This window comes from Simochromis diagramma, unplaced genomic scaffold, assembly GCF_900408965.1.
Source record: "Simochromis diagramma unplaced genomic scaffold, fSimDia1.1 OVJJ01000296.1, whole genome shotgun sequence".
Classification (NCBI taxonomy): Eukaryota; Metazoa; Chordata; class Actinopteri; order Cichliformes; family Cichlidae; genus Simochromis; species Simochromis diagramma.
This window is the reverse complement of record NW_024387004.1, coordinates 1,340,397-1,456,739: the sequence shown is the minus strand read 5'-3', so window position 1 is coordinate 1,456,739 and position 116,343 is coordinate 1,340,397. Positions and strand designations below refer to the sequence as shown.

At 44.8% G+C, this 116,343-nt stretch overlaps 8 protein-coding genes and 1 long non-coding RNA gene across 18 annotated transcripts in view; 3 read left to right on the top strand and 6 right to left on the bottom strand.

Moving 5' to 3' along the window:
* Positions 1-10: 10 nt before the first annotated feature.
* On the top strand, positions 11-1,418 carry LOC120739263. The gene is made up of 3 exons (XR_005697155.1): positions 11-111; positions 778-1,017; positions 1,124-1,418. It is a non-coding gene; the product is annotated as an uncharacterized LOC120739263 (long non-coding RNA).
* Positions 1,419-27,938: 26,520 nt separating this feature from the next.
* Positions 27,939-34,277, bottom strand: zgc:77375 (uncharacterized protein LOC402927 homolog). The gene is made up of 9 exons (XM_040040976.1): positions 34,028-34,277; positions 33,625-33,816; positions 33,278-33,469; positions 31,939-32,051; positions 30,053-30,146; positions 29,793-29,826; positions 29,542-29,716; positions 29,286-29,462; positions 27,939-28,175 (listed from the first exon to the last, which is right to left on the bottom strand). The coding sequence occupies exons 2-9, from the start codon at positions 33,676-33,678 to the stop codon at positions 27,962-27,964; spliced, it is 1,053 nt and encodes a 350-aa protein (XP_039896910.1). The 5' UTR covers positions 33,679-33,816; positions 34,028-34,277; the 3' UTR covers positions 27,939-27,961.
* Positions 34,278-35,876: 1,599 nt separating this feature from the next.
* Positions 35,877-46,270, bottom strand: isy1 (ISY1 splicing factor homolog). Its single transcript, XM_040040975.1, has 11 exons — positions 45,271-46,270; positions 41,219-41,241; positions 40,777-40,828; positions 40,246-40,311; positions 40,118-40,160; positions 39,638-39,750; positions 39,238-39,355; positions 39,039-39,161; positions 38,648-38,760; positions 37,674-37,763; positions 35,877-36,056 (listed from the first exon to the last, which is right to left on the bottom strand). The coding sequence occupies exons 1-11, from the start codon at positions 45,271-45,273 to the stop codon at positions 35,949-35,951; spliced, it is 852 nt and encodes a 283-aa protein (XP_039896909.1). The 5' UTR covers positions 45,274-46,270; the 3' UTR covers positions 35,877-35,948.
* Positions 46,271-46,705: 435 nt separating this feature from the next.
* Positions 46,706-54,369, bottom strand: cnbpb (CCHC-type zinc finger, nucleic acid binding protein b). 5 transcript variants are annotated; one of them, XM_040040968.1, is made up of 5 exons: positions 54,287-54,369; positions 48,003-48,119; positions 47,751-47,816; positions 47,483-47,681; positions 46,706-47,409 (listed from the first exon to the last, which is right to left on the bottom strand). In XM_040040968.1, the coding sequence occupies exons 2-5, from the start codon at positions 48,103-48,105 to the stop codon at positions 47,292-47,294; spliced, it is 486 nt and encodes a 161-aa protein (XP_039896902.1). In that variant the 5' UTR covers positions 48,106-48,119; positions 54,287-54,369; the 3' UTR covers positions 46,706-47,291. The 5 variants fall into 5 exon arrangements, with proteins under 5 accessions (XP_039896902.1, XP_039896900.1, XP_039896901.1 ...); XM_040040966.1 differs by lacking the exon at positions 54,287-54,369 and adding an exon at positions 53,267-53,410; XM_040040967.1 differs by lacking the exon at positions 54,287-54,369 and adding an exon at positions 52,629-53,238.
* Positions 54,341-59,402, top strand: LOC120739250 (pyruvate dehydrogenase [acetyl-transferring]-phosphatase 1, mitochondrial-like). Of its 2 annotated transcripts, XM_040040964.1 has the most exons (7): positions 54,341-54,458; positions 54,588-54,660; positions 55,522-55,726; positions 55,796-56,209; positions 56,418-56,518; positions 56,601-57,166; positions 58,655-59,402. In XM_040040964.1, the coding sequence occupies exons 3-7, from the start codon at positions 55,538-55,540 to the stop codon at positions 58,921-58,923; spliced, it is 1,539 nt and encodes a 512-aa protein (XP_039896898.1). In that variant the 5' UTR covers positions 54,341-54,458; positions 54,588-54,660; positions 55,522-55,537; the 3' UTR covers positions 58,924-59,402. The 2 variants fall into 2 exon arrangements, with proteins under 2 accessions (XP_039896898.1, XP_039896897.1); XM_040040963.1 differs by lacking the exon at positions 54,341-54,458 and having other exon boundaries at positions 54,565-54,660.
* A 3,274-nt stretch (positions 59,403-62,676) lies between these two features.
* Positions 62,677-77,092, bottom strand: LOC120739241 (RNA-binding protein 39-like). 3 transcript variants are annotated; one of them, XM_040040950.1, is made up of 15 exons: positions 75,974-77,092; positions 75,378-75,444; positions 72,126-72,175; positions 71,308-71,490; positions 68,976-69,029; positions 68,777-68,894; positions 67,795-67,947; positions 66,678-66,827; positions 66,524-66,589; positions 66,184-66,388; positions 66,015-66,101; positions 63,686-63,797; positions 63,495-63,600; positions 63,204-63,282; positions 62,677-63,119 (listed from the first exon to the last, which is right to left on the bottom strand). In XM_040040950.1, the coding sequence occupies exons 2-15, from the start codon at positions 75,426-75,428 to the stop codon at positions 63,016-63,018; spliced, it is 1,518 nt and encodes a 505-aa protein (XP_039896884.1). In that variant the 5' UTR covers positions 75,429-75,444; positions 75,974-77,092; the 3' UTR covers positions 62,677-63,015. The 3 variants fall into 3 exon arrangements, with proteins under 3 accessions (XP_039896884.1, XP_039896885.1, XP_039896886.1); XM_040040951.1 differs by lacking the exon at positions 75,974-77,092 and adding an exon at positions 75,543-75,951; XM_040040952.1 differs by lacking the exon at positions 68,976-69,029.
* A 24-nt stretch (positions 77,093-77,116) lies between these two features.
* On the bottom strand, positions 77,117-86,757 carry tsen2 (TSEN2 tRNA splicing endonuclease subunit). Of its 2 annotated transcripts, none has more exons than XM_040040953.1 (11): positions 86,318-86,748; positions 84,449-84,515; positions 84,319-84,358; positions 83,968-84,228; positions 83,542-83,650; positions 83,374-83,448; positions 82,577-82,627; positions 82,343-82,487; positions 79,029-79,065; positions 78,577-78,861; positions 77,117-77,151 (listed from the first exon to the last, which is right to left on the bottom strand). In XM_040040953.1, the coding sequence occupies exons 1-10, from the start codon at positions 86,480-86,482 to the stop codon at positions 78,660-78,662; spliced, it is 1,152 nt and encodes a 383-aa protein (XP_039896887.1). In that variant the 5' UTR covers positions 86,483-86,748; the 3' UTR covers positions 77,117-77,151; positions 78,577-78,659. The 2 variants fall into 2 exon arrangements, with proteins under 2 accessions (XP_039896887.1, XP_039896888.1); XM_040040954.1 differs by lacking the exon at positions 77,117-77,151 and adding an exon at positions 82,876-82,925 and having other exon boundaries at positions 78,784-78,861; positions 86,318-86,757.
* Positions 86,758-100,902: 14,145 nt separating this feature from the next.
* Positions 100,903-104,876, bottom strand: LOC120739248 (MKRN2 opposite strand protein-like). 2 transcript variants are annotated; one of them, XM_040040961.1, is made up of 4 exons: positions 103,627-104,866; positions 103,359-103,408; positions 102,058-102,226; positions 100,903-101,836 (listed from the first exon to the last, which is right to left on the bottom strand). In XM_040040961.1, the coding sequence occupies exons 1-4, from the start codon at positions 103,827-103,829 to the stop codon at positions 101,605-101,607; spliced, it is 654 nt and encodes a 217-aa protein (XP_039896895.1). In that variant the 5' UTR covers positions 103,830-104,866; the 3' UTR covers positions 100,903-101,604. The 2 variants fall into 2 exon arrangements, with proteins under 2 accessions (XP_039896895.1, XP_039896894.1); XM_040040960.1 differs by having other exon boundaries at positions 101,667-102,226; positions 103,627-104,876.
* A 9,466-nt stretch (positions 104,877-114,342) lies between these two features.
* The window catches only part of LOC120739246 (phosphatidylinositol 4-phosphate 3-kinase C2 domain-containing subunit beta-like), an 18,564-nt gene continuing 16,563 nt past the window's right edge, over positions 114,343-116,343 (top strand). The window contains exon 1 of the mRNA XM_040040958.1: positions 114,343-116,282. The gene's annotated coding sequence lies outside the window, so the exon portion shown is untranslated. The remainder of the gene's footprint in view (positions 116,283-116,343) is intronic.

The window sequence follows — 116,343 nt, the reverse complement described above, 5'->3', positions numbered from 1 at the left end:
CTTCAGCGACAGCTTTGAAAGATACAAGCAGGTCGCGAGAGAGAAGGAGGAGAGAGAGAGACAGCTGAAAGCACAGGCTGAACAGGCCAGGAGGGAGCAAGAGAAGCTACGGTGAGTGGGAGGTTAGCAGGTAATGTGTGACCAGGGAAACGCGTCAGAAGCTGTAATCCTATTAGAATTTAGCTTGACTTAAACAGTCATAAATATCGTGCTCATCACCACTTTATTGCTTTTGCTCATTTAATGGTTTAGTATCACACAGCTTAGTATCCTGCCAGCTGATGTAAATGTCAGACATTTCCGCCAAACTTATAAGTCAACTGTGAGTAAGTGTGAACTGTCACACTTTGATGTGAAACCTTGAAAGTGGGTTGCTCCGGTTGTGAATCAGCTGCTACATTTTGGTTTGGTTTTCCCAGAATACTGAAACGACTACAAAGCATGAGCTGCACGAAAGGTACAAGGAGAAAAATAAAAATCAATAAAAAAATATTTTTTATTAACATGGGACAGTGTACATTGCACTGCTTCATCTTGTCTTAAGACATTGCAGGGATTGAACGTGTAGTTAAACTGACAGAAAGTCGAGTTTCACTCACTTAAGATCAAAGTGGGTTGTATGTGACCCTCGATGCAAAACGAGGTTCAAGTTAACTGGACTAAAGAATCTGCTGTTGGTTAGGTTGTATTTGAGTGTGACCTTGATGGGAATCATTTATGGGCATCATGCAGTGCTGACTGCCAGCTGTCTCACTTTTTGTTTGCTTGTTGTCGCAGCCGTGACGACAAGGACACGGCGGAGCCGTTTCGCCGAGTGCCAGATGACGACCGCCGTCGCCCAAATCAGCAGTCGCCGCACGCTCCAGTTCCTCCAGCTTCGACTCCTCCCACTCACTCTCCGCAGGCCCCACCTACACAATCACAAGCCCCCCACCCACCTCCGCTTCACAGAACACGCTCAACCAGGACAGGGCGACGGCACGGCGTGAGGCACAGGAGAGGCGCAGGAGAGAGGCGGTATGGGAGAGAAAAGGGGGGGGGAAAGGGGGAGGGAATTATTTTATGAATTTCTTTTTAGAATCTATCTTTCATGCTGCTTCTCGTCCTCTGGTTTCCTCCGCAGATGGCAGACACCATTGACATCAATTTCCAGAGTGACCTGATGGCAATTTTTGAAGAGAATCTGTTCTGAGAGGAAGGCACGAGAGCAGGACCCCGTAGACTCACAAGAAGCAGATTTGCAGATCGCTTCCAAACACCCGTGCTATGACGCACACGGTCGCTGCTTACACAAATGCACACATCTGCATACACAGACTCAGTACTAACTGTCCCTTTCTCTCAGCAGTTGAAACAGCTGGTTTGTGTCGTGAATGAGAGATGAGGGGAAGTGAAATTAAAATAACAAGCCCCCCTTTTGTTTGTTTGTTTTTGTTTTTTTTTGTTTGTCCCCCCCTTCCCTGGCTTGGTGTCTCTGGTTGTAGGTTCTTGATCACCATGGCCAACAGGTCCAAATGGTTTGCCCCCCACCCATATGAGGATATGATGAAAGGAGGGGACTGAGCGTCTATATTTAAAGAGAAAAAAAAAAAAAACAGTAAAAAAGCATGTATGAAAAGATGGGGTTTAAAACACACAGATGAATGAATAATAATGCTTTTAGTTTTCTCTCTGGATCTTGTCTCTTATTTTATTTTTAAGTTGGATTTTTTTTTTTTTTTTTTTAACTGGAGGGTCGGGCCGGGGTGCTCACGTTTGCCAGGTTGAGCGGTCATCTGTTTGTTTCTTCTTAAGGCACCGTGGGGATGGGGGAAACCCCCGCCATGGCTCCATTCAAACACTTTTTCTAAGACCTTTACATCCTTCAGCTTCTCTCTTTCTCCAGTTACCAACAGAAGAGGTTGAAGAGAGCAGCAAGGAAAGAGCCAGTCACCACATTTAAACAAAAAAATTTCAACGTGTCCTTCGCCTTAGTGCTCCGGCCTGTAAACTAATGATTGCACCCCACAAATTATACATATTATATATATAAATAGAAACAAATACGTATAAATATAGATATATAAATATATATATTCTATACGATGAAAAGTCAACAGGAAAAAAGGAAGATGAGAAGGATATGGATTGCGGGGAGCAAAGCTCGTCTCGGTGTTCATCTCTGAGCTCTGGTTTTGATTTTGTAGAAAATTACTGTAAAGAAGAAGAAAAACTTTTTTATGATTCTATTGAAAAGATGTGTTCTCTCACACACACCTTTTTTCTCTCTCCTCTGGTTTTGTTTTTCTTAACTCTATGCCAAAACCAATCTATCGAGTGCTGAAACGTCATTTCACTTTCTTTCTTCTTTTTTTTTTACGTGTACTTCTTTTCACTTTATATGAAAGGTTTTGTTTTTTACTGCTATTTAATTTTCCTGTTCCTCCCTCCCCCCCCCCCCTTTTTTTTTTTTTTTTTTTTTTTAAACATGCAGTAGTTTGCTCTGTACTAGTTTGAAGCGGTTCCACCAATCATCTTATGCGACTACTTTAGTAGCCCCCTCCCATCATGCTCCAGTTGTCCGATGAATCCGCTCTTGACTCATTGATTACTTGTGTTCTTTTATGGATTTGTTATTTTATTCATCATGTCATGTTTTTAGTCTCTTGCCGTCTCATCTTCCACTATCTCGTTCCCAGCTTCTGCAGTCTGTATAATAGGTTCTGATTCTGTTGTTTTTAGCTCTTATTTCTGAGATGTTTTTTATCATCCACGGTAACAGTTTTGGGATGTTGTATGCATGTGTTTGGAAACTGAGCTGCTTTTTTTTTTTTTTTTTTTTTTTTTCTTTCCCCTCCCCCCCCGACTGTCTGTATGGTTGGCCCACTGATCCGTGAGTGTTTCGGACTCTATAATCACGTCTTCTTTTTCTCCTTTTTTAATGTTCTACTTCCTTTCCGTTTTCATATTTAACTGTTTTAAGTTTCTTTTCCCTTTGCTATGTTTTTTTTTTTTTTTTTTTTTTTTTTTTTTTCTTTCTTTTACCCAGAACAATGTGTTGGTATGTTGGTGAGTGAGGCATTGAGGTCAAATAGATTCATCTTGTTTCAGATTATGGAGTACACACATCTTTTTTTTTTTTTGTTTGTTTGTTTTTTTTAAAGAAAAGTATTAAAATAATATTTAAAAAAAATATTTGGGTGTTCATGGTTTTTTGTTTTATTGGGTTGCGTCTACAAACAAGTGAACTTTAGTTATCCACTGTCTGCCAAGGGGGGGGGCTGTTCCATCATTTTGCTCACTGAAGAGTCATTGTTACAGTACAGCTCCACTCTGTGCACATCCTGGATGGTACATGTGCTTTATGTCCTATGCAGACTTCACACTTTGGCCCAGTTATCTCATTCCAAATGTCTGTTTGACCTCTTATCGGGCTGGGGTGGGGGAAAGGTTCCCCTCTGGGCAGGTCGCAAAGCCAACGCAGATAGACTGTTGTGTTCACATCAACCTGTAGCAGTTCTAGCAATTCTTTAAAAAAAAAAAAAAAAATCTTTTTTTTTTTTTTTTTTTGTTTTTAAATATAGCCTGACTAAAAAGGTCCCAATCAGGTATTGTCTGATGATGATAAACATAACACCTGTTACAAGACTCAGCTCCGCCCTGACACAAGCATCACAGCTGCCAGTCATCACAGCTATGTTCTTTACTATTGCAAAAAGGCAAGGTTTGTCTGGAGCTCGCTCAACCTGAATATTCGGTTAGAGACTAAGCAGTGCAGACACAACCCATGCTAGCATCTGCTAAGAGAACAACTTGCATTACCATTCAGGAGAGAGGAGGAATGTGAATGATGCTGCATTTCTTTTTTTGCTATTATAATCCATTTATAATACCAAAATATAAATGCATTTTGTATTTCATAATGAAAGACTCCACTTGAGGCTCAAATCAGTGTAGTGATCAACCTGCAGGTGCTTAGTGCAGCGTTTAACCGAGTGTTCCCAACAGGTGAGACACTGAAAAGAGGGTTTTGAAAGAGAACTGTCTGAAAACTGAATGTTTATATTAGCCTAATGCTGGCGGTTGTTGAAAATTGCATAGTGACATTTAAATAATAAACAGACCAGAACCTTTAAGTGGGCACAGTCACACTTATGTACAAACGAAGAGAATGACTGTGGCTAATTTTGCCATCTACGGTCACCTCTTCCTCAGCACTCATGGTTCAGACCACAACCATTGTGTAGAAGTTGGCCTTCAATTTTATTTCAACATTACACGTGACTCAACAAAACTGGTGAAGTCTTTCCACATACATGTTTAAAACCTGTCAAGTACTCAAAAATGCATTTGTGGAGGTTGCTGTGACGCAAGGTGACAACACATTTTGCTATGATCACTTGCACAAATACACAGAAACACAAGGTGAAAACCTTAGCAGCCATCCTGTCTCAACTGTTTTAAAAATCAAGCAATAATACATTTTTGCAGTTTTAGTTCTGTGAATGTGAAAGCCAGAGAAACTTTATTGCCAAGAAAAAGTATTTACTCACCAATCCAAATCACTGAATTCACATCTTCTAATCGCTTTGACGACCACAGGTGTAAAAAAAAAAATCAAGTAAATGTAAAAATCACCTAGGCATGCAGACTAGTTCTGCAAACATCTGGGAAAGAATGGTCGCTCTCAGGAGCTCAGTGAATTCCAGCATGGTACCGTGATAGGATCGCAGCAAGTCCAGTCATGAAATTTCTAAATATTCCACAGTCAACTGTCAGTGGTATTTTAACAATGTGGAAGTGATAGGTTACATAAAGTCAGAGACACATAGTACACAGAGGTTGCCAACATCACTAAAGACTTTCAGTGCGTAGAGAGCTTCATGGAATGGGTTTCTATGGCCGAGCGGAGTTTGGCTCTGCCCCTTAGCACCAGTGAAAGGAACATGCTCCCAACTCATTTCAGCCATGTGCAGTGGTACAGTACGCAGTGAAGCAAGACAACGCTCCTCCAAGATCATGGTGCTACATATAAGGGACAATCAACACAGGCCTCCATAAAGTGCAAGTGTGCAAAAAACAAAAACACCAGACAGAACAGAACGATGCAGACACAACAGTGCAATAGAAAAGTGCAACAATGACAGTGGGTTATGCAAAAAGACTGAGCATTGTGCAAAAAGTAACTTCGTGTATGAAGATGTGCATGTGTGTGTATGAGATTGTGCAGATAAGTGCTTGAGGTAGTGACATGTATGAGGGTATGCATGTGTGTCTGTCCAGTCACTGAGTGTTCAGGAGTCTGATGGCTTGGGGGAAGAAACTGTTTTGCAGTCTGGCAGTGAGGGCACGGATGCTCCGGTACCTCTTGCCAGAAGGCAGCAGGGTGAAGAGTGTGTGTGAGAAGTGCACAACGCTGGTGGCTTTGTGGATGCAGCGGGTGCGATAGGTGTCTGTGATGGAGGGAAGACATGCTCCAATGAACTTCTCAGCTGTTCACACTATCCGTTGTAGGGTATTGTGATCCAATACGATGCAGTTACCATGCACAGTGATGCAGCTGCTCAGGATGCTCTCGATAGTCCCTCTGCAGATGGTGGTGAGAATGTTGGGAGATGGGCTTTTCTCAGGTCCCGTGTGAGGTAGAGACGCTTTCTTACTTATGGAGCTGGTGTTGAGGGTCCAGGTGAGGTTCTCTCCCAGAACACCAAGGAATTTGGTGCTCTTGATGACCTCCACAGAGGATCCATGTTGCAACACGACTGCACACCAGTGCACAAAGACATGGATGAGCGAGGTTGGTGTGGAAGAACTGGCTAGCACAGAGTCCTGACCTTAACCCGTAGAATACCTTTGGGATGAATTACAGCAGAGACTGCAAGCCAGGCCTTCTCATCCAGCATCACTGTCTGACCTCACAAATGCACATGGCTGTTCGTAGTGTAGACCGCAGATACAAACTGTGCTACTTTTAGTTGTTCTCTTGGAACAAGGGTCACTGCAGCAGGTAGCTGCTCTTCCTGATACAACATCCTTTAGTTCGACCCTTAACCACTACTCTATGGCAGTACGACACAACTGTAAACTGAAGGTGTTAAATGAGTCTGAATTAGTTTTTATAACACAACAACTTGTGATTCACACCTCTTAAAGGTAACAGCTATGTCAGCGACAGAGCCAGCATTCAAACACTTCTGCTCTACAGTTTGAATCAAGCCCCGGCCCTCCAGTACTACACATCTGAAGCCTTTGTGTGGATAAAATAACGTGGACAGTTTTATTTAAACTGTATCCTAAATCTAGTCTCCCATGGCCTTGAGCAGCTGATAAACCTGCTGCTGCAAGGATCTGCTTTGTTTCTTTATCATACTGAGCAGGGAGAAGGCTTTTCCTGTCCTCTGCATATTTGACTTTCAAATCGTTGTGTTGCATAGCTTTTAAATGGTTTGAATTAAATTCAGGGCGGGACAGAAACCAACGCATTTCCAAAATACTCCACTTGGAAGAGAGGGCAGTGTGTGTAAATGCAGGAAAACTGACAAGTTTTCCTGCATTTACACAAGTCATACCTGTGACAAGTCATACCTGTGAGAGGATGACAAGAAGTTAGCATAAAAATAAGGGATGCCCAGGACAAACTGCGTGCACCTCCAGATAAGCAGGAGTGAAAGTGGGGATCTTGAAAGGACAGTCTTGGAGTGTTTTTGTGTAAATAAATAAATTAAAGTGGAATGGCAAGAGCTCTTTTCTACTACATGTGGCAACACATTCTAAGAACCTGAGTCAGTCAGGCAAGCTGCATGTTGTCGCAGACAAGTCATGTGATCCACTTATGAACCAGAGGAGCACAGCCCTTTGCATTTTTGTCTCTTCTGCTCATGTGCACATTTTTATGTCTTCTGCAAAAGATGAAACACGTTTACTCAGCATGTTGAGGCACAAGTTTACTTTTACATTTGATTTAGTGCTGTTTTGTGAAACCTTTGCAAGATATTCTTAAGGCATCTTGAAAGAAGTGTTTCCCCAAACTTTCCCTTGGCCCAGTAATACAGGGCCCTTTGTACTGCCAAGCACTTGTAACTGATTATATGTACACTCACCGACTGTGACTCGGGTGGTAGAGCGGGTCATCTACCAATTGGAAGGTCGGTGGTTCTGCCTTCGGAACAATTCATTTTTCATGGCACCGATTCAACAATGTGCTGGAAAGATTCCACAGAGGTTTGGTCCATATTGAGACAATACTCATACACATCTGCTGCAGGCTTCTTAGCTGTACATTCACGATGCTAATCTTTCGTTCCACCACATTCCAAAGGTGCTCTATCAGAAGTTTAGATGATCTGAGCTTTGTGACACCGTGCATTATCCCGCTGTGAGCAGCCATTAAGAAGATGCCTAGTTTTGTGGTCATTAAGCAAGGGAAATGGTCAGCATTTAAACGATGCTCAGTTGATACTATTGGGCCCAAAGCGTGCCAAGAAAATATCCCCTACACCATCCATGTTTCATATTTCAGAAACTGAGACTCATCAGACCAGGAAACCTTTTTACAGTCTTCCATGTCCAGTTTTGGTGAACTTATATGAATTGTAGCCTTGGGTCAGCATACCTGGATAGAAACCATGCAAACACGGGGAGAACATGCAAACTCTTTACAGAAAGACCTTGGCCTGATGGTGAAATTGACCTTCTTGCTGTGAGGCAACCATGCTAACCACTGCTCCACCGTGCTGCTCTTACCAAAATTTTCTGTCTGAAATCAGCAAGGCATTTTCACCCAGAGAGCCGTCACTCACTGAAAACAGCAAACAGTAGAGAGTTGAACTCAACATCAAAGGTTTGAAGGATATGACTAAAGCTGATGATCACAGAATTGTTTCCATTACAAGGAAAAAGCACTTCACAACATTTAGCAAAGTCAGGAACAAAGCCTACAAACAAAAGACTTAATTTAAACACACAGGGTTGTCCTAAAGTTGAGAGCAAAGTTGAAACTTGAGAACACCAGGTTCAGATCAGACGTCATATTTAGAACGATGAAGAGTGTTAAGATGTAAAAGAGGAGATGACTATCTAAAGCACACCACATCCTTTCCAAACACGGTTGAAGATGCGTAATAGCTTGATGGCTGACGGTAGAACTGAGTCCGCAGTGGTTACTAACGATGTGGTTGCAGATAGAAGCAGCAGCATGAATTCAGAAGGGTGTACAGCTTCGATTCAGTCCAGTGCTGCAAAACAGACAGATTCATTTCATTGACCTGACCTCAGTCCAGCTAACAGTGCTTTCACATGAAGAAGAAAATGTAAAAGCAGAGACCCACAAACAAATGTCTACTGAAGGCAGCCACAGTAAAGGCCTTGCAAGACATCTCGAGGGAGACTTCTGGTGAAGTTTGGGGTTTCCAAACTTGCAGATTTCCCCATTTTTAGTGACTTCAGTTTATCCAATTAGTTTGGGGCCTGTAATTCCAAAACAATTAATGTAATACTTGTGTCAAAGCTGTTGATTGTTCAAAGCTGTTCAAAGTCTGTACGTTAATCGCAAAGTTTTCACAAAACACCTGTCGTGTTTTTAGAGGAAATATGCTCCATTTGCATGTAAGGGGCATGTGTGTCCTAGCGCGGGAGTGGGGATTTACAAATATTCAGCACACAACTTCTACCCTACATGTATGGTTTCCTCCCCCACACCCAGATTGAGTAAGAACTGCCTCGGTCTTCCCGTTAATGATATTAAAAGAGCTCAGGCTTGGAAATCAATTACAAGGGAAGTCATTGGGACATCAAGGTTCTACCAAAATTGATGCCAGATGACAATAAACAAGTCCATATGAGATTTACGGACACGCAAACACTCAGCCACGATCCAGAGCTGAACACATTGCACAAGACCCCACATGGTTCTGTCAAAAACACACAGACACACTCGCTAATGCATTCTCCTGCTTACACGCAACTAGTTCTCATGCTCTGCTTTGTGTTGCACATGGTTTGCTTGTGGGAGGTGATCTGCTGTTTTAGCACACACACACACACACACACACACACACACACACACACACACACACACACACACACACACACACACACTGGCTGAAAAGGTCTACACCCTCCTCGATAAATCTCTCTCAAGCATGTCTGCTGTCTTTGCCAGGTTGTTGTCTTGGGATCGACACAACCTTTCCTTTTTCCGCCTCTTCCTCCATCCTGTTCTAAATAGAGCTCCTCTTTTCTTTCTTTTTTTTCCTGCTTGGATATTTTTAGCAACACAGGGCTCGTTTTCAAGTAACCTTTTGGCCTTGCTTTTGCATTACCTGATGATACCTAAACGGCACTGGCATGTAGCCCAGAAAAGCCAAACCAAAGTTCATATTTCATATTTCTCTAGCCTTGTCTTTGAAAAAGTAATTACAGCTTGGCGTTTTCCGTACAAAAAAGGACACAACAGTGAGGCAACACCAAACATCTGCACAAAATATTTAGGATCATTCATTTTATAAGTATCACCAATCAAAACCACACGATGATACCCTGAACACCAGTGCCAGGGCTAGAAAACCAACAAAAAATGTTTAAAGGAGGAGAAACAAAGCAGTAAGAGCAAAAAACAGTAGTTGGAACTTTTTGGATGTATGTAAATTCCAATGGAAATGTACACACTCTCAAATATAGCAAAGTTTTTGATAGAAATGTTTGAATTTCTTCCTTCATTATACAGAAACAGAAAGCCTATTTTTCAGGAGGAGACTCTAAATGTTGGAGGCAATGTGGGGATCAGGAGGCTAACCGCTGGAATATGGAATATTTTGGGGATGTCTGGTGATGAGGTCCGTACTAAAGAAACAGGCAGAGCAAGTAATACTGCTCTGCCCTCAGTTTCCACTTTATTCTTAGGAAATGTAGATTTTCAGACAAGATGACCACATTAATATATATTTAGTATTCTGATGTATCTGTTGTGCAGGGCCGCGGGTCGGATTTGAACCCGGGCCGGCCGCTCTCAGCCATGTGGGCCCCCACTCAACATGCTGACCTAAACCAGTGCCCCGATGTGTTCATGTTATCACTCCCAAATTGTATAAAGTTCCCATAATCTAGTAAAAATCTATCGGTGGTGGAAGGTAAAACCTTGTACTAGTTCTGCTACTTGCCTTGTAAACATAAACAAGGGTTGGTCTCATGTCTCAAACAACTTCATTCACATGCAGCCCACTGAGATTAAAAATTTCCCCTATCTGTAAAGTGCACATGACCAGCTTGTGACAAGAACATGAGTGACGGTGATTTCAATGCACTAAATCAAAGTTAAACAGCTGACAACCACTCATGATTTCACATGAAGTCCTCTTTCGTGCTGTCCTCTTGAAAGTTTTAGGAATATTTGGTGAATTAATTCAGTGCCACGTTACCACCAGACACATGGTTATGCATATCATTTTAATGGATACCAGGATATCTATATTGATATGGTAATGTGTTAGGCACAAAAGAATGTTGGGTTGTTTGATAGAAATGAAAATCATCAAGTTACAGAAGGCTGAACCACATCAGCGCATGTTCCTAATTAGACAACGGATGGTGTCCTGGGGGAGCTCCGCCCAGATCTGGATAAGAGCGCCAATAAGCTCCAGGACAGTCTGAGGTGCCTCGGATAAAACAAAGCATAATGTCCCAGAGATGCTCTGGGACCAAGGGTCCAAGGGTTTCATCCCAATACGTAATGGCAGGAGTGCTGTTACTTAGTCTACGTGTCCCTCAATGGATATGTTTCCCCAGACAATCAATTACAAACTGGTCAAACTGGTCGTCCTGAACGATGTTAGGCAATAAAATGTTCTCCATGGTGTCTCCAGACTCTTTCACACCTGTCACAGGGTTGAAAAGCACAGGATGCCAATGGTGAACCTCCAGATAAAGACTTCCACCATGAGCATTCATCCTACATTAAAGCGATTTCTAAACAATTAAAGTACAGAAGTTCTATTTTTCACTATACTCTACAGAAAGTTCTCTTTTCCCCCCAATGTGTCCACAGTATGAAATTTCCACAGGAAACTTTCTGTGAATTCACAAAAACGTCCTGTTTAAACTCCAAAAAGTCACAGTGACAGATTTCTTTCATTAACTCCAGCAGCGTTTTTACTGTTGTCATGTATAAAACATACTGTTGAAACCTCTTTTTCTTATGTTAAGATATTGCAGGGGTTAAATGCATGGTTACATTTCTTTACACTGTGTGAAAGAGGAGTTTCACTGTTACGGCCCCAAAATACAAAATTAGTTAAACAGCCCCAGTTTTAGACTATAATAAACACAATACTGTGGCTGAAATCCACACTTTATCTGCAAAACAGTTTATACCTCATCAAAAACTGTATGAAAAGCACAAAACATCCAATCAGCTCGCCCTCCCTCTGGATTCCCCAGCTCTCCATATCCTAAAAGATTACCACTCTGAGATTGGTTGCTTTTTATTGGTTACCGGCACAGAATTGCTATTATCACTGCAGAGCTGAAGAGCCAAGAGATCTTACAGGATATGTGCGATAATCACATTTTCCCAAAATTTCAATCAGCTGTGAATGAATCTTATTGCTGAATTTGTGAGACAAGCCCTGTTTTCTTGCCACTGTTTAATGTCCACTTACCAGGAAATCTGCTGTAAAACATAACTCATAGTGCAATAACACAAAATTTCAACCATTAAATTTAATATCATACTGCTCTGGCCTGCTGGTAACCTTGGCCTGCTCTGTGTTACACCCTAATATTAGAGATTTGTTAGAGTTTGCACACTGTCAAACAGGTGCGGAAGAAACAGACGGCAATCGGCATCCTTTTCTCTATGACTACGGCATACCCAGCCTCCGGCCAGCTGCCTCTGACACTGGGAGGAAATAAGGAAATGGAGGAGCCCAATACAGCTAACTGGAAACTGTGAGTGCTGGAACAACCACACACTGGACACACATTGTGAAATGCAACCCGCCTAATAAGGAAAGCAGATTGAACATGCTGAAGAAACATGTCTGAACCATTTCTCACATCCTAACCAACCACAAAGTGGGTCACTGGTGTAAACAGGAAGGGGTATTCAATTTGCCATGTGTCTTCTGTCTCTGTGCAGTCTTTCTTTTAGTTCCTCCTTATCGTTTCCCTTCTTTATTCTCATCTTATTTTCATTATAAGATTGTTTGTACTTTTGATAGTCCCTCTGGAGCACCAAAAAAATTAATGCAGTGATCCTAAGTGCAAACAATTGATCTTCAGCTATACGTTCGCCTAGTCTACTCCTAAACAGCAGAAGACATTCTGACACTCTTTAGTCAGTTTCGGGCATTAAGCCAGAAACATACACTTAACCTGTTAGCCCACTAGTGTACGTGGAGGTTTCTGTGCTCATTATAACTGTACAAAACAGAGGCTTGAGGTAATCCAAGGTACCATTTTTTTACTTGAATACTTTTTTATTAGATGAACTGAGAGGTCAAAGGAAGTATGATCTGCGCCCAATGTGCTCATGCAAAGTTTAAGGCGGGATGCTAATCCACAGACTGTATAAAAAAGCGCTACTAAAGGCCTCATTTTGAGGCCTCAAGGTTTTGCAGATATGAAACATGAACGTAGACCCTGTGACATCATCCAGTGGTTTTGTACTCCATATTTTGAAGGGTTTCAAAAACCAGAAATTTCAAAACTTCTACTTTCAAAGAGTTTGAGTGCTAAGTTTTTAGCTAACCCTAGCATGTAACACTAGCAATATATGGATGTAGCGGTCGACATCCATATATTGTATGGGTGCGACACACACACTGCAACACACACTGCTAATTAGTGTTAACTAACAGCAATTCCTGGAATTTCACTCACCAAAACTAAAGCACCAACTTCCTGGACCAATATCACAAACACAAGCGAGAGTTCCAGCTCAATTATAAAGGTGAGGCCTAGCAGACACTGCAAGTCAAAGTAGTCAATCAAAGTGGCCAGCACGCAAATGTTAAGCCTTGGTAAGCATTAAAAAGGTGAGCTTTTAAAAAAAATCCCATCCTGTATGGTTTTTACGAAGTAAAAATTAGCACCAAATACTTTGGGGGCCTTTTTGGGGTGTTCTTTTGGAGCCAGCCTCAAGTGGTCATCAGAGGAACTGCAGTTTTTTTTTGCCACTTCCACTTTGGCCTAATTTGCAGTTATAGATTTGAGACTCAGTAAATATACAACATGCATATGACTTCCCATACGGTAACAAAATATATTTTGAAATATATTTTGAAATATATTTCAAAATATATTTCAAAATACAATTGAAAATTAATTAAAAATCTTTCAAAAGTATATTTTACCCTTCATATATTTCAGTCAAAGAAAACACATTCACATATAACAACTGAGAATCTTTATTTGATATCTAAAACAAACATAGCATATAAATCAAGCTAGGAACATACATTATACAACTTTATTCTTATAACATGCTTAAACATTCTAAAATTATATACATATAATATCATTAGTTAATCATTAAGCGTGTAATCATTAGTTATTATTAATCTCTGGCTCTCTTTCACAGTGTGCATTTTGTCCTGTTGGAACAAATGAAAAAAAAACTGAATTGAAACTGATCAACAAAGCAATTGAGAAAGATCAAAAATAATAAACTAATTCACAAAGGAAGAAAAAAAATCAGAGGAACTCGGCTGTCTTGGTTGCAAAGATTGATTGAGGTTTACACAGCTTTAATTACTTTGAGCCTTTACTACTACAATACATCAGATGTGACAGACACATCCAGCCTTAAAGCTCACTACAAACCACGTGATCATTTACAGTTCACCTGCTACTTTAGTTTATATCAGGGGTGTCAAACATAAGGCCCAGGTGCCAAAATCAGCTCAGCAGAGACTACAATGTAGCCCACTGAAAAGCTTTGCTTTTATTATTATTATTATTATTATTAATGTGAAAGAGGGCATAGAATTTAAACTTTTAACTGTTTCTGTCGTACGTTTCACAGGTTTTTCTATTGATAAATTATGCCAGAAACGTTTCTGCAAATGTTTCCACTATAGAAAAAACATTATGAACAAGCTACCTGAACTTGTGTAATTTTACACATTGCAGTTGTTTTTCTTACATGAAGATATCTCGGGTATTATGATGTAAAATTAGCTCCACATCCTGGTTTTTATCTCCCGCCTGAGTAGCGTCCTTGCCCACTCTGTCAATCACTCTGACGCTCCGCTCTCATTGGCTGACATGCCCCACCGCCAGCCAAACAGGGTGGATACCAAAAACGCGCAGGTTGGCAGAAGGAACGACCAAAAAGCTCCAAGCTGCTCGTTTAGTAGAACGAGTTGGAACAAACGAGGGAGCGGCTGCCGCGCCCTGTGTACGCCTCCTGGGACAGAGTTACTGCGTACAGGTAACAAGTGCTAAGCACACCGGAAGCGAAACAAAAGTTCGAGTAAAGGTGACGCAGAAGACCGAGCGTATTTAACTTTGTGGGACTCAAAAGTAAAAGGTGGACTTGAGCCTCGATAGAAACAGGAAAAAAAAACATATCATATTAGTTTTTTCGGCCCTCTGTTTTTGTGGGGTTTTTCCTTTTTTTTCACTTTTGCTTTGTGAGCTGGGGAGGAGTTCTCAGGTGCGAAGACAAGCAAAGATCTAACCTGGATAACTATACCTGCTGGAGGCGTTCACAGACGACTAAAGGTGAGTTCAAACTCGTCTCCCGCTCCACATTCACACTTCTTCTGTATTAAAAAAGAAAAAAAATCAGCGGAGGGCGACGAGTTTGAAATGCGCGCCCGGGGAGAAGAGAAATGTTTGTACGGTGCTTCATTGTTTCCTCCGTGCGGAGGTCGCGACTCCCGTGAGCGTGCGAAGGTATCTGCGCGGAAGGAGTCTGGAGCTCATTACCTTACGGAGAAGCAGCCGTTCCCTTTTTTCTTTTTAATGCAGCTAAGCAGTTTTGCCACGCTTACTACGAGGGCAGTGTTAACTTTCTTCCAAAGTAAAACAACCGTTTTTCTTCCCTCTGCCTTTATTTTCCCGGATGTCTACACAGCACACTGCATATGCAAATAGAAAAGGAAAGAAAACGCCAAACGCACATTTACAGCACAGGTGTCGCCTACAGGAAAACAGCCCTGCAATAAAGTTAAACTGTTCCGTCTGTGGACGCAGTGTTACGGCGTGTTCACTTCACAGAGTTAGTGTTGAGTTTACAGTAAGTCCCAAAAAGCGAAAGCAGCAAATCTGCATATGAAAAGCTTGAACATGCAGATTTTTATACGGGGGAAAAATAATAAGACTAATGCCACTTGTGACAAATGTTATTGTTGCTTCCACGCATTTTCTTTAGCTCAGTGTAGTTCACTTTAGGACCAGAGTATTGAGACAAAGTAAAACTGTATCTGTGCCTCTTCATAAACCACCATAAAGTTAACATCTCTGGTCTGCTTATTTTCTGATCCATCGCTCATTTGTACACTCTAACAAGATGTCAAAAAGTATTAAACCTTTCTTTTTTTTTTCCCTGTTTAGTTTGACTAAGTTATTTTGGAGGGAGGGCTGTTCACATTATTCAATTCAGAGGTATAGAAAAAGCACTGATTTGCTTTTGTACTGAGTTTGAACGGCTGTGTCAGTGTTCATATGAAAGATGTGACAGGACAAACCTTATTTTGTGAATGTTAAATGGACTGGTTCTTGTATAGTGCTTTTCTACTCTACTCAAGCACTCTAAGCGCTTTATTACACCTGGCCTGTCAGCTGAGGTTTGAATTGACATGAAATGCTAATGATCACTGCATCGAAAGCATGTTTTTTCACAAGTTAAAAAAAAAAACACCAAAAGAAACAAACCTATTGAATCCGAGTCTTAAACATGCAGTAAACACACACCACCTCAAACTTATATATACATGTTAAATGACATTCCTGATCCAGTCTCCAGGGTTACTGATTTCACTATTTATGCATATCAGCAGTGCATGTCCTCTGTCTTTATTACAAGATATTCACTTGGGCTTTAAAAACAAACAAAAATAAGATTACAGGAAATGCTAATTATGGGAATGAAGATTTAAAGAAAAACAAGGGTTAAGGAGGGGGGGGGGGTTAAAAAAACAGCTTAAGTTTTAAAAGTGAAACAAAGACTGGATCAGTCATATCAGGAGAAACAAGCAGCTGTCTGTGCGTGTGTCTGGGTGATTAAAGTGCTAAAGGTAATCTCCATATAGGTGACACATGGTGAGTGGTGTCAATACTTCACAGTAGAAGAGAGGGGGTCCTGTGGAGAGAAGTACAATCTCAGTTTTACCTGGAATCAGAGGTCACAAACACAATCAATTGTGTCGCCTACACCGTCGTATTGGTTTCAGCTATTGTGGGGGTGCATGCATTTCCTAGTACTGTTTCCTATCTAAAGAAAGGCTGGCTGAAGTCAAATAAGCTAAGACTCTTTCTTTAGGGAGAAAGAGAGCAACACTGAGGGGGAGGAGGGAGAAAAAGGCCTTGGGTGTTGGCTCCCCTGGTAATGACCAGTTTCCATTCAAACCGGTGGTTTACTGATCCCGTCGAGTCCTTTCACGCACAAAACACAGACACACGATGCATGAAAACTCACAGGCTGCATACATGCATGCCGTCTGGTAGAGAGAGCGCGCGCACACACAACACACACAGTGGTCAAGTTTAGAGGAATGCGCAAAAGTCTTAATTAGGCGTGCAGGAAATGCTGTAATTGAATGTTAGCCGGTGGTGACAGATGGTTGGTCTTTGTTCTGATGCAAAGCTGGTTGTTGTCGTGAACTTGTGTGTTCAGGTCACAAGTATCAGTTGTAAACCCACTAAGACAACAGAAAATGTGGGAAGGGGAAACTGCTAAATGTATGTATGAATGGAGGGGGAGGGTATGAGACTGTAACCCACAACTTCCTAACATCAGCTTCTTTCTCCTTTTCACATGTCAAGTATGTGTTTAGCATACGTACTCGTATGCCTAACGATTTTCGGTGTGGTGTTCAGAACTGTAGCTGCTATTACAGCTTAAGCTCGACTTAAGCTGACCAAGTTTTACTTTTGGTCTTTAGATTGAGCCTGTAATAATACTTTATTTTTGTAGTGTTTATCAGATAATTGTATTATCTTTATGTAATAATAATAATAATAATAATAATAATAATAATAATAAAAATTTCAACATAAAGTGCATTTTTATTTTCTTAAAAAAGGCAGAAACAAAAGGTTATTTGACCAGCTTCACCTTTAAACTCCGAGTAACCTTAGCCAGCATTCTTTTGTAAATTAAGCTAAAACAGTGATCATCAAACACTTTAGTGCAAAAAACAAACTCATTGGACTCACAATACCTCCATGCCTATTTATTGTCTGTCTCTTTCAGCCAGTTATTTAGACAAACTAGCCTGTTCACATTTCAGAGCTCAAGGCAGATCTCTCTTTTTTGTTACTATGTATTTTGCAAGTGAGAACAGTCCTCTCACATGGGACAGAAGTGGCAGGACTAACCAAATACTTGCAGACCAGGACAGACATCTGTGGGTAGGTCCCTGCTCGACTGGAACACAGGGCTCATCTGAATCAGTAGCACACTTTCTAACACCTGTCTTCTACCACTGATACTAGTCTACAGTCAAGAGAATTTGTAAGTTTGTCTGATGTTGACTTAGTAATTTTGGTCCTGAAGCCAGTCATTTCATCAAGTTTGGCCTGCGTCACTGTAATCGGGTATACCAGGAAATCATGCATTAACAAAAGTTCCCCTTTGCTTGAAATGCAAGTGCGATTAAATATGTTAATTTTTTCACACAATGTTTTTTCAAATGGAATCACAATTAACGCATTAAATTCCCACCCTAATTTTTACATTCTTGAACATTCGTCCAGAAGTTTGACATAAAAGGACAAAAGTAGTCATGTGTGAATGAGTACCATTACTGAGTATATATTTTAAAATGTTTTTTTTTTTTTTTTTTAAAGTCTTAATGACCACATGGGAAAAATATGTATTCCCTGACCGGTTGCCAAGTAGTTGCTGGAGGTTGCTGGCTAACACTAGGAACAAGAACCTTCTTGTTATTGCTTTGATCGTTAGCCGATTGCAGTGTTCACCTTTACACCACGTTCCAAATTATAATGCAAATTGTGTTCCCTGAACTCAACCCTATTGAGAACCTTTAGAGCATCCTCAACAAAAAAATTGAGTGTGGGAGGCAGTTCACATCCAAACAGCAGCTCTGGGAGGCTATTCTGACATCCTGCAAAGACATTCAAGTAGAAATTTCCAAAAACTTACAAGTTCCATGGATGCAAGAATTGTAAAACTGCTATCAAATAAGGGGTCCTATGTTAATATATAACTTGACCTCTTAAGATGTTTTTGATTGAAATAGCTTTTGATTTCAGTAAAATTGATCTACTAATGCTGCAACTTCAACAAATGACCATTTTCAGTTCTCTACAACCTATAAAATGTTTCAAAACTCTGTGTGCGTAATATTTGGAACAGTGCATTTTAAGTTTTTTATTTTTGAAAAATGTACTGTTTTCATTGGCAGTTTTGTTGAGTAATATTTGAATTATACTCTAATGGTTGATGACTCAAAAATTATGCCGACTGTCATTTGAATCAACTATTTAGGAAAACATAGAAAAATATGACGCGAGTTTGAGTTACTGAGGCTATATAAATAAATGGTAAATGGCCTGCATTTGTATAGCGCTTTTCTAGTCCATAGGACCCCAAAGCGCTTTACACTACATTCAGTCACTCACCCATTCACACACTGGCGATAGCAAGCTACATTGTAGCCACAGCTGCCCTGGGGCGCACTGACAGAGGCGAGGCTGCCGGACACTGGCGCCACCGGGCCCTCTGACCACCACCAGTAGGCAAACACGGGGTTAGTATCTTGCCCAAGGATATTTGGCATGCAGCCAGGATGCAGCCTGGGATCGAACCACCGACCTTCTGATTAGTGGCTGACCTGCTCTGCCACCTGAGCTACAGCCACCCCGCCACCTATGTTGAACTTAAGGTCAGTTTGTGTCATGAACGTGACACTCTCTTATCTGCCTAAATCACGCATACTTCCAAACAGGTTATGTCCAGAGTTTCAGTTGAAATTGTCTGGAAGCGCCACGCTTTCACTCCTTATTTTATAGTTGAATATAGATCCTTTGCTCGGAGAATACATTTTATATCTGTATGGTGTTAAGCTGTTACCGTCACAAATAAAGCCCAGCTTGTAAAGTTACAAAAGCGAAAACTGCGCATCCTGTTGTCAATGGGATTTGCATGTATTCAGCTGGTGATGCAAAAGGTGTCTAAAAGTTTTTATCCTTCACTCTACTGCCAAGTCTGTTAAGTGCTGCTGGAATTGGAGCTATTAAACCAAAGAAAACGGCAAGAATATCTGTTGAATTAATAAATAAATTTCACTTTGATCGGCCAACCACGCTAAAGCCATTGTCACATGTCCGTTATTAGACTGCGGGATAGTAACACTTACTGTTTAAATGTATTCTGTTTGATGTTTCAGCGCTCTAATGTGCAGTCAGCAGCTTTTGAAACAACCAGCACTGAGCATTCATGCTACAGTAAAATGACCAGTTTTAAAATGTTTATATTTTTAACAAATCTAAGTAATATTTGCAGCATTAACTTCCTGTCTTACAAGATATGACAGTGTTGCAGTTTCTGGTAAATTTCACCATTTCTATTATCACCATTTTCCCATCATCATCTGATAACTTTTTTTTTTTTTTTTTTTTTTTTTTTTTTAAATTTGAACATGCAGACAGTCTGAAGAGGAAAGCCCAGCTTATAAGATGAAGTTGATATCCGCCGTTGCATGTTATCTCCATCCAGGGTTTTAGACTTTGCTGAGCCAGCTAACATTGTGTTGAGCTAACCTTATGTACCCGTCTACAACCTAGACCAGAGTTGCTGCAACAGATTTACTATTATTTCTCAATTTGTGTGAGTAGCAAGCTCTTATTAGTGCATCAGTTTGATATTTGGGAAATGACACAAAAAGTCTGGCCATTAAACTGTCCTACATACAAAAAAAGTGTTAAATCTTATTTTTACACTTTACATCAGATGAGACAACACGATTTGTTGGTGAGCATTAGCAGTGTGCCTTTAGCTTCACTTTTTACAGTACAGAAGTTATATCAACTTAGTGGTATTTTCTTTTACAGTTACCTAAGTTCTGAAAATGCTGTCAGTTTCCTTTAGGCAGAAGTTTTTATTTTTTTATTTGTCTACCAGATATTCACTCTCGCCAACTTGAGCAGACTATTCAGTAACTTCTCACTGACTAGTCACTTACTTTGTGTGTCCTCTGTATAACCCTTGGTCACATAGCAGCATGTCTGTTGTGCCTAAAACGGTGCAGAAAATGCGATGAGCACTTCAGTTGTGGCACATCATGTGACAGCAGCTGCTTAATGCAGCTTAAGATGCACTTTGCACTGAAGCGTTGTGGGTTTTTTTTTGACACTTTTTATTTGTTTAGGAACATTTTTATGCAACAAGATAAAATAAAAAAGAAAAAGAAAAAACAGAAACAGTATGAGGTCATGGGAAGATAACATACGTCCGTACATACATCTGCACATCCACACATACATACGTCAGCAAGTCTGCATTACTAATTCTATGCATTAAAGGGTGCTGCCACAAGCTGTAAAGTCCAGCCATTTTCTCCACCGTCTCCTTCCCAAATCTCCCTGCAGTCGCAGAGTGAAAGTCATACATTCCATCAATTTGACGTCTTCCACTATAGAGGTAAAAAGTGTTACAGTGGGAGGGTCTCTACATTTTGTTATGGCCTTCTTCGCAGAAGCCAAGAGAACTTTCAGAAGATAAACATCATCTGCAGCTAAATCGTCTGTAAAATATCCCAGATACAATGAGGTAAATGTACAAGACACGTGGAATCCCAACACCTCTGTAATTATCTTTACAACTTCTGTCCAGAAGGGTCGTATGAGTGGGCAGGACCAGAATATATGACTGTAATCAGCCACGTCTTCCCCACAATTCCTCCAGCAAAACGCAGGTGTAGCACTGAATTTAGACTTCTGTTTAGGCGTTATGAAATAGCGTATAATGTTCTTCCAGCACAAGTCCCGCCACATGTTGGAGTTAGTTGTGGTGAACTGTGTCTCCCAGATCCGTGCCCACCCATCTTCTGTAATCACAATGTCCATTTCTTTTTCCCATTTCTGCTTTATGTAAATCGTTGAGTGCCCTTTGAGCTTAGTCATACATTTGTACAATTTACTTATCAAGGCTCTGTTACTCCCAGAGTCATAAGCATCAATGAAAATATTAACAATCGAGAAGTCTCCACGGACACAGCTCTTTAGTCTTTTGCCAATATATAGTCACGGAGTTGCAAGTATCGAAAAAAGTCTTGTTTCTTGAGATCGTAAGTCTTGCATAGGGTATCAAAAGCCATAATTTTAGATTCTACAATAACCGAACACCCAGCAGTGATTCCATGACACACCCATGGTTTAAATCTGCTATCGTGGGAAGCAGGTAAAAAATCAGGGTCATACGCTGGCCACCTCAGAAGTTTTATCTCTTCCTGGAGTTGTGCCTGCTTGACCACTCCCCTCCATATTTTTAATGTAAAAGTGACCCAGTGGCTGGGCGTCAAGGTATCGTCCAAATCAGAAGCTGCGTGACCAAGTCTAGACTGGACTGGCGTGTCCAAGAGAGACATCTAAATCGTCTTCCACCTCGCACAAAAAGATGGATTACACCAACACACCAAGGACCTCAGCTGAGCAGATAAGTAGTAATTCCTTAATGAAGGTAGAGCCAAGCCCCCTTTTTCTTTCGGCAACTGCAAAGTAGAGAACTTCACCCTTGGTCTTTTGTTAAGCCAAATGAATCTCGAAATCTGTTTATTCCATTCCCTGAATTGCTTCTCTGGAATTTGAATAGGTAAAGCAAGAAAAAGAGAGTAGTTTGGGAAGAATACTCATTTTAATTATCTGTATCCTGTTGCCAAGGTCGAGAGGGAGCAAGGCCCAAATGTTGAGCTCGCTATATATTTCTCTATTAATACGACTGTAATTAATATCATACAGTTGTGTCAGATCTCTAGGCAGAAACACTCCCAAATATTTGATAGCAGTTGCCTCCCAATTAAACTTGAATTTTGACAATAGTGTCTGGTCCGGAGAAAAATTAAATGTCAGAACTTGAGTTTTTTTGACATTAAGGACATACCCTGAATACAGGCCATGTGTTTCCAACATCCCCATTAACACTGGTATACCTGAGCTGGGATCCGTGATTGTCACCAAGAAATCGTCTGCGTATAAACACACCTTGTACTCGTCCCCTCCTATTACAATCCCTTTCAACGATGCTTCCTGACGTACAGCCTGGGCTAGAGGTTCGATAAACAAGTTGAAGAGGTAGGGGCTTGCTGGACACCCCTGTCTACATCCTCGTTCTAGAAAAATAGTATCGGACAGGCTGCCGTTAGTTTTTATTCTGACAGTAGGGAGAGAATAAAGAGCTTGGAAACATTTTATAAACTCGCTACAGAAACCAAATCTTTTCATCACTAGGAAGAGGAAGTCCCAATTCACTGAATCATATGCTTTTTCAGCATCTAAGCTAAGAATAACAGCTTGTTTTCTTATTATTAATGTGTTCGATGATGTGTAAAGCTCGTCTAATATTATCGTGGGTTTGTCTATTTTTCAAGAAACCCGTTTGGTCTTCATCAATCAAAGTAGGCATTACAGCATCCATTCTTCGCACCAAAATAGTTGTGTATAGTTTATAATCTGAGTTCAGGACACTTATCGGCCTATAAGATTTGCAGTTTAGTCTATTCTGTCCCCCCTTTGGCAAAACAGATATGAAGGCCTCCTTCCAAGAAGAAGGTACCAGACCTCCTTTCAAAATATAATTAAAACTAGTTTCCAACAGGGAAAGAAGGCTTTCCCTCATGGTTTTGTACCATTCGGCAGGGAGCCCGTCGGTACCTGGTGATTTATTGGATTTAAGGCTTTAAAAGAAATAGCTTTAATTATTTCTTCCCGAGATATTAAGGACGTTAACTTATTATTTGCCTCTCGACCAATCGTAGGCAGGTCTAAGGAATTCAAAAAGTCAGTTATCTTATTTACATCACCCTGAGTAGATTGACTATATAAGGATTTGTAATACATTTCAAACGCTTTTTGAATTTTATCCAGGTCAGTTACAACATTGTTACCAACCGGGTCTCTAATCTTATAAATATTATTTTCAGCTTGCTGTTTTCTAATCCGCCACGCTAACTGCTTCGCCGCCTTAGGCCCCGCCTCATAATACCTCTGTTTCATGAATCTTATGTTTTTCTCTACTTCTTCGCTCAATATCTTATCTATCTCCTGCTTAATCTGTCTGATCTGGTGGGTTACTGTAGTATTTTTATCCTTTAGACCTGACTGTTCCAAGGCCATTAATCTATCCTGCAGTTGTAACAATTCTTGTGACTTTTTCTTTTTAATCATGGTCGACCACGCAATTATTTTTCCTCTGAGGACAGCTTTGGCTGCATCCCACACAATACTGTGATTTGTCTCTCCATTATCATTGTCCTGCAGGTACAAGTTAAGATCGGCTGTCATTTGTTTCACAAAAGCGGGGTCATTTTAACATACCGGTATTTAGTCTCCACAAAGTTGTCTTCCGTGTCCCATCCAAATGTAACGTTATATAAATTCCACTGTGGTCAGAGATATCTCTTGGACCTATTCTGCAATCTTTTATCCTGTGTAAATCCCTATTAAACATAAAACAGTAATCTATCCTCGAATACACTGAGTGTCGAGCAGAGTAAAAAGTGAATCCTGACGCTGACCCATGGATAGATCGCCACACATCAAGAAGTCCTAATTCCGTTAACATTCCTTTAACTCGTTTCCCTCCAGACGTGCTTTTCCTGTCCCTATTATTTGAGTCTAATCGGGGGTTTAACAGTAAATTAAAATCTCTTGCACAAATAAGAGTTCCCACCGTTTCCTTAGAGATCAAATCAAATATCTTCTTAAAGAAGCTTGCGTTGCTTCCTGGGGGTGCATAGACATTTAATAGTGTGACCGCCTTATTCTCTATTCTACCTTTTACTAAAACAAACCTACCTTCCTTATCACTTATATTAGATATATGTTCAAATTTTATTTTATTTGAGATAAGGATAGCTACTCCTCGTTTTTTCCCGGCCCTATACGATGAATAAAATGTATGTCTGAAACCCATCTTTTTAATTTCTCATGTTCTGCATTGTCTAGATGAGTTTCTTGCCAATATGCCAAATCTACTGACTCCTTTTTCAATTTGGCAATTAATTTGCTTCTTTTAATAGGGCTATTCAGGCCATTTACATTTAGTGACAGCATTTTATAGAAATTATAAGCCATCAAGTGGATATGTGGAATACAACATAATCAACCCAGACCTCAGAACATCACAACCAGAACTCACTGAACAGCAAACACACCAAACATTAACAAGAGCTTCCAATACAAAGGATATAACAGTATCCTTTGACATTGAGGGGGCTGACCACAAGGTGGGGCTCCTCATCCGACAAGAGGGGAGTGACCGACAAAAAAAGCCAAAAAAGGGCAAAAAATAAGCAAAACAGTCTCTTATCGCTACTAGAAATAACGTGGTGGTTCTCTAACCATGCCCGTAGGCACCAACCTAAAGAAATATGAATTCTGAAGGATACGAAAGTCAGTGTTCCCGCGGTTAGATTATCAAAACTCTACCGCCAGCTATCTCACCGTTGTCCCGCCATCAGCTGCTCACTCGTCTGCTGGCAGTTTTTCTTGCTCCCTCCGGAAAGCTTGGAGTTTTTCCCGCACGTGCTGCTGGAAGCCGCCCCCGCAGTGTGCTGTCTGCGTTTCCCAAGGAAGTAGCTGCCTTATCGTGTCCTCTGTCATCCTGTTGGTTTGGTTCCCCAATGTGATCTTACCCACGGCTATTCCCCGCTTTCTTAAATCCTCGGCAGCTTGGGTCGCGGTATTTTAAAGGACATTGCCTGACGCATAAAACACTCGCATCTTACTTAGTGGTGTCTGGAAGCGGATCCCGCTGTCCTTCAAAGCCTTCTTAACTGGGATATATTCCCGTCTCCTTTTCTGCACTTCCAGGGAGTAGTCATGATCGAAATACACCCGTTTGTTTTGGATATGTACCCCTTTGTTCCACGCCGTGCGGAGAATCTCTTCTTTAACAGAGAACCGGAGGAAGCGCACTATTATTGAGCGTGGTGGGGCGTTCGGAGGTGGTTTTGGTCCCAACGCGCGGTGTGCGCGCTCAATGCCGAGGGCACGGTCCAGGCCGAAATCTTCGCCTAGGTGTTCTTTGATCAGATTTTCAACAAAGGTAGTCACCAACGAGCCCTCAGAGTTTTCCGGTACGCCGTAAATCCGGATGTTTTTGCACCTAGCGCGGCCTTCCATATCGGACACCTTTTCCTGAAGCGCCCGTTGATTTTCCAACAGCTGCACAAGTGTATCCCTAACACCAGTGTCCCAGCGTTCCGAGTCAGCCATGTTGTCCTCGACGTGCTTTAGCCAACCAGTCATCTCCTCTACCTGATCCGCCATCTTGTGTAGTCTTTGATTCAATTCCTTAGAGAGTTCGGCCATTTGCTTCTTTATATCCTCCCGAAATTCCATACCGAATGCTTTGAAGTCACTTTTCAATTCGGTTCGCAATGTAGCCATTTCGGCCACCAATACGCTATTCACAGAATCCCGAAGCCAAACCAGACCTTCACCTCGGTCGCCATCTTGTCCCGATGCGAGGCTTGCCTCACTAGCCGCGGCGTCCTTCTCCATTTCACAGTCAAGAATGTTTCTTAGCCCGTATCCTCCCTTTTTAGATTTATCCCCACTCATTCTTGCGTCGAAAAATGGCAATGTAGCCCTAATACAGCTCTCGAGTCTGGGGAAAACACACGGTTGGTGCTGGAGGTCACTCTCTATGCGGCCATGCGGTGCTACGAGCCACCGGAAGCAGAATGTCTGTACTTTTGTCACCTTTGCTAAATTGGAGACTCGGCTTCGCACCCTTCATTCACCCGTAGCTAGCCAGGCCCCTGTAGCTGGTGCAGCCGAAGATAGCGTAGGCCCCGCTAGCTGTTCCCCGGCAGACCCCAAGCAGCTGGGGAAAGAGGGCGGCTGGGTGACTGTGAGGAGGAAGCATAGTCCTAAACAGAAGCCCCAGTTACACCACCAACCCGTTCATGTGTCTGTTTTTCCCCACTCTGCGACACACCCGCCGGGGGTCAAACTCTGGTAATTGGTGATTCTGTTCTCAGACATGTGAAGCTAGAGACACCGGCAACCATAGTCAATTGTCTTCCAGGGGCCAGAGCAGGCGACATTGAAGGAAATTTAAAACTGCTGGCTAAGGGTAAAAGTAAATTCAGTAAAATCATAATTCATGTCGGCAGTAATGACACCCGGTTACGCCAATCTGAGGTCCCTAAAATCAATATCGAATCGGTGTGTAACTTTAGACTTTTAATTCATTTGAAAGCCTGATGCTTAGCCTTGTCCACCGCAGCTGTAAAACTCAGAAACCAGTCTTATTGATTATCATCTATCCTCCATCTGGACCTTACACAGAGTTTGTCTGATTTCTCAGACTTTTTATTTGATTTAGTGCTCAGCTCAGATAAAATAATTACTGTGGATGTTTTTAACATCCATGTAGATGCTAGAATCACAGCCTTTGCACTCCAACCTCATTATTTAAATTCATTTTTTAATGACCATCCACCATTCAAAAAAAGAAAGATGTAAACCTCAAAGGTAGGGCTGCTCAATTAATCGAATTTTAATCACGATTACGATCTGGGCTTTCAACGATCATTAAAAATGACTGAGCCGATTATTAGCCCCTCCCTCATTTATCCGCGACACCTTAAAGGCCGGTCCGTGAAAATATTGTCGGGCATGAACCGGTCCGTGGCGCAAAAAAGGTTGGAGACCGCTGATTAAGAGGACCCGAGGGAAGCTCGGAAAGCTAAGCAGAAGTTATTTGGAGAGTGACTGCCGTTGGTTGAAAAGAGAGTTTAAAAAAAAAAAAAAACTTCAGTGGTGTTGCACACTATTTTATATTATTTTTTAAAGTCATTGTTAACCCTTTAAAGCCGGTCAGAGCAGCACGCTCCGTTTTGCGTAACTATTTTTAAATCCCTGTAGAACCGGAACCGTGTAAGCTAGCGCAATAATTTGTTTTGCATATGAAACCGGAGGAGTTGTACTTACATCTTTCGTTCCACATATAGCTTTGCAAAAATTGCATAAAAAGCGCTTGCAGGAACAAAAACATAATATTCCAGAAACACGCTTTGCCGTTCCTATCAGCTGTTCGTAACACTTCCCACAGTGAAATGATGCACATGCTGTTTTCTTTGCAAATTTGCATCATAGGATTGTTTTTGTTTTTCCTGCAGTATATAAAATTGCTGTATCTCCAAAATAAAACTATGAAGACACTCAAAATAAATTTCCTGTGGTGGGAAACTATTTTTTGCAACTTTATTGTATTTAAAGTTTTGAGGGATAAACCTCTTAAATTTCTCCAAGTAGAAATATATGTAAACAAAACAAAAGCGATTTTCAATTTTTTTTGTAGTTTATTGCACTTTTTTGCAATTTATGTAATTACTATGGACTTAATGCATACATATTATTAAAATATGGGCTATAACAGTTGTATTGATGTATAGCAACTTGAAATGCTCCCACAAATGGCACTACAACATGTAAAATATATATATATATATATATATATATATATAATATAGCTCTGGTGGACTTGGTTCTATAGTAGGTCTTAAAGGGTTAAATAAATATCGTCAAATAATCGTGATCTCAATTTCAGTGAAAATAATCGTGATTATCATTTTTGCCATAATCGAGCAGCCCTACTCAAAGGTGATGTACGTACCAGGATAGAGTGGCACTGAATTGCAGACATTGGCTCCTCCTCTGCCATCACCTCACTTCCCATTCCCCGGGCAACCAGCCTGGTGGTGGTTGTCACAGCAGCATGCCGCTGAGCCAGGTAACGGTTGTACAAGTTAGCACCATAGATGTCCGTCATTAGGTTGTCACTAGGAAACAAGAAGACAGTTGGATTAGCCAATAAAGTAGATACTGGTTCCCAAAGTGTGACGCTGGGTCACACCATCAAGTGATTGCTGGTGGGCTGCAAGATGCAGTGTAAAATACCATCAAAATCTATAATTAATTAATTAAACTCAAAAGCATTCAAAACTTTGTTGTGGAAAATCTTAAATTAAATTGCACCACCATGTGAGTGATAACATTCTACATGCATGCATACAACTGGTGTCAGGAAAGAGCTTGCTATACTAAAGTGAGAAAGTGATGTTACTATTACTAATATGACATGATTAAAATATGTGATTGACACATCAAACGAAATTTCCAGCACAACTACAAACAAAGCCATGATTAAATTATACTTTATTTTTTATTTATCTGACCAATTCACAATTAGGAACTGCTTTATTTCTCAGTTGGAAAAGTGAAACTGCCACAATAACAGGACAATCAAATAGAGAAGGAGCTATCAGCAGATGGTGTTACAGATTATGTTTTACTGATGATGTCACAGATGGTGTTGTTATAGATGGAGTTACAGATGTGTGGCTAGAGATGGTGTTGTTATAGATGGAGTTACAGATGTGTGGCTAGAGATGGTGTTGTTGCAGATGGTGTTACAGATGGTGTTGTTACAGATGGTGTTACAGATGGAGTTGTTACCAATGTTGTTACAGTTGGAGTCGTTACAGATGGTGATGTTGTTACAGATGTCATTATAGATGTTGTTACAGATGGTCATTATAGATGTTGTTACAGATGTGTGTTTTACGAATAGATGTTTACAGATGGTGATGTTGTTACAGATGTCATTATAGATGTTGTTACAGATGGTGATGTTGTTACAGATGTCATTATAGATGTTGTACGGTATGTTGATGTTGTACAGATTTGTTTACAGATGGTGATGTTGTTACAGATGTCATTATAGATGTTGTTACAGATGGTGATGTTGTTACAGATGGTGATGTTGTTACAGATGGTGATGTTGTTACAGATGGTGATGTTGTTACAGATGTCATTATAGATGTTGTTACAGATGGGGTTACAGTGTTGTTGTTATTTGTTACAGATTTCGATATGGATGATATGGTTACCCCACGGCATAGATGGTGTTCAGCCTGCGGTTGCAGTTCTGCTGTCGCAACACCTGCTCAGCATACTGGTAGGTTACCAGACTGGGTTTTCCCAGCAGTGCCTTGTACTCCAGTTCCCGACCCGTCAGCTTCCTGTAGACTGACTCCAGACACAGTAAGAACATCCCATGGCCAAACCTACAGCAACACAGCAGCAGTCAGAGCCATCAGCAGGACGCCTCCACTTTAGCACCTGTGGGAAGTCTGTGGTTGTTACCGTGGTGATGGGGCCTCAGCCATCCACAGCAAGTCTGTGTTGCAGGCTAAGACTGGCAGCTGTGCTGAAAGCTGGGTGTCATACCCACACTCTGGCCTGCCATTGGTCAGAAGCACGTCAATCAGCAGCTGCAAATTGGTCTCCCATCTGACTGGCTCCCCAAACAGGATGATCGCTATGGAAACACCGAAAGTCAGAAAAGGAGCTGATGAAGAAAAGCCATTCCACTTCCTGTGTGTTGGCTGTCTTACCTTGTATCTGGGGGAGACTCTGTGGTGGAGATGACTGAAAACAAACAAACAAAGTGATGATGGAATGAACAAACATAACTCTGGAAGAAGAAACACTAATGAGCATGTGCAGTGCAATTTAACTTACTGATTACTGCCATTTTTGCTTCTTTTTTTTTTAAAGAAATCAGCACTATTTACTAGATAGAACGAAGTCTCATTCTCACCAATCAGAAACTGTTTGCACAAATGGCTCTGAGTTTAATGTCTGCAGGACTCACAGGAAGTGTGGGATTCCTGCTGTGGTCCACCATGTCCAGCAGGGGGTGGTGTTCTGAGAGCTGCTCCATGGTCATCACCCTCTGAAAACCCAAACTGGAAGAGCCATTCAGGATTGCAACACCCAGATTTTTCATTCAGACGTTCCGACAATTAAAGCCCCGCAATCAAAAAATCTGTCTGAGTGAAAAACACCTCAGTGTCTCATCATCCAGACAAATATTAGGAAAAATTTGTTAAAATCAGATTAACAAGCAGGATTAAGGTTAACCTGGGGGGTATTCCAGGAACTGTGTTCATCAAACTCCGAGTTTAAAAACAAACTCTGAGGTGATCAGCCCTGAACAGCTAATCAGAGTTAGTTCAGCCAACTCTGAGCATGTTGAGCCTGAGTTAAGCATGTGCGCAAGTAGAGAAAGAAAGCCAAGAAAGCGCTTTGATTTTAATCCAGGGAACCGAAGAATGCAAAGACATTTATCAGTTTAATCACTTTGCACCACCGATTTCATCAATGCAGACAGAAATGATGTAATTTTTAATAATGTCAGCTATCACAACTTGAATCCATCCATTCGCTTATCCTTTTCAGTGTTGTGGGGGCGCTGGAGCCAATCCCAGCTGTCATAGGGCGAGAGGCGGGGTACACCCTGGACAGGTCGCCAGTCTGTCGCAGGGCTAACACACAGAGACAGACAACCATTCGCACTCACATTCACACCTATGGGCAATTTAGATAGTGGAGATTGATCAATTAACCTAACTGCATGTCTGTGGACTGTGGGAGGAAGCCGGAGTACCCGGGGAGAATCCACGCAAACACGAGGAGAACATGCAAACTCCACACAGAAAGACCCCGGGCTGATGGTGGAATTGAACTCAGGACCTTCTTGCTGTGCAGCAACAGTGCTAACCACCGTGCCACCGTGCTCATGAAGCCTAATTTTAGATCTGATTTTAAATCTAATTATTCAGCTGAAGTCCAAGAGGGATCTGCCCTCGAGTCTGTTTTTAATTAAAAACTGTTTGCTACAGTTAACGACCATTTCATTATTTCAAAAATTCCAGTAAAAATAAACAATTCCCTGAGTTCTGTCATAACTGGATAAAAATGCTGATAATGTCACTCTAATATCAGCTTCAAGCTAAAAAAAAAGTTTAAAAAAAACCAAACAAAACAAAGGGGATCAGCTGGGAAATGACCGAGCAGACCTGGATCTGGGACGAATCCGATCTGAATCCCTGATCAAAAATCTGTTTGGATCCGTCCTGCTGTGCAAGTGGACTCGGTTTGCTGATCCGTCACGGAGCCCATGTTCTGGCTGATCTGGTTCTGGGTCGACCTGCCGAGGCTGACTCAGGTGATTTTCAGTGGTTACATTTCACGATTACAGTCAGACTGTCTGCAGTGACTTTAAACACATTTAGTTCAGCTTTAGTTTTAAAATCATCTCAGCCTGAACTTCACTCAAATAAGATCCATTTATCCATCAGAGTGATTGATTATAATGAACCAGATGATTGATCAGTGTGATTGATTATCATAGTTTTTGTAAAAACATCTGCAGATTAATTGTCTGCTCTGAGCTTGGACAGAATTGACTTGAATGAGGAAATGAGTCATTTGGCTGGTTCAGGTGCAGCAGAGGGGAGGAGTCAGAGAGAAACCATGGCAGCCAGCAGGTTAGTTTGGAGTCTGTTACCATGGTAACTAACTCAGAGTAGATCTTAACAGTATTTCTGGAACAGAAAAGTTTCCTTCATCTCAGGGTTAGCGCACTCAGAGCTGCAGCTAAACCTGCTTCCTGGAACTCCTCGTGATCTCTCTGTGAGCACCAGGATGAGGTCCTGTCTGCAGTTTTCTGACCCTGATGAACTTTGAGGAGGATACGTGTTGGCGATGTGTGTCACCGGCCCCTGTCCAGACACAAGGATGCATTTATCGTGGAAACTCTTCATCATCTGCAAAGGACTGTGGGAAAGGACCACCTGCTCCGGCGTGATCTACAGACAGAGAGAGACATGAGTGGTCCGAAGAACAGCTGTAGATAAAAGATGGACCCAGCCACTGACGGCGCCCTCCACGAGACAAAGTGACGCGCTGATGTTCTTTAGTGTGAGCCAGGCTTTAAAAATGGACCCTCGGAGGCGCTGTAGACTTGAAGTGGTCCCATGATTCTACATTCAAGTCAGGATGTAGGATGAATCCTGGCATCCAATCACAGCACAGATATGAGCAACAACACAATGAATTAAAACATTTTAGGGCTGTCAATGTTAACATAATGCAATTAAAATTTTTAACACTAGTAACCCATCTGGAGCGCAGAATGACTCGAAGTCCCTGAAATGTCTCTGTCAGTTTATCCAAAGTCTGTCCGTTCTGCGATCCACATGAATGTTAATCGCGTTAATGTTAACACGTGAACACTGACAGCCTTAAAAATGTTCATGTCAAAACAATGAACTAATTTGAATAAATGTCACTGTCTGACATCATGTTACACAGTGTTGAGCCACACGGGCTCATTTGTAACGGAGGTTAAAGGTGTTAAATTCATAACATTCACAACAAGAATAACACACATGAGTCGTGACACGGGTCAGCTGAGCTGCTCAGAGACAGGAACAGTTACATCCAGCTCTTCAAAATAAGAGCTGAAAGGTGTGTTTTATTGTGTTAACTCATTACTGTGTAAAGTCAAAGTCACGGTGATTTAATGGTCAGTAAAATGTGTTCAGAATTAGCAGATAGATGATTCTGCTCTCCTGCATCAGCTGCCTTTAAAGAGTAAAAGTATCGGTACTCATATCAGCAGCTCTACCAACCAGAGCCAACCCCTCGCACCATGTGACAGTCATGTGATGTTAGGGCTGTCTTCCTGCTCTCCTCTTCATCACCTCCTGAGTTGAATTTAGAGTCATGGGACCTCTTAAAGTTATAAATTAATGACATTAAAGCCCAACAGAGTCCCGTGAACACGGAGAAGCCCTCAGTGTGTTTGTGCAGCCGTGTCACAGCTTCCACAGCGAGAACACGGTGAGCGCAGATTAACTTTACCAGAATCACCTGAGACACACACACAGGTAGGGAGGAGGCTCACTGAGAGGTGAGGAAACAGGCTGACTGTGTTAAATTATACGTAAGAGTCCAAAAAAGCTTAAATAATCGATCGATAAACGGCGCCTACACAGCTGGAATCAAAACAGGAAGTTCTGCAGCCTCCTACCTGGACGCCCAGCAGGTGAGACAGCTGCTGGGCTTTGTGGTGTCTCTGGCAGCTTCCTGCATTGGTGACGAAGACAGTGGGAAATAGGAAGTTGTTGTTACTGTCCAGGAGCTTCCTGAAAGCTCGCCAAGCAGCTGGGATCACGGCGGACCCACGCACCAGGACGCCATCCACATCGAAGATGACGCCCGCCTGATGGACAGGTATGAGAGAGAAAGACAAGTTATTCACTTTTCCTCCATCATGTGAAGAAGCCTGCTGTGGTCCGACGAACAGTAAGACACGATCAATAGATTATCAATACTTATCAGTCTGGGTTCATAGGATGTCATAACACACACACTGACCTGCCTGCTGGAAACATGTCTGACCGTCTGCTGCAGGAAACCTCGACACCACATGACGCGCAGGTCCCTCTGCCGCTCATCGCTCTTTATATCCACACAGCTGCGATGTCACCAGTGGGAGGAGCCTGATGCAGAACACTTGCGTTGTCACCACAAAAAAAGCTTCTGCTCAGCTGACGGTACGGTATTTTCCTGTGACACAGACAGAGATGAGGGATGGGTTACCTGTGGAGGAGAAGAAGGCGTGGCCTCGAGATAACCTGGTCATGTTAGTTTGGTCATTAGTTGATTAGCTCCTATATTAAGCTGATAACAGGAATTGAAAAATAGATCCTGTTACCTGAGCTAAACACTCAGCTTTAAGTCTCAGACATGTGATCTATAAATGAAGTGTAAACTGTACCTGTACAGGTGGGAGGAGTCACCTGGATCCAACAGCACCTCAGGTTCAGCTTCAAGTTGAGGTTCAGGGTCACGATTGGTTCACTGGAGATAAGGACGCTGAAGCAGACTGCCACCTTTCCAGAACCAGAGTCCTGCTGTGTTTCAGCGCTCCTGGTGCTGTGCAGGAAGGACACACACACACACACAAACAGACAGACAGACGCACACACACACAGACAGACGCACACACACAGACAGACGCACACGCACGCACACAGACGCACAGACGCACACACACACAGACAGACGCACACACACACACACACACACACACACACACACACACAGAGAGACAGACAGACGCACACACACACACACACACACACACACACACACAGAGAGACAGACAGACGCACGCACACACACACACGCACACAGACAGACGCACACACACACACACACACACACACACACACACACACACGCACACACACGCACACACACACAAACAGACGCGCACACACACACACACACACAGACAGACGCAGACAGACAGACAGACAGACAGACACACACACACAGACGCACACACACACACACACGCACACAGACACACAGACAGACGCACACACACACACACACACACACAGAGACACACACGCACACACACACACAGACACACACACACACACACACACACACACAGAGACACACACACACACACACACACACACACAGACAGACAGATGCACACACACACACACAGACGCACACGCACACACGCACACACAGACGCACACGCACACACGCACACACACACAGACAGACAGATGCACACACACACACACACAGACGCACACGCACACACGCACACACAGACGCACACGCACACACGCACACACACACACACAGACGCACACGCACACACACGCACGCACAGACGCACACACACACGCACGCACAGACGCACACACACACACAGACGCACACACACGCAGGCACACAAACAGACAGACCCACAACAACAAAACAGAGAACAACACCACACAGAGGCAGCACACACGCAGGCACAAAACAGGACAGCAACACAACACACAGACACACACACACACAGATGCACACACACACAGGCACACAAACAGAGAGACACACACACACACACACACACACACCCCCCGTTTCCTCCTCACATGACATCACATGAAGCGTCAGGTCATTAATCAGCCACATGCTGCAGAATGCTGCCACCAATCAACAGGCAGATTGAAGCCACATGATGACACAGACTGAAGTACTGCAATAACCTCAGTATTGACAGTACAGCGAGGTACTGCTGATGAACCTTTGACCCCTGCTGCTGCTGAGGTTAAAGGTAGTGTGAATATGAGGGCCAACACAGAAGAAGAAGCAGAGCATCGTTACCATAGCGATGGAAAACCTTTGTAATATCCAGCTGGAAAGGAAATGAAAACGTGTAAAAACAAAACAAAACAAAAGAATAAAACAAATTTAGCTGCACAAACATGTTCCAGCCATTTTCTTCTGCTTATCCATGTCACGGTCATGGGGGGTGGAGCCTATTTTAGCTGTCACAGGTGAGAGGATGCACGCCAGTCTGTCACAATGAACTTTTTCCTAAAAATCATGACGTTTGTGATTCTTTTTCCCAGTTTTGAGATCAGTTGCACTAAATTGCTGTCGAGTCTCTACGTTAAAAGCGCCCGGAGGAGACTGCTGCTGTGGTTTGGTGCCGAAATTCTCCTAAAAGTCAACATTTCTTTCGCCTCAATGAAATATGTTCACTTCACTGTCCAGCAGGGGGCAGACCTGAGGTTCACTATAAGCAAGAAAAGTAGACGAGAAGAAACTGAAGAGCAGAAAGTTTTTATTAAGAAAAGGTAAAAAAAACACGCCTGTATTTACAGCAGCAGACAGATGGGTCAGAGCCCCAGCAGAGCTCGGGCCTCCTGACTCTGAGCCTGAAGAGTCTCGCTGGCGTAACGCTGCAGCAACTCCATCTTCTTCCTCCTGACCAAAGCCTCCTCCACCTGAGAGACAGACAGACAGGGAGGGAGGTTACTCCTGAACTACGTACCACAGGTACTTCATCACTAGACCATTCTGGAGGATTCCCATGATGCACTGGGTGTTTCTTCTTCACTCGCTATGTGTTAACAGACCTCTCTGCTGAATCATATCCGTTATTAATCTCTGTCTCTCTTCCACAGCATGGTCGTGTCCAAATTCATGGGCTGCATCCTCCTGAGGACCCGGCCTTCGCGGTCTACGTGGGCCCGGTCCTCAGAAGGTGGGGTAGGCCGGAAGTAAACGGCCGTAAAATTGGACGGTCTAGCCTTCAGATTAGCGTCACCGCTGTCTCGGTGGAGTTTAATAAACTCGGCCGTCTGCTCCTTGCTTTCTAAAATATAACAGGACACTGGCGTAAATTCTCGACTGGCTCACACTTCTGTTTAATGTTTATTCAGCTGTGTGAAAACCACCCGGGGGATTAATAAAGTTTTATTTTATCTAATCTAATAACTTTGATCTCAGCCAAACCGATTTACTCACGAACAAACAAAACACTGAAAAAAGCCCAACAATAACATTTTTAGGTTGTCTAAGTGACTTATATATCACGTTTAACCCGAGCAGCGAAAGTCCGCGGTAATCTGAACATGATGTGCCGGGAGTTGTGCCGTTCTCGGCGGTTTCAGTGACCCTCGAGCTCCCGGCGAGCTGTCGAGCTGGTGGGGAGCAGACGTCTCTGAAAACGTCGAAGCACTTTTGCAAATATGCGATATCTTGATAAACCGAGCAGATATTTGATGTTTACACAGCTACTTTCTCGCCTGAAAATATGTTAAAAGTTTATTTTGTGACCCAGAAAGATTAGTAAGAGTAATTTTAAAACTTAGTAGCGGCCGCCATTGTTGGAAACTGGAGTTTGGCTGGGCCGCGCTATGAATTCTGGGATATGGTGGGCCACGAAGGACACACCCGACCCATCCTTCAAATTCGGGGAAAAGGAGGCTGCATTTGTCGGCTGCATTCGGAGGAGTCTACGAATTTGGACAGCCTTCGGCGCGTCGCTGTGACGTAATCGGTCTACAAACCCGTCCTGAGGAGGATGCAGCCCATGAATTTGGACACGACCCGTGTCTTTATCATGTCCTCCTTCTCTCGCAGCAGATGGCCCCGCCCCTCCCTGAGCCTGGTTCTGCCGGAGGTTTCTTCCTGTTAAAAGGGAGTTTTTCCTTCCCACTGTCACCAAAGTGCTGCTCATAGGGGCTCATATGATTGTAGGGTTTTTCTCTGTATGTGTTATTGCAGGGTCGACCTTACAGTATAAAGCGCCTTGAGGCGACTGTTGTTGTGATTTGGCGCTGTGTAAATAAAAGTGAATTGAACAGACCAAACTCTCCTGAAACCCTGCACGGTAGGCTGACCTGCACCTCCTGGGAAATATAAAGATAACACCGCCTGCACAGGTGTGCCAAAGGTGACGCCCACTCAGGTAGGCCACGTTGTTGGCTCTATATAGGTTGGAGATCTAAATGAAGCGGACACAGTCAGAGCTGCTTTCAAGGCTCTGGTTACAATCAGGCGTCATCCTTGGCAGTGAGGGTCCTCACGTTGCAGGCAAGCGTGTTTGTGTGTCTCACCTCTTTCTGAGATGGAACAGGTACGTGTGCGATGAAGGCGAGTCCTCCATCCTCTCCCTCCTGCTCCTCCTGGTTCTCCTGGTCATCAGGCTGCAGAAATCAAAAAAGATTGTTCATATTCAAGCACATCTGTGTGTGTCAGTAAATTAGTCTTTATTTTTCTCTTCTCTAAACTTATTTAACTTGGATGATTTAAGGATGATTCAAAATGTCCACCATGTTTCAGTAAATAACCCACATTTTGTTGACGTTGGGTCACTGGATTGAATGTTAAATAAAATGAAATAAAAATCACGTGAACCCCGTCTGTCAGACCCAGAAGGCTGACTCTGTTCAGCTGCACATCTTCAGTGAAACATCGTCATCAGGTGACTTCTTCAGTCTCAGCTGACTGCAGGTTTCCAACCCTATGAACAAGCAGCACTGACTAACAATGGGCTGTGAGGTCAGTTTCATCATCATTGATATGCAAATTGTTGTAACTATCGATCGAAGACCAGCTAGCTAACACTGAAATGTTTCACTGAAACCGATGAACAGGGTCGACCTTCTGGGACTTCCTCACCTGGATGACGTCTACCTCAACGTTTGAAAAATGTTTCAGTGTCTTCAGCTCGTCCTCGTATCACGATAAAGCAGACGAGGTAAACATGGCTAATGCAATAATCCAGCTGTTAACATCAAACTTATCGTATTTCGTAACGATCTCAGCCCACTACAAGTACTGATAACCTGGATTGATCCTTAAACCTGTACCCGGATTAAAGTGATCCTATTCAGTTCTTACTGACCAGGACAAAAGTGATCTGGATTACATGATCCATGGAAGGAAAACCCAGATCATTTTATCTGGATTACATGTCAGAGTCGCACGTTCACACCAGACGGTGTGTTTCTACGAGTGAACCGCTCTCAGGTGTGCCGAGGTCACCTGACAGAAGCTGATTGGCTGAGCAGGTAAAGAGACAGTTCACCTCTTCGTTGTAGACGGTGTAGATGCTCTCCTCCTCTTCCTCCTCCTGCTGTTGCTCTCCAGACACTCGAGACTCTCTCTCTGTTTTCCACCTGTGGAACGCCTCCAGCACAGCTACACACACACACACACACACACACACACACACACACACACACACACACACACACGCGCACACACACACACACGCGCACACACACACACACGCGCACACACACACGCGCACACACACACACACACGCGCACACACACACACGCACACAGGTGAGGTTACCTGAAGTGTCACACGCATGAACAGAAGCTTCAAATCTGCTGAACTATAATCCAATAATTCCATCATCCAGGATTTTCACATATTCTCTGGATTATTTTATAATCTGGGGATTATGAACCTTGTTTCTCGTACTGCGCCTCCAGAGGAAGAAGGACGCCGTCGTCTTCGTCTCTGTAGCCGTAATACTCTGCATCCACATCCTTCATCAGCTCCCCCCTTGTCTTCCTCGGCGCTGGGGCAGCTGGGAGATTACATACTTGGTGAGGACCGATGGTGTGACAGTGTGACATCAAACAGGAAGTGATGCAAATACGTACGCTCCTTCTCAAACAGCTCCCGGACTCCCGGCAGGTCTCTGGCAGCTCCAAAGTATTTATAGCCGCGGTTTCCAGGCACCTCCTTTCCTTCGTGGTCCAACATCCTTGGCCCGATGCGCTGCGACACAAACACGCGGTCAGCTGCTTCGATTGCGCCGATTGATAAATAAATTGGAATTATCAATAACTTGCCATGATTACTGATAATAAATCAAGATTATCAATATCAAGTCAGGATTTGATGAAAGTCTCGCAGCACGATGTTACACAGATTACAACATTCAGGGTCACGTGACTCATCACAGCAGGCTTTAAATCAGTGGTTACTATGGTAACAGTTCTATTAATCTGACCCTTTGATGGCTCAGATTAAACGTGAACTCCTGTGTATGTCTCTTACTGCATAGTCGGGTCCTCCGAGCTCTTTGATGCGGACCTCCCAGTGACCTTTCTCTCTCAGCAGCTTGTTGATCTCATCGTTCAGATCCCGAATCCTGAACTCACCCAGACCAGCTGCACAGGTGAGGCACAGGTGAGGCACAGGTAAGTGGTCTGTATTTGTATAGCGCTTTACTAGTCCCTAAGGACCCCAAAACACTTTACACACAAGCTACATTGTAGCCACAGCCGCCCTGGGGCGCACTGACAGAGGCGAGGCTGCCGGACACTGGCGCCACCGGGCCCTCTGACCACCACCAGTAGGCAACGGGTGAAGTGTCTTGCCCGAGGACACAACGACCGAGACTGTCGGAGCCGGGGCTCAAACCGGCAACCTTCCGATTACAAGGCGAACTCCCAACTCTTGAGCCACAGAGAGACACAGGTGAGGCACAGGTGAGAGAAGGGGAGTGGGACAAGTGAGGAAGAGACTTGGACTCACCGTTCTGGATCTGAGCGACTTTCTTTGAGATTTCACTGATAATCTGAAACAGGCACACAGGACACACTCAGTACACCTGACTGCAGGTACCATCACCACTACTGATACTAGTCCTGCAGTGTGACTACCTGTCGTCTCCATTTTTCAGCTTTAGGAAGTTCACTGCACTCTGAGGCCAGAAAGGGTCTTCTTTCCTACAGATGAGAGATCAGGCAGACAGGTGTTTATCTGACGGCAGCACTACTGCTATAGACCGCAACCGCCTGCAGAGTGATAACAATTGTGGAGAAGATCATCAGGACCCCGCTGCCCTCTCTGCAGAGCATCTACCATCACAGAGTCCAGAAGAGAGCTGCCTCCATCCTCAAAGACCCCACACACCCCCAACACGGACTCCTCAAACTTCTGCTTAGGACGAAGGTTTAGAAGTGCGAAATCCAGAACATCAACAACTCCTTCCCCACAGCTATCAGACTCTTGAACAGCTGACCTATTTTAACAGTAATAATAATTTTTGCACATGTATTTTATTTGTTCTAGTTCTATTTGCAGATATTAACCGGCATCTGTGTGTGGACAGCAGAGAAAGAATTTCATTGTACAGAGAAATGCTTTTCTTTGTACACATGACGATAAACGCTTTGGATCTCGAAACTCACCTTGACTTTTCCTTCCTCCAGCTGAGCCTGCCTGAACCGAGCCAGGGCCGTCCTGACAGACAAAGCAGAGGGACACATTTACCCAAAGAGGAGGACAGGTGGAGGAGGAGGACAGGTGGAGGAGGAGGACAAGAGGAAGAGGAGGACAGCAGGTAAAGGAGGACAGGTGGAGGACAACAGGAAGAGGAAGAGGAGGACAACAGGAAGAGGAGGACAGGAGGAGGAGGAGGACAGGAGGAGGACAGCAGGAAGAGGAGGACAGCAGGAAGAGGAGGACAGCAGGAAGAGGAGGACAGGTGGAGGACAACAGGAAGAGGAAGACAACAGGAAGAGGAAGAGGAGGAGGACAGGAAGAGGAGGTCAGGTGGAGGAGGACAGGAGTGTGTGTGTGTGTGGGGGGGGGGGGGGGTCATACAGCACATCTCTGACAGGAAGTACTTACATGGCCTTCTCGGCGTTCCTCGCCTGCACAGAGAGAAGATCGGAGAGAGAAACATCTGGAAACATGTGGAGCTCAAAGAGGAGGTAATTTCATGGTAACCAATAGCACGTGAGGTCACCAAGCACCTCCTCCGAACCTCTCGTTGTTGGCCTGCAGCTGGGCCTGGAGGTGTTATCCAGGTAAAGTTGACACCTGGGCAAGAGCTGAGACCCAGACTGCCGCCAGACTCCATTAAAATCAGCAGTTTAATCAGTTTAATCAAGCTGATAATGGATTGCATTTATATAGCACTTTACAATTCCACTATTCATTCACTCTCACATTCACATTCACTCACACAGCTCACATTCAGTGAGATCTTGAGGGAGAACAAAGGGAAGCGGCGGCGGCCTAGAGGGAAGCGAGCCGGCGTCAGGAACAGGCTGAGAGCTCGTGCACACCGCACACCTCTGCCTAGCATCCTGCTCGCCAACGTCCAGTCACTGGAGAACAAGCTTGACGACCTCAGGGCCAGGATAAAGTTCCAGAGAGACATTCGGGACTGCAATCTCCTCTGCTTCACCGAGACATGGCTGAACCCAGCGGTGCCGGACCACGCCATCCAGCCGGCCGAGTTCTTCTCGGTTCACCGCATGGACAGGACACGGGACTCGGGGAAGTCAAGGGGAGGCGGCGTGTGTTTAATGGTGAACAACAACTGGTGCAACAGTGCGAACGTTGTTCCTCTCACACGCTCCTGCACACCAAATCTGGAACTACTGTCCATCATGTGTCGTCCTTTTTATCTACCTTGGGAATTTACATCGGTCATTGTAAGTGCCGTTTATATTCCACCACAAGCGGACACGGTCACCGCCTTATGCGAGCTGCATGAGGCACTCACACAGCACCAGACACAACACCGGGACGCTGCGCTTATTGTGACGGGGGACTTTAATAGCGCCAACCTCAAACGCGCAGCGCCAAACTTTTATCAACACATCTCCTGCCCCACCAGAGGTGAAAGGACACTGGACCACTGCTACACTACGGTCAAGGACGGCTACAAGGCACAATCCCGCCCTCCGTTTGGCAAATCTGATCACGCCGCCATCTTCCTCATGCCAAAATACAAACAAAGGCTGAAACAGGAAGTTCCGGTTCAGAGGAAGGTCGCGCGCTGGACGGATCAATCGGTGGCCGCGTTACAGGACGCACTCGATGACGCAGACTGGGGCATGTTCAGAAACAGCTCCGATGATGATGTCAACGTGTTTACGGAAGCGGTTGTGGGATTCATCGGGAAACTAGCGGATGATACCGTGGAGACAAAGACTATCACAACGTTTCCCAACCAGAAGCCGTGGGTGGATAAAACCATCCGCGACGCTCTGAGATCCCGCACCGCTGCCTACAACACGGGACTCACGACGGGGGACATGGACCCGTACAAAGCCACGTCATATAACGTGCGGAGGGCGGTGAAAGAGGCGAAGCAGCGCTACGGGAGGAAACTAGAGTCACAACTCCAACAGAGTGACTCTAGGAGCCTGTGGCGGGGACTAAGGACAATAACGGACTATAAAGCACCAACAACCGGTATGACGAACGCGGCCGTGACTCTGGCAGACGAGCGGAACACTTTCTATGCTCGCTTCGAGGCTGCAGCTAAGGACTCCAACAATGCTAGTGCTAGCGGCGCTAACGGCTGCAGACAGGAAGATGCTGCCAGCACCGGAAACGTGCTCGTCATCTCCGAGCATGAAGTAAGGAGAGCCTTCAAGAGAGTGAACACCAGGAAAGCAGCAGGACCAGACGGCATCCCAGGTCGTATCCTAAGAGACTGCGCATACCAGCTAGCTCCTGTGTTCACTGAGATATTCAACATCTCTCTATCTCAGTCGGTGATCCCCACATGCTTCAAAGAGTCCATCATTGTTCCTGTCCCGAAGAAACCCCACCCTGCTTCTCTCAATGACTATCGCCCTGTAGCCCTCACCTCAGTAGTGATGAAGTGCTTTGAACGCCTGGTCAGAGACTTCATCATTTCTTCACTACCAGACACACTGGACCCACTACAGTTCGCTTACCGTCCAAATCGTTCCACAGACGATGCCATCTCTCATCTCCTCCACACATCACTCACTCACTTGGACACTAGAAGGGGGAATTATGTTAAAATGCTCTTCATAGACTACAGCTCTGCATTTAACACCATAATTCCCTCCACACTCACCACCAAGCTGGAGCACCTGGGACTCAGCTCATCTATGTGTCTGTGGATCTCCAACTTCCTAACTGGCAGACCACAGGCAGTAAGGATGGGCGGACATGTCTCAGCCTCCACCACTCTCAGCACTGGAGCCCCCCAGGGGTGTGTTCTGAGCCCCCTGCTGTACTCTCTGTACACATATGACTGTGTGGCCACTACCAGCTCCACCACCATCATCAAGTTTGCTGACGACACCGTCGTGGTGGGCCTGATCTCTGATAACAACGAGACGGCCTACCTGAAGGAGATTAGGAATCTGGAGAACTGGTGCCAGAGGAACAACCTCCTTCTAAACGTCAGTAAGACAAAGGAGCTGATAGTGGACTTCAGCACTAAGCAGGAGAGGAACTACCAGACCCCTGTCATCAACGAGTGCCCAGTGGAGAGAGTGGACAGCTTCAAATACCTCGGAGTTCACATCACGCAGGACCTGTCATGGTCCTGTCACATCAACACCGTGGTGAAAAAGGCCCGTCAGCGTCTCTACCACCTCAGACGCTTGAGAGACTTCCGACTGCCCTCCAAGGTGCTCGGGAACTTTTACTCGTGCACCATAGAGAGCATCCTGACGGGAAACATCTCAACCTGGTTCGGGAACAGCACCATGCAGGACAGACGAGCTCTACAGAGGGTTGTGCGGTCAGCTGAGCGCACCATCCGCTCCGAGCTCCCTGACCTGCACTCAATCTACAGCAGGCGGTGCTGGACCAAGGCCAGGAAGATCGTGAAGGACCTCAGCCATCCCAACAACGGACTGTTCTCTCTGTTGAGGTCAGGAAAGCGATTCCGCTCCCTGAAGACCAACACAGAGAGACTGAGGAGGAGCTTCTTCCCGCAGGCGATACGGTCTCTCAATCACACCACCACACAGTACTGACCCACACATACAGTTCTTACACACACTGGACATTCTGGACATTGTTTTCACTTCATCACTTAAATCACTTTAAGCATATTTGCACTGCACAAGACATAATGTGGATCGCACAACACTGGTCACTATATTCTTCATTTCCAGTTAATACGTGTACAGCTGTGTGTATTGTGTATATATTTATTTAGATTTCTTCATACATTCTTATATAGTTCTATATTGTGTATTTTGTTGTGCAGTTATTTTATTTTCAACTTTAATTTATATATTTTATCTTATTCTTTCCCAGTTAAATTTACCCTTCATTCTAATTTGTGTTGTACAGTTATTTCATTTTTAACCTTAATTTATATTTTATTCCTTCCTAGTTAAATTTACCCTTTTTAATTTTTCATATTTATTTCCTATCTTATTCATAGCCTTTTCCTTTTTTTTCTTTAGGTCACGAGCAGTTGTCTAAGCATTTCACTGCATATCGTACTGTGTATGACTGTGTACGTGACAAATAAAATTTGAATTTGAATTCACACACTGGTGGAGGCAGCTACAGGTGTAGCCACAGCTGCCCTGGGACAGACTGACAGAAGCGAGGCTGCCATATCGCGCCATCGGTCCCTCTGGCCATCACCAGTAGGCGGTAGGGGAAGTGAGCATTAATGTTCAATACAGCCAGCTGATCGATACACCAGGTGATCACGGTCTGCTTTGGTCGCTCAGTCGTCTCCATGTTTCAGCTGCTCCACCAGACTCCATTCAAAAATCTGTTATTTTTTAACTCAGAGTGTTTTAACACGGTTTGGAGTCGGAGGAGCGGCTCCTCACAGAGCCGCTGAACGCTTCCTGATCACTGATTAATAATGAATATTGATTAACGTGCACACGGCTGTGACGTCAGTGAACACAACAGATTAAAATGCTGATTCTCACCATGTCTGCTGCGGAGTTTAGCCGTTAATCCAACAACCGAGCAGAAACCATCCAAACACACACGAACACAGCACGCACACTAACAGGAAACACGTCACCGGCTCCACCACTGCATCCGGTTTTATGTCTGCACTACGGCCCCCTGCAGGACGAGCGGCCCGCCTACAACGACATGTAAGATAAAATAAAAATGTACACACAAATGTAGGAAATAAAATGTGAAAAATGTTAATGTGAAAGCGTAGAACATTAATATTCATCTGCTGTATGACGGACGTGCACGCTGAACTCTCAAACTTATATGAGCTGTGTGAGATCTGATTGGACGGCCACAAACGCCCACAAATATTTCCTAAAATGTTTTGTTTGTTGTTTTAAATGTAAAACATTGTATAAGAAGACAAAACTGAAGCCTTTCACTGAACGAGCAAACAAACACACTGGTCCTCTGTCTGCACACACGTCAGAGCACTGCTGCCATCAGTGTGTTGGTATGTAACAACTGCAGTGTGACTCTGCACAGCCTCAGCATGTTTGTGCTCTCTGCTCAGAAAGAACTTATTTTAACATTTAGCTCAACAACAAACAAATTCTGCCTAAGAAGAATTACATTAGATTTCCTCATATCAATATATAAGTAGGGGTGACATGAGCCACAAGTGGCCACTAGTTTGAGACCCCTGGCCCAGGTAAGTGAGAAGTCTGATCATGAACACCACAGAGGTCAGAGGTTAACGCTGGGATGTATTGTTGTACATCAGCAGTGAATGACATGTTCATGTACGACCTCTATTGAACTTTTAAAGATTCATTGTGTTTATTTATGTTTTATTTCCACAGCGACTTTATTCTTTCACTGTACGCAGATCAAACTTCCTGTGTCCTTAATAAAACTGAGTCAGTCGTTCATTCGATGTAATCAGAGTAGTAACAATGATGACTGTTACTACACTGGGGCGATCGTGGCTCAAGAGTTGGCAGTTTGTCTTGTACTGGTTCGAACCCCGGCTCGGACAGTCTCGGTCGTTGTGTCCTTGGGCAGGACACTTCGCCCACTGGTGATGGCCAGAGGGGCCGATGGCGTGATACGGCAGCCTTGCTTCTGTCAGTCTGCCCCAGGGCAGCTGTGGCTACATCTGTAGCTGCCTCCACCAGTGTGTGAATGTGAGAGTGAATGAACAGTGGAATTGTAAAAGCGCTATTTAAATGTAATCCATTATTATTATGATGATGAGAGGAGGAGATTCTGGAGGTGTCTGACAGCGAGGAACTGAGCAGGTCGTCAGGGATCGCTCTGTCCAGCTGCTGCAGATGTTAATTAAACCATGAGGCTTTCAGGTGAGCTCTGGAGCTCGTTTCCTCTGATCTGATTGGTCGGTTCGTCTCCTGTGGGTCAGTGGTGCCTGTCTGAAGAAATAAGACAGCCACCGCAGGCTCCGCCCTCATCCTTCTTACCTTTTTATTGTCAGGTAGAACATACACCTTTACAACAGCTCACAGGTAAAATGTACAAAAATAAGATTTTTCTGGGGGTTTTGTCCAGACTTCCTGCGGCTTTTTTTCTTGGCGTACGATTACTCGACCTGCACAAAAACGCACCTGTAAAACATCTGCTGCGACCTGTCCTGATTGGCTCGTTCATCCTGCGATATTATTGGGTGATTGCTGGAGGTGGGGACAATCATTTTATATGGTCCAAAAACAAAAATGAAGTTGGCAAGATACAAACTTCCATGGCTCTATTAGCCCCACCCAAAGGGCAGAGGGGAGGGGCCTAATTTGGCCTTCATACATCACTCTCTCAGGTCTAAAAAAGCTCTGTACATCGTAACACAGCTACCAAACTAAAACACAGAAGAACAAATGGGTTTTGTAGCCCGCCCCCTCCTCCTCCCTCCGTCTGCTCTGACTGGCTGTTACGAGGCTGACCGACAGGCCTCTAGACCAATGACAAGAGGAGGATCAGAGGGCACAAACAGAGAATAAAAGAAGAGGTTTGGGAGCGTAGGGTCAGAGGCCAGCTAGGGGGTGGCTTCGATGGTGCACTCTTTCGCCAGGTGACCTGACTTCCCACAGTTATAGCAGTTCAACTCGGACGCCTTGCTGCAGTGCACCGCAACATGGCCGATCTCCCCGCACCTGCAGAGCACATGGACAGGTTACGCTGGACCGTTCACCTGTGTTTGTAGGCTCAGCTTTAGTATTAGTTTACCTGTAGCACTTGACCTTCTCACAGCACTTCTGGATGTGTCCGAAGCTGCCGCAGGAGTAGCACTTTTGCTCGTGGGCGTGGTTACAATCGCGCGCCATGTGACCGGCCTTGCCGCAGTTGTAGCACAGCTGCTCGCGCTCCTTCTTGGGCTCCTTGCAGTCTCTGGAGATGTGACCTCCTCTGCCGCAGTTGTAGCAGGCTGCAGGAAAGATCACACCTGTGCTCACCTGTCTTTAAACTGTTGTGATCTGTAAGCGTGTGTCCTCACCGTCCTCTGTGCGCTCGCAGTCTCTGGCCACGTGCCCAAGTTCGCCACATCGGTAACAGAACAGGTCTGCAACGACACGACAGGGGTGAACCGCCGGGTGTGTCACGTAGTCAGCTGTTCACAATAACAGCACCAATGCAGAAGCTGGAAATGGAAACAGGTTTCCACGTCTCCATGGCGACATCTGTAAAAACTACAGGCTTTTTAATAAACTTTAAAATAAACTCATGGAGGTTTGATGATGGGTGTCACCTTTGCCTCTGCTGCGTCCTTTCCCTCGCCCTCGGCCGCCACTCGGACAGTTCTTCACCCAATGGCCTGAGCGGCCGCAACCGAAACACTCGTTACTGCTCATCGCCACGACCACGGCTGGAACCACAGACAGGAGATTCAGATGTGAAACTTTACCTTCATGAAGGTGCAGAATAAAAACCACGGAGGAAAAGGAAAAACACACCAGGAACACCTGAGATGATTCTCCTCAGTCCTGGGCCCACCCACACAGGTAGAGTTTACAATAATTGATCACACAGCAGTGAGGAATAAATGTGAACACAGCAGATGTCTTTCTGAAAGTGCTGTAACTAGATTAAGGATTTAATTCCAGGACTGTTTAATGTTAACTAGTAATGACTTCATGAATAACATTTTAGGCATTAGAGAGAAAAAAAGACTCATAATCATCCCACAGATGTAATATTATCTACAGCTACTCTTAGTACCATTGATGTTAAGTTAGACTCTTTTTCTCCAGTTGATCTTTCTGAGTTAACTTCAATAATTACTTCCTCCAAACCATCAACGTGTCTTTTAGACCCCATTCCTACAAAACTGCTCAAAGAAGTCCTGCCATTAATTAATGCTTCGATCTTAAATATGATCAACCTATCTCTAATAATCAGCTATGTACCACAGGCCTTCAAGCTGGCTGTAGTTAAACCTTTACTCAAAAAGCATCTCTAGACCCAGCAGTCTTAGCTAATTATAGGCCAATCTCCAACCTTCCTTTATATCAAACATCCTTGAAAGAGTAGTTGTCAAACAGCTAACAGATCATCTGCAGAGGTTTATTTGAAGAGTTTCAGTCAGGTTTCAGAGCTCATCACAGCACAGAAACAGCTTTAGTGAAGGTTACAAATGATCTTCTTATGGCCTCTGACAGTGGACTCATCTCTGTGCTTGTCCTGCTAGACCTCAGGGGAAAACACGCTGGATCTTGTTTACACAAACATCCCCCGGCGCATATCGGGCAGAGCCCCGCCCCCACCTCGGCTACTCAGACCACATCTCTGTTATGCTAATTCCAGCATACAGACCACTCGTCAGGCGATCAAAACCGGTTCTGAAGCAGGTGAAAACCTGGCCAGCAGGAGCCATCTCTGCTCTTCAGGACTGTTTCGAGAGCACTGACTGGAACATGTTTGGGGAGGCTGCAACTTACGGCGACTTCACTGACTTGGAGGAGTACACGTCATCAGTGTCCAGCTACATCAACAAGTGCACCGATGACGTCACTGTCTCCAAGACCATCATCTCACGACCCAACCAGAAACCGTGGATTACTGCGGAAGTGCGTGCACTTCTGAGGACCCGAGACTCTGCCTTCAAAGCGGGAGATAAGGTGGCGCTTAGAAGAGCTAGGGCCGAACTTTCTCGGGCCATCAGAGAGGCGAAGCACGCACACGCCCAGAGAATCCACAACCACTTCAAGGACAGCGGCGACACACGGCGCATGTGGCAGGGCTTACAAGCCATCACTAACTACAGGACGACATCACCTGCCTGTGACAGTGACGGCTCCCTCCCAGATGCGCTGAACAACTTCTACGCTCGGTTCGACAGGCAGAACAACGTGGCGGCGAGGAAGACCACCCCTCCTCCGAACGACCAGGTCCTGTGTCTCACTACAGCTGAGGTGAGGAAAACTCTACGCAGAGTCAACCCACGAAAAGCTGCTGGACCAGACAACATCCCAGGCAGAGTGCTCAGAGAATGTGCTGAACAGCTGGCAGATGTTCTCACCAACATCTTCAACATCTCTCTGAGCAGTGCCGTCGTTCCCACGTGCCTCAAGGCCACCACCATCGTCCCCGTGCCCAAGAAGTCTTCTGTGTCCTGTCTCAACAACTACCGTCCTGTTGCACTTACACCCACCATCATGAAGTGCTTCGAGCGGCTCGTCATGAGACACATCAAGACCCTGCTGCCCCCCTCACTGCACCCACTTCAATTTGCGTACCGCCATAACCGCTCAACGGACGACGCCATCTCCACTGCACTCCATCTTGCCCTCACACACTTGGACAAGAAGGACTCACACGTTCGAATGCTGTACATAGATTTCAGCTCAGCATTCAACACGATCATCCCCCAACAACTGAACGGAAAGCTGAGCCTGTTGGGCCTGAACACCTCCCTCTGCAACTGGATCCTGGACTTTCTGACCGGAAGGCCTCAGTCAGTACGGATCGGGAACTGCACCTCCAGCACCACCACACTGAGCACTGGGGCCCCACAAGGCTGTGTGCTCAGTCCTCTGCTGTTCACACTGCCTACTCATGACTGTGTAGCAACACACAGTTCAAATCACATCATTAAGTTCGCTGATGACACGACCGTGGTGGGTCTCATTAGCAAGAACGACGAGTCAGCATACAGAGAGGAAGTGCAGAGGCTAACGGACTGGTGTAAAGACAACAACCTGTCTCTGAATGTTAACAAGACAAAAGAGATGGTTGTTGACTTTAGGAGGACACGAGGTGACCACTCACCGCTGAGCATCAACGGCTCCTCTGTGGAGATCGTCGACAGCACCAAATTCCTGGGCGTCCACCTGGAGAAGGACCTCGGCCGGTCCCTCAACACCAGCTCCCTGCACAAGAAAGCCCAACAGCGTCTCTTCTTTCTGAGAAGACTGAGAAAGGCCCAGCTTCCACCACCGATCCTGACCACCTTCTATAGAGGAACTATCGAGAGCATCCTGAGCGGCTGCATCACTGTCTGGTTTGGGAACTGTGCCATATCGGACCGCAAGACCCTACAGCGGATAGTGGGAACAGCAGAGAAGATCATCGGGGTCTCTCTCCCCTCTATTGAGGACATCTACACCACACGTTGCATTCGCAAAGCCACCAGCATTGTGGCTGATCGGACACACCCCTCTCACACACTCTTCACACTCCTGCCATCTGGAAAAAGGTATTGAAGCATTCGGGCACACACATCCAGACTGTGCAACAGCTTTTTTCCACAGGCCATCCGTCTCCTCAGCAAAAAGGGACTGGACTGATAAACACACACACACACACACACAAACATTATCACTCAGCTTAACTCAACTACCTCAAAACATTGAGACTGGACTGACTAATCAACACAAGCGCAACACACTGACCTACACCACCAATATCGTACACACCAACCTGTAAATGCTCTTTTGCACAATATTATTACTGGACTTTCTGCACTAACTTCTTTACTTCCTAATTTTTGCTGCTACACTAAGGAATGTTTACTGTTCCTCCACTGCCTCAACTCATCATCACAAAACTTTATTATTATGTTAAGTTGTGTTTTTTTGTCACACTGTCACTTGCTGCTCTTGTTTGCACATTTGCACGTGCACTTTGTTGTCTGCTGTCTGTTAACCAAAAAAAAAGAAAAAGAAAAAAAAGTCTTCCTTAGATAGTTAGTTTTTGTTAATTTATGTTGTAATTTATGTTAGGTCAGTCTGTCTTGTCTCTGCTAGCCAGCTAACTAGGCCTCTTAGTTAGCTAGTTTAGTGTTTTCTGTTAATTTATGTTGTAAATTTATGTTGCATGTAGCACCTTGGTCCTGGAGGAACGTTGTGTCGCTTCACTGTGTACTAACTGTATATGGTTGAAGTGCCAATAAAGCCAACTTGACTTGACGCGTTCGATACTGTTGACCATAATATCCTATTAGAGCGATTAGAACATGCTGTAGGTATTACAGGTACTGTGCTGCAGTGGTTTGTATCATATCTATCTAATAGACTCCAGTTTGTGCATGTAAATGGAGAGTCCTCTTCACACTCTGAGGTTAATTATGGAGTTCCACAGGGTTCAGTGCTAGGACCAATTCTGTTTACATTATACATGCTTCCCTTAGGCAGCATCATTAGAAGACATAGCATACATTTACACTGCTATGCAGATGACACCCAGCTCTATCTGTCCATGAAGCCAGATAACACACACCAATGAGTTAAACTGCAGGAATGTCTTAAAGACATAAAGACCTGGATGGCCGCTAACTTTCTGCTTCTTCATTCAGATCAAACTGAGGTTATTGTACTCGGCCCTGGAAAGCTTAGAAATATGGTATCTAAGCAGATTCTTACTCTGGATGGCATTACCTTGGCCTCCAGTAACGCTGTGAGGAACCTTGGAGTCATTTTTGACCAGGACATGTCCTTCAACGCACATATTAAACAAATATGTAGGACTGCTTTCTTCCATTTGTGCAACATCTCTAAAGTTAGAAATATCCTGTCTCAGAGTGACGCTGAAAAACTAGTTCATGCATTTATTACTTCCAGGCTGGACGACTGTAATTCATTATTATCAGGAAGTCCTAAAAACTCCCTGAAAGCCTTCAGCTAATCCAAAATGCTGCAGCAAGAGTCCTGACAGGGACTAGAAAGAGAGAGCAGATTTCTCCTGTTTTGGCTTCCTGTTAAATCCAGAATTCAAAATCCTGCTCCTCACATACAAGGTCTTAAATAATCAGGCCCCATCTTATCTTAATGACCTCATAGTACCGTTTCTATTTTTAACATTAGGCTTCAAACTTGCTCATAAGGGTCAAATGATTGTTGGGGTCTTTTTTTCTGTTCTATTATTGTAGTGTCTTTACCTTACAACACAAAGAGCCTTGGGGCCACTGTTGTTGTGATTTGGTGTAATATACATAAACTGAATTGAATGGAGCAGCAGGGTCCCATCAGATTCACTCTGACCCCCTCATGTGAGACACCTGAGGAAGCTGTAGAGCTGATTTTAATGCGGACACATAGGGGACCACAGGAAGACAGGTGAGGACAGGTTCTGATTGTCTCAGGTCTTCACCATGATCAGACTTTTTCCTCTTGTTCATCATGTAATAAGATGCCTCTTCACAGAGCAACAGCAGATCAATCGTGTATCGATCCTCTCCGGTCCTCCCGTCCCACCAACTGTGCTAACCTGCACCGCCCCCGCGGCTCATGGCAGCCCGACGCCGTTAACAGGCCACTCTGTGCGGCCACCAGCCAAAGGCTCCCCGGCCGATGAGGTCCTTTATACCGGCTCCCCGCTCCGGCCTGTAAGCCTGTAAACAGCCCGTCATGGCAGCTAGCCTGCTAGCAGCTTAGCATACGCTCCGCAGCGGAGGAAACACCGACACTGTCCGCTACGCAGCGCCTCTTCCCCGGGGCGGAGCGGCGCGCCGGCCGGCTGCAGTGAGCCCTCTGCAGGCAAAAAAGAGCGGATCAAGCCGCCGGAGCTCCGACTCACCTCAGACCCGAACCTGTGGAGGTTTGTTTGGATGCTGGTCTGCGCCACACGCGGTCTGCACACGGCCCGACACACACACACGCACGCAGACACACACTGATAATCTCACACACACACACTGATAAACACACACAGACACACACACGCACACACACTGATAATCTCACACACACACAAACACACAGATACACAGACACACACACACACACACACTGATAAACACACACACACACACACTGATAAACACACACAGACACACACACACACACACACACTGATAATCTCACACACACACAAACACACAGATACACACACACAGACACACACACACACACTGATAAACAGACACACGCACACGCACACGCACGCAGACACACTGATAATCTCACACACACACACACTGATAAACACACACAGACACACACACACACACACACTGATACACACACACACTTATACACACACTGATAATCTCACACACAGACACACACTGATAAACACACACACACACACTGATAAACAGACACACACACACACGCACGCAGACACACTGATAATCTCACACACACACACACTGATAAACACACACAGACACACACACACACACACACTGATAAACACAAACAGACACACACTGATACACAGACACACACACACTGATAAACACACACAGACACACACACACACACACACTGATAAACACAAACAGACACACACTGATACACAGACACACACACACTGATACACAGACACACACACACACACACACACTGATAAACACACACACACTGATAAACACAAACAGACACACACTGATACACACACACACACATTTCACTCACATGTGCTGTACCAATGTACCTGCACATGTGATGTGACAATAAAAGTGATTTGATTTGATTTGACACACACACACTGATAAACAGACACACACACACACACTGATACACACACACACACACCTTGTTTACTCACCTTTAGCCTAAAGCTGATGTTCTGGCTCACCTGTGCTGAACTCACCTGTGCGCCGATACAGGAGAACCTGAGCAGGTTTTGTGTACGGTCAGTGGGAACAGCCTGCTGTCTGACACGATTATGAAGAATGAAACGCACAACAGTGTCTGATCTGCACAAAACACCTGCACACAGACAGACCTGAGAGCTGCTGGCGACCCCGCCTCCTCCCCCTCAGGTAATTAAACACATTGGCTGCTTTCTCGCATGTTTAATATGGTGAAGAATGAAGCCTGTGCCACACTGAGCAGGCTGAAAGTGAGAGGATGGTTTACAGGTAACTGATCGATGAGCGCGTCACCAGCAGGGTCAAAGGTCACAGGAACAAAGACGCAGCTGCGGGAGGAGTGATCAGGAAGACGAGACGTCAGGCAGACAGGGTGAGTTTCAGCGTCGTGCTTAGTCAAAACTTTCCACCGGAACCACAGCTGACCATCAGCTGACCCGTCAGCTGATCCTGTTTAACTAAACCTGGTTTCTGGGTTAGAGCCAAACCTCAGAGTCACAGGACAGTGATTTATTTATTTTCAGTGTGATAAATGAATCTGTTTGTTGGTCACTGTTCTGATTCTTCTGCTGATCCTTTGATGTCACTCTCTGATAACCAAAATTCACCTGAAAAAGCTGCTGAACAGAGCTGCTGTCACTTCCTGTCTATTCCAAAAAACTGGCCGCAGTTCAGCTGGTGGTGCAGCAGGGGGCACTCTGAGCTGAGGATTTCCAGCTGCTTCTAGAATTGTATTTATTTTATTTCTCCGTGAAGCTGAATCAGTTCAGTGTTCTGCTGCCTGCTGATTGGTCAGTTAGGGCAGGACGTCGGTGTCCCTCGATGGCGCCTGTTTCTAAACGATACCTCTGGCAGATGCCAGGAGTGTAGCCAAAGTGCAGCAGAAGAAGCAGCTGGTTGTGGTGGTTGAATGTGAAGCTATCGTGAGGCCACTGGTGGCTTCATGCCCCAAATCAACATGGAGGATGCAGTAAAGTGACTGGTGATGCTCTAACATCCTTGATATGCACAAAAAGTAGAAACTTCAGTAGAAACATCAAAGAATAGAACAGTAGCTAATGTCCCGAGCCTTTCCATCAGAGTCATGAACAGCTCCACCGAGTCCCATTCATTCTGCATGAGCTCAAGGGCGCCCCCTGTGGAACAGGAAGTCACTAATGGCCTTCACCAGTGGTCATGTAGGGATGTCAAACTTTAGACACCTGACAACCAAAATGCTCTGATCCTTCTGCAGGTCCAGCCTTCATGCCATGTTGGGGCGAACCGCCTTCCATACTGGATGCTGCAGGTTTCAGCAGTGCTGCTTCCTGTCCTTGCCTCCTCCCCATCCACCTGAGCTGCACAGACTCCATTACTCAGCAAGCAGTGGGAGCCGGAAACTGAGGGCGGGACAGGAGGCGGGGCAGATAAATTCCGCTCAGGTCGACCGGATCTTAAAGGTGACAAAAATCAGACTCTGAAAGCGTTAACTGGTGATGTCACACATCTTAATGACTGTTTGTTTCCAGGCCAATGAATACAGCCTTACCCTCCCCAGAGGCCCCGCCTCCCATGGCGTTCTGGGTTTTCATAGCAACATGTTGCCATCCAACCTCCCCTGCGAGGACCGTCAGAGCAGCGCCACCTGCCTAGCGGGCCGTGGAGGCGTGTTGTTCGGCGTGTTCGACGGTCACACAGGGCCGGCCTGCGCCCACGCTGTCAGTCAGAGGCTCTTTTACTACATTGCCGTGGCAGCGCTGCCGCTGAGGACACTGGCGGAGCTGGAACGGGCGGTGGAGGAGGAACGGGCCGTAACACCACTGCTGGAATGGCATAAATACCCCCAAGACCTGAGCTACCCCAATGGAGGAGTGACGTCCTTCCATAGCCTCCGGAACTACTGGCAGGAGAGGCTGGAGACCGAGGAGGAGGATGAGGAGGAGGTAACCAGGTGTCCTGACACATCACAGAATCACATTCACAGACAGTGCAGGTCCAAAAAAAACCCCAAAACATGCCTGAATGTCAAAGCCTTTACCTGGTCTCAACCAGGTGCAGGTGGACTTTTCAGAAACCGATTTTCCTGTTTTGGTTTCAGCAGAAAGTTCACCTGTGGTGACATCATTATCTGTTCTCTCTGATTGGCTGCAGGATGACAACAGAACGACATCAGCTCTGGTCAATGCGTTCCATCGCCTTGACTACGACCTGTCTGTAGAAGCCCAGGTGCATCTGTCCCTGACCTCCCCCAGGTAAGAACAAAGTTGTGTTTTCTTCAGCAGAACCTGCAGGTGAGTCTGTTTCAGCAGGTTAAGCCTCTCTTTGTGCCCACAGGCAGGTGTCTTTCCCTGGTGAGGGGTTGTCTCTGACCTCCCCCCTCCGGGTGGCGCTCTCTGGTTGCACAGCCTGTGTCGTCCACATCTCCAACGGCGTTCTACACGTGGCCAACCTGGGGGACAGTCGGGCAGTCCTGGGCATCCAGGAGGCAGACGGAAGCTGGTCTGCGATCAACCTCACCAATGACCACAATGCGCAGAATCCCGAAGAGCTGCAAAGGATTCTGGGAGAGCACCCAGCGGAGCAGAGGACGGTGATCCGCCACGACCGCCTACTGGGCCTGTTGCTGCCCTTCCGGGCGTTCGGTGACGTCCGCTTCAAATGGAGCGCGGATATGCTGAGTCGGGTCTATGAAACTCGACCGGACATCCTGTCTGCGGTCAGTGAGGCGGTCCGGACGATGCCGCCGCACTACCTGACCCCACCCTATCTGAGCACTGAGCCAGAAATCACCCGACACTGTGTTGGACCTGCAGACAAGTTCCTGGTCCTCGCTACTGATGGACTCTGGGAGCTGATGCATCGACAGACGGTCATCCAGCTTGTGGGGGATCATCTGACAGGTCAGAGCCAATCAGTTACTGATCCTTTAAATAGCAACACAGTAAAGCTTGTAACTATTAATATATATACATATATATATATATATATATATATATATATTTCACCTCTGTAATATTCTGGTTATTTATAATTGAACTATTTGTATATGTTAGCGCTATTACATACATTTTGTAAACTTTGTAATATTTGGTTTTATTTAATTTACTTCAGTCTGTTACTGTTGTTGTCTTCGAGCGACTGTATTCTGATCATATCTAATAGACTCCAGTTTGTGCATGTAAATGGAGAGTTCTCTTCACACACTGAGGTTAATTATGGAGTTCCACAGGGTTCAGTGCTAGGACCAATTCTGTTTACATTATACATGCTTCCCTTAGGCAGCATCATTAGAAGACATAGCATACGCTGAAAAACTAGTTCATGCATTTATTACTTCCAGGCTGGACGACTGTAATTCATTATTATCAGGAAGTCCTACTCGTGTTTCTTCTCCACTCACTTTTTTTCATGCTCCATTAGGGCTGTTCGATATAACGATATATATCGGATGACGATATAAAAACGTCTGTCGTTTCATTTTACGCTATCGTTTGTTTCGTGGTGTCGCAAAATAAACTGTTTACGGTAATATTTGTTCATTGTTTTGATGGTCACTGTAGTGGCTGTATGAATTTCTTAAAGTTCTCTCTTTCTCTTATATTTAATATAACCACACTACGGACGGACAAGCACCTGTTTTTATGCGTTGTCGTTAGCAACAATGACGGTAACACCATCGCGTGTCCGCTTGTTTATGTTCCTCATAAACCTTTCACAATAAAGCTCAAGATCCTGTTGAGACTTTTCAAAATAAACTGAATCACGTGAAAGAGCAGATTATTTAGGGATGAGAAGTAAAAAAGAGCCGCCAGGTGCTAAAAAATAAACCTTAGACTCAAACGTTAGAACAGGCTTTTCCCCGCAGCACGCCGTGTAATAAATACTCACAAAGGAAACGGCGGCTGTTACAACTTATGTCTAAAAATGTGTCGTTTCACGCATCGTCAAGTCAAGCTGCCCGAGATTCACAGAATTTACAGAAAATGTTACATTTTTGTGATTTATATTGTTATCGGGACAATAGATGTCTTATATCGGGATATGAGATTTTGGTCATATCGCACAGCCCTATGCTCCGTATGTTTACACACCAGAAGGTGAGTTCATATTTTACCCTGAACCACGACCTTATTCTGAAACTGTCCCATTGCCACCTCTTGGTCACCTTGTTTTTACATTAAGCTGTCCCAGCATCTCATCACATGCCAGTCTTCACCTGTTTATGTTTTCAGTGTTGGAGTTTGAAATTCTTTTGAAGACTGAGGTCACAGATAATCACTCACAGTGCTCCAAAAAGTGCACATGAGGTGTGAGCGTGCTCAGACGTGTCCACATGTCTTTACTTCCTGTCATCGTCCTGACTCTGTGTGTGGTTTGTCGTTGCACAGCCCTCCAGCAGCAGAGACCTATAATTCCCTGCGAGGGCACAACGCTGGGCGACCTGCAGCGCCTCTTGCTGGAGAGGAGGGGGCGGGTCCTGTCGGCGCTTGAGGACCAGAATATCGCCACCCACCTGATCCGCCACGCCCTTGGCGACGACGGGTATGGAGCGGTAGCTCCAAATCGTCTCGCCAAGATGCTGAGTCTGCCTGTGGATCTGGCCCGAAGGTACCGTGATGACATCACTATCACCATCATTCACCTGAATGAGATCTAACACCTGCAGGTGATTACCTGCTTGGTAGTCATCCCGCTGACCAATCAGCAGCAGGCGTGCTCATTCCAGCGCTGATCTTCATCCTTTTCCTTAACCGTATCCCAGCTCTGAATGGTCGAGGGGTGGGACACACCTGGACAGGTCACTGATCAGGTGTTTCTGTTATTTTGTCTGCCTTCAAGAAGACCAGAACTCGACACACACACAGGTCTGAGAAAAGCTCCACGAACGACACCGGAGCTAACCTCACTTTTCAAACATCGCTCTTCAGGTGTGGAGCAACACAGTGAGCATGCTCAGTGAGTTGATGTTCTGCACTTGGAGTGGAGAAGTGGCGCCACCTCCTGGTGGCACACTGAAAACACCTATCTCGCCTGAGGCTACGGCTACGTCCACACGTACCCGGGTATTTTTGAAAATGCAGATTTTTCTATGCGTTTGCACCTTTCGTCCACACGTAAACGGCGTTTTCAGTGACTGAAAACTGAGATTTTTAAAAACTCCGTTTTTGCATTTACGTGTGGACGACAAAAATGGAGAAAACGCAAAAAACGCAGCGTCAAAGGTGTGCGCATTTTTTGACGTCACACTGTGCGCCACGTTATTGTTTCGGTGAAATGAATTTCTACAATACTGTTAATTGTACTCTGTGCAGTGTTTAAATGCTTACATATACACACACAGTTACTGTCCCTCCACACTCGACTCGGTTCTGCTTGTCACTACCCGATCTGTACCACGCATGTGTGAAAGGTTTTTTTTTTGTTTTTTTTTTAATTTTTTATTAGTAATATAAACATACAAACAAAATGCACCATATATTACAGATTCAGAGAATAGACATTTCTTACATATTAGCAACTTTCATACATAGTGAAAATAAAATATAAAGATGGGGTCACATAATTTAACAAATTATTAACTCACTAAATCAAAATCTTCCATAAAGGAAACAAAAAAAGCAGCCTTTTTCTTTTTAACTAAAGTCAAAGATTTAACCAACAGGTTTAAGTCGTTTTTCCAGTAAGTTAGTGTTGGTTTAGTCTTAAAAAAGCGACATTTATGTATAAAATGCTTGCACAAGATTAATAACACATTAACACCATAATTAGCTTTCTTTTCTTTCAAAAACACTCCAAACATTATCATATTTAAGGTAAATTGGGTAATTTGAATCCCACTGGAATGAAAATCCAACCAAAATATTTGTATAAAATTGCACAAAAAGAATAGATGGTCCAAATCCTCCTCTTCTGTTTCACAAAATACACAATTACCCGTTTCTATTTTGAATCTATCACTAAGGAGTCTATTTGTCAGGTAAATTTTATTCAAGATTTTAAATTGGACTTCTTTCCCTTTAGGAGGGATAGGGAAGGTGATATAATCAGTTCTTATTTTTTCAATTTCTTCCGTTTGGAAATCTTTTAATGTGTAATTACGTCTAAGTAAATTTGGAGAATAAAGACTCCTTAATGAAGATCTAAGAAACTTATTGTTGCATTTAACATCACAAAATCGAATATCATCTATATATAATTGCCTTAACTTGGGGGAGATGTCAGAATATATTATATCATTTACAACTATGTTTTTAAGTGACAATGGAATGGATTTTATAACCCGATTAAATTTACTTTTAGAACATTGGATATTAAACTTTTGGCAAAAATCTTGCGCATGTGTGAAAGGTGTCTACTTCCAGTCGAAGTATTTTACGATAGTTACAGGTCAGAGTATCTGTTAAGATGTTAAGAAAAACAAGTATCTCTTAAAATGTTTCCGATAATGAAACATTTAATATAATGTAGACAAAAACAAAAAAATAAAAAGATAGTTACGGATCAGGACTCCCCGATCCTTACTGCGCATGTGCAGATGTTTTCTTCTTCTTCTGTTCGTTTAATGGAGGTTAACACCCCAGTGTACGAGGACACCGCCACCTGCTGACTGAGCGAATGAACCATATTGTAAACTGAATTAGCGTAATCACAAACGTGTGTTTAATTTGATTTATTGATAGTCGAGTGTGTTTATGCTTGTCTGTGTGGAGAGGATTGTTGGAATAGTGATGATGATGTCCGCTATCACTGTCAATTGTTAGTAAACACTTCATCTGGCTGGTACCAATCGGGTTTCCGGTACAGATCGGGTAGCGACACTGCTTCTATGGAAAGTTTAAAAAAAAAAAAGACACTGCTTCTATGCCCCATCCTTGTTTACTTTTTCCCACCGAGGTTTCTAGACTTCTGATTGGCCAACATTTCTACACGGTTAGGAATATATCGCCACCTGTTGCTTTGGCATGTTCATAGCAGCGTTTTCCTTCATTTCTGCGTTTACCTGTGGACGGGATTATTTTTTAAAACGAAAACGGAAAATCTCCGTTTTCAAAAACACCCGTGTACGTGTGAGAATCACCAATCGGAGACACAGCAGGACTTCCTGTGAGGAGGTGATGGTGGCTTCTCTCTGTGCTTCTCAGACTGTTGCTGTTTTTACTCGTTAATAAAGTTCCTGTTTGACTGCCTGTAGGTCCGGCCTGTTTTTTTCGCCAGAGTTTCATTTCCTGTTTATCCTTCAGCGTGTTAATGCCGGCTTGTAAACGATAAAGCAGCATTGAAACAGGATGCGAGAACTTACCTGCCTGTAGCAGAGGAGGGGGGGTTAACCAGCGCCATCTACAGGCTGAACACAAACATGTGGCTTCCCTTCAGAGTGGGATGAATTGATGCCCAGAGTGTAACCCTGATCACAACTATTCTAAAATGTTGTTCAGAGGACAAACTTCACAGATTGTCCCAGAGATTAAACCAGTGGTTCCCAAACTTTTTTTGCTGGGCCCCCCTTTGTTTTACAAGAAAAAGTTTGGAAACATATTTGGCGATGCTTCCTCTCCTGCTTTGCGTTTGTGTGGGAGCCCTGTAAAAAACCTGTCCATGATGCTAGCAGTGTCCATGCTCGATGGGTGACGTGTCCGGTGAGTCTGCTAGCCGTGCAAGAACTTGGAAGTTTGCAGCTTCCATTGTGTACAGATCCAAACTGCACATGTCAGCCTTTTAGTGTGGGGGGTCTAAGGCACACCTGTGCGGTGGAATGGGTTATCTCAGCGAACGATATGAGAGTAATGAGTCTTTTGTGTTTGTAGAAAATGTTTCAGAAGTTAGAGTTCAGCTTATGAAAAATGGGAGCAAAAACAAAAGTGATGCATTTATATTTTTGCTCAGTGTATCTGCCAAAAGAAGCTTCATCATTAGTGGAGAAGCCATGAAATAACCATTAATTTTCTACTTCCTTCCTCAGTCTCACTGAAAATCCCTCCATGGCAGCTCTTTTGATTTCAGGTGCTCGCAGCAGGAAGCTCGGGTTACATTTAAACAGTGCAACTCCCTGAGGAAGAGGAGGGGTGGAGCTGCCCAGCTTGCCGCGCAGTCCGGAATAATCCTTCCACCCAGAGCGGACAGGTGTGGATGCTCCCTCCTGGCTGATGGAGATCATGTTCTGGACTTTGTGGAGAAGCTTAGACATCAATGTTTTATTGAACCAGCACGAGAGGACCTAAAGTCCAGTGTCCAATGAGAGACCCGTGTTAGTTATGGTGACACTGCAAATTCTGATATCTAGGTAAATACAGACCATCATCACTGACACACTGTAATCTGAATACTGTGACCTGCTCCTGAATGACCTGCTCTGCTCACAGCCAATCAGATCGGGCGTGTGCCCGTCAGAATCAGACGCCACAGCTCAGAGTGACAGAAAATAAAATTTAATCAACAATTTTTACAAAATGAAACTCGTTTACAAAAACATTTAAACTGCAAACCAATCATGTCATCAGGCCACACCCTCACAGCTCACAGAGCTCAATCATTGGACGATACTTGGGGGTGTGGCCGCACAGAGACTCTACAACAGGAAGAAACGGTGGCGTGGGGAACCAGCCAATCGGGACCGGGCAACATGTTTGTATCAAACAAACGGCTGCCGACCTCTGACCTCGGGAACCACACTGAGCATGTGTGACGACCAGCAGGACAGGGCTGGGCTCTGAATTACAGTGTCCAATCAGAGGGCAGCATTGACAACGAGTCACCGGCGTGGGGGTGGGGCCAGCAGCTGCGTCGCAGTGACAGACTCCGGGAACAGGTTGTGGTAGGTGGGCAGGGGCACGTACGCCGCGGTGATCATTTTACCTGGAAGGACAGGTAAGAGTGTGTCAGAGGTGCTCTCTGATTGGCTGACCAACGACACACAGGTCATGTGACGCGGAATCTTACCAGCAAAGAATCTCCCGTGCAGGGCGTTGACGGCAGCCATGGCGGCTGGGATCGAAGGACACTTGACATAGACGTTTCCCTGGAAACAGCAGAGGTCAAAGGTCATCGCAGTGAAAGTAAACAAAACCAAAAGTGAAAGAAAAGTCAGACTTTAGGAACAAACGAAGGTCAGAGTCAGGAAAATAAAAGCTGTGCCCCAACAAACTTCACTCTCTCCACCGCGGCCGCAGCAAGGAGCTCACGACTACCGGCTGAGTCGATAAGGTCAGAGGTAAGAGGTCAGGTTCTTACCTCAGTGGAGTTTTTGTCAACGTAAATGTGAACAATGCCGCCATGTTTGTTACACTCCTCTATGACGTCATGCTGGATGTCCAGCTCCCACCCAGGAGCCTCCTCACTGAAACACACACACACACACAGGTCAGGTGAGGCCCACAGGTCCTCCTCCTCACCTGTGGACACACGTGGGCAGAGGTATTTACCTGCTGGGGTTAAACATGTTGGACAGCTGGAAGCAGTGCGTCGCCAGCGGCTGAGACGGGAGGTTCAGAGCAGGAGAGTTCATGTTCATGTTGAGAGTCGGGTTCATGGCCGCTGAAAGAATCCGACACTTCACATCAGTGAACAGGAACCAACCAGCAGCCAACAGGTGTGACACGAGTTTCTCGTGTTGCTCCAAATCACGTCAGTCATCTCAAGGAGCTTTATGATGTAAATAATACAGACAAACCCCAATAATCATACGAGACCCTATGAGCATGTTACTATGAGGAAGGAAACTCCAGGCACGTTTTTAGCATCTACGTGGATGTTAAAATCACCCACAATAATTATTTTATCTGAGCTCAGAACTAAATCACATAAAAGTCTGAGAAATCAGACAGAAACTCTGTGTAAGGCCCAGGTGGACGATAGATGATAACAAGTCAGACTGGTTTCTGAGTTTCACAGCTGGGGTGGACGAGGCTAAGCATCAGGCTTTCAAATGAATTAAAAGTCTGTCTGGGTCTTTGGTTGATTAATAGGCTGGTGTGAAAGATTGCTGCCACACCTCCCCCTCGGCCTGTGCTTCGAGGTTTCTGGTAGTTAGAATGACTCGGGGGTGTTGATTCATTTAAACTAACATAATCATCTTGCTGCAACCAGGTTTCTGTGAGGCAGAGTAAATCGATTTGTTGATCAATTATTAAGTCATGTAATAGGGATGACCGATCACATATTACGTATCGGTCCAATACCGACCTAAATTACTGGATCGGATATTGGAAAGAAACAAAAAAATGTAATCCGATCCATTAAATATCACAAAAGCACCTCACAAAACTTGCGACATGGCGTAACTCAGCTCATAACCTCAGCACGTCGGAGCAGTGTGCCTCACGTGATAGAGCGGCTGTGGCGTGCGAGACCTGTTGGCGCTCTGGTTGAGTATTTGTAGCCTCGCTACCAAACCGGCATTTCATCTCTGAGGAAGTGATCCCAGAGAAGTAAAGCAAGTGTGTAAGTTCATCTCTGAATGTTTGTAAAGCATTCCAGCTTTAAGCTTAACAACCGATATATGGAGGGACTGCCTCTCCCTCACTCTCCTGCTGCTACTTCAATCATGAAACTGATCAATGATCAGCTGATCGGCTTTTCTGTAGCGAGTCCGTCTCTCTTCTTTGTTTTTGGCCCACTTTGCACCAGAAAGAGGAAACCAGCGGCTGAACAACAGCAGCACGTTTAAGCTTGATAAGCTGTTGTTAGAATTTATTTAATATTACTTTCTACTCCAGGATCTTTTTCTACGCAGCTGACGGCTGGTAACTGTGCAGGGTTTAGCCAGGGGGGCCAATAGGGCATGAACAGGGAAAAGGGGGCACAAAGACATACTTTTATTTCTTATTCTCATTTAAAATGTCGAGCTTTTAATAAATAATTATCTGAATCTTACAACCAGTTTTAATCTGATGTAAAATGTATAGAAGTCCATTACTGTATATATAATATACCCCAGTAAGCTATAGTACGTTTTCCTTTGGGAACCATCTGTGCAGTCTGCAGTTCTGCTGAAGGAAGATGTTGAGTCTGTTCAAGTATTGTTGAAAAATAATTGATTTTTTTTTTGTACATGTGCATTAAATTAAAGTTGATTACGTTGATTAAGCATCACAAGGTGGGGGGTGGTTCCCTATTTTTTTTTTTGCTCAGAGTTTGCAGCCCTGTTAGTTAGGTTGCTTAATATTTCCACTAAGTAAAACACCAGAATAGGGAGGATGCTGCAGGTTTACGTTTGTTAGATTGATCAGTTTTGCTGATCTGTGACATATTTTGGCTGCAGTGTATTTCTTGCATACAGGTTTAACAGAATAGCTTTAGTTTAGTTTTTTAAACTTGAGTATGAACTTATACAAAATGCAGCAACATATAAAAAAAAAATGTTTTATTGATTAAAAAAAAACAAAAAACAACACACTATATCGGATTCATATCGGTATCGGCAGATATCCAAATTTATGACATCGGTATCGGACATAAAAAAGTGGTATTGTGCCATCTCTATCGCGTACTAACAGAGACTTGGAGGAGAGAGACCTAATATTTAATAATCCACATTTCACTGTTTTACTCTTTGGAGCTGACAGTCTCTATGGAGATGGGGTTTCAGGGGGGTTTGGGAGAGAGGTGTGTAAGACTGCAGCTCTGCTTCCTGTCCTGACTCTGTCACATTTTGGGGGGTTTAATAAATTTGGCCAGATTTCTGGAAATGAGAGCTGCTCATCTCCAAAGTGGGATGGATGCCGTCTCTCCTAAAGCCCACGTTGTTGTTACCTGTCACTGCAGCCATGGCTCCGATGGCAATAGCCCCACTCATCTGCAGAGCCTGCTGAGCAGCAGGAGGGATCTGCAGACCAGTACCTGCACACGCACACACAGAAGTCAGAGGTCACACAAACAGTCGGGGTTACAGGTGTGATTTCAGGTGTGACCTCAGGCTCACCCTCAGCCAGGCGGGCCATGAGCTGCAGCCTCCCGGTGGTTCCCAGGTCGATGCCGGTGTGTTCCAGCTCATCGCTGTCAAGGAGGGACGACGCCATGGAGATGTCGGTCCGCTCGGTCACGTGACCCACTTTCATGGGTCTTCCAGCTAACTCGAAGCCGTTCAGCTGCTCCAGAGCATTCTTGGCGCACTCTGCATCTGCAAACTGACATCAGAGCACATCGTGTGACGCCCGACACGTCATAACGGGCTCACCTGAATGTGACCAGGTGACCCACAGGTTCACCAATCAGAGGTTGGTGGTTCTGCTCACAGTCTCTGTCACTGGAATCAAACTCACGGTGATGAAGCCGTATCCTTTGGAGCGCCCCGTCTCGCTGTCCATCATCAACTGGATGCTCTCAATCTGAGACACACACACGGCATCAGAGGGTCACCTGAGAACAGCCGAGTGTGTGTGTGTGAGTGAGTGTGAGTGTGTGTGTTCGTCTCACCCGTCCAAATGGCTCAAAGATCCCTCGCAGCATCTCCTCGGTGATGTTGAAGTGCAGCGAGCCGACGTACAGCCTCATTGGTCCAGATGTCCCTTTTTGCAGGTTGTTGGCTGCAGCAGCAGCAGCAGCAGCAGCTCTGTTCTTCTCTGCCTGAAGACACACACACACACACATTAAACTTTGAACATTTAGAATACTTTGATGTACCTGAACTTGAGCCTGTCTGTGTGTGTGTTCCTGTCTAGCTATCTTTGTGAGGACCAAAATCTGCATTCTACTATACTTGTGAGAACCAACAGTCTTGTGAGGACACACTCACGGTCCTCACAAGTTTGAAGACATTTTTGAGGCTCAAAATGTGGTTTTAGTGTCCGGGTTACAATTAGGTTATGGTTAGGTTTAGGGAATTGTGGCTTAGTTGTACTTGTTTTAAGCTTAGGTGCACGGTCCTGGCGGCCGACTGGACCCTTACTTTCCCTCCAATGTCCCAGTGTGGTTTACATGTTCCTCCTTTGTTTTCCTCCTGCGTCCTGCTGTGTCAGCCTTAGCCATCTGATCCTACAGTCTTAATATGTGAGCAATATAAGGGGAATACAGAGCTTTTGGTCCCCATTTTCTAATAATGCAACCAGTAGGGAAACAGTCTGAAATACTTAATATGTAACAAAAAATAAAAAAGGACTTATCTCCAACAGGTGAGCCGATCCTCCCTCACCTCTATGGGGGGAAATCTCACCCTCACAGAATTCAAGTTTTTATTACATTTTTTTGTTTTATTTGTGTGTTAGTAAACACAGCACTCACACTACATTAGTTTTGGTTGAACTCTTTATTCACACATCAATGTTAGTACTTTCTTAAGTGAAGGAAGATCAGCTCACCGGTCAGTGTCTCAATTAGCCACCAATCCTGGCTACTTTTATTCTATTAAAAAAAAAAAACTAAAAAATTATTAATAAATAATAAAAAAACAGACCTGTCCCATCCCCCTTTACACCAAATTGCATTAAAACACTTTAAAAAAAACCCTTTTGCACAGGGTAAGGGACTGGGAAAGCATTATGTCAATGAAGGTCCTCACTGAGATAGTTAAACGGGGTTGTGTGTGTGTGTGTACCTGTGAGGCCTGTACAATGATGGGAACTCCCAGCAGCCTTTGTCCCGTCAGCCCAATGGCCAGAGGAACTGAACTTGCCTCCACGAACTCGATGTAGGCGATGCCCTTTGACCTGCGGGAGTTCCTGTCTGAGATCATCCTGACGTCCCGAACCTAAACACAGGAGCAACATTAGTTGCCATAGGAACCAACCAGCCGATCCACCGGAGTAATCAGAGTAAAGCCAGTGCAGAGGTAGGGCCTGACGGGACCGGCCGCACTGCGGTTCACATTTCATTAGTATCCATCGTCTGTCTAACATACATATGCATTATGGTTACTGTGTAACCATAATGCATATGGAGCTCACGCGTCACACACTCAGCCTGTCCCAGAGCGCCGTGTCCTTCCACCGAGGAGCTGACAGCGATCAAGTAAAAAGCTCACACAACAGAAACATAACTATGGATTCGATGGTGTTCACAGCGTACGTGTGAACTATCACGTATCATAACAGGAAGTGATATCACTTCCCTAAGGTTTAAACCCCTCCAAGGCCTATTACAGTTCTGACTTTTCCAAGTAGAGTAGATTTGAAAACACTTTCCACGCCGATGGTGGAACGAGTGGGCGGGCTTGAGGGTCCGACTGCTCGCAGGTACGATCGGCCGAGGCTCGAGCGCACGGCGGCGACATTCTGTCTCCACCGTTTTCTGTGACCAAACACAAACGTACACTCTGTAACGTGAACGAGTAAAATAGAAGCAATGAACCAAAAATCACGACAAGAAGAACTCCACCAACCAGAGAAAAGAGAAGTGAAGGAGCGCCCGCGGTGAGCCACGAAAGCATTGAAGGTTTAAACCCCACCAATCAGACGACGCCTGTGGTCAGCACGCGGCGCAAGTGGGAAGAAGAAACTCCCTGTGACCTGCAGTCACCCCTACACGCTGAGGAGGCGCTGCAGCAGGTCCACGATAGAAACAGGAAGTTGGCGTCTCACCTTCCCCACCGCAGAGAAGAACTCCTCCAGGTCTCGGGGGCGGATGCGGGCGGCGAGCTGCATGCAGAACACCGTGCGGGCGTCTCGCTCCTCGGGCGTCAGGTTATCGATGGGCTGCCTGCAGAAAGAACGCCATCAACACCAGTTATTGATCCCGTGAGACGGGCACAGACTCCTCCCCTCAGACCCACGCTCTCACCTGATTGGACTCTTCTCCTTCCTGACGGGACTCTTACTCCTCGACCGCCGCCGGCTGAAACATGCACACAGGGTTCTACTGCAGATTCTACTGTTCTACTGAACACTTCCTCTACAGTTTTCAAGTTAAAAGCCTTTCTCTGTGTTAGGGCTGCCACAAACGATTATTTTGATAGTCGACTAGTCACCGATTATTTTTGTGATTAGTCTGCTCTTATATAACTATCATTAGCTTACAGCTTTAAGTGTTTAAGGTCTGTGCTAACTAAAAATAAAGACAAGATGATAGTTTATTAAATTTTAATGAAATTTGCAGATTGTTTCGGTGAAGTTTAATAAACTCCTTGCTATCTAAAATATAACAGGACACCGGAGTAAATTCTCGAGCATCTCACACTTCTGATAATCAGCTGTCTGCTTGACGGGTTATTGTACTCGGCCCTGAAAAGCTTAGAAATATGGTATCTAAGCAGATTCTTACTCTGGATGGCATTACCTTGGCCTCCAGTAACGCTGTGAGGAACCTTGGAGTCATTTTTGACCAGGACATGTCCTTCAACGCACATATTAAACAAATATGTAAGACTGCGTTCTTCCATTTGTGCAACATCTCTAAAGTTAGAAATATCCTGTCTCAGAGTGACGCTGAAAAACTAGTTCATGCATTTATTACTTCCAGGCTGGACGACTGTAATTCATTATTATCAGGAAGTCCTAAAAACTCCCTGAAAAGCCTTCAGCTAATCCAAAATGCTGCAGCAAGAGTCCTGACAGGGACTAGAAAGAGAGAGCAGATTTCTCCTGTTTTGGCTTCCTGTTAAATCCAGAATTCAAAATCCTGCTCCTCACATACAAGGTCTTAAATAATCAGGCCCCATCTTATCTTAATGACCTTGTAGTACCATATCACCCTATTAGAGCACTTCGCTCTTGCTCTGCAGGCCTACTTGTTGTTCCTAGAGTATTTAAAAGTAGAATGGGAGGCAGAGCCTTCAGTTTTCAGGCCCCTCTTCTGTGGAACCAGCTTCCAGTTTGGATTCAGGAGACAGACACTATCTCTACTTTCAAGATCAGGCTTAAAACTTTCCTTTTTGCTAAAGCATGTAGTTAGGGCTGGACCAGGTGACCCTGAATCCTCCCTTAGCTATGCTGCAATAGACGTAGGCTGCCGGGGATTCCCATGATGCATTGAGTTTTTCCTTTCCAGTCACCTTTCTCACTCACTATGTGTTAACAGACCTCTCTGCATTGAATCATATCTGTTATTAACCTCTGTCTCTCTTCCACAGCATGTCTTTATCCTGTCTTCCTTCTCTCACCACAACCGGTCGCAGCAGATGGCCCCGCCCCTCCCTGAGCCTGGTTCTGCCGGAGGTTTCTTCCTGTTAAAAGGGAGTTTTTCCTTCCCACTGTTGCCAAAGTGCTTGCTCATAGGGGGTCATATGATTGTTGGGTTTTTTTCTCTGTATCTATGAAGCGCCTTGAGGCGACTTATGTTGTGATTTGGCGCTATATAAATAAAACTGAATTGAATTGAATTGAATTGACGTTTATTCAGCTGTGTAAAAACTATAACTTTAATCTCAGCCAAACCGATTTACTCAGGAACAAATAAAATACTGAAAAAAGCCAAACAATAACATTTTGAAGTTATCTAAGTGACTTATATATCATGTTTAACCTGAGCAGCGAAAGACGGCGGTGGGTTTGAAAACGATCTGCCGGGAGTCCGGTGTTCTCACGGCTCTAGTGAGCCTTGCCCCCGGCTAGCTATCGAGCTAGTGGGTAACAGACGTCTCCGAAAACGTTGGAGCGCTTTTGAAAATATGTTAAATGTTTATTTTGTGACCCAGAAAGAATAATGAGAGTAATATTAAAACTAACTAGCTGCCGCCATTGTTGGAAACTGAGCAGCTCCGCACTATGAATTCTGGGATAGGTTGGGCCACGAAGGACACACCCGACTCATCCTTCAAATCTGCTGAAATGAAGGGCGCATTTGTTGGAGTCTTCGAATTTGGACCGTCTTCGTCGTGTTGCTGTAACGTAATCGGCCTACAAATGCGGGCACAGGAGGATGCGGTTCCTGAATTTGGACACAGCTGCTTCTTCTTCTTCGGGGTTTAACGGGAGCTGGCATCCTTGTACATGCAGTGCTGCCATCTTCTGTTTCAGTCCGTTATTACACTCTTAAATCCTACTACTTATTCCTGCGTCTTTTGGGATCTTACAAAGCTTCAAACGACGCGTCGACGATCTAAATAGTCGACTAATCGTGGCAGCCCTACTCTGTGTGTTAGCTTTTAATGTAAAAAAACCAGGAAGCAACTTACTGCTTGTGGTGGTCTCTGTAGCGCCCACCGCGCTCTCTGCTGCGGCGGTGCTCTCTGCTGCGGCTACGACTCCTCCGCCTGTCTCGGCTGCGGCTACGTTTGCGCTCCCGACTCCGGCTCCTCTTCCTGTCTCGACTGCGGCTGCGCTTCCCGTCGCGGCTGCGACTGCGGCTGCGTTTCTTTCTGCGAGACACACGGCAGCCAATCAGAACACGTCCCGACGGTCACGCTTTCAGTCTGAGATGGTTTGCACACGTGCAGAGGAGAGTGGATATATTGGATGACAAACGATGAAGACGGTACGACGGCGTGTCAGGGCCACGTCAAGACAACGTGGAGATGTGCTGGTGTGTCAGGACAAACTGCCTCCAGGGTCGTGAGGTCATACTTCTGTTTTAGTAACAAGGAAGTGATTTCTCCTATAGCGCACAGACGCGGCGTGGTGATCGGCGTCAGGACGCTGAAGAGAAGGTGCAGATGCACGGTTACCAATGGTTACAGCCTGGCGCAGTAAACGGGATGGATGTTGCATCACAATAAGAGCCGATGAGTTTGTCTCGCTCATCTTTGTGTAGCGCCTACAGCGGCTGTCTTGAAACAATAGTCATCTCCACATTTCGCCTTTTTTCTCAAAATGATCAATTTTGTTCTTGACGTGGCGCCAACACGCCGTCCTAAGATGGAGCTGCCAAGCAGGAGGAAGAGAAGAAGAGGAGGTGAAGGAGGATATGCAGAGGACTGATGTGACAGAGGAGGATGCTGGGATAGGAGGAGGAGGAGGCAGATGATTGGCTGTGGATGTGCAGGCAGGTGAATACCTCTTGGAGCGCTCGTCCTGTCCGTTGGGGCTCGAGATTTTGGCGTCCTCCTAAGCGGGGTCGACAGAGAACAGCATGAGGTGGTGTCAGGGAGTGTAGGGGTTGGGGGGGTGGGGGGGACAGGAGAAAATATAAACAGTTTAATGAGCGTCATTCAAACAGGAGGGGGAGGGGCTGTGTGTGTGTGTGTGTGTGTGTGTGTGTGTGTGTGTGTGTGTGTGTGTGTGTGTGTGTGTGTGTGTGTGTGTGTCAGACACACACACTCCAAAGTCCAGCTGCTCTTCAGGTGTGTGAAACTCCTGTGACGCCCTGAAGCAGACAGGAGGATTACAGCCTTGTTTCCACTCGCACCTTCTCTACTCGCTCGGGTTTTAGGGTTTTCCAGGAACTGCAAGTACCTGGTACCAAAAAAGTACCTGGTACTGTACTCTTTTAATACCTACTTGGCCGGGGATCCAGGAGAGCCGATCCAAAACTGTGACGTCATCAGACTGCATGCCAGCAATTGGCCGGTGAGCGGCATCACTCGATGAGCCACAAGAGCGTCTCCCACACAAAAATCAAACGCGCCATTTTTTTAAACCAGACAACGCTGCACAAACCATCCCGCCGTGCAGCGGCGAGGACGCCATCCTCCGCTGTTACGTTGATCGTGTCACATACGAATGACACTACGAGACTTTTGGCCACGTTTCTATAGCAACACATCGAGGCGCTACTTGTAATGGAAAACAACAGAAAACGAGCTGAGTGGAGCAGGTAGTAGTGGAAAAGAGGCATTAGTCACTCAGAGCCAAGAACCAGAACCAGAGCTTAGGACACGCCCTCACCTGCACTACATAAATAATATCTGATTAAACTGAATAGCTGCACACCTGTGTGAAGTCACACCTGTGTTGTGCAAGGTCACACTGTGCACTTCCTGCAGAGCTGCTGCTCTAAATCGCGGTGCTTCCCTCTGGCAGAGAGCAACGTTGCTGCTCACCTGCACACAGGTAGGCCCCACCCACCCCCACGTCCTGACCACCCACATGCTAAGCTAAGCTAACTCTTCACTGTTCGACTTCATCTCCCAGAATCCTCTGCACTACCTCACCAGTGGAGGGGGAAGGGATGAGGGGGTCGGACCAGAAGCAGGTGACAGTGTAACCAAGGGAACTACAGTCATGTTACCATGGGCACCAGAGTACAGCAATGCATGATGGGGACTTTTACTACCTTCTGAGTGAGACAGATCACAGTGGCTTTCAGGGGAGCAGAGGTGAGAAATCGTTAGGCAAGTCTACAAAGAGAGATAGATGTGCGTTTAATTATGTGAAGGACGCGTCATCATTAACATCATCATCAGGGTCAGCCGCGCTCTGCTGCTCACAGCGCCACAGCGGATTTCAGGCAGTGTTTGGTCACATGATCACGTATCAGCTGAACCAGCAGCCAGCAGGCGGGCTGTGCTTCGTCTTCATATTCATCATCATTTATAAACAACGGTGAACGTTAAGCAAATGAAACCCAGCATAAAAAACAGTGACATTTTATTGGTCGACGCAAAAATGTATGAACACGGAGGAAAATCACAAACGTAACGCCTCGACCGTGATGTGAGTGAAGATCAGAGAGGAGACAGGGGGAGGGGCTTAGCGGCGAGAGGTTTTTCATGTTGAAAGGTTTTTCTTTGCCACTGTCACCACATGTGTGCACACGGGGGGGCGTCTCTGTGTCACTGTCCTTACAGCACCTGTATACGACTGCTGGTGTTCTACAAATAAAGTGGAATTGAACTGAGCTGAGGTTTTTCATGTTGAGGAAAATATCTGAATCTCCTCGGGATCCCTCAGGTGGTTCTGCAATAACCCTCTCCTCCTGTCGCCGCGGCGCCAAACCGATATGGATGATCTGATCAGATCAACTTTTTAAAGTTTCAGGTTTGTTGTTCATTAAATGTCACAAACATGAGGACAGAGCTTTCTGTTACTCACTCAAGATTCACACACCGATTTTAAACTAAGACTCCTCTCTGACTCCTCCTCCATGGTTTCCTGCTGCAATACACTCTCTTATCTGGCACTTGTCTTTATATATTACAGTTTTTTCAAAATAAGAGTCCTCTTGCTGCACTCTGCGTTCCAATAGTCCCTTTTGGACAGATTTATTAAATGAGGTAAATTATTGTGACATCACAGGGTGATCTAACAATTAGCAGTTCTCAGTAAAAACCAACAATCAGCTGAGAGAATGTTAATTAGTGGCTCAACAATCCTGAGGAGGGAGGGCGAGGGAGGGCGAGGGAGGGCGCTGCAGGCCCGCTAACCAAAATAATCCAGTGTGAGCTCAGGTTCAAGTGTTTGTCTCTGAAAACAGCGAGGCAGATACATGAGAGGAGGCTGAAGGAGAATCAGTCTGCTTTGGATTTAACAAATAACTCTTGTGACAGAAACCAGTGAGCACTGTGCAAAGGTCTGAGGGTCTGAGGATTAGGACTCAGGTGGAGCTCGGGATTCATCTACAGGAGAGCTGCATCATTACAAACTGAAGTCTGTGTGAACAGGTGACCTGGACGATGTGCAGAAGAACAGGAACACCATTTACCGTCTGATCACGAGCCGTCCCACTTACCATGTTACTGTACGAGCCGCCCACGCACTCATCCGATTTCCATCTACTCTATTAAACAAGGCGGGACTCTTTCACTGTTAGTCTGAGCAGTTTGCAGTAAACTGTGTCTCACAGACTTTTTCTTTTGGGCATTTTTAAACTGGCTGTTCCCATTTCTATGACCTCCATAAAACATCAGGGTCACAACACGTTGTGGCGAAGTAAGATGCACATTTTGTAGTCCATTGTCTGCACGTCTGCAGTTTTAACATGGCAGACATCCGGCGCCACGCTGTTAATGAGAGAAGAGCGTGAGGTCATTTCAATTCTCTGTGCACGGCTCCTCTCTTTTCCTAAGTCCTCAACACGGAAAAGTGAAAGTGGTTAGGAATAGGAGATGGGAGGGACTTTCGGAACGCAGCCCTGGTGTCAGTCTGGATCCCTGTGGAAGGTCCAGAGAGGAAGTGATGTCAAAGAGCCTTAACGCTGCCAGTAGGTGAAGGAGGAGTTACAAATGAACTTTGAGCTGACATAGTTTTGTTCATTTTCCAGCTCGCTGTGCGACCAATTACTCTGCAGAACTCTGCAGGTGAGCAGCAGTGGGTGGAGCAGCAGAGTTCGGCTGACAGTCTCATGAGCAAAGGACAAACAGACTCTCACCTTCTTGTATGGCGCCTCCAGCATCGCCTCGATGTCCAGGTCATCTGCCATCTTGCTACCTGCGCACCTACACATGCACACGCCGAGATAAAGAGTTTAATCACCTGTCACAGCTGTCCAATAGGTACAAGTTAAATCCATTACCAGCTTATCAGTATCACGTACCATGGTGACCAAACAGGTAAACAAAAATACCTGGGGACACATGTGTCTGACGTCACTGTTACGCCTGTCAGAATCTACTTAAAGTGTAGACAAACATCACCTGATGACGGGATCAGCAGGTAAACGTTACACCTGGACTCCCGGAGGCTCAGCGTAGCATGACCCAGACAGGTGCTGTTCACCTGTCTGTGAGCCTAACGTTAGCCTCTCAGGTGAACACGCGCTCAGTGACCCCCCCCCCCCCAGGCCGGAAAACCACCATCGGTGAGTCCGGTGTTTGCGCGGGCTCGGCCGGGAGGCTCCAGGTGAGTGTCACCTGAGTCCTCCACAGCAAGCAGCAAGCTAACAGGAGCAGGCCTTCCGCCGTTTCTCCGTGCTAGCGGGCTCCGAGTCGGGCTGAAGCCCGGCGGACAGGCCGGTATCGGGCTTACCTGGATGCAGAGTGGCTGGGCGGGTGTCAGCGAGCAAAACGTGTCTGTGTCCGGGTAACGGAGCCTCTCCGGTGCTCGTCCGGGGGACGCTTCTCTTAGCTATAATGGCGAACGACTGGAGGGCTAGTGTTCTCGCGAGATCTGGATACAGCGAGATCAAAACAAAACAGCCGCGGAGTTACAGAAACTAAGAACTGTGAGATACCCCAAAATCAAACAAACTGAAGCAGTTTGACTTTGACCACGTTAATAAACAGCCAATCAGAGGGCGACACCTTTCGCTCGGGACACGCCTCCCTGAATCTGCCGCTCACAAACACCGCAGCCAAGAATTCAAAATACTAAAGTACTATAAAAATGTCTTTATTATTTCCATCCGTTTCTAGGCTACCCAATCCAAAAATATGACGACGTCAGCTCCCTTTCAACAGTATCCACACGTGGAAGAGCTGCAACAATCTCTCATGATCACAAAACATGTGAATGGAAATAAAAGGATGAATACCAAAAGAAAAGATTCAAATGAGCTCCATGATGGAGCCGCAGAGCAGAGGGAACCTGCTTTCATCATCATCACGATGAAGACTTAAAGACACTCAGTCACACCTGTTCTCACGTGAGTTCTCGAAGAGGTTCTACGTCCTTTGATCTGCACGGTCAGAACATAAAACCCTTCAAACAAACCATCGCTGTGTGGAAATGATGAGTGTGCTGTGGTGCAGTGATACAGAAGTCACAACAAACAGGCAGATTCAGGTGTGTTCACCTTTATTAGAAACAGAAAAGTCACCTGCAACGCACAGGTATGGCAGCATTTCATCAAAGCACGTAAAAACTCAGTGTGAACTTCATTCAAACACAGGCATTCAGGTCCAATCATGTACCTGAAGGCCTGGGGTCAAAGGTCAGTGAATGACCGTTCCTTGACACCTTTCAGCTGATCACCACCTGTCATGGAGCTGGACAGGTGAGGGTAAGAGGCTGGCAGAGGGCTCACATTTCTTCTTTCTTCAGTCATTAAAGTCTTTTAACGGAAAACACAGATTCTATTCGACGCCTCATGACCTTTTATGTGACATCACCATTTCATGACCTCATAAGCGTCTCACGCCAGCCAATTAGATGTCATCCTGCTCCGCTCGCTCTCTAGAGGAAACCCACCTGCTGACGATCACTTCCTGTGGAGACAAAACTACATCACCAAAGTGTTTCACCAGCAGGCAACCCTAAACCCCGCCCCCATTACTAGCAACTTGGTCATTGAGGCGGAGCTTCTATTCATCGAGTCACATGAGTCCTCATCAGCTCTGCTCGGCTGATTGGCTGCTCTGCTCTGGTCTCACTCTTTATTTGCAGATGGCTAACGTGGCTAACGGGTAATTGCTCTTAGTTAAGTAGCTCATGCTAACATGTTAACATCCCTGATAACAGGTTGATACGTCAGTGTTGCTGAAACAGGAGCTTTACTGACCCCTGACACTCCTCCTGAAGTGTTGATCAGTGTGATGGACGCTAATGACCTCAGCTGTTACTGAGGGGTGGAGCTGCATGAAGTTGACCTAAAAACCGAAATGTTGGGATGGAAGCAGCTCCTAACCCGGGGTTTCAGCTCCATGGCAACCACTGCTTCTACATCCATGTTCTACGGCTCATCGGGCTCTCAGGTTCAGAGGCAGCGTCTCAAAGGTCACGTGGGTCCTTCCACACTGGCTCCAGGACTGTCTCGGGGTGTGATTCAGGGTCTCGTCCTGGTGGGACACGGTCAGAACAACAGGGAGAACGACCAAGCCTCTGCATGGAATGGACCATGTAGGATCTGATGACATCAGTGTCTGAATGGTGCACATCTTGAATCTTCACAGGCCTGAAGTTTAGGAAGAGCAGAGGCTTCACTTAAAGTGTCACAGCACTGATATGTGGTCGGAGGTTTCATGTGTGTCCAATGAGGAATATCTGACCTGAAGGACATCAGCATCAACAATCCCAGGAAGTTGATTCTATTCATCTGGATGTACCGTTTTCGGTGGGAGGAGCTAACACTGGGTTCATGATCAGTTGATTTATAATGCACAGACTAACAGTCACAAAGCGAGACAGGTGCAGAAGCCGGGTACGAGTTTGGTGCCCGTTCATAGGGTCGGGGAGCTGCAGTCAGCTGAGCCTGAAGAAGTCACCTGATAATGACGGTTCTCCCACTGACTACATCCAGGTGAACAGAATCAACATTTTGGGATTTCCTCCCCTGAATGATTGAACATCAAGACACGACAGGGAGTTTGAACATTTTGTCTTCTCCTCGTCTAAAATAAGGCACGGTCATTCCAGCTCCATGTTATCCTGCTTAGAGGAGCTCCATGAGTGGTTCACGCATCTGCCTAAAGAGTGAAAGATGCCAGTTCGATGCCTTTAGAGTCAGTCATGAAAAAATGTCCCAAATGAAACATGCTGTCGCCACGGCGCCCCCTGCTGCTGTGAGCAGAAGGCATCAGCTCTGCATGAGTCACAGATCAAAATAATCCTTCTTTATCTGATCCTGTTTTAGCTGTTGGGAGCTGTTTTAGCCCCCCCCCCTATTATCGATAGTTTCAGTTCTGGTTTCTCACCTGGACCTTCAGCCTTCTCAGACACATAGGTGAGTCCAGCTCAGCCTCTGATAGGTCGGCTGGATAGATGATGTAGCACAGCATCAGCTCCTATAAGACAAACACAGGCGGTTCTCTGAGGAAACCAAGAGCAGAGAGTTCGGTCCACGCGGGATCGCTCTGATGGCGTGTACCTTCGACACGTTGGCGGTAATCCTGCTGAGAGCTGCCAGAGAACGCCACGAAAACGGGCGCAACGGTGAGGCCCTGAATGCATCGTCAACCCGTTCTATTACCACAGAGTAGCTACAGGAAGAGGATGGAGACAAAGTTATGGACCCTAAGAATAATCAGAGAGGTCAAAGGTCACGAGTTTAAAACAGAAAATATGTGAAATACTTTGAAAGCAAAGATGCTTCCCTAAGATACGCCCTCCATAGAATCACCGCTGTGTGTGTGTGTGTGTTTGCTACCTGGCGTGGTAGAAAGGTGGTCCTTTCCTGTACAACACTGAAAACAAACACAGCATGATCAGATATCACACCTGGCCAGTCATACTTTAGACTCCGCCCATGAGTTTAGGCTCCATCTCTGGGGTTCATTCACATTTTCTGACTAATAGCAACTAGAGCAGGGCGATATGGCCAAAAATATTTATCACGATATATATTTGAAAATTTGCGATAACGATATAACTGACGATATAATTGATGTGAGACAAAATACAACTCCACAACATTACTAGCGCAAACAAAACAACAACATCCATTTATTTTCACTTAAACAAGCAGCTGTTTTTATGCATTAAAGCTATGTAAAAATGTAACAGTGCAAATGCAAATTCCTTGCTGAAAGTTTGACCAAAAGGCATTTCCAGTAGAAATGTGCTGACATATCCTGAGCATAACTATGTATAATATCCACTGAAGTTAAAAAGAGCTGCTTTGCAACATTAAACTGCAGTGTGCCAAATAAAAAAGTCAAATACGTATTTTTCGGACCATAAGGTGCACGGGATTATAAGACACATTAAGCGAAACAGAGCAGTCAGATAAATCAAACTTTATTCAACTCATTCTTCTTGCTTCCTCCACTTCTGTACCATTGATTCGTTAATGCTGTATTCTCTCACAGCTGCTCTATTCCCATGTTGTTGCAGTATATTAATGACTAACCTCGTATTGTGGATGGATTATCTCAGTTGTTCTCCTGACTGAAGTTTGGTCCGTTTACAGCATCCTGCCATGCGATTGCATTTGTCTCTAACCATCAGGAACCCTCATGTTAACTTTTATCGAGTGGAAAACTGTTAGCCTTCATCCTCCAGCTTCACTGTGTTTATGCGAACATAGCTGTGTCGCTAGCGATCACGTAGCACATCATTATATACCAGCTAGCCCAACTTCAGTAACCCTACAAACGTCACTGCTGTTTAGTTTTCTGTCTTCATTTATGTTGGAAGTGATAGCAGAGCTGTACGTTTGAATCTCTCAGTCAGAACATGCTATATCATGTTTAGGTGGAAACTAGCGAGCTAACTTCCTGCTAACTTCTAACTCCGCTGAATTTAATAAATCCTGTTTTCATGGATGCCTGGATGTTAAACTTGATTGTTACACCTGGTAAATGGCCTGTAAATGGCCTGTATTTATATAGCGCTTTACTAGTCCCTAAGGACCCCAAAGCGCTTTACTTTTTTTTTTTTTGTGTGTGCGTGTTAGTCCCCATAGGGAAATAGTTCCTCTGCATTTAACCCATTCACCCAGTGAAGCAGTGGGCAGCCACCAATGCAGCGCCTGGGGAGCAGTGTGTAGGGACGGTACCTTGCTCAGGGGTACCTCAGGGTAGCCGTTCAGTGGAGTCGAACCCCCGACCTTCTGATCATGGGGCCACCACTCTACCTACTGAGCTATCCCTGCCCCATGGTGATTTACAGTGAGTCTTGGGAGGAACACGTGCAGCATCTAAAGGTTGTGTTGGCAAAGATCCAGGAGGCTGGTTTGACTCTGAATGTGAGCAAGAGTGCCTGGGCACAAGAAGAGGTGAGGTATCTAGGATACATTGTTGGCCATGGACAAATAAAGCCACAAGTTGAAAAGGTAAAGGCTATACAAACAATTCCCAGACCTAAAACCAAAAAGCAAGTGAGGTCGTTTCTGGGCTTGGTTGGCTGGTATCGGAGGTTTATTCCCCATTTCTCAACCTTGGCAGCCCCTCTTACAGATCTCACGAGAAAACACGCTTCTAAAGTGATGTGGAATGACGACTGTGAACATGCCTTCCAATGTTTAAAGAGACAGATTTCTGAAGCCCCTGTTTTGCAAAGCCCGGATTTTTCCAAACCATTTGTTGTACAGGTAGATGCCTCTAATGTTGGACTTGGAGCAGTGCTGGCTCAAGGAGAAGCTGGTGAAGAAAAACCTGTGCTTTTCTTAAGTAAGAAGCTGTTTGACAGGAAAAAAAACTATTCTACACTAGAAAAAGAAGGACTGGCAATTAAGTGGGCAATTGATTCATTGAAATATTATCTCCTTGGAAGAGAATTTATTCTTCAAACGGATCACCGATCCCTGGTGTGGATGCACTCCAAGCAACATCAGAATGCGAGGATACTGCGCTGGTGCCTAGCCCTCCAGCCATACCAGTTCACCGTCCAGCATTGTCCAGGTAAGAACAATCTTATTGCTGACTATCTTTCCCGTTTGCCGGAGATGTGTCGACCAGAAGGGGGGGGTAGTGAGTAATGTTGGGAAGCATTTAAGTAACAAAGTGTTGCAGGTTACCTTTGTGGTGGCCATCTTGTTTTCCCAGTAAAGAGGAAGCCTGCCTCAATTGCAGCTCTTTTATAGGCCAGTCTGTATTAAGAAGGTGTGTCTTTAGAGTATTTAAAGGGAGCAAGAAATGGATTGGGGGCCATTTTGAAAAGTTGCTGTCTGCATGTGCATGATGTTGGCAAGAGACAATAAAACAATTACTTTAATTGGGATGGAGGGAAGTCTGATGTTTCCCTCACCACCCCTCACTGTGTAACAGTTGGTCCAGTCATCCACCCATTCACGCACACATTCACACACTGGTGATGGCAGCTACAGTGTAGCCACAGCCACCCTGGGGCGCACTGACAGAGGCGAGGCTGCCGGACACTGGCGCCACCGGGCCCTCTGACCACCACCAGTAGGCAACGGGTGACGTGTCTTGCCCAAGGACACAACGACCGAGACTGTCCAAGCCGGGGCTCGAACCGGCAACCTTCCGATTACAAGGCAAACTCCCAACTCTTGAGCCACGATCGCCCCACCAGTAAAGCAGCAACGCTGATCATTTTATTAAAGATGAAAGAATTTAGACAGTTTTTAACTCTCAGTGATGCTGCAGCGTTCGTTTGACTTTGGGACCTGAAAGGATGGAGTTTAGGACCCAGATTATTCCCAGATTTACGAGCACCTTAGTCCGACAAATACCGCTTGCATGTTCTACAAAAAAAAAAAAAAAAAGTGCTTTGGTGGGTATCTGATGGACAAACAACAAACCAGTTCCACATCACTGAAGTGGCACCATTTTTACAAACCAATTCTGGTTCATCGGTTTTACTCAAAGATCTGCCGTGCTTTTTCGGCCATGTGCGTATGAAAACAAAGGCACTGCGCATGCGCGTTTTACCCAAATTCTATCGCGATATTTCATTTTCTTATTGTTGCCTAACATTGTACCGGTATTACCGTGAACGGTATGATATCGCCCAGCCCTAATAGCAACCCCTGCCCATGTGTTTGTGTGTTTGTCTTACTGAGGTCTACGCCATACTTGGCTCCGCCCCCTCCTTTAGGGACCCACCCCTTGCTGCGGAAGTGATGATAGACTGCATAGGAGCTGACGAAATCAGGACGCAGGGACCGAAACGTCCTCCACAGCTGCACGATGGACAGGGGTTCCTGACCAATCAGAGGTTAGTAGAGCAATAAGGTCAGAGTGGGAGGAGCTTTGAGTGAAACACATGAGGCGGAGAGAGAGAGACAGTTACCTGCTGCAGGTAGACGGACAGGCAGCCCAGACTGTAGACCAGGAAGAAGGCCTGAGGGCGACACAGACAAAGAAGCTGAACCTGTTGTGACCCCAACAGCAGCTCTGAACACCTCACTGACATCTCAGCTTGTTCAGGTGGAGCAGGAGCTCACTGCTGTCAAACCTGACGGAGCTGAGGATTGTTGGTAATGTAGGACCTGCTGTGTGTCTGACACCCCTGGAAGTAACTGAAACCTGCTTAGTGCAGCTGAAAGCCTGAAACCACACAACCTTCAGACAACCATCACCATTATCTACCTGTGGGAGTGGATGATGCTGTCATCGTGGAGGTGTCTAAATTCTTTCATCTGTAATAAAATGATCAGCGTTGCTGCTTTACCAGGTGTAACAATGAAGTTTAACATCCAGGCATCCATGAAAACAGAATTTATGAAGTTTAGCAGAGTTAGAAGTTAGCAGGAAGTTAGCTCGCTAGCTTCCACCTAAACATGATATAGCATGTTCTGACAGAGATTCAAACGTACAGCCCTGCTGTCACTTCAGACATAAATGAAGACAGAAAGCTAAGCAGCAGTTTGTAGGGTTACTGAAGTTGGGCTAGCTGGTATATGATGATGTGCTACGTGGTGGCTAGCGACACAGCTATGTTAGCATGACATAAAAACAAGAAGAAAAACAATATCTGAACACCTGAACCTGAAGTTCTACTTAAACAGCTGTTTGCTCAACTGGAAATCTCCCCCCCCCACACACACACACGTCAAACACGACTACATGAGAAAAACGGTGCATTACCTCCTCCAGACTGAGCTGCAGGTACTCGGAGAGAAAGAACGGTGTCCGCCTCACCTCCCTGACCCCGCCTCCAGTCTGCGCGTACATACACAGTGATCAGATGTTAACTCCAGCTTCCTGCGATCATTAAAACAAGGACTGTTTTTCTCTTCCACCATGAAGACCCACCTCACTGTCAGAGACCACCAGGAGGAAACCAGGACCAGGAACCAGAGGAGCAGGATCAGGATCCGAGTCAGGATCACAGTCCAAACTGGAGTCGGAGTCCTGTTCTGAGCTGGAGGTGTTCACAGAGAACTGGTTCACACAAACTAAACTGCATCATCTGAATAAACCTAGACCACCTGACTGTGCTGAGAGCCATAACACGAGGAGAAACCACACAAACTTTGGCCTGAATGCCATTGTCTGCCTGCACAGATGTTTAGACTCAAATTACTGACGATAATCGGCCAAATTCAGCCGAAGAAGCAACGACATAGTGTTTTAGTTTTAGTTTTTATTTGTCCTCTCATGTTTGTCAGGTAAAGGAAGCAGAATCTAAAATTGACTGATTTTTAAATGGACCCTGGGTGCAGTGAAACAAAACACTACCTGCAGCTTCTCTTGGCCTCCGGCTCGACCTCTGACCCCCGTCTTGACCTCTTCATCTGGGGGCTGACTCCTCCTTCTTGCTCCGGCTCCTCCTTCCCCCTTTCACCGTTCTCCTCTGCCTCCCCCTCCCCTCCCATCTGGTTCCTCACATCCTCCATTTGTATTGGCTGAGAAAGCCTGAGCAGGGTTTGATGAACAGCCTCTTCATCCCATCCCTGAGCAGACAAAGCTGACCCCACCCACTTGAGCAGCTCCTCATACCTGTGAGGTAGGAGGTGACATCACTGTGTGAGCAAACGACAACAGGAAGTGGTGTGATTAAGAATATAGACAGGAAGTGGTGTCACTAACCTGGCCTGTGAGACCACAGGTAGAAACACGCCTTCGTGTTCTGTAACAGAAACAGAGACCAGCTGACTCCAGAGAGCAGCCCTGATTGGAGGAGGCCGGAGATGATGTCATTGTGCAGGTGTAAACTCACGCTCCCATTGGTTGGAGATGCTGTGCTCCGGTCTGGATCTGGACAGAACCCCTTTACCAAAGTAACCCTGAAAAGAGCACAGGTGTTCAGCTGTCAGCACCTGGCTGCACTAAGGTGGATACAGGCAGAGCAGTGGGCGGGACTAAGCCTCTTTCCAATTTGATTGGCTGAGCTGTGAGCACACATGAATGACTGTCATCTCTGAAACCTGAGCCCTGTTTCAGTCCAGGGCGTCGCTGTGGAGGACTATAAATCCCTCAGAGTACACACTGATAATAAACTGGACTGGGTTTTAAACACCTCTGCTCTCTACAGGAAGGGCCAGAACCTCTGGGGTCCTTCAACATCTGTCTGACAATGCTCAGAATTGTCTATGAGTCTGTTGTGGTCAGTGTTATCCTCTGTGCTGTTGCATGCTGGGACAGAGGGTTGAGGGTCGCAGACACCAACAGACTCAGTAAACTGATCAGAAGGCCAGAAATGCTGTGGGGACGGAGCTGGACTCCGTTAGGGTGGTGTCTGAGAGGCAGATGTTGTCCAAGACAAAGACAATGCTGGACAATCCCTCCCACCCACTCCATGACATGCTGGCCAATCACAGGAACACGCTCAGTGGGAGACTGAGATTACCCATAATGCACCACTGAATGACACAAGAAGTCATTCCTGCCTGTGGCCATCTCTGTGCAACTCCATCTAATACACACACATGGTGGAGTAGTTACAGTGTTTGTACGTCCTCCACAGTGAAAACAACGTTTTACAGGTTAGAGTGAAAAATGTCAATCATGTATATTTAATCTCTGTAATAATCTGGATATTTATCATTGAGCTATTTGTTTAGTAGTGCAACTTCTTATTTTTTGTGACTTTGTAATATATTGTATTTAATTTATACATTTAATTTAGTTGAGTCTTTTATTGTTCTTACTCTTATTAATCAAGGATTCTGATTTAGTCATAAGTGCATCAATTCAATTTTATTTATCCAGCGCCAAATCACAACAGTCACCTCAAAGTGCTTTATATTGTACAGTAGATGTACAATAATACACACAGAGAAAAACCCAGCAATCAAATGACCCCCTATGAGCAGCACTTTGGCGACAGTGGGAAGGAAAAACTCCCTTTTAACAGGAAGAAACATCCGGCAGCAAATTGCTGATGCACCTCACACTGCACCTGCTGGTCAGGATGTGACGTCAAATTGTGCGCTTGACACCAGGACCAGCGACAAACCAACTCTATTTCAGAAAGACACAACTTGTGTCCCAGCGGCCAGTGCTCACTGGAATAATTAATTATACTGGGACCTGGAGTGGAAGAAAATTTGGACCTTACCATAGAAAACTCCTGTTAGCCAACACAGTAAAGAAAATTCCTTTTAAAATCAAATAAAAATCATTCATTGTTTTGACCCCACCAGAACTTTTCTTGTAGGATATAAAAAAGACTGATGTTAACTGTTCATTTTGTTTCCTGTCAGAAAGAAGAGATTCCTCACGTGTCTTTGTTTATGTTCTTTATCTCTCCTGGCACGATTTCTGTGCCTTTGTTGTTTCTATGATCTATTCTGACCGCTCTCTCTGTTATGGAAAAATATTGTTTTGCTTTTTTGACCCTGGAAATAAAGCAAACGAAGTTTATTTGATTCATTTACTAATCTTACTGGCTAAACCTCGTATACATCAATCCAAATTTTCTAAGGCAAACAAGGCAATATGTGCTTGTTTGATATGTTGTTTCAGCCCCAGGTTGTGTCTAACGGTCACTACACGAACCCCGTGACCGTCTGTGCCCGTGTTCTCACGCGCGGCTGTTAACTCTGCAGAGATGGGAGGGGCTCAGGTGAGGTGGGTGTGGTCAGACCTGGTCGTGGATCTTCTGGCTGTGTTCCGGATCACAGACCAGCACGTGCTGATTGAGGAGCTCTGCCTGGAAGTGGCTCCTCTCGCGCGGGCTGAGCGGCAGCGGAGCCTCGAGCTCCTCCGTGACCCGGAGGCGGCGCCGGGGAGCCCGGAAGTCCGCGTACATGTTGCCTGGGGTCGAACCGGGCCGGGACTGCGGGTTTGGCACTGCTAGTTGTTAGCCTCCGCGCGGTTTGTTTGGCTGTGGCTTCACCGAATCTCTGTCCGACAGGAACTGTCGGTCTCCTCCGTGTAGTTCCACCCCCAGTTCTTCTTCTTCTTCTTCTTCTTCTTCTTCTTTGTGTTTAATGGCGGTTGGCAACCAACGTAAAGGAGCATTACCGCCTCCTACTGTTCCGGAGTATGGGTCAGACAGTGAGTTCACAAGCTGTATCAAAAAAAAAAACAACAACCCTACGCTCTTTCATAAACACCTATAGCCTTCAGAAACCCCACCAGTTCCCTCACCTGTGCCCTGCTACCCTCCAATATATGGAGTGCCAGGACTGCCATAATGAATTAATTAAATACACCATTAAATAATTAATTAAATGTGGCAATAATTAATTAAAATTGGAATTAATTAATTAAATAAATAGTTATGACACATGTAATTAATTAATTATTGACACATTTAATTAATTATTTAATGATATATTTATTTATTTCATTTTGGCAGTCCTGGCTCTCATCATGAAATAATTTTATCTGTCAGCCTCACCCATCAAACTCAGGGGGCGGGGTTAACGCTGATCGAGTCAAAACCATTGCTTTGGCCTGGTGGCCATTGTTTCTAGCACACAACAACCGGCATGTGGAAGCTAACAGAACTGAACTTTGAAAAACCCTGTTTGTGTGTCACCAAATACCGTTTTAATATTTTTTTAGCCGAGAATGTAGTGGTTTAATCTTCATGTGTCTGGTCGGTTTGTCAAGATACAGCCTCTTTGCAAAAGTGCTTCGATGATTTCGGAGATGTCTGCCCAGTCTCACGGCAAAGCGTGGGATAGACCCGCTCGCCTCGCAAGCAATCCCACCGACAAAGCGCAGGCCCCGGTACACAGCTGTAGTAACCTCCGCTGACTTCTTTTACTGAGGTTATATTTATCGGTGTTTTATTTCCTGATGTTCTTATGTGTCCTACGAGTTTCAGTCGCCAATTCTGAATTATAACTAACATTAAAAACATTTTTAAGGAGGAGAGAGAGCAAATAAATCTGTTTAACATCTGATCTTTGGGTTTTTGTTCAGTAATCAGCGTGACCTGTGTATAAACGCATAAAAGAGATAACGTTGGTGTTTCCGTCATGTAGTAACTGCTGGCTTTAACTGTACAAAGGTTGTTCGACACTATGACACACATACAGACTTCATGATGTTCGGCTAATATTTTTATTGCGAATATTAATCATGAGGGTAAACGGCCCTGTACACCACGGAGCGAGGTCAGCATATCCACGATATCCTCAGCTCCATGAGTTAACACAAAGTTTCCCAGCTGACTAACTGCCAACTATTCCAGAGACGTGAAAATATACAGCATAAAGAAAAGTGTAAGAGACTCGGCAGCAGATTAGAATAACAGTTATATATTTAATAAATCACCAAATGAATCCAAGAAACGAGCAAACCTGTTCTGACAATTTGAGTTTGTATTCCCTCAGCTGCAGACTCGCTGCTGTTTAAATGTTTGAAAAGGAAGATTAGATATAAAAAACGTCAAACATAGACTCAGTCTGCCTTCACATTTGATATGAGGCCAGCACGTATAGTGGCTGTGTCCTGTTTTAAGATCATACATGTAAAATTGTTGTCTGACCTCCGTCGATCCAGCCGCTCAGTCCGTGGTTACCATGGTTACTGCATAAGCAGCTATAATGTTAACAGCTGGCACTGAGGAAACCTACACCAGCATGGGTGTTTATGTTTTTCATTGCAAAACAACTGTCTGAATGGTTAACTGAAGTTAACTTGGATAAATTATAGTTAAGGAGTTTCACAGATAACGCCTACGTGAGCTGTGCGACTGTTCACCTGAAATCAGCAGGCTATTACTGAAATACACGTGCTATATCATAAACTATGATATAAATAGGGAGGTCCTATTAACATGTTTAGTTTTAAAGGACACCTTCCTGCCTTTAGTCTCCTTCATGAGCAGTATTAGTTTTCTTCTAACATCCAGAAGTCTGCACGATGTGTTTCATAGTTTGTAACAAGCCTTTGACAGGTAAACATAACATGACCGAAAAAGCAAAAAAAAAAAAAAAAAGAGAGAGAGTGTTGACATAAGAAGAGAAAATGCTCTCAATTATGGAGACAGGCAAATGGTTCATTTATGTTTGATGTGTGTTTATTCCTCCCTAAATATCGTCGGTGAAGTTTGCCATGCACGTCAGATTTTCCTGCGCATTTTTTATACCTCTGCCAACAGAGAGAGAAAAAAATCACATTCTAACAGACAGCTGGTGCTTAGAATACAGTTGAATAACTATTAAAAAACATGATATTTAGATGATAGTTCAGTCTAACACATGTGCCAGTGAACCATTAAACGTCTGTGAAACTATGCAGTTATGAAACGTAACTTTAACCTCAGCCAAACCGATTTGCTCAGTTGTAAATAAAACAGCGAAGTAAACGTGACCCGACAGACAGAACCTGAGTGAATGAAGTCCAGCATTTAACCACTGAGAGCTAAAACTCAGCTGAGGTTTCAAAGCTGTGTGCCGGTGATTGGACATCAGCCGCTGATGAAGCTGCTTCGCCTATAAAGTGCTCTGTAAGGAAACAAGCTCCAGCAGCTCTGCGCTCGGGGAAAACACTATATTTACTTATCTTGTGCAGAAAAATGCGCTGACATTGCTTTATATCGAGTACCGGCTGCCCGGTTAAACTGTGACTATCACCAGGTAACGTAGGCGTGTTTCTTGAATTAGCAGCAGGTGTTAAACAGCTGACAGATGAGGAGGAGGATGCATGCAGGTAAACTGAGGGTCTGTTGAGCTGATCGCTGGTTTCGTGAGAAAAATGTCAGCTCGTTCTTTATGTTACAGAAGCACAGAGACACAAGACCAGGCGGAAAGAGACGATCGTTCGGTGAAAATGAGAATCTGCGAATGCAACATGTGGAACACGGAGAGTGGAATATGTAAACAAACCGGTTAACGTAACCCCCTGGGTGCACTCTGCATGCTGACTGTTAGCAGAGCTAGTGAAATCTCTGAAAACATCTGAGCACTTTTGCAAACATGTTCTATGTTGACAACCTGACCAGACATACGGCGCGACATTCGCGGCTAAAACACTGTTAAAAGTGTAGCTGGTGACAGAAAAACGGGGTATTTTAAAACTACACCACCACCATTGCTGCCTGTGATTTGATCTGCATTCTGGGATACCTGGCTGCCCCAAGTCTACACAAGCAATCGATTATCTAGGATCGACCTGTTTTGACTTACTTTGCACGGCAACCAATCAAATGTTAGAGAAGCTGCATGGGCAGCGTTAACCCCGCCCCCTGAGTTTGATGGGTGAGGCTGACAGATAAAATTATTTCAAGATGAGAGCCAGGCGCCATGACTGCCAAAATGAAATAAATAAATATATCATTAAATAATTAATTAAATGTGTCAATAATTAATTAAATGTGTCAATAATTAATTAAAATGTGAAATACATAAATAATTAATTAAATGTGTCAATAATTAATTAATTACATGTGTTATAACTATTTATTTAATTAATTAATTCCAATTTTAATTAATTATTGACACATTTAATTATTTATTTAATGGTGTATTTAATTAATTCATTATGGCAGTCCTGGCACTCCATAATAACACACTCTTCAGATTAAATTCCCCAATTCCCCGCTCCTTCAATCTATTCTGCAGAACTGACCTCTCCACATCATAACCCTTGCACCGCAGTATTACATGCTCTGTCTCCACCTCCTCCTGGCACACTCCACAAAGCCCCGTCCCATGTTCTCCTATCATCAGTAGTGTATTATTTAATGCACAATGTCCCAGTCTAAGCCTGGTAATGACCACCTCATCTCTCCTATTACCCCAATACAACCTACTCACTGCCACCTCCTTCTTAAGATGATACAATTGCCTGCCCGTACTCCCTGAATCCCACCGCTTCTGCCACTCCTGAACAACCTGCCTCCAAGCAACACCTTTCGCTTCAGATCCACTGCTTGCAATTTCCATCTCAGTCCTATTTTTAGTCAACGCTCTTTTCGCCAACCTATCCACCTTTTCATTTCCACTGATCCCTACATGAGCTGGCACCCAAAGAAAGTGAATATTGCCACCACAACACCTTATTCTGCTGACAGTCTCCAGAATAGCATACAGCATGCCCTGCCTTGTCTTCGAACAAAACGATTGTAGACTTGAAAGAACAGCTGCCGAGTCAGAACATACTACCACCTGCCTGATTTTCGAACACTCTACCCATTTCAATGCTACCAAAATTGCTACCATTTCAACCGTGTACACTGCCAGTCCATCCGAAGTGCGTCTGTGTATTCCAATATTTTTTGACGGAACTGCTATTCCAAACCCTGTACTTCCAGTAACTGGACTTTTAGCACCATCCGTGAACACATGAATACACTCAGGGTATGCAGTCAACCTGTGAAAATGAAATGCTGAAACAAGATCGAATCTGCCTTTCAATGTTCTCTTCAGATCCAGCAAGTACCAGTCCACAGGAGGGGTCTCCAATAACCATGGGGGAACCACAGAGAACACTACTGCAGGACATATTTTAAGGTCATACACCTGACACTCCTTAGCCCACTGATTCCCCACCTTTCCAAAATGAGCCTTCTGACTTCTTCCATACTCCCAGCATTCCAAAAGTACCTCCTTTGTGGGATGTGCGTCACCATGACCACCAAGATGAACCCAGTAATTCACCGACACTTGCTTCCTCCTAAGATCTAGGGGCATTTCTCCCATCTCCACCTGTAGGGCCCTGACCGGAGACATTTTAAAAGCTCCACAGCACTCTCTAAGGGCTTCTGATTGCAGAACATCCAAACGTCTCAACACAGAAGGAGCTGCTGAACCATATGCCACACACCCATAATCAAAGGCCGATCTAATTAATGCCTGGTAAAGTCTTTTCAAAGCAGAAGGGCTCGCTCCCCAACCCCTCCCAGCTACACACCTCATAACATTAATAACTTTTTTGCATTTGGTTTCAATCCGATCAATATGCTCCCGCCATGTCAGTCTCGAATCAAACACAACACCTAAGTACTTAAAAGAGCTCACTTTCCCAATTACCTTGTCATACAGTGTCAATGTCAAAGTCTCACTCACTTTTCTTTTGGTAAAGAACACCCAGTTCTTCTTCTTCTTCTTCTTCTTCTTCTTCTTTCCCCATAACCCGTTACCGCCCCCTGTGGGCTCCTGTCATCCTGAATCTGACGAACACTTCCTGTCGGGCTAAAAAACGGAAGCTGTCCCTCCGGTAATGAATCGATCCATCCACGCTGCCAGCACCACCTGTGTGGATGCACTCCATCCATCTGCCACTAAAAGCCTCTGAAACAGGGGCGGATCTACGAGGTGGCACCCTAAAATAATCTCTCGACCAGTGTTGGTCAAGTTACTTGAAAAAAGTAATCAGTAACTAATTACTGATTACTTCCCCAAAAAAGTAATCCCGTTACTTTACTGATTACTTATTTTCAAAAGTAATTAATTACTTAGTTACTTAGTTACTTTTTAAAAACACGATTTACAACCTGAAGAGGTGATAAAGCAATAGATCTCTCAGCCCAATTCTACTTTTTCTACATAATCCATCATACAAAATGTAATCAAATGGAAAAGTCTCTTTTTAAAACTTGTTTTATTAGTTTTAATCTTTTAACTTTATGCATCAAGCAAACATTTAATTATCTGCAACTTTCTCTGACTTGAATAAATTAGTTTAACATTTAAACCTATTTTCTGCAGATTCCAGCACATAAAATAAAATGTTTTTTGTGTTTACACTCAGTCTTTCAAATAGATGCAAGTAAAACACAGCAGAAAATAAATAAAGTCAAAGACTCAGCGGTCCTGTTGCTCTATTTTCACCTGTAAAGCAGGAGTGGGGTAGGCGGAGGTTTACCCTGGTGCAGGTGTGCCGCGGTCAGTGGAAGAATCCGCGAGTTTCTCTGTGAGTTTCCCATTACGTCGTTGCACTCGGTGCTTGCTCAGAAGTTTAGGGGTTTTTTCGCTGTAAAAAGAAGTTTTCTTCCCACGCACAGCGGACACTAATGTTTTTGTCACTTTTTATGGAATCAAACTCAAAGTAAGGTCAGTACTTCCACGCTTTAAACGCTGCACGCTCATACTCTCTCCGCACTCGATATATGATCCATTGTTGATCTGCACACAGCTGTTGTCACGAACGGCGCACTCGCTTACGTCACTGTCATGAGACACTCTTGCAAAAAATCACGGTTTTAGTAACGCAGTAACGCAGCGTTCCTACGGGAAAGTAACAGTAATCTAATTACCGTTTTTGCAATAGTAATCCCTTACTTTACTCGTTACTTGAAAAAAGTAATCAGATTACAGTAATGCGTTACAAGTAACGTGTTACTGCCCATCTCTTCTCTCGACACCCGTACTGCCTCCCTGGGTTTGCATGTGATAATGTTGTTTATTAAAATAAGTTAGCATTAACACTTTGAGCCAGAGGTGGGACCAAGTCATTGTTTTGTCTCAAGTCTTTATCCTCAAGTCACAAGTCAAGTCTCAAGTAATGTCAGGCAAGTCAGAGTCGAATCTCAAGTCACTGGTGTAAAAGTCCGAGTAAAGTCACAAGTCTGAAACTTTGAATTTCAAGTCCTTTTGAGTCTTAAAAAAAAAAAGAAAAAAAAAAGAATGTCGCAGTTATGCTAAATGTAAATATTAGACCGTGTGATTTTTAAATCTGTGTTTTTCTCAACACATGACGAAATAGTGAACTTAGAAAATATACACAAATTGTGAAATTGCACCTCTTTAAAATGCAGCTCAATTAAACTTAGCTCCAAGAATAATTTTCACCAACAGTTCTGAGATAAGCTGCATGTTATTCTTGGATGCGCTTGTAGGACCGGCTTTAAAATCGCATCAGAAAAATATCATACACGTTAAAAAAAACTGTATCACCAACGGAGCCTGGATAACATTTGCTAGTTAGATGAAGTCATGAAGCACCACCTACCGTTCTTTATGCAACTTCAACTGTCGGAGAAGGTTGGAAGTTGTTCCATCTCTGTCTGTGATTCTCTTCTTGCATGTTTTGCATATTGCATTTCGGTTTTTTGTTGACTACTTCATAGTTTATGTACCTGAAAAAAATAACTTTTTTCAGCGTTTTTTTTTTCTTTTTAAAAAAAATCTGGTTAATTTGATTGGCTGTGCTACAGCTCACGCACACATACGTACGGAGTGTGGTTTGAATAAATGATGCCCACTTTCTATATAATATGCGTGTTAAATTTTATATTTGGGGTGAAATATCAAGTCTTTTCAAGTAAACCGGTTCAAGTCCAATTCAAGTCCCAGGTCACTGGTGTAAAAGTCCAAGTCAAGTCACAGTCTTAGAACATTTTTTCAAGTCAAGTTTAAAATCATAAAATTAATGACTCGACTCTGACTCGAGTCCAAGTCATGTGACTCGAGTCCACACCTCTGCTTTGAGCCTAGCTACAAGTTAACACTAAATATAAATAGTATACATATCGTATAATGTCACCCCCGCCCACATCTGTGCCAGAGCACATTTTGAGCAGGCTACTAAAACCAGAGTTATAAAAAATATATGCAATGAGTTTTTTAGAGAGAGATAGAGAGGGATATGGACAGCGAGTCATGAGATGTGAGAGATTTGTGATGTTTGTCATGTTTGGAGTGTGTAGTTAGTGTGTTGTGTAGTCATTTGTTTTGTTTTGTGTGTCAGTGAGGGCACTTATGAACGTCACAAAGGCAGACTGCAGTGTAAACTCTGTCTCCAGGACGAGTGATCCACTTCCTGTTGTCAGACCTGCAGGTTTATCCCTGTGGGGGTTCTCCTCTGTCTTGTGGTGGACAAACTATTTTTTCTTATTGTGTCACCTGATTGTTCTTTAATTGTAGTTTTCGTAGTATTCTTAAAAGGTTGTACCAAAATCACCAGATGCATCGGCTGCATTTTTAGGTCTGTAGTTGTGTAAAACTTTGTTTATCAAATTTGTGCGTAAGTTTTTAAAATAAAATGAACGTTTTTATGTTCTTGTGTGATTTCAGATCAGTTGTAGGTTGTGCTGAAAAAACAATGAAACAAACAAGGTGAGAAAAAATGAATAATAAATGTAAAATCAAACGTAGTTAAAAGTGAGCCGTTATATCCTGAAGCCCAGCGGGTTAATTTTTGTGTAAATTTAAGCAAACAATTTCATTACTTGTAATAAAAAGAGTGAAACTGAAGTTAGACTTGTGTTTGTAACTGAACCATGTTTTGTAGCTTTCTGGATTTTATACTTATTGGGCTGCATATTTATTTATTATACAGGCTATACCAGGGGTCGGCAACCTTTTTGATGATGAGTGCCATCTAAATTTCCTCAGAAGTCAATGTGCCATATGATTGCATTAGCAATAGATTTAATAACACTCTATATCAACAGTTACACACTATATAGGACAACTTTATAGAATTATATTTGAATATTTGTTCGCAGATGTTGGCAGCTATTAGCGAATAGTTATCAGCTATTATGAAACAAAAAAAGACTTTTTATCCATAACAGCAAATGAACTGTACAACAGAAAATGCAAATGCTATTTATGGTCTCCTCACAACAATGATAAGAAAAATAAACTGGGCCAATATGGCATGTTTGTTAACACAGAGACACACATGTTAATGTGATCTCTGGTCTCCAGCATTCAGACGGCTGCCTGAGGACAGTCAAGTGAGAGAAAATCTGCTCACACAGACATGTAGAGCCAAGGGGCGATCGTGGCTCAAGAGTTGGGAGTTCGCCTTGGAAGGTTGCCGGTTCGAGCCCCGGCTTGGACAGTCTCGGTCATTGTGTCCTTGGGCAAGACACCCGTTGCCTACTGGTGGTGGTCAGAGGTGGCGCCAGTGTCCGGCAGCCTCGGCTCTGTCAGTGCGCCCCAGGGCGGCTGTACCTTGCCATCACCAGTGTGTGTGAATGGGTGGATGACTGGTTGTGTAAAGCGCTTTGGGGTCCTTAGGGACTAGTAAAAAGCGCTATACTGTCAATAAGGCCTCTGCAATGTTCTGAAGACAGTTAAAGTTGTCAGGTGTGATGTCCAGCAGGTGAAAATGCAGCTCCATGAACACGCACAGCTGTGGATTCCAGCTGCATTCGTAGTTCTGCAAACTTTGACCCCACAGAGTCAAGCTTTTCAGTTCAATCAGCTGCATTTCGATGTCCTCTGTTTCCAAACATCAGTGTTGGGGAGTAACAGAATACATGTACCGCCGTTATGTATTTAAAATACAAAATATTGTATTCCGTTACAGTTACCGTTTAAAAAGGTGGTATTCAGAATACAGTTACTTTGTTGAAATAAATGGATTACACTGCGGTACTTTCCTGTTTCATATTGTCGCGGGTCAGGACTGTTTGGGTTTTGTGTGACAGCTACGTTCTGTTGTTCCAGGCGGCAGCGTTACGGTTGCCATGGTTACAGGGTGACGCTCTCTCTCTCTCTCTGCGACTGTGTGTTTCCTGGGTGAGAGAGCGCCTTTTCGTTGTTGTTGTTGTTGTGCTAAGCTAACAGGCAGAATGCTACAAGCATAGCTCTAAAGAATGTAGCATCATGGGCAGTGTAGTCCGTGCTGCAGGGAGAATGGACTGCCATACACGTTATGGGTCTGTGAGCGCGAGGAGGGAGAAAAAGGGGAGTGGAAAGGTACGAGTTGTCATCGAGGAAAAACGGGAGCTGGAAGCATGTAAATATAATAATAACCACTGCAGCCAAGAAGAGAGCCTGACGAGCCCAGTTGTAAGTAAGCTATTAAGACTCGACTGTACACCGTGTTGGTGTTTTCCTCCAAAAACAATAAGTTCCGTTGGAGCAGCCTTTCAACGCCTCTCTCTGTCTCTCGCTAACAAAGTTGACCCACACAACAAAGTAAAGCTATTTTTCGGCTACGAGCCGACAGGGACCCCGCCATTAGTCAGAGGTCCCTTTACTACAGTTCGGAGTCGCGGACCTTCAGTAATAGTAATAAATCACACAGCAATAGTACATTCACGTTGTTGTAAAAAGCATGATAATATATTAAGTAATCCAAAGTATTCAGAATACGTTACTGTCATTGAGTAACGTAACGGAATACGTTACAGAATACATTTTGGGGCATGTATTCTGTATTCTGTAATGGAATACATTTTAAAAGTAACCTTCCCAACACTGCCAAACAGTTAATGGGAGACAAATCCAGCTGCTCATTAAAGCTTTCTGGATTGATCGAGTTTACGGATGTATCCGTGTATCTCCGTGGTGCTGATGCTGCGCTGAGCAGACAGCTCCTGAAGTGTCAGAATGTGGAAATTTCAACATCGCTTGAAAAAACTGCCAGCTAGCAACGTCCCTCTCACTGGTAGGCTAAGTTATTTTTAGCTAATTACAAGTTGAATCTGGTAGTTGGGGTTGTTAGCTAAGATACTGTCATTAAGAAGCGGCACAACTAATGTGTCTATGCGACAAGGGCGTAGATTTGGCATTTTAAATGAGAATAAGAAAGAAAAGTATTTCTTTGTGCCCCCCTCTCCCTGTTAATGCCCTACCTGCCCCCCTGGCAACACTTTGCTAGACCCGCCCCTGCACAGTTACCAGCTGTCAGCTGCTTAGAAAAGGATCCTGGTGTTATTTGTCTCTCAGAAACAGTTCATAACTTCAACTCATTCATGTCACCTAAAAGGTAAACCTGTTTCTCCATCACAGCTCTGATGATCCAGTAAGGACATCTCCTGGTTTCATCTGCATGTTTCCCTCTCACCACATATCCAAACCGACATCATGACCAGCAGGTTTACAGCTGTGGCTCCAGCAAACATCAGCTGATACTAGAAATTAATATTAAATACATTCTAACAACAGCTGATCAAGCTTAAACGTGCTGCTGTTGTTTAATGCGACATCCGCTGGTTTCCTCTTTCTGGCGCAAAGTGGGCGATAAACAAACAAGAGAGACGATCAGCTGATCATTGATCAGTTTCATGATTGAAGGAGCAACAGGAGAGGGAGGGGGGAGAATGAGAGAAGAAGAGGCAGCTGTGCAGCGTAACGACGCAGAAAAACTGCAGCTTTGTGTCTTTTTCCATTCTAGCTGAAGTCCGGGACAAACTGTGTTTCTTTTCACCTCAATACCAAACGCATAATAATTTCTCTGAATACGAGACGATTCTGTTTTTTACAGGACGGTTGGCAACTCTACTAACTAACCGGCGGCCGCCTCGGGTCTCTCCTCTTCCTGCCTTCCTTTCCCTCATCCACCTGCTGGCCTCTGTGGAAACTCCGCCACAGCCACCACCAAACAGAGTTATTTTTACACATCGACCAACATCTGGCCAATCCACCACCTTTCATTGTTTATACTGTTACAAAAAAAATAAATAAATCATCAGCCCATAAAAACGAAAAATCACCATCGGCCCGGCCGATGGCCAGTCCAGCTGTGGTCGTGCCATCAGTTAACCCTTCGGGTGCCAGCTGTGGCATTAAAGAATGTAACACCTACATATGTGTAAAAAAAAAGCTTTGGTTTCCACGCCAGCCTAGCCGCGCCCCTGCTCTGAAAGCGTTCTGATTGGTCTGCACTGAATCACAGAAACACTTGAGGCCTCCTCCTGCAAAGTGTAAAATTACACATAATAAATGTGAGAGCTCAGAGTCAAAGCAGCAAAACTCATTTCTTACTTCAGGATTTTGAACAATGATACAAATAAAACATGTTTTCTGAATAAATACCTGAATATAAGATAAGATAAGATAAGATAAGATAAGAGATAAGATAAAACTTTATTAATCCCTCGGGTGGGTTCCTCTGGGAAATTCGGTTTCCAAAAGCACAGCACCGACAGAAGTTACAGAGTTACAGAATATTATATATACACACACACACACACACACATATAAATACAGAGACAAATATAAATAAAATATACGAAGGGGATAAATAGAATAAATAGGAATAAAAATAAAAATGCAAGTGAATTGCACATTCCAAGTATTGAGGTCTATTGCACCGTTGACTATTAACAGAAGTATTGCACAGTGAGGTGAAGAGGCACTACAGCTTAGTTGTTCCCCCCTTCTTTGTCCTCCTGTCTCCCCTCCCTCTCCCCTCCAGAGAGGAGTTAAACAGTTTGATGGCGTGTGGGACAAAGGAGTTTTTAAGTCTGTTAGTTCTTGTCTTGGGGAGAAGCAACCTGTCACTGAACAGACTCTTCTGGTTGTTAATGGCCGTGTGCAGAGGATGCCCAGCATTGTTCATAATGTCCAGCAGTTTCTTTAGTGTCCTTTTCTCTGCCACTGTCACCAGAGTGTCCAGCTTCATGCCGACCACAGAGCTAGCCTTCCTGATCAGTTTCTCCAGCCTGGATGAGTCCTTCTTTGCTGTGCTGCTCCCCCAGCACACCACAGCATAGAAAAGTACTCCAGCAACCACTGACTGGTAAAACATCCTCAGGAGCTTCCTGCAGATGTTAAAAGACCTCAGCCTCCTGAGGAAGTACAGTCGGCTTTGGCCTTTTTTATACAGGTGCTCTGTGTTGCATGACCAGTCCAGTTTGTTGTCCACCCACAGCCCGAGGTACTTGTACTTGTTGACCACCTCCACCTCCTCCCCCTCTATCTGAACCGGCAGTGGACCTTCTCTGGACCTCCTGAAGTCCACAACCAGTTCTTTGGTCTTTGAGGTGTTGAGTTGCAGGTGGTTTGTGTGACTGCATGCGACAAAGTTCCTCACCAGACTTCTGTACTCCTCTTCCTGATCATCCCAGATGCACCCCATGATGGCGTCTGCAAACTTCTGAATGTGGCATAATTCAGAGTTGTAGCAGAAGTCAGAGGTGTACAGGGTGAAGAGAAGAGGGGACAGCACAGTTCCCTGTGGTGCTCCTGTGCTGCTGACCACAGTGTCAGACGTGATGTCCTTCAGCCTGACGTACTGTGGCCTGTCGGTGAGGTAGTCGGAGATCCAAGCCACCAGGCAGGGGTCCACCTCCATCCTGTTCAGTTTTTCCTGAAGCATACAGGGCCGGATGGTATTAAAGGCACTGGAAAAGTCCAGAAACAGGATCCTGACCGTGCCTTTTCCCCCATCCAGGTGTGAGTGGGCTCTGTGTAGGAGGTACAGGATGGCATCCTCCACTCCGACACCCGCCTTGTATGCAAACTGTAGTGGGTCCTGGGCATGTTGTACCTGTGGTCGGAGGAGGTTGAGGAAGAGCCGCTCTAGAGTCTTCATAAGATGTGACGTCAGTGCCACCGGTCGGAAGTCATTCAGCTCATTGGGCCGGTTCCTTTTGGGGACCGGGACGATGCAGGATGTCTTCCAGAGGGCGGGCACTCTCCCCAGTCGCAGACTGAGATTGAAGACTCGTTGTAGCGGCTCCCCAAGTTCAGCAGCACACGCCTTTATGTATGTGTCGTGTTACTTTACAGATTATTTATCTTCAAACATAATTAGTTACTTTATTACTTAGTTACTTTTTAAAAACATGATACACAACCTGAATAAGTAGAATGTAGAAGAATGGGAGGCAGAGCCTTCAGTTTTCAGGCCCCTCTTCTGTGGAACCAGCTTCCAGTTTGGATTCAGGAGACAGACACTATCTCTACTTTCAAGATTAGGCTTCAAACTTTCCTTTTTGCTAAAGCATATAGTTAGGGCTGGACCAGGTGACCCTGAATCCTCCCTTAGTTATGCTGCAATAGACGTAGGCTGCCGGGGATTCCCATGATGCATTGGGTGTTTCTTGTTCACTCACTGTGTGTTAACAGACCTCTCTGCATTGAATCATATCTGTTATTAACCTCTGGCTCTCTTCCACAGCATGTCTTTATCCTGTCTTCCTTCTCTCACCCCAACCAATCACAGCAGATGGCCCCGCCCCTCCCTGAGCCTGGTTCTGTGGGAGGTTTCTTCCTGTTAAAAGGGAGTTTTTCCTTCCCCCTGTCGCCAAAGTGCTTGCTCATAGGGGGTCATATGATTGTTGGGTGTTTCTCTGTATGTACTGTACCATATGAAGCACCTTGAGGCGACTTTTGTTGTGATTTGGCGCTATAAATAAAATAGAATTGACCTTTCAGCCCAATTCTATTTTTCTGCATAATCCATCACAATGTAATCAAATGAAAAAGTCTCTTTTTAAAACTTATTTTATTTGTTTTAATCTTTGCATCAAGCAAATATTAAATTATATGCAACAGTGTTTAACTTGTTTAACATTTAAACCTATCACCTGCAGCATATAAAATAAAATCGTGTTTTGTGTTTATACTCTTTCCAACAGATGAAAGTAAAACACATCAGAAAAGAAATAAAATCACAGATTCAGCAGCACTGAGTCGTGTCGCTCTTAAACTTATTGTCACCAGTTTAGCAGGAGTGGGGCGGGTGGAGGTTTGCCCACAGCGGTCATGTCAGTGGGAGGATCCGGGGGTTTCTCTGTGAATGTCACGTTCCCGTGGCAGCGTGCTCGCTGCTCGCTCAGATCTGAAGTTTAATGTTTCGCTGTAAGAAGTTTTCTTCCCACGCAGAGTGTACAGTGGACGCTAATGTTTTTATCACTTTTTATGGACTAAAAGTAATGTGAGTACTTCCACGCTTTAAATGCTGCATGGTCGTACTTTCACGGTCATGGCGATGACCATCCCGCCACATTCTGCCCCCTGAGGGTGAAAACCTGCAGCTCCATGGCGGGAAACAGCGGAGAGCTGCAGGAAGTGTGATTTAAGAAACTTTATTTCAGAATAAGATAAAAGATGTAATTTCCTCTGAGACCCTCGGTGTGGCTCAGGGACAACAAAAGGTCAAAATTCACACAACTAACGAGCTAAAGAAGATCAGGTGGAGGACGAGCAGCCCCAGGTTCAAATCCTCACACACACAGACATGAACCAAAGCTGTGTGTCTGTGTGTGTGTGTGCGTGTGTGAAGGTCAGTTCATTGCACATCAGGTCTGACACTGAAGCGTCACATGTGACCAATGACAGCTGCTCAGCTGCTGGGCTCCGCCCCCTGAGCGTGCTGCTGTCGGTCCACCTTGTAGAACTGGTGTTTCTGGATGTGCCGGTACAGCGTGGTGTATTTGGACACCCTCCTCATCCTCGGCAGGATGAAGGTGTGGGTGAAGTCGTCTCTGCTCAGAGCGCCGCGGCCCTCGGCTGCCAGAACGCCGTTCACAAAGTGCAAGCAGAAGCTGAAGCAGTTGTGGTTGTTTTCATCAAACCTGCGACACACAGAGAGAAAAGCTGTCGACAGATTTCTACACCTGCAGGTGATGGTGGTGATGGCGCCGTGGCGGCGAAACACGCCTGTGTCTGGCGACCACCGCGGGTCACCTCGAACCTGTCTGACAGCGAGGGAGGCTCATAACGACAGAATGCGTTCAAGCTTCCTGCCTTCAAACAGCTCTCAGGTAAACTGTCAGGAAGGTCAGGTGTGAGATACCTGTGCCAGGCAGGGTCCCACATAGGCCCGTCAGAGAAGCGCTCCAGGTACTGGTCCCACTGAGCGAGCAGGTGGAACATGTCGGGTCGGACCAGAGGGACGCTGATGCTGCGCTCCCAGCCGCTCTGATCCCTGCGGACGCCGCCACGAGTGTAGTTATACACAACACCTGCACACAGGTAGGAGGAGCTGATCACTCTGATCACTGGCCACGGGTCATCGATCACATTGATTATTGATCATTGTTTGGCTGCAGAGCTGAAATCAGTCAGGCGCTGCGTGGGAGGATCACATCACTTCTGTCTGAGATGAATGATTCATAACGTTAAATTTAGAGAACATAAAAAGAAATTATTTATAAAATCTAAATTATTAAAATTAGGAGATTTAGTGAAACTACGGACACTATTAATTACGTTTAAGGCTAAAAATAATATTTTGCCTTTTAAGTTACAAAGAGTATTTTTAACGTGTTCGGGGGGAGAAGACAGAAGGAAATTTTATTTTAAGCGTCAGCTAGCTACACAAAGATTAATGAGTCCAACGGTTAGAGGTATACGACTGTGGAAGTGTCTTCATCATCATTTAAAGAGTTGTATAAATTTACATTGTTTTAAAAAGTGTTACATGCCTAAAACGATAACTCAATATGAAGAATGTGAATGAAATTGGAGTTCATTGAAAAAGGATCCATTATTTTATTTACTCATCTTTTCTCCTTGTTACTATGGAGTGGTATATTCTGATTGTAAATGTGTTGTTAGGACCGGAGATAAATGTTAATGTTAGTTTGTTCCTTGACTTTTGGTGCCCGCTTGCAATATAAGTTGGATTGTAGAGAGGGGGCGGGGTTTAATAAGAATATTTTCTTCTTCCTGCTGCTTTTCACACGTGGTTGCTTTACTGATAGAAAGTGTGGTTGGTTTGTCTGAAAGAACTAACTGTGGAAGCTGTTGTACCAAGTGTGAAATAAATAAATGAAATGTTTAAACGTGTCTGAAAGTTTGATTTTGGTGTCAGTCGGTAAAGTCGCCGACTGACACCGACGCTCTGCACTCGCCTTCGTCCTTCCTGTCGCCGTGACCGAACTGAGACGTGTTTGAACGTCTTTGATTAGATGAAATCAGGGATATGGCAGGTCGGGGGCGTGGTCAGCGATCATGTAGCGTCCTATTGCGAGAGGATGGTGACTGTCTGCGAACGTTTGATCTGAAGCTGAAACGACACCTGACCAAGCCTCCACCTGTCTGCTCGCACCTGAGCCCACGATCACCAGGTGACCTTTGACCTCAGAGACCTACCTTTGGTGTTGGAGATGCCGGTGTGAAGATCAGCCGCCCCATCAAAGTCTCTGAGGATCAAACAGCAGGATACACTGGTTAGACTGGGTACACTGATTGGACTGGTTTAGTAATTCTACTGGGTACACTGGTTATACTCGTATCACCTGGTCCAGTATAATGACTGGTTCAAACTTCTTCATGTTCCTGTGGGTACATTGACTGTGTACCTGGCAGTGTGCTCACCTGTGTGTAAACACCTGAGTACCTTCACCTGTGTGTGTGTTACCTGTCCAGGTTGTCGTGTGCAGGTGTGACCAGCAGGCAGCAGGAGGTCTTGTGCCCGTTGGTGAAGGGGGAGGGGAGGCTGACCGGCGCCTCCTGCAGTCTGCTCCCCCTCAGCTCCTCCCCGCAGCTCGGGCACTGCTCCGGCACAGAGAAGCAGAAGATCTCCTTCTGACAGTGAGTCAGACGGATCACGCTGCGCTCCATCACCTCCTCCTCTCTCGTCTCCTCTCGTCCTGCTCCTCCGTTTCTCCTCTTTGACTTCTGCCTTCCTCTTCTTCTCTCCTTCTCCTTTTCAACCGTCTGCGCGGTTACAGCCTATCAGATAACATCACTGTCTGGCCCCAGCCTATCGGGTTGTGGGTGCAGTCACAAAGATGGTCACGTGACCAGGCTCACCTGTCACTTTTTCCCCTCGAACAAGGCGACCTTTGGACTGCGTGGGCAGTGTTGTCACGGAAACGGGACCTGAGCTGCAGTGCATTCTGGGATTTCAATGTCCTGTAATCACAGGCCTGCTTTCATTTAAAGAGCACATTTAAAAACACAAAATGCTGCACAAAAACAAAACAAAGAGCACATCAACTCACACCGCTCCAAACGGAAAAAGAGACTTAAAAACAGGAAGCGAAGATGCCTGTCTCATATTTAAAGGCAACGTATTCCAAAGTTTGGGAGACACAGTTGAAAAAGTTCTCCTCCAAGTTTCAGCCTAGTTTTGGGGACAACCAAAAGCAGCTGGTCAACTGATATAAGGGCCGGCGAGGGAATACAAGGCTGAAGAACATCAGAGAGGTATGGAGGAGCAGGAGCCAACGTTAGGACTTCTGTGATAAACAGGAAGCCGACGATGAGAAGACAAGATGCTGCGTGTGATAGTGAAGAGACGGGCAGCAGCATTTTGAATAAGCTGAAGACGTTACAGCAGGAAGTGCCATACAAAATAAAAGACAGAGAAACTTGAGAACAACTGTCATTATTTCCAGAGAACAAGGAGAACAGCCAGCTTTGACTGCAGTCGTCACTGAGCTGTGATTGGCCGAGCACACAGGACACGCCTCAGTTTCTCCGTCTCACCTGTCAGGAACACCTGATACACGAGCTTCGAAGTCAGATGACAGATTTGCATCTCACTGGAAGTCGACCAATCACATTTCACTTAGATGGAAACCAGAGGTTCCCGTCACTCTGACACAGTCAGAAGATCTGACATCATCAGATTTTATCATCACGTTGAACGTGACTGAAGCAGCTCTGCTTCAGGGCAGCTTCCTGTCCTGAGACTCTCTGATCGTCTCCTCCATGTTTTGGTTCTGCACCAGATGAGCCGATCGCATTTCATTTCCCCGATCTCCTGCATGACGACACGGCTGACCAGCCCTCCCCTCCGTCAGCACCAGCTGCTGCCTGTGGGCCTCAATCTGCCAATTGCAGTGACTTTTACTTTCCACAATAAAACAGACCTTTCAGCTTTTATTTTGAAGAGCTGGATGTAAATGTGCTCGTAAGCACTCGGCTCAGCTTCTGTAGTTTTAACGTGGCTGTAAATAAAACAGGCACTATGGAAAGATTCAGGCGTGTTTCACAGCATGTCTGTGGGATCGTACATACCGACCTCATCGTCAAACACACTGCTGCTTGCGCTCTATCTAACCTATTAGTGTTAGGTGGGGTTGGGGGGGCACCGAGGCTCTCATTAGTTCCCAGAACTTAAAAAAATTGTGCAAACTCGTTGCCTCAAAAAACGAAGTAATGCTTACTGAAGATAACGACATCGTGCTCAAAGTTTCTGACTGTGCAGGACGAACTTTTACCCTCTGACAAACATTTTAGCTTCTACTACATTCAAAAACTATTTGTGGTAACTTTTTTAAAATTTGCTGACACACTAATTAAATGCAACTAAATCACATTATGTTTGATCTCGTTGAACTTTAGAGATTTCTGGTACAACATTTAATATAAACACTGCATGATTTAAACATAATATTTAACAACAAACTTTTATTTTCAAATCCACAATCAGGTGATCATCCAACATCCTGTTCTACTGAACAGCAAATGAGTACAATGTCATCACTGTAGCTTTTGTTATTTAATTATATTTTAAATATTGTCATGGTCCTGAGTCTGAGGACTCGGTGTTTTGTGTTTCTTTACATTATTCTTTGTTCTCAGTTATTCTGTTTTGTCTTTTGTTTAGGTTGCTATGTGTTAGTGTTTTTGTTTCATGCCTGCCTGTGTTCTCTCTGTCTGTCCATGGTGTTATTGTGTATGCTCATGAGTCTGCCTGTCAAGTTCAGTGTCCTGTCTGGGTCTCTGTGTCTGTTAGTTTCCTGTTTTATTCTGAAAGTTCATGTCTCATGTCAGTGTGTTCAGTTTTACCTCTCCCCTGTCTCGTTAGCCTAATTGCTCCCAGCTGTGTCTCCCTCCTGTGGCCCATTCCCTGATTACTCCCCGTGTATTTAAGCCCTGTGTTTTCCTGTGCTCTCTGTCGTGTCGTCTGTTTAATTCCTTGTCAGTCTGCATTATTCTGTTACCCGGTATTCGTGCTTCGTCTCTCTGCCATCTCTCTTTGTGCATTTTGCTCCTCCTCCCGTGAGTGTCTGGTTTAAGTTTTGTTCTTTAGTTTTCCCAGTTTAGGTTTGTTTACTCCCCGCTCTGCTCTTCCTGTTTTGTCACCTTCTCACCGCTGTAAATAAACACTCACTCGCACCCCAGCCAGTACCTGCATTTTGGATCCTTTTTTCAATACACCACACGACGGCCCCCAGCCGTGACAAATATGATCACATTTAAATGTTATATTTAGTTGTTAGCATATTTAATAATCTCACAATGAAACAAAGTCTCAGATGTAATTATTCTAAACCAAGTTTAGGCTTCCTGTAGCTTTGTATTGTAGTTACATCACTGACATAATCAATATAAATGTATTTATTGTCTCCAGATCTAACAACACAGAAGCTGGCGTGTTGTAGTATGTTAAGGATGGTTTATTTCCATTACTGCCTGAAGAAAGTCTTTAACACTGTCCCAGCTTCCCTCCAGTACACTGGCAGTGGATGTGGGTTGGAGAGCCAATTACCTTGATCCTGCAGGTGACCATCTTCACTGACTGCACCACCTGTGACGGAGGACTCATCTCACCTGATGTAAGCAAACATATTCTTTAGAACACCGACTTATTTGCTTTCTTAAACGTTTTTCTTGTATTTGCTACAGAACAGACCTCAGGACAGACAATCGAGCTGCGTTATTACACTATTACCAAACAATATTGTAAGTTTGATATAAACATGATGCCATCCATCCATTTACTTCCACTCATCTGCAGCTGGGTCGTGGAGACTGGCAGCCTAAGCAGAGAACCCCCACACCTCCCTCTCCTCAGCTCATCCAGGGGAACTCCAGAGTGTGCTGGTCCTGGGACACGCCCACAACCCCTCAGCCAGGAGGCATCCTGTCAGACCACGTGAACTGGCTGCTTTCAATGTGGATGAGCAGCAGCTCTACTCTGAGCCCAGCTTGAGTGACTCTTCACCAGGATGGACTCCCTCCACATCACTGCAGCTGTGGCCCCAATCCACCCATCTCTCGTTCTCGTGAACAACACACTCCTCAACTTGGGGCACCAACTCATCCCTGATGCAGAGTGGGCACTCCATCCTTTTCTGGCTGAGGATTGTGGCCGCAGATTTAGAGGTGGCGACTCTCATTTCAGCCACTCCACACTCAGTCGTGATTCGCTCCAGTGAGAGCTGGAGGCCACCACCTGATGGCTGACCAAGCCCAACAGAACCCCGACAGGACCCCTCTTCAGCTTCATGCTCATTACCACCAACAGGCACCACCACCCTAAAGTCACAGCTCCTTGCAGCAGCCTCAACGATATCCATCCTCAGCAATGTTCCCTCACTGCTGGCACGGTTTCTGCTCACAGAAAATCTGCTTTGTGCACAAAAACAAATCTAACCTGAATTGAAATTAAAACTTTAACAATCCTGTTTTGCAGTGTTAGTCAGTGAGTGACTGGCTGATGCGATTCACATGCGTATATACGCAGCTAATCAACGTGGTTGACAGGCTATGACAGCGTCCTTATGTTAGTTGTTAGTTGTTTAGGGAGGGGGAAGTTTTAGGAGTGATGGCGTGTTTGAGATGTGACAGATTTGCGACGTTTAGCACAAATCTTGTGTAGTTAGTGTGTAGTTAGTGTGTAGTGTAGTCAGTAGTTTTGTTGTGTGTCAGAACAATGAGGCGACTGCTGAGTGTTACAGGTGTTACAGCAGTGACACATCTGCTGCTGTCAGGCCTGCAGGTATCAGGCTGTTGTTCTCCTTCATCTCATAGTGGACAGAAATTATTTTTTTGGAGCGGCACAAATAATTTGTGTGGCATCAGATTTGATGCAGAACAGCTGATTGTTCTGTAAATAGTTTGAAATGTTTATTTAAAAAACACCTTGGCTGCATTTTTAGGTAAACAGCTGCAAAACACTTTGTTTGCATAACTCAGTTACTTTTTTGAAGAAGTAACTATATAATTAATTGCCCAACATTGGTCATTATTTACTGTATTTTGCAGACAGAGTTACAGACTCTCTCCCAGACCACAGACTCAGAATACAGTCAGAGCAAAAATAAATAAATAAAAAATTTAAAAAAGAAAGTTGTTTTCACGTTATTTTTCCTTCCAATAGTGTTAACATGCTGCACATGGACAAGATCTTTTTTAAATTCTCATTGTCAGTGGGCTAAAGCAGTTAATTAAAAGTAGTCTAACATAAATGCTGTAATTTGATTATTTTAATAAACATGTAACTTGGAGGATTGGATGCTGGCGTGACCACAGTGCACACGTCTGCTGTTGCTCACAGTGGTCCAAGGGACGCTCAGGGAGTTTGTGTGCTCAGACACATGAAACATTAGAGGGAACTTTGGTCCTCTGCCTCTGTCAGAATGCTGTTGGGTGCACTAGGTGTGTCCGGCATACTCATTGCCACCTGAGCCACCTCACCACCAGGTGGTGATTAGTTGAAAGCTCAGCTATCAACTCAGTTTCAGGCTAGCTCCCCACCTGAGAGGTGACATTCAGTGTCCTGTTTGTCAGTCTGGATAGCCCTGACCACCACCTGCCACACTGCTTCTGTGCGAGGGAGGAGGAACACACTGACGTGGCATTTTCAGACCATCTTGTTTTATCCTTCAGCCGAAGGGAGACTGCCTTTTGTCTGTTTCTTTGCAAAATCATTCGATAATGAGATAAAATAAATACAATGACCATTTCATCTGGTTTTATTTAACATTTTTCAGGCATTTGTGTGACCTAAGATGTAATTCTTTGTTTTTGTCTAGAAACAAAAAGTAAATCAAAAATGAACTAATTAATCATTTTAGTTGCACTTATATACACACCTGGGGGACTTATTTGCATGTTTTATATACAAACTTCCAACAGTAACATAAACTGTCAGATGATGAAGTAAAATATAAAATACAGTGAAGCAACAACAGAGAGAGGAATAAAAGGGAAACCTTTGCTCTCTACAGGAAGGGCCAGAGTCTCTGAGGTCCTTCAACATCTGTCGGACAACGCTCAGGATTTTATTGAGTCTGTTGTGTGCTATCCTCTGTGCTGTTGCATGCTGAGGCAGCAGGCTGAGGGTCGCAGACGCCAACAGACTGAATAAACTGATCACAACAGTAATGTTGTGGGGACGGAGCTGGACTCTCTTAAGGTGGTGTCTGAGAGGCGGATGTTGTCCAAGATAAAGACAATGCTGGACAATCCCTCCAACCCACTCCATGACATGCTGGCTAGCCACAGGAGCACGCTCAGTGAGAGGCTGATATTACCCACAATGCACCACTGAACGACACAGGAAATCATTCCTGCCGGTGGCTGTGTCCCTCTACAACTCCTCCATCTAACACACTGTAAACGCTGCAACAGTTACAGCCTTTTGCACACACTGTTTTCTTATTCGGTAATGTTGATGTCTATCTTCTTGATATTTATTTACAATCACATCTGTCAACCCTGGATATTTATTATTTGGTGATTTGTATATATTGTGCTATTCCTTATATTGTATTGTTAAATAGTCCAGTCTGTTTTTCTTAATGTTACTGTACTGGAGCAACTGTAACCCACATAATTTCCCTTGGGATTAATAAAGTATGCTGATTCTGAAAAGCTCGAGTAAAGCAGGCAACCTATGAGTTGTAATCTACTCAAGTACAATATGGGGTAAATGTACTTAGTTACATTCCACCACTTTTTCTAATTTAAGTCAACTCAAATAAACCGAGCTTATCAGCTTTTTGAATGAAAACTTGTTGTTGATAAAAACTGAGTTCAGGCTACTTATTTTCGATTAAAGACAATATTCGGTTTACCAGTTTACCACTCCAGCTTAGTCGACTCTTGGAGTCTTTTAAAAGCAGTTGAATACTTTCGGTTTAATCCACCCTTCTGCTGATATTCTTTCACTATTTGTGTTTTGTTGTTTTGTTTTGTTCTTGTGTGTGTGTGGGGGGGGGGGTACCTTAAATTCTTTTGTAACGTGATTCTTTCTTTATTGTGTTGTAATTGTTGTTCATTGCTTTATGACTGCCGGGCCCTGTTTCAGGAAGCCGGTTTAGAAAACTCAGAGTGAAAAACGATACTCAGGGTTGAGTAACCCCGAACTGTCCAACTCGGAATATTCGGTTTCAGAAAGGCTGATAACAATTAGTTCAGTCAACGCGGAGTTGCTTTAACCCCAAGTTAAGCGCGCGCACGAGGATACATAAAGCCCTGATTAGTGGAGCACAGATTAAGCGAGTCACCATGGAGAAGGAGGGAAAGAAGGCGCGGTCAATGTATTTTACAGCGCTTGAGGCCGAAATTCTGATGGCAGCATATGCCGATAACATGCAAATTTTGCAGAAAAAAAGTAACACAGCCTCAGCTGCAAAAGAAAGGAAGCATGCATGGCAAAACATAGCCGACAGAGTCAATGCGTGAGTGTTAATTTAAACATTGATCTAGGGATTTCCACCCATGTAACACGTTATTTTATTTTATTATATTTTCTTTTTTATTTTATACATTTTATTTTGTGATGTGATGTGAGCGCAGGTGCAACCCAACAGGCCCCAAACGTTCCTGGCAGCAAGTAAAAATGAAATATAAAAATATAGTCCAAACAGGTGAGGTGTAATTGTATTATGAGCCATAGTGCTTGGTCTGTTTGTCCGATGTAAATCAATTGCAGTTAGAGGCTACATTACTTTCCCCTCTGTAAGCACTTATTGAAATTATCTGAGCACATTACAAGTACATATTTGCTTACTCTGTGTGCTCAAATGTGACCCGTTATAGCCAACAGAAAAAAAGCGGAGGCCCGAAAAACAGGTGGGGGTCCTCCACCACCACCACTCACAGAGGCTGAGCAGTTGGCTTCCACATTTGTGATAATGTTGGCAGCATCACATATGATCTTCACAGTGCAGAGAACACAAATTAGCATCCATTACTATAATGAAATAATCTGTTAGTTTGAAATGCTACAGGGAACTATGTACCTGTACATTAATGCTGTGGAAAGACTTCCTGTTCACATAGTCTCCTTCATTTACTGAAGGAGCAATGATTGGAATGTGAGTGCATCTATACAGCCAATCACGCCTGGGAACCGTGAGAATAAATGTAAAATTTAAGTAGTAGTTCAAGTATCACCACATCATGAATTAAGTTTTGTTCATCCTGCTACCTGCAATTTTGTGGCATCCCTCTTTGATAAATCGTGTGGGTCTATGACCGGGGAACACCACAAACGAGTACAGGAGACGTTTCAGTGCAACTGTAACATTCCTGACTGCCCGACAGACGGTAGCCTTGGAAACGTGCTCAGCGTCACCAATATTATACAGAAAGCTCCCGTTTGCAAAAAAACGAAGTGCAATACAAATAATATGTACAGAACTGAGAGAATGTCCGCGGTGTCACATGAGCAATATTAGGCCTGAGGATGTTATTCAAATGAATTATAGATTGTGCTGAAAAACGGTAACGTTCACACAGAAAATCATCAGGAAATGATAAAATGTCCGAACGCGCTCTAATCACTCTCTCCCGGCGGAGAGCTCTGCGGAGAATTTGGGCTTCAACATCTACTGGCTCTTCAAGGAAGGGGCACGCCATGTCTGACACTTCCTACAGTCAGGTTTCTGACAAAGAGGCGGAGAAAGTCAGGGTTAGTTGAAGTAAACCTGCTAGGGGGCAGGTTAGCTTCACGGAGTGTGTCGTCATAGTAACTCACTCAGAATTAAGCTAAACTCGCTTTGTGAAACCGAAAACCCAGAGTTTTTGTTAACTCAGGGTATACTTACTCAGAGTTTGCACTAAACCGGCTTTCTGAAACAGGGCCCCGGTCTGTGAAAAGAGGCGGCGTCCGAACTCTCCCGCACGGCCCGGTAACCGGTCCGGAGGACCGCTGTTAGCATTGGACAGAATTTATAAATGAGGTAAATTATTGTGAACAATCACAGGGTGATCTAACAATTAGCAGTTCTCAGTAAAAACCAACAATCAGCTGAGAGAATGTTAATTAGTGGCTCAACAATCCTGAGGAGGGAGGCGCTGCAGGCCCGCTAACCAAATATCTCAGTGTGGAGCTCAGGTTCAAGTGTTTGTCTCTGAAAACAGCGAGGGCAGATACATGAGAGGAGGCTGAAGGAGAATCAGTCTGCTTTGGATTTAACAAATAACTCTTGTGACAGAAACCAGTGAGCACTGTGCAAAGGTCTGAGGGTCTGAGGATTAGGACTCAGGTGGAGCTCGGGATTCATCTACAGGAGAGCTGCATCATTACAAACTGAAGTCTGTGTGAACAGGTGACCTGGACGATGTGCAGAAGAACAGGAACACCATTTACCGTCTGATCACGAGCCGTCCCGCGTTACTGTGACACATGCATGTATGCGTGCTTGGCTTTCTAGTTTAATGGCAACACTGAGGGTGAGGGTTAGGGCCCCATTAATCTGACACACTAACACTTTTATTTGTCACAGATTCAGCAGAGAGAAGTCACTTCTAACACCGGGTTTAGAAAATATAGTGGCAAAGTAAAGTGCACATTTTGTAGTCCATCATCTATAAATTGTAGTTTCAACATTGTGGACATCTGGTGGACATATACTCGTCTCTCACAGCGGTGAGACAAGTATAAGACTGTTCCAGTTCCACCCTTGGAGTCTCTTTTTTCCCCACCTTTGAGTCCAGGCCAGGTGTGGTTTATCCTCGCTCCGGGCGTGGGTGGGTTCTCTCTCTGCAGTCAGGCCTCATCAAGCTGGAGTCACCTCCGACATTTAAGGACCAGCTCAAGCATCCAATCCTTGCCAGATTTCAGGGTTAGGGTTAGGGGTTAGGGTCAGTCGGCTTCTTTATCGTTTCCTCGACTTCTCTGCACCAACTCTGTTCTCTCCCTGTTTCTGCTTTAACCAGCCTGGCTCATCAAGCCACTACTTATCTTCCTTCTCACTGTTGCCAAAGTGCTTGCTCAAAAGGGATCATATGATTGTTGGGGCTTTCTTTGTTTGACTGCACTTCTCCAGTCCGAAAGACATTCTACAGTGTCCTTGCTGTATATTCTAGTGGTGTGGATCAGCGAATTGATGTCTCGTTCACTCTTGGCATACAACTTGATGTCATCCATGAAGAGGTGGCGACTGACGATTGCTTCGTTCCGTAGTCGGATTCATGGCCAGTTGTGTCGATGATCTCACTGAGGGGGTTCAACCTGGAACAGCAGTGGGAACAGAGCATCTCCTTGGTAGGGCCCACACTTGATGATGACTTTTGCTGTGTGTTTGAAGTATCCAGTATTGTACGCCACATCCCCACTGAGTTCCTGATGAAGGCTCTTAGGGTCCTGATGATCTTGTATAGTTCTAGGCATTCCAGGATCCAGGTGTGGGGCACTGAGTCGTAGGCCTTCTTGTAATCAATCCAAGCAGTGCACAGTCTTGCAGTCTTGGGGAACTGCTCTTTCTTCCAGTAGCTGGTGTTTTGCCTCTCGGGTGCTCCTGTTGATTCCTTTCTGTGTCCCACTCATGTAGGCAATATCCCTGTTCATCCTAGTCACTATGATGCTTGACTGGAGCTTCCATGTGGTAGTGATGCAGGTTATTGGCCAGTAATTGGATAGGGCCGGTCCCTTCTGGCGATCCTTGAGGATCAGGAATGTCCGGCCTCTCCTGTCTTGTCACACTCATTGACTGCTACGGGTTTCTCCATGACTGTTTGCTGTTTCTGACTCTGCTTGTAAATAAAGCTTGAATTCAGTCACAGCGCCTCATTTGAGTCTGCTTTTGAGTCCAGCCTTAATCTACAGCCCACAAAACAGTGAGAACAACTGGTGACCCGTCCACAAATCATGCCCTGCACAGACTCAGCCGACCTGTTCTTTAAAAAAAGGTCAAAATTCTAAATGATGTTTCATTCGTGGTGGATGTCGGAGTCTGAGGGTGTTTACACACATATAGTTGTTTATTCTGGTCCAGATCAGTTAATGAGGTAGTAAACTCATCGAGTTGCCAAGCTGGTGGTGCGTACAGACGTGTACGCGGTGTCACAGTGCTCCCGACTACTGTGCACGTTTTTGTGTTTTTTATGCTTTTTATTGTGACTTGCTGCAATGCACTGATCACTTTCACTCGTCAGGAATCGATAGATATCAGCCATAGCCTGAACCTGGACTTTACTTTAGATTAGACACACAGTATTCAGAGATTGTGAGACCAGCAGGTGCTCCATGGGCTATTGTCTGGAACAGCAAGCAACACAGACAGCACTCCTCTCCCTGCACCTGAGCCAGGACCGCAACAAAACTCTGGTAAGGGAAGGGGGGCCATAATGCATACAGAATTATAAAAAGTCACTGCTCACCAGACTTGGAGGCCATGTCCATTCAGTGCGGGCCCTTTTATCTACCTGTGAGCTAACAGTAGCCATAGTTATCATTGTTTACATCCAGAGGGCGTTCATGTTGTTGCTGGGGACTTTAATAAGGCATGTTTGAAATCTGTACTCCCCCAAAACCAACATGGTAAGGACACTTACCATGTTGGTTAGTTTTTCCCAGTGGTTTGGTTAGTTTTCACACAGAGAAACATTGAAGTGAACTCCAAGCGAACCAAAGTGCATCACCACAAACAACGTGAGAATGTTCAGTCTGCCCACTGGTCACACGTGTCTGGGACAGGAGCAGTAAAACTAAACACAGGAGGAATGTGGTGTCTGAGAAAACTGAAAATTTAAGTTAACCAGCTAGCTGCCAGCCCGTACAGACCTGTGCACATTCATAGTAGCTTCCCACATTGAGAATACAATGCAGACATGGCTACAGTAGCTGGGCTGTTGGTTCAGATCGAGGTCTGATCCCGTTCACACCATTAACAAACCTCTCTGGAGTTGGTTTGGAACCATATCGAGAACACCTTCTCCAAAAGGGTCTCTGTTGTTTTGGTCCGCACCCAAGTATGATTACTGTGTTCACACCTGCACCAACGAACCACACCGAAAAGAAAACCAACCAGAGTTGGGTTTAAACAGACTAAACACCCACCCTAAAGGCCTTTATACACTCAGTATGTAACGAATAAACGACTTGAAATTCAGATGTTTTTGGTTCCGCACACGTCGTGTAGGGTATTAACTCACTTGAAAATACCAAAAAATGATTCCTGAAAAATCATGCTGTGAAAAAAATGGAGTGGACAGAAAGTGGCATTGAGCTGGTTCTGATGTTTCTAGGTGAAGACTGGATTCTCAGGAAAAGGCAGCAGGAGGAGAATTTCCTGGTTTGATCCCGGAGTCGAAGCTTTCAGACTTCCGGATGTCAAAGAAATCATTTCACAGAGCCAACTGACCCTGGGAGGCACCTAGCTTTGAGTCTGAGGGAAAACAGGATTATTTTACTTTTTCACAGCACTGTGTATTTAGTACTGGTGCTACGACGATGCTTGTTGCCAAGCGCAGTGCTATGATTGGTCAGATCTGTTTATTCAAGTCTTGAAAAATCAGAAAAAGCCAACAAAAAAAATGTCGGGGGTTTAAAGTCTTACACAGCTTTTATTTTGAAGGTTTTTGGAAAGCTGAATGCACTCGGCTCATCTTCTGTAGTTTAAATGTGGCAGTAAATAAAATGTTCAGACATTTTTCACAGCATGTGAACAAGGGATTTTTGTTCATTAAAGTATTACGTGTCATAGCTCAGTGGGCTACATACTGAACTCAGGCTGAGGGGCCTGGACCCCCGGGACTCGTCCGCTGCAGTTATTGAATGATGTGACGTCATCTCCGCTTTATTTTGGAAAGGTTTGGAAAGAGTGGTGCTCTCTGCGGCTTGACTGCGCAGGTCCGCAGCTGGCGGCAGAGACAGACGCAGAGTTCGTCGTTCCCGGCTGGAGCACCGCCGGAGCCGCCCGCTTTGTTCGCCACAGGCTGAGCGCGCGGAGCCGGTGCTCCGGTGTTTCCAGTGCTTAGAGGAAACCTCCGTAGTTGCGAGCGCAGAGCGTTAATCTGCCGGGAGACCCGGCGGAGGGACCGGTGTGATTTGTGGGACGGTACACGGTGTAAAATGGCTCCCGGGCACCGCGAGCACCGACTCAGGTAAGAGTCCGCACCTGCCGCCGCACTGCTAACGGCTCTGACGCACTTGTGTCCGGAGGTT

Coding starts and splice junctions, on each gene's coding strand:
- LOC120739248 (XM_040040960.1), bottom strand. CDS start 103,829: ATGGAGCGCAGCGTGATCCGTCTGACTCACTGTCAGAAGGAGATCTTC. Junction 103,409..103,626: donor GCACACGACAACCTGGACAG/GTAACACACACA, acceptor TTTGATCCTCAG/AGACTTTGATGGGGCGGCTG. Junction 102,227..103,358: donor CGGCATCTCCAACACCAAAG/GTAGGTCTCTGA, acceptor ACCTGTGTGCAG/GTGTTGTGTATAACTACACT.
- isy1 (XM_040040975.1), bottom strand. Junction 40,829..41,218: donor AGGAACGCCGAGAAGGCCAT/GTAAGTACTTCC, acceptor TTTGTCTGTCAG/GACGGCCCTGGCTCGGTTCA. Junction 36,057..37,673: donor CTGTTCCATCTCAGAAAGAG/GTGAGACACACA, acceptor TCTGTCTCTCAG/GTGGAGGAGGCTTTGGTCAG.
- LOC120739241 (XM_040040950.1), bottom strand. CDS start 75,428: ATGGCAGATGACCTGGACATCGAGGCGATGCTGGAGGCGCCATACAAG. Junction 66,828..67,794: donor TCATTGTACAGGCCTCACAG/GTACACACACAC, acceptor GTGTGTCTTCAG/GCAGAGAAGAACAGAGCTGC. Junction 63,120..63,203: donor GCACGGGAGATTCTTTGCTG/GTAAGATTCCGC, acceptor CTGTCCTTCCAG/GTAAAATGATCACCGCGGCG.
- LOC120739250 (XM_040040964.1), top strand. CDS start 55,538: ATGTTGGGGCGAACCGCCTTCCATACTGGATGCTGCAGGTTTCAGCAG. Junction 56,210..56,417: donor AGGAGGAGGATGAGGAGGAG/GTAACCAGGTGT, acceptor GATTGGCTGCAG/GATGACAACAGAACGACATC. Junction 56,519..56,600: donor CTGTCCCTGACCTCCCCCAG/GTAAGAACAAAG, acceptor TTGTGCCCACAG/GCAGGTGTCTTTCCCTGGTG.
- zgc:77375 (XM_040040976.1), bottom strand. CDS start 33,678: ATGTGGTGTCGAGGTTTCCTGCAGCAGACGGTCAGACATGTTTCCAGC. Junction 33,470..33,624: donor GACATGTTTCCAGCAGGCAG/GTCAGTGTGTGT, acceptor CCTGTCCATCAG/GCGGGCGTCATCTTCGATGT. Junction 30,147..31,938: donor GTGACACACATCGCCAACAC/GTATCCTCCTCA, acceptor TGGCTCTTCCAG/TTTGGGTTTTCAGAGGGTGA.
- tsen2 (XM_040040953.1), bottom strand. CDS start 86,482: ATGTACGCGGACTTCCGGGCTCCCCGGCGCCGCCTCCGGGTCACGGAG. Junction 83,449..83,541: donor TGGTGGTCTCTGACAGTGAG/GTGGGTCTTCAT, acceptor ATGTACGCGCAG/ACTGGAGGCGGGGTCAGGGA. Junction 79,066..82,342: donor CAAGTATGGCGTAGACCTCA/GTAAGACAAACA, acceptor GTTTGTTTTCAG/TGTTGTACAGGAAAGGACCA.
- cnbpb (XM_040040965.1), bottom strand. CDS start 52,871: ATGATGAACAAGAGGAAAAAGTCTGATCATG. Junction 48,120..52,840: donor GAGGAAAAAGTCTGATCATG/GTGAAGACCTGA, acceptor CTGTGGTTCCAG/CCGTGGTCGTGGCGATGAGC. Junction 47,682..47,750: donor CTGCGAGCGCACAGAGGACG/GTGAGGACACAC, acceptor TCTTTCCTGCAG/CCTGCTACAACTGCGGCAGA.